Raw genomic sequence first — 121,896 nt, 5'->3', positions numbered from 1 at the left:
CACATGACGCTGGGACTCCTCTGCGGAAGTCTGCACCAGTGGAAGCATGTCTCAGGCTCTTCAGTCAGTTCTGGGCTCATGGGTTTTGGAAATAGTGTCCTAAGGGTACAAACTGGAGTTTCAAGACGTCCCCCCTCACCGATTTTTAAATCAGCCTTACCAGCTTCTCTTCTAGACAGGGAGGTGGTATGCGCCGCAATACAAAAATTGTGTCACAATCAAGTCATAGTCAGGGTTCCTCCGTCGCAACAGAGAGAAGGCTTTTATTCGAGCCTGTTCGTGGTCCCTAAGCCAGATGGCTCAGTCAGACCAATCCTGAACCTCAAATCCCTCAATTTCTACCTAAAAAAATTAAAATTCAAGATGGAATCTCTCCGGCCAGTGATCTCCAGTCTGGAGGAAGGGGATTTTATTGTGTTGGTAGACCTAAAGGATGCCTACTTGCATGTTCCCATTTATTTCCCACATCAGGCTTACCTGAGGTTCGCAGTTCGGGATTGTCATTACCAATTTCAGACATTGCCATTTGGTCTGTCCACGGCTCCGAGGGTTTTCACCAAAGTAATGGCCGAAATGATGGTTCTCCTACGCAAACAAGGAGTCACGATTATCCCGTACTTGGACAATCTCCTGATAAAGGCGAGATCCAGGGACCAATTGGTGCAGAACATTATTCTCTCCCTGACAATTCTGCAGCAACATGGTTGGCTCCTAAACGTGCCAAAATCACAGTTGGTTCCAACGAGACGGCTGTCGTTTTTGGGAATGATTCTGGACACAGAATTACAGAGAGTCTTTCTTCCAGTGGAAAAGGCTCTGGAACTTCAATGTCTGGTCAAACAATTGCTGAAACCAGCAAGAGTATTGATGCACTCGGTTGCTGGGAAAGATGGTGGCAACCTACGAGGCCATTCAGTTTGGCAGATTCCATGCCAGAGTGTTACAGTGGGACCTGTTGGACAAGTGGTCCGGGTCCCATCTGCACATGCACTGAAGGATAACCCTGTCTTCCAAGACCTGAATCTCACTCCTGTGGTGGCTGCACAGCTCTCACCCCCTAGAGGTACGCAGGCCACGGATGTGAGTCTCCGAGGCTGGGGAGCAGTCACGCAGGGGGAAAGCTTCCAGGGAAGATGGTCAAGCCAGGAAATGTGTCTACACATAAACGTTCTGGAGTTAAGGGCGATTCACAATGGCCTTCTGCAAGCGAACATCTTCGTAATCGGCCCGTCTTGATTCAGTCGGACAACATAACAGCAGTAGCGTACATAAACCACCAGGACGGAACAAAGTGCAGAGCGGCAATAGCAGAGGCCACAAAAGTGCTCCGTTGGGCGGAAAGGCATACAAGCGCTCTGTCAGCGATCTTCATTCCAGGAGTGGACAACTGGGAAGCAGACTTCCTCAGCAGACACAGTCTCCATCCAGGAGAGTGGGGTCTTCATCAAGAGGTCTTTGCAGAAGTGACAAGTCTTTAAGGGAATTCCTCAAATAGACATGATGGCGTCTCGCCTCAACAAGAAACTTCAGAGATATTGTTCCAGGTCAAGAGACCCTCAAGCAATAGCAGTGGATGCCCTAGTGACACCGTGGGTGTTTTTAGTTGGTGTACGTGTTTCTTCCGCTTCTACTCATTCCAAAAGTGATAAAGAGCATAAGAAGAACAAAGGTTCGAGCGATCCTCATTGTTCCAGACTGGCCAAGAAGGGTTTGGTATCCGGATCTTCTGGAATTACTCGTAGGAGATCCCTGGCCTCTTCCTCTGGGGGAGGATCAGTTACAGCAGGTGCGTGTTCCAAGACTTACCGCTACTTCGTTTGACGGCTTGGAGGTTGAATGCCGGATCCTAGCCCGGAAGGGTATTCCCGAGGAACTTATCCCCACTCTTATTCAGGCCAGGAAGGGAGTAACGTCTAAACATTACCACCGTATTTGGAGAAAATACGTGTCTTGGTGTGAATCCAGGAAGGTTCCTACGGAAGACTTTCAGCTAGTACGTTTTCTCCATTTTCTACAAGTCGGTATGGATGCGGGCCTTAAGTGGGCTCAATTAAAGTTCAAATTCAGCCTTATAGGTTTTCTTCCAAAAACAATTGGCCTCTCTTCCAGAAGTTCAGACCTTCGTGAAAGGAGTGTTGCACATCCAACCTCCCTTTGTGCCCCCTGTGGCACCGTGGGATCTTAACGTGGTGTTCTTACTTGGAAACTGGTCATGCTGTTGGCCTTGGCATCCGCAAGGTGGGTGTCTGAATTGGCGGCCTTGTCTCACAAGACCCCTTATTTGATCTTTCATGAAGATAGAGCAGCATTGAGGACTCGACAGCAGTTTCTGCCGAAAGTAGTTTCGACGTTACACTTGAACCAACCTATTTTGGTGCCAGTGGCTACTGACGCCTTGCTGGAATCAAAGTTTCTCGATGTAGTAAGAGCTTTGAAAATATATGTCGCCAGAATGGCTCAGTTTAGGAAAACGGAGGCTCTGTTTGTCCTGTATGCTCACAATAAAATTGGGGCTCCTGCTTCCAAGCAGACTATTGCGCGCTGGATCTGTCCTACGATTCAGCAGGCTCATTCTATGGCTGGATTGCCGTTACCGAAATCGGTAAAGGCCCATTCTACCAGAAAGGTGGGCTCGTCCTGGGCGGCTGCCCGGGGGGTCTCGGCATTGCAACTTTGCTGAGCAGCTACTTGGTCGGGTTCAAACACCTTTGCGAAGTTCTACAAGTTTGATACCCTGGCTAATGAGGACCTCATGTTTGGTCATTCGGTGCTGCAGAGTCATCCTCACTCTCCCGCCCGTTCTAGTGCTTTGGTATAACCCCATGGTTCTTGATGTGACCCCAGCATCCTCTAGGACGTATGAGAAAATAGGATTTTAATACCTACCGGTAAATCCTTTTCTCTTACTCCGTAGAGGATGCTGGGCGCCGGTCCCAGTGCGTACTGTATCTGCAGTTTTTAGTTGTGGTTACACACATGTTGTGTTACGTTTATAGTCGGTCTGTTGCTGATGATGTTCATGCCGTTGACTTGCGTTGTGTTAAATGCCATGTTGCACGGCGTGCTTGAGGTGTGAGCTGGTATGTATCTCACATTAGTTTAACAATAAATCCTTTTCCTTGAAATGTTAGTCTCTCTGGGCACAGTTCCTATAACTGGAGTCTGGAGGAGGGGCATAGAGAGATGAGTCCGTTCACACCCCTTTGAAAGTCTTAAATTGCCCATGTCTCCTGTGGATCCCATCTATACCCCATGGTTCTTGATGTGACCCCAGCATCCTCTACGGACTAAGAGTAAAGGATTTACCGGTAGGTATTAAAATCCTATTTTTTGGGTAATTTAGGAAGAACGTCTGTCTGATATAAAGGCAGAAGATATAGAGGGAGAAGAAAATACGTATGTGACTGATATAAAGGCAGAAGATACAGAGGGAGAAGAAGAGACGTATGTGACTGATATAAAGGCAGAAGATATAGAGGGAGAAGAAGAGACGTATATGACTGATATGAAGGCAGAAGATACAGAGGGAGAAGATGAGACGTATGTGACTGATATGAAGGCAGAAGATATAGAGGGAAAAGAAGAGACGTATGTGAGGGGTGATCAGCAGTGTAAGGAGGAGGAGATCCCTACAGATATCAGCACAGGTGAGTAATAAACACTTATTACAGAAGTCACATATTCTCCTTGCTCAGTCACTACAGCAATCTCTTATCCTACACCCTCCTCCGCCATCAGCCCTATTCTCAGTTGGGAGACTCTAACACAAGGCTATCCATGACAAACATCACATGTAGAGAGTTATTACACACAACACTATAATGTTATGAAAAGTAACAAGCAGAAGTTTATTATTAGTGATTATATATAAATGTGTATATAAGTGTGTATATAATATAATTAGTATTGTTTTTTGTGGAGTGCCTAATTTATGTGCATTTTGTTAGATGATGCAGGTATGAAATATTTCCTGCTATACAGTAGACCTGAGCTCACCAAATACAATTCGTATAAGATTCAGAAATAAAATGAAATTTGAATCTAGAACTTCAAGTAAAACAGATTAAAAGCTTATCACAAGTACATATCTGTATAATCATAAGACAAGCATTTTGCACTTGTTGTCACCCTTGCATGGGCGGGCTTGTTCTTATCCACTCCAATTCACTCTAAATCATCCAACGCGTTTCTTCAATAGTGACTTCTTCAGGGGTGTTTTCTGTTAAAGGCTTTATCCTCAAATATCAGTTGCGTAGACCTGAAATAATTGTGTAACCTTCAGACAGTAATTGTGGACTTGTTCATAATGAACACATTCCTAATTACTTGTGAATAATAGTTCCTGCTCTGTGCAGTTCTGAGGTTATGACTTAAGGGAATGTAATGGCCAGATCCAATATTGCTCCATCTAAGGTCTCCCAGTAGCCTTACTACATACATAAATGTGTCTTGCACTCACTATATTAACTAACAATAATAAACAGTGGAGTTTTAGTTCATGTATTGCTCAGTGCATTTAAGCCTGCAGCTCCCGACAAGGGACCCCACTATACTGCAGGTCCTACTCTATTGCCCAAAATAATTACCATAAAAACAGCTATAGCATTAGTGTTAACCTTTAGGTATGCGCTCAGCGGTGGAACAGTGACCGAAGGCTTGGATTGGTTTTAAGAGCACCAGTCTGACGTGCCACCACATCTCTCGTGGCCCTCCAATTCACCAGATCTGGGACTGTGGGACTGTTTGGCTGGGTCCGGCATTGTACTGTTGGTGCAGTTCCTGGTGCGTTTGGAACGATTGGTGGTTGCTAGGTGCTCTAAATGCCTGTGGTCCCGATTTGTCATGATCTACTTTCGCCCACTGGGAATTCCAATTATCCTCGTCCAGCTGGAGACTGTTTAAAAAAAAAAAGGCAGGTGGCTCCCAAAGTAGATTCGCAGGTCTTAGATTGGTGCGAAAATCTGCATTACTTTTGTTTTCAACATCAATAAATGATGTCACGGATAGAAGAGTTGATGGTTTTCTAAAGACCATTTTTTCTTTTGTCTTGTACAATCGTTAGACCAGCCATGGCTTGGGCTGATGCATCGAAGGAGGATATATTAGTGGCATCTAGAGAGTAAAGATCTCACATTGCACATATCAAACAGGCAGCGATAAGTGGACCTGGATATGGGTACAATGGCCTCTCAGACAGCAGCGGGTTGGCTATGTACATGGTAAGCTGACTCAGAATCCAGGAAGATTCTGGGGTCTTATCTTTGCTTACTGGAGATATTTTTTTGGTAAGGAATTAACAGTATATTGGAGTCAGAATCAGACTCTAAGAAAGTGTCCTTTCACACAAAATTTCAAACCTAGTTTCCAGCTTTCCGGTCCTTTCCGAATCAAGGAAAAGGAAAGGGTAAAGGCAAACAGTCCCAATCCAACAGGTCTGGAAAAACTAAAAGGTATTGGGCTACCAGACCGGTTTTCAAATCTGAAGATAAGCCATCAGCCTGATGGTGCAGGCCTCCTCCTGGGGGGACCCGGGGTGGGAGGCTGACTTCTTTAGTTTGCACAAATCTGGCAGCAGTCTACTACAACCAAGAGGTCATCAGTATAAATCAGGCAGTGTGCCACTTCAGACCGAAGACCATTTTGGTAAAAAAAAAATGCTATTTCTGTAGATGCCATGAAAGTATTGGCATATGCTGGGGCCACTTAGGACCCCATGGCACAGCCTGGCACTTGTAAATAGTACCCATTATCATAGAAAATAACATTTCGGGTCTGAAGTGGCACTTTATTTGAGATTTATTGATGACCTCTCGATTGTTAGGACAGCAGAAGAGTTAATGTGGATACTAGACACACACAATGAATGAGGGAGTGTAGTGCAAGTAACGTATGTGCTGCAGAGTAATGGGCAGAGATGTTGTCCTACCGCTTATGTGCTGCGCCTGCTGTGAATCAAGTGCTGCTTCCTCAGCTGGGTCGGCTTCTACTAGGGGCCCACTGCATAATCCAGGAAAGGCATATACCGACTCACCAGCGCCGCACATCACACGCAAGAGCCACACATCGTCATGCGCCATCTTTGATTACTTTTGCACATATGCACTATGGGTGAGACACTTTTGTTTGTTTTTTCATATTTTTGCTCTGCCGGCCAGCGTGTTACAAATTTAGTTTGTCTAGTGATATTGTTGCTTGGGGCCCCTTGGCACTTTGGGGCCCGGTACAGGGGTCACCTTTGTACCCTCGCTGGGCCTTCATATGAATATTGGGAATGGTTTCTGCAAGCTTGGAGACAGCAGTGTTTTCCCTCTTCATCCTCCATGTCAGCCATTGCAATGGGTAACTTCCTTGTATGGAGTATTTACAAAGGGAACTCTCTTCATGCTCCTTACATCCCTGCCGCTCTAGTCCATATACTGATGGTTCCATCATCCATCAGAAGCAGGAGACATATGGTAATAATATAACCCTCCAAGCACTGGGACTAATGCTGAGAACTCAGTCCTTTTACTATAAATCACTTTTCCAAGGAGCGTAATCTGCATCAGCAGGCCCGTGTCCAGGAACCTGGCAGTGGTAGGCAACGGTTGAGGACCTCCGTCTGCAGTTACCAACAGCACAGAAGTTGTCTGCAGGGGGTATCTGCAGATCTTCTTATACTATCCCCTCAACAGCCCCTACCCCATCCTTTGGGCCTTACATCACTGTTGCCCCCTCCAGTGGATTATTGCTGGATGTCACCTGGAGGATCCTCCATCTTCCCCAGATCGCTCACCTCCCCCATCCTGACCGGCTGAGGGCCTGGCTGAATGCTATTCTTACTCTTGCTGGCATCTCCTTCATGACCCCAGGCGCATTATCCCTTTCTCTCCTCTGTGCTATGCTGGCTAGACTTGAGTCTTCTACATCACAGAGAAGACTGGATTGCAAGTGTTGTCTCCTAACATCCACTGTATCAGCATTTGCTTGGATGTCTCCTAGTGCTGACATAGTTACAGTCCACAAAACTTTTATGGGGCTTACAGTAGCGCAACATATCCCCATCTAGTTCCTGCTCTGATCTTGGGTTATCAGCCTCTGATACACGTGTCCTTTCTAAACCACAAGGTACAGACCAGCTCTCAGATTTCAGCTCCTCACTCTCTAAATTGCTAAGTGGGAACAATAATTCATAATTGTCTTGTCAGCTGAATATGCTGGTCAGCCTTGGGCATGATGCCACCCTCGACTGGTGGTCAGGAAGGAGGACAATAATACCCCATCCATGGTTATCTCCTCTTGGACACAGTCCTCATAGATCCCCTGCCAGCTGGTTCATAGGTGTCCATCTCCCATATCAGCAAATGGGTAGGTGTAGTTGTGCAATACCCACTGCTTGCCACCAAATGTGAAGGTCCTAGGTCTATGTATGTGCCAAACTGGCACCCTGCTTCCTTCTCCAAGTCCTACAGATCACACAGGACACACAAGAGCAAAGATACAAATGATACCTCTATTTCTCTTACGTCCTAGAGGATGCTGGGAACTCCGTAAGGACCATGGGGTATAGACGGGCTCCGCAGGAGACATGGGCACTATAAAGAACTTTAGATGGGTGTGCACTGGCTCCTCCCTCTATGCCCCTCCTCCAGACCTCAGTTAGATCCTGTGCCCAGAGGAGAATGGGTGCACTGCAGGGGAGCTCTCCTGAGTTTCTCTGAAAAAGACTTTTGTTAGGTTTTTTATTTTCAGGGAGCACTGCTGGCAACAGGCTCCCTGCATCGTGGAACTGAGGGGAGAGAAGCAGACCTACTTAAGTGATAGGCTCTGCTTCTTAGGTTACTGGACACCATTAGCTCCAGAGGGTCGGAACGCAGGTCTCACCGTCGCTGTTCGTCCTGGAGCCGCGCCACCGTCCTCCTCACAGAGCCGGAAGATAGAAGCCAGGTGAGTATAAGAAGAAAGAAGACTTCAAAGGCAGCAGAAGACTTCAGATCTTCACAGGGATAACGCGCGCCATTGCACCCACACATACACACACAGCGGGCACTGTAAGGGCGCAGGGCGGGCGCCCTGGGCAGCAATAATAAACCTCAAAGGACTGGCTTATATATATATATATATATATATATATATAAAACGGGGGTGATAGGGGTACTGGCGACAAGTGTGGCTAAAAACCCTAGGGGGTGACATCACCATTTCATACAATCTGCTCCGTCTCCACATCATTTTTCTCCTCATACATGTCGACACAAGGTACCGACACACAGCACACACACAGGGAATGCTCTGATAGAGGACAGGACCCCACTAGCCCTTTGGGGAGACAGAGGGAGAGTTTGCCAGCACACACCAGAGCGCTATATATATACAGGGATAACCTTATATAAGTGTTTTTCCCTTTATAGCTGCTGTATTGTTTATACTGCGCCTAATTTGTGCCCCCCTCTTTTTTAACCCCTTTCTGTAGTGTAGTGACTGCAGGGGAGCCAGGGAGCTTCCCTCCAACTGAGCTGTGAGGGAAAATGGCGCCAGTGTGCTGAGGAGATAGGCTCCGCCCCTTTCTCGGCGTCCTTATCATCCGTTTTCTTGTATGTTTTGGCAGGGGTTAAATGCATCCATATAGCCCAGGAGTTATATGTGATGCATTTATTTTAGCCATAAAATGTTTTCTAACGATTTATTGCGTCTCAGGGCGCTGCCCCCCCAGCGCCCTGCACCCTCAGTGACCGGAGTGTGAAGTGTGCTGAGAGCAATGGCGCACAGCTGCGGTGCTGTGCGCCTACCTTTATCTGAAGACAGGAAAGTCTTCTGCCGCCGATTTTTCCGGACCTCTTCGCTCTTCTGGCTCTGTAAGGGGGCCGGCGGCGCGGCTCCGGTGACCCATCCAGGCTGAACCTGTGATCGTCCCTCTGGAGCTAATGTCCAGTAGCCTAAGAAGCCCAATCCACTCTGCACTCAGGTGAGTTCGCTTCTTCTCCCCTTAGTCCCTCGATGCAGTGAGCCTGTTGCCGGCAGGTCTCACTGAAAATAATAAACCTAAACTAAAACTTTCACAGAGAGCTCAGGAGAGCCCCTAGTGTGCACCCTTCTCGTCGGGCACAGAAATCTAACTGAGGCTTGGAGGAGGGTCATAGGGGGAGGAGCCAGTGCACACCAGGTGATCCTAAAGCTTTTTTTAGATGTGCCCTGTCTCCTGTGGAGCCGCTATTCCCCATGGTCCTTACGGAGTTCCCAGCATCCACTAGGACGTCAGAGAAATTTTATAACTTTTTTGGCTTCTAATTTTAAGCTTTTAAAAACATAGTTTTTAGCCACACTTGTCGCCAGTACCCCTATCCCCCCCCCCGTTTTATACCTTTTAACATTACTATACCAGTTTTGTATTTTTATTTGAAAAGGCTTGGGAAACTCCAGACAAGAAACTGCAGATTCCCAAAAGAATTCGTACCCTTTCCCTGCGCAGAACAGGTTACGGTGGGAATCCTCACCCAGGGTGGACAAGGCTTTAACGCGCTTGTCCAAAAAGGTGGCGCTGCCGTCTCCAGACACAGCAGCCCTCAAGGATCCTGCTGATCGCAGGCAGGAAACTACCTTAAAATCAATTTATACACATACGGGTGCCTTGCTCACACCGGCAATAGCGTCGGCTTGGGTTTGTAGCGCTGTACCAGTTTGGACGGATACTTTGTCAGCTGACATTGATACCCTGGATAGGGATACCATTTTATTGACCTTAGGTCACATTAAAGACGCAGTCTTGTATATGAGAGACGCTCAGAGAGACGTTGGTCTGCTAGGTTTGAGAGCCAACGCCATGGCGATTTCTGCTAGGCGAGCCTTGTGGACCCGCCAATGGACGAGTGATGCCGACTCAAAGAGGCATATGTAAGTTTTGCCTTACAAAGGGGAGGATTTATTTGGGGATGGTCTCGCGGACCTGGTTTCCACAGCTACCGTGGGTAAATCTACTTTTCGACCTTATGTTTCCCCACAGCAAAAGAAAACGCTGCAATATCAGATGCAGTCCTTTCGGTCGCATAAGTCCAGAAGAGGTCGGGGCTCTTCCTTCCTCACCAGAGGTAAGGGTAGAGGGAAAAGAATGCCTGCTACGGCCAGTTCGCAGGAGCAGAAGTCCTCCCCGGCTTCTACTAAATTCACTGCATGACGCTGGGGCTCCACTGAGGGAGTCCGCGCCGGTGGGGGCACGTCTTCGACTCTTCAGCCACGTCTGGGTCCAGTCAGATGGGGATCCTTGGGCAATGGAAATTGTATCCCAAGGCTACAAACTGGAATTCGAAGACGTGCCTCCTCGCCGGTTTTTCAAATCGGCATTACCAGCTTCTTCCCCAGAAAGGGAGATAGTTTTAGCTGCAATTCAAAAACTGTGTCAACAACAAGTGGTTGTCGAGGTTCCCAGGGGACGGGGTACTATTCAACCCTATTTGTGGTCCCGAAACCGGATGTTTTGGTCAGACCCATTCTAAATTTAAAATCCCTAAACCTGTACTTGAAAAAGTTCAAATTCAAGATGGAATCGCTCCTGGCGGTTATCTCCAGCCTGGAAGGGGGGGATTTTATAGTGTCACTAGACATAAAGGATGCATACCTTCATGTCCCCATATATCCTCATCAGGCGTACCTGAGATTCGCTGTACAGGACTGTCATTACCAGTTTCAAACGTTGCCTTTTGGGCTTTCCACGGCCCCGAGGATTTTCACCAAGGTAATGGAGGAAATGATGGTGCTCCTGCGCCGGCAGGGAGTCACAATTATCCCGTACTTGACGATCTCCTGATAAAAGCGAGATCAAGAGATCAGTTGCTGAACAGCATGTCGCTCTCCCTGAGAGTGCTGCAGCAACATGGCTGGATTCTAAATCTACCAAAGTCACAGTTAGTTCCAACGACTCGGCTATCTTTCTTAGGCATGATTCTGGACACGGAGAAGAAGAAGGTTTTTCTCCCAATGGATAAAGCACAGGAACTCCAGAACATGGTCAGACACCTGTTAAAACCGAAAAGAGTGTCAGTCCATCAATGCACTCGAGTACTGGGGAAAATGGTGGTGACCTACGAAGCCATCCCCTTCGGCAGGTTTCATGCGAGGACGTTTCAGTGGGACCTTCTGGACAAGTGGTCCAGGTCCCATCTTCAAATTCATCAGAAAACAAGCCTGTCCCCCAGTTCCAGGGTGTCTCTCCTGTCGTGGCTGAGGAGTGCTCACCTTCTAGAGGGTCGCAGGTTCGGCATTCAAGACTGGGTTCTGGTGACCACGGACGCGAGCCTCCGAGGATGGGGAGCAGTCACACAAGGAAGAAACTTTCAGGGACTATGGTCAAGCCAGGAGGCTTGTCTACACATCAACGTACTGGAATTGAGGGCCATATACAATGGCCTACGTCAAGCAGAGACTCTTCTTCGCGACCTACCGGTTCTGATTCAATCAGACAACGCCACATCCGTGGCCCATGTAAACCGCCAAGGCGGGACAAGGAGCAGAGTGGCAATGGCGGAAGCCACCTGGATTCTTCGCTGGGTGGAAAATCACATAAGCGCTTTGGCAGCAGTCATCATTCCGGGAGTGGAGAACTGGGAAGCAGACTTCCTCAGCGGACACGATCTCCATCCAAGAGAGTGGGGACTTCATCAAGAAGTTTTTGCAGAGATAACAAGTCATTGGGGACTTCCTCAAATAGACATGATGGCGTCACGCCTTAACAAGAAGCTTCGGAGGTATTGTGCTAGGTCAATGGACCCTCAGGCAGTAGCAGTGGACGCCCTGGTGACACCGTGGGTGTTTCAGTCGGTCTTTGTGTTCCCTCCTCTTCCACTCATCTCAAAGATATTGAGAATCATAAGACGAAAAAGAGTGCAGACAATTCTCATTGTTCCAGATTGGCCTCGACGGGCCTGGTATTGCGATCTTCAGGAAATGCTCACAGAAGATCCATGGCCTCTTCCTCTCAGAGAGGACCTGTTGCAACAGGGGCCCTGCATGTTCCAAGACTTACCGCGGTTACGTTTGACGGCATGGCGGTTGAACACTGAATCCTAGCTGGGAAGGGCATTCCGGAAGAAGTCATCCCTACTCTGATAAAGGCTAGGAAGGAGGTGACGGTGAAACATTATCACCGTATCTGGCACCAATGACAAAGTTAGCGGAAGGTGGGATGTCCTTAAGAAAGACTATAGGGACTTAGGAAAGAAACTGAAGGCAAGGACATCTAAGGTAATATTCCCGGAATTATTACCAGTGCCACGCGCTAGTCCAGGGAGGCAGAGGGAGATTAGGGAGGCAAATGTGTGGCTTAGGGATTGGTGCAGGAAAGAGGGGTTTGTGTTCCTGGAACACTGGACGGACTTCTCAGTCAGGCGCCATCTCTTTTGTCGTGACGGATTTCACCTGACTGAGGAGGGGGCAGCGGTGCTGGGGGGAAGGATGGTTAGAAGGTTGGAGGAGATTTTAAACTAGGAGCCTGGGGGGAGGGTTTAGCTAGAAACTACAGGTCATGCAGTGAGAATAGTGGGGACGGCAGTAGTAAACGAAATGGGGGAGAAGTTGGGGGGAGGGTAAGAGCAGGCGGTAAGGTTACTAACATGGGTACTAAAAGGGATTTTACCAAAGCACTAACCAATGACGATTACAGGTCATCCTTGCCACATTAGGTGAAAGATGTCCCTAACGCAAGGGAAAATACTTATCTTAGTTGTATGTATGTAAACGCCAGAAGCATTACTGCTAAAAAGGGTGAACTAGAAATACTTGCAGCAAGCAAACAGTATGATATTATAGGCATTACTGAAACTTGGTGGGATGAATCTCATGATTGGACAGTCAATCTAGAGGGCTATACACTGTTTAGGAGAGACAGACTAAATAAAAAGGGTGGAGGGGTGTGTCTGTACGTAAAGCCGTTTTTAAAACCTAATATATGGGAAGATCGTCAGGAGGGGATTGTAGACACTGTTGAGACATTATGGGTAGAAATTGCATGCGGGGAAAAAGGAACAAAAAAGTTAGTATTGGGTGTATGCTATAGGCCACCTGGTATCAACGCATCTGATGATGAATTGTTACTAAAGCAAATTGAAAAAGCAGCAGGAGTAGGAGACATAGGGGTAAATTTACTAACATTCGTAATTTTCGGAAAAAGGTCAAAGTTCAATCACGAATGACATCGAAAGTGTAAAACTGCAACTTTTTGAATTTATTACGACTAATTTACTAAGCTGTCGTATTCGGGTTTTTCTTTTGTTCCGATGTCGATGTCATTCGTGTTTTTTTTTATATTTTTACGGCAGTGATTAGCAAAACACTGCCGACTTTTTTTACAATGAATCTCGGCCGGATCTGTGTGATCCGTGCTGGGGTTCATTTTTTTTTTAAATTAAACAATGTCAAATCATAAAAAAAAAATGCGTGGGGTCCCCCCTCCTAAGCATAACCAGCCTCGGGCTCTTTGAGCCGATCCTGGTTGCAGAAATATGGGGAAAAAAATGACAGGGGTTCCCCCATATTTAAGCAACCAGCATCGGGCTCTGCGCCTGGTCCTGGTTCCAAAAATACGGGGGACAAAAAGAGTAGGGGTCCCCCGTATTTTAAAAACCAGCACCGGGCTCCACTAGCTGGACAGATAATGCCACAGCCGGGGGTCACTTTTATATAGTGCCCTGCGGCCGTGGCATCAAAAATCCAACTAGTCACCCCTGGCCGGGGTACCCTGGGGGAGTGGGGACCCCTTCAATCAAGGGGTCCCCCCCCAGCCACCCAAGGGCCAGGGGTGAAGCCCGAGGCTGTCCCCCCCCCCATCCAATGGGCTGCGGATGGGGGGGCTGATAGCTTTTTGTGATAATGTAAAGATATTGTTTTTAGTAGCAGTACTACAAGGCCCAGCAAGCCTCCCCCGCATGCTGGTACTTGGAGAACCACAAGTACCAGCATGCGGCGGAAAAACGGGCCCACTGGTACCTGTAGTACTACTACTAAAAAAATACCCAAAAAAAGACAAGACACACACACCTTGAAAGTACAGATTTATTACATACATGCACACAAACATACATACATACTTACCTTATGTTCACACGCAGGTCGGTCCTCTTCTCCAGTAGAATCCAAGGGGTACCTGTTGAAAAAATTCTACTCACCAGATCCAAGGTCCCAGGCTCCTCCTCGCATCCATGTGTAATCCACGTACTTGAATAAAATAACAAACCGCATACACGAGCCACGAACTGAAAGGGGCCCCATGTTTTCACATGGGACTCCTTTCCCCGAATGCCAGAAACCCACTCTGACTTCTGTCTAAGTGGGTTTCTTCAGCCAATCAGGGAGCGCCACGTTGTAGCACTCTCCTGATCGGCTGTGTACTCCTGTCCTCACTGACAGGCGGCACACGGCAGTGTTACAATGTAGCGCCTATACGCTCCATTGTAAACAATGCTGGGAACTTTCTGCCCTGCGGTTGACCTAAAGTGACGTCACCGCTGAGCAGAAAGTTCCCACCATTGGTTACAATGGAGCGCATAGGCGCTACATTGTAACACTGCCGTGTGCCGCCTGTCAGTGAGGAGAGGAGCACACAGCCGATCAGGATCAGGTCTGCTTTTTTTTTGCACTTTTTTGCGATTTGTAATTTTTCACGGCAGTGTTTTCCTCTTTGGAGATTTGCACTTTTTAGTAAATGACCGAGTTCTACTAATTTGCTGGCGTATTTTGGCCGATGGTGTATTCATTCGTATTTTTTTACAACTACTTCCAAAAAAATACGAATGCCCTCATCTCTGCCGTGATTTGAGTTTAGTAAATTAAAACGGCATCTCGTCAAAATCGGGACCTTAGTAAATTTACCCCATAGTAGTGATGGGAGATTTTAACTATCCAGAGATAAACTGGAAAAACGATTCATGTGATACTGCTAGGGGCAATATGTTTTTAAACATACTAAATGATAACTACCTAGTCCAACTACAGCCCTATACTGGCTCAACTAGGACTTTAGCAAAGCCAACTTTGAAATGATGAGGGTATTTTTCAGGGATATTGAATGGGAAGGTTTGTTTTTAGGAAAAAATACTACGGAGAAATGGGAGGTACTAAAATTCCTGCTAGCTAAAAATACACTCAAATATATTCCTATGAGTAGCAAAAAAGGGAATAAAAGTCATAAACCGATGTGGCTTAACAAAAAGATTAAGGAACTTATGGGCAAGAAAAGGCGAGCATTTAAAAAATACAAATCTGACGGGGATGCAGAGTCATTTCAGCAATATAAGGAATGTAACAAAAATTGCAAAAAGGAAATAAGAGCGGCTAAAGTAGAAACTGAAAAACTAGTAGCAAAGGAAAGCAAAGCGAATCCCAAAAAATTCTTTAAATACATTAATAGCAAGAGATTAAAAAAGGAGAGTATAGGCCCTTTGAAAAGACAAGTTGGGAGTCTTAAGCAAAAATGATAATGACATAGCGCAGTGGTTCTCAAACTCGGTCCTCAGGACCCCACACAGTGCATGTTTTGCAGGTAACCCAGCAGGTGCACAGGTGTATTAATTACTCACTGACACATTTTAAAAGGTCTACAGGTGGAGCTAATGATTTCACTTGTAATTCTGTCAGGAGACCTGCAAAACATGCACCGTGTGGGGTCATGAGGACCGAGTTTGAGAACCTGTGACATAGCGGATACACTAAATGAGTTTTTTTCAACAGTATTCACTAGAGAGGACCCAATTCAGGGACTGACACACAATCTCAATAATGACAATATCACACTGATAGGTACTTATTTAAGCGAGGAAGTAGTCTGTGACCGATTAAAACATTTAAAGATTAATAAATCACCAGGGCCCAATGGTATTCATCCAAGGGTTCTAATGGAGCTTCACTCTGAACTGGCAAAACAACTATCTTTGATCTTAGAGGATTCAGTTATATCAGGTATGGTTCCCAAAGACTGGCGTATAGCGGAAGTAGTGCCTATATTCAAAAAGGGAAGTAAAGCTGAACCAGGTAATTATAGACCAGTTAGTCTTACATCTATAGTGGGGAAAGTATTGGAAGGTATTCTAAGAGATAGTATTCAGAAGTTCCTTGAAACCAATAAGGTCATTAAAAGGAATCAACATGGGTTTATGAAGGACAGATCCTGTCAAACCAACTTACTTGGCTTTTATGAAACAGTAAGCGCAAACCTAGATCAGGGTAAAGACGTGGATGTAATCTTTTTAGACTTTGCCAAAGCGTTCGATACTGTACCACACATGAGACTTATATACAAGCTACAAGAATCAGGGCTAGGAAGCACAATATGCACTTGGGTCAAAAACTGGTTAGATAATAGGAAGCAGCGCGTTGTGGTTAATGGATCTTTTTCAACTTGGACTGAAGTGCTAAGTGGTGTGCCGCAAGGCTCAGTATTAGGACCGCTATTGTTCAATATTTTCATTAACGACCTAACAGAAGGTCTAGAGAGCATGGTGTCAATTTTTGCAGATGATACCAAATTGTGTAAGGCTATAAATACAGAGGAGGATGCCGAGTCTCTTCAGAACGACTTAGTTAATTTAGAAGCATGGGCAGCCAAATGGAGAATGCGCTTCAACACAGACAAGTGTAAGGTAATGCACTGTGGTAACAAGAACAAAAATTACACCTACCTACTAAATGGGGTAAAATTAGGGGATTCTGTACTGGAAAAGGACTTAGGTGTCCTCATAGATAGCAAGCTAAGAAGTAGTATCCAAAGTAGGACTGCAGCAAAGAAGGCTAATAAGATATTAGCATGCATAAAACGGGGTATTGATGCTAGGGACGAGAGTATTATACTCCCGTTATATAACTCACTAGTGAGGCCACACCTTGAATACTGTGTACAGTTCTGGGCACCGTACTACAAAAAGGATATCCTGGAGCTTGAAAAGGTACAGAGGAGGGCGACCAAACTAATTAAGGGCATGGAGACGATGGAATACAAGGAAAGGCTTGAAAGACTAGGCATGTTTACATTGGAAAAGCGGAGACTAAGATGGGATATGATCAACATCTACAAATATATAAGGGGACAATACACAGAGCTTGCGCGGGACCTGTTTTTGGTTAGATCAACACAGAGGACTCGTGGACACTCGCTCAGGTTAGAGGAGAGGAGATTCCGCACAATACGGCGTAAAGGCTTTTTCACGGTAAGGACAATACGTGTTTGGAATTCCCTGCCCGAGGGAGTTGTAATGGCGGAATCTGTCAACACCTTTAAGAATGGGTTAGATAAATTCCTATTGGAAAAGGATATCCAGGGGTATGGTGCATAGTCATGCATTATAGTTACTATAAATAGGGATAAAATGCAATGGCTGAGAGCAGCATCAGTCAGAAATTTTAGTCAAATCATCATGCATAGGAGACCACAAATAGGTTGAACTCGATGGACAATTGTCTTTTTTCGGCCTCAGATACTATGTTACTATGTATCTTGGCGTGAAGCCAAGAATGCTCCTACGAAAGATTTCCATCTGGGCCGTTTTCTCCACTTCCTATGGATATGGGCCTAAAATTAGGCTCCATTAAGGTACAGATTTTGTCCCTATCAATTTTCTTTCAGTAGAAATTGGCTTTTCTCCCAGAAGTCGAGACTTCTGTAAAGGGAGTGCTGTACATACAGCCTCCAGTGGCACCATGGGACCTTAACGTGGTGTTACAGTTCCTAAAATCTCACTGGTTTGAACCTCTTCAAATGGTTGAATTAAAATTTCTCACTTGGAAGGTGGTCATGTTGTTGGCCTTGGCATCTGCAAGGCGGGTGTCCGAATTGGCGGCTTTGTCTCATAAAAGCCCCTATCTGATTTTCCATGTGGATAGAGCAGAATTAAGGACTCATCCTTAATTTTTGCCTAAGGTGGTTTAATCGTTTCATATGAACCAACCTATTGTGGTACCTGTTGCTACTGATGACTTGGAGGATTCCAAGTCCCTTGATGTAGTCAAGGCCTTAAAAATGTATATAGCCAGGACGGCTCGGGTTAGGAAAACAGAGGCACTGTTTGTCCTGTATGCAGCCAACAAGGTTGGCGCTCCTGCTTCTAAGCAGACTATTGCTCGCTGGATCTATAACACGATTCAGCAGGCTCAGTCTACAACTGGATTGCCGTTACCAAATTCGGTAAAGGCCCATTCCACTAGGAAGGTGGGCTCTTCTTGGGGCGGCTGCCCGAGGCGTCTCGGCTTTACAGCTTTGCCGAGCGACGACTTGGTCGGGTTCAAACACTTTTGCAAAATTCTACAAGTTTGATACCCTGGCTGATGAGGTGCTCATGTTTGCTCAATCGGTGCTGCAGAGTCATCCGCACTCTCCCGCCCGGTCTGGAGCTTTGGTATAATCCCCATGGTCCTTACGGAGTCCCCTGCATCCTCTAGGACGTAAGAGAAAATAAGATTTTAAACCTACCGGTAAATCTTTTTCTCCTAGTCCGTAGAGGATGCTGGGCGCCCGTCCCAGTGCGGACATATTTCTGCAAGGCTTGTATATAGTTGTTGCTTACATAAGGGTTATGTTACAGTTAAGATCAGTAGTTGGCTGATGCTGTTTTGTTTATACTGTTAACTGGCTGCGTATATTCCATGTTATACGATGTGGATGGTGTGGGCTGGTATGAATCTTGCCCTTAGATTAACAAAATTCCTTTCCTCGTACTGTCCGTCTCCTCTGGGCACAGTTCTCTAACTGAGGTCTGGAGGAGGGGCATAGAGGGAGGAGCCAGTGCACACCCATCTAAACTTCTTTATAGTGCCCATGTCTCCTGCAGAGCCTGTCTATACCCCCATGGTCCTTACGGAGTCCCCAGCATCCTCTATGGACTAGGAGAAAAAGATTTGCCGGTAGGTTTAAAATTTTATTTTTACACAAACTGTATATACATGTAAAATCAGTAAATACAATCTATATACACTACATACAGAATGGCCAGCAGTATTAACCACACTCTGAGAACCTTACCAGGTCCAAACCACTTTGGCCTGAGGCGTCCCCTGGACAGGAACCAAGACGCCACAGTTCCAGTATCTCAGGTTTCAGGAAGTGATCTGAGATAACATATAAAGTCCTCGGTTTGCCGTTATAAAACCTCTGCTTTTACCTGATGGGCACTCACTAGCAACTTTATCCTTGATGTTCGCTACAGGTGCCAGCCTGATTGATAAAAAAACACTCTCCTTCTCCTGTGCACTGGGGTAGGGAGAAAACAGTTCACCAGCCGGTATTGAGGGTTTATGAGCCACACTAATATTTGTAGCAGAAGATGGAGAATGCTCTCCTGACTCACAACTCCTCTGGTATGCCCACAAACGCGTTTCTCCGCCTCAGGGTCCGTTTCAGCGGCTTCATTAGTGTGTAAAATAGCTGTCCGTCACCTCAGATCCTTAAATACCGTTTTTTCCGGTTCGCGCACTGCGCTCGCGGTTCAAGCCTCGTTTCCAAATTTGTTCACTGGGCATGCGCACTGCGCTCGCGATTCAAGCCTCGTTTCCAAATTTGTTCACTGGGCATGTACAGTCAGCGAGCTTATAATCCAAGCCTCCTTTTGAACTCACTCAGTCTGGAAATAATCATATCAAATACAATATCTACCTCTAATGAGTAATCATTTCTCCTCATTAATTAATATCTATACATATGCACAACTAACTTTAAATTTATATTATTATAACGGTGAGATGACAAAAACTTTTTTCTATCAGTGTTGTAATTCATATAATACATTTACGTACTTGCCATCTAGTGGCCAATATTCATATGACACCCCTCAACCTGTATCATCTCTAATTCATTTATGTATTTTATTTATAGGCTCAGATAGTTTATTGGCCTTTATATTCGAATGACCAATCTATTACATAAGTCACATGATCACATTTCTACCCCATAGAATATATTATAAAACCACCCATTTATTATTATATAATTGTATTTATATTTAGATTAAATTAACCAATCCTCCTAGCCTTATATTATACACTCTATTTTTGGATTTTTGACTTATAGACCCCTAATCTAAACAGTCCTTCTTCAATGCCCCATTTAATCTACATCAACAATCTAGCCATCAATGAACATTTATCATTTATCAATAATTCCATCAATTCATCATTCAGTATGGCTCCTTTATATTTTATATTTACTATTTTATGTTTTCAACCAACCAACAGCTCTCTCAATATATATATTTATCACCAATTCCCTAAAATCTATTCCACTAAACTCCGTTTAGCTCCACCATGTCATTAAGTCCTCCCGGCACCAATGTATCCATTTTGTAGATCCAATAAGCCTCTCTCCTACATAAAAGATTGAACCGATCACCTCCCCGTGAAGTGTTCTTAACCTGTTCAATAGCTACCATGCTACTGTTGTCAAATTGAGAATTCTGACACATTATTATATGACTTGACAGTGGGTGTTTTGCGCCCTTAGATACATTTTGCCGATGTTCCATGTATCTAATATGCATGGTGCGAGTGGTTCTCCCAATGTATTGTTTACCACATTGGCAAGTGATCAAGTAAACAATATATACAGAGTTGCAGTTTAGAAATTCCTTTATCTGGAATTCTTCACCCGTATTAGAAGATGTGAATGTCACCCTCTTTCTCGGTGCATTTTTACAGGACAGGCAATTCAGCTTACCACACTTGTGGAATCCTAGTGGCCTTTCCGGAAGCCACGTTTTTTTTTGGTGTATTGGATATTTTAGATCTTTCAAAATGGCTCTGCACCAAAATTGAACGCAGATTATCTGCCTTCCTAAAGATCATTGGGCCCTTTGGATCCAGTTGGGGTTTGAGAACTTCATCTAACAATAGAAGAGACATATTTTTCTTTATGACCCGTTCAATTTGGCGGGCACACCCATTATATTGTGTGGTAAACAACATACTCCTTTTTTTTTTTTAATTCAACAATTTTTATTAGATTTTTATATAGAAATACAAAAATTAGAAAAACAGGGGAGACCTTCATGGTAAAGACAAACCAAAGACCGGAGAGAAACCGGTATAGTCACAGTTTTCCAACATTAAGTACTTTTCTCTATCGTCCTAAGTGGATGCTGGGGTTCCTGAAAGGACCATGGGGAATAGCGGCTCCGCAGGAGACAGGGCACAAAAAAGTAAAGCTTTTACCAGATCAGGTGGTGTGCACTGGCTCCTCCCCCTATGACCCTCCTCCAGACTCCAGTTAGATTTTGTGCCCGAACGAGAAGGGTGCAATCTAGGTGGCTCTCCTAAAGAGCTGCTTAGAGAAAGTTTAGCTTAGGTTTTTTACTTTACAGTGAGTCCTGCTGGCAACAGGATCACTGCAACGAGGGACTTAGGGGAGAAGTAGTGAACTCACCTGCGTGCAGAGTGGATTTGCTGCTTGGCTACTGGACACTAGCTCCAGAGGGACGATCACAGGTACAGCCTGGATGGTCACCGGAGCCGCGCCGCCGGCCCCCTTGCAGACGCTGAAGAGAGAAGAGGTCCAAAATCGGCGGCTGAAGACTCCTGAGTCTTCATAAAGGTAGCGCACAGCACTGCAGCTGTGCGCCATTTTCCTCTCAGCACACTTCACACAACAGTCACTGAGGGTGCAGAGCGCTGGGGGGGGGCGCTCTGAGAGGCAAATAAAAACCTTATTAGAGGCAAAAAATACCTCACATATAGCCCACAGAGGCTATATGGAGATATTTAACCCCTGCCTAACTTCAAAAATAGCGGGAGACGAGCCCGCCGAAAAAGGGGCGGGGCCTATCTCCTCAGCACACAGCGCCATTTTCTCTCACAGAAAAGCTGGAGAGAAGGCTCCCAGGCTCTCCCCTGCACTGCACTACAGAAACAGGGTTAAAACAGAGAGGGGGGGCACTGATTTTGGCGATATTGTATATATATAAAAGATGCTATAAGGGAGAAACACTTATATAAGGTTGTCCCTATATAATTATAGCGTTTTTGGTGTGTGCTGGCAGACTCTCCCTCTGTCTCCCCAAAGGGCTAGTGGGTCCTGTCCTCTGTCAGAGCATTCCCGGTGTGTGTGCTGTGTGTCGGTACGTGTGTGTCGACATGTATGAGGACGATGTTGGTGAGGAGGCGGAGAAATTGCCTGTAATGGTGATGTCACTCTCTAGGGAGTCGACACCGGAATGGATGGCTTATTTAGAGAATTACGTGAGAATGTCAACACGCTGCAAGGTCGGTTGACGACATGAGACGGCCGACAATCTATTAGGACCGGTCCAGGCGTCTCAGAAACACCGTCAGGGGTTTTAAAAACGCCCTTTTACCTCAGTCGGTCGACACAGACACAGACACGGACACTGAATACAGTGTCGACGGTGAATAAACAAACGTATTTCTCATTAGGGCCACACGTTAAGGGCAATGAAGGAGGTGTTACGTGTTTCTGATACTACAAGTACCACAAGAAAGGGTATTATGTGGGAGTGAAAAAACTACCTGTAGTTTTTCCTGAATCAGATAAAATAAAATGAAGTGTGTGATGATGCGTAGGGTTACCCCGATAGCAAATATTGGCGTTATACCCTTTCCCGCCAGAAATTAGGGTACGTTGGGAAACACCCCTTAGGGTGATAAGGCGCTCACACGCTTATCAAGTGGCGTTACCGTCTCCAGATACGGCCGCCCTCAAGGAGCCAGCTGATAGGAAGCTGGAAAAATATCCTAAAAGTATATACACACATACGGTGGTTATACTGCGACCAGCGATCGCCATCAGCCTGGAGATGCAGTGCTGGGTTGGCTTGGTCGGATTCCCTGACTGAAAATATTTTATTCATGTAGAGCATTTAATAGGATGCATTCTATATATATGTATGTGAGATGCACAGAGGGATATTTGCTCTCTGGCATCAAGATAAGTGCGTTGTCCATATCTCCCAGAAGATGTCAGGGACACGACAGTGGTCAGGTGATACAGATCCCATACGGCAGATGGAAGTATTGCTGTATAAAGGGAAGGAGTTATTTGGGGGTCGGTCCATCGGACCTGGGGACCACAGCAACAGCTGGGAAATCCAACCTTTTTTACCCCAAGTTACATCTCAGCTAAAAAAGACACCGTCTTTTCAGCCTCAATCTTTCCTTTCCCATGAGGGCATGCAGGCAAAAGGCCAGTCATATCTGCCCAGACATAGAGGTAAGGGAAGTAGACTGCAGCAGGCAGCCCTTTCCCAGGAAAAGAAGCCCTCCACCGCGTCTGCCAAGTCCTCAGCATGACGCTGGGGCCGTGCTAGCGGACTCAAGGTGGGGGGGTAGTCTCAAGAGTCTCAGGGCGCAGTGGGATCACTCGCAAGTTGACCCCTAGATCGTACGAGTATTATCCCAGGGGTAAAGATTGGAGAGTCGAGACATCTTCTCCTCGCAGGTTCCTGAAGTCTGCTTTACCAACGGCTCCCTCCGACAGGGAGGCAGCATTGGAAACAATTCACAAGCTGTATATCCAGCAGGTGATAATCAAAGTACCCCTCCTACGACAAGGAAAAGGGTATTATTTTTCCACACTATATTGTGGTACTGAAGCCAGACGGCTTGGTGACACATAGTCTAAATCTAAAATGTTTTGAACACTTACATAAAAGGTTCAAATCGAGATAAAGTCACTCAGAGCAGTGATAGCGAACCGGAAAAAAGGGGACTATATGGTGTCCCTGGACATCAAGGATTACCTCCATGTCCAAATTTTGTCCTTCTCATCAAGGGTACCTCTGGTTCGTGGTACAGAACTGTCAATATCAGTTTCAGACGATGCCGTTTGAATTATCCACGGCACCCCGGGCCTTTTTACCAAGGTAATGGCCGAAAAGATGTTTCTTCAAAGAAAAAAGGCATCTAAATTATCCCTTACTTGCACGACCTAAAAAGGGCAAGTTCCAGAGAACAGTTGGAGGTCGGAAGAGCACTATCTAAAGTAGTTCTTCGACGGCACGACTGGATTCTAAATATTCCAAGAATCGCAGCTGTTTTCCGACGATACGTCTGCTGTTCCTAGGGATGATTCTGGACACGGTTCAGAAAAAGGTTTTTCTTCCCGAGGAAAAAGCCAAGGAGTTATCCGACCTGCAGGAACCTCCTAAAACCAGGAAAGGTGTCTGTACATCAATGCACAAGAGTCCTGGGAAAAATGGTGGCTTTTTACGAAGCAATTCCATTCGGCAGATTCCATGCAAGAATTTTCCAAAGGGATCTGTTGGACAAATGGTCAGGGTCGCATCCTCAGATGCACCTGCGAATAACCCTGTCGCCAAGGACAAGGGTATATCTTCTGTGGTGGTTGCAAAAGGCTCATCTATTGGAGGGCCGCAGATTCGGCATACAGGATTTGATCCTGGTGACCACGGACGCCAGCCTGAGAGGCTGGGGAGCAGTCACACAAGGAAGAAACTTCCAGGGGGTATGGACGAACCTGGAAAAGTCTCTTCACATAAACATTCTGGTACTAAGAGCAATCTAAAATGCTCTAAGCCAGGCGGAACCACTCCTGCAAGGAAAACCGGTGTTGATTCAGTCGGACAACATCACGGCGGTCGCCCATGTAAACAGACAGGGCGGCACAAGAAGCAGGAGTGCAATGGCAGAAGCTGCCAAGATTCTTCGCTGGGCGGAGAATCACGTAATAGCACTGTCAGCAGTGTTCTTCCCGGGCGTGGACAACTGGGAAGCAGACTTCCTCAGCAGACACGATATTCACCCGGGAGAGTGGGGTCTTCATCCAGAACTCTTCCACATGCTAATAAACTGTTGGGAAAGACCAATGGTAGACATGATGGCGTCTCGCCTCAACAAGAAACTGGACAAGTATTGCGCCAGGTCAAGAGATCCACAGGCAATAGCTGTGGACGCACTGGTAACACCTTGGGTGTACAAATCAGTATATGTGTTTCCTCCTCTGCCTCTCATACCAAAGGTATTGAAGATTATACGGTGAAGAGGAGTAAGAACAATACTAGTGGCTCCGGATTGACCAAGAAGGACTTGGTACCCGGAACTTCAAGAGTTGGTCACGGACGACTCGTGCCCTCTACTTCTGAGAAGGGACCTGCTACAACAGGGTCCCTGTCTCTTTCAAGACTTACCGCGGCTGCGTTTGACGGCATGGCGGTTGAACGCCAGATCCTAAAAGGGAAAGGCATTCCAGAAGAAGTCATTCCTACCTTGATTAAGGCAAGGAAGGAAGTCACCGCGAAACATTATCACCGCATTTGGCGAAAATATGTCGCGTGGTGCGAGGATCGGAGTGTTCCGACGGAGGAATTTCAACTGGGTCGTTTCCTACATTTCCTACAATCAGGATTGTCTATGGGTCTCAAATTGAGATCTATTAAGGTTCAAATTTCGGCCCTGTCAATATTCTTCCAAAAAGAATTGGCCTCAGTTCCTGAGGTACAGACTTTTGTTAAAGGAGTACTGCATATACAGCCTCCTGTGGTGCCTCCGGTGGCACCGTGGGATCTAAATGTAGTTTTAGATTTCCTCAAATCCCATTGGTTTGAACCATTGAAAAAGGTGGATTTTAAATATCTCACATGGAAAGTGACTATGTTACTGGCCCTGGCTTCCGCCAGGAGAGTATCTGAATTGGTGGCTTTATCTTATAAAAGCCCTTATCTAATCTTCCATTCGGATAGGGCAGAACTGAGGACTCGTCCGCATTTTCTCCCTAAGGTGGTATCAGCGTTTCACCTGAACCAACCTATTGTGGTGCCTGCGGCCACTGGCGACTTGGAGGACTCCAAGTTGTTGGACGTTGTCAGAGCCTTAAAAATATACATTTCAAGGACGGCTGAAGTCAGAAAATCTGACTCGCTGTTGATACTATATGCACCCAACAAGTTGGGTGCCCCTGCTTCTAAGCAGACGATTGCTCGTTGGATTTGTAACACAATTCAACTTGCTCATTCTGTGGCAGGCCTGCCACAGCCTAAATCTGTTAAGGCCCATTCCACAAGGAAGGTGGGCTCATCTTGGGCGGCTGCCCGAGGGGTCTCGGCATTACAATTCTGCCGAGCAGCTACGTGGTCGGGGGAAAACACGTTTGTAAAATTCTACAAATTTGATACCCTGGCAAAAGAGGACTTGGAATTCTCTCATTCGGTGCTGCAGAGTCATCCGCACTCTCCCGCCCGTTTGGGAGCTTTGGTATAATCCCCATGGTCCTTTCAGGAACCCCAGCATCCACTTAGGACGATAGAGAAAATAAGAATTTACTTACCGATAATTCTATTTCTCGGAGTCCGTAGTGGATGCTGGGCGCCCATCCCAAGTGCGGATTATCTGCAATACTGTACATAGTTATTGTTAACAAATTCGGGTTATATTGTTAAGGAGCCATCTTTAAGAGGCTCTTTCTGTTATCATACTGTTAACTGGGTTTAGATCACAAGTTGTACGGTGTGATTGGTGTGGCTGGTATGAGTCTTACCCGGGATTCAAATTGCCTCCCTTATTGTGTACGCTCGTCCGGGCACAGTGCCTAACTGGAGTCTGGAGGAGGGTCATAGGGGGAGGAGCCAGTGCACACCACCTGATCTGGTAAAAGCTTTACTTTTTTGTGCCCTGTCTCCTGCGGAGCCGCTATTCCCCATGGTCCTTTCAGGAACCCCAGCATCCACTACGGACTCCGAGAAATAGAATTATCGGTAAGTAAATTCTTATTTTAGATCACATCAGTGAAATCAACAAATACATATATGGTTAGTAGCTGCGGGCTTGGGTAAGAGGCAAAGGGTGTACAATCTTAACTTGCGTGAGTTCTAAGAAATGATGAAAACAGTACCCGTGTGCGTCTCAGCATACCAAGTCATCATGTACCCAAGGTCCAGCACCTAATTTTACCTTAGAGTTCACAGTACATCAATATACCAAGAGGTCAATGAAGAAGACAGACAGGAGAGAAAAAAAGGGGGGGGGGGGGGGGGAAACAAATGGGGAAGACAATACAAGTATGATCAGTTCCTGAATGAGTAACGGCCAAAGACATCTTAGTTAAGACTAATAAAATTAAGAAGGCATTTCCGGCATGGTTATCCACTCTAGCCAAAGAGAAGGTTCAGTATCTACTTGTCCTCGGACTAAACATACAGCGTGGGGAATTAAGATTAGTTAGATAACCTTTCCTAGAATAAGAACAGGAGGTCTCAAAGGAATAGTACATAGTCCTAGGCTAACAATATGCCCTATCGATTTGTCTATATAGGTACCACTTTGTGGTCTCAAAAAGTTTATAAATGAAAGATTGTATGTCCGGCTCTAGAGTATCAATGTACCTCTCCCACTTCTTGGCAAACCGCCTAACCCCCATTTCTATATCAGGAAGAGTAGCACGCCTCTCAAAATAAATAATTCGGAGGGTCATGTGTTTTACAGCCATCAAAGAAGGGGTAGACGGTTTGATCCAATTATTAAGAATTTGTTTCTTGGCAATTGTCAAAATGACAGAGATTACCGGAACAATATCTCTATCCTCAGGCCCAAGAGACCATTCTCTAAAATCAAGTAACAGGCAAGCCTTAGGACATTTTATTAACTGTAAGTTAAATACTGTGTTGAGATAGGCGACCACCTTATACCAAAACTTAGATATTTTCCGGCAAGACCACATATTGTGGTACAAGGTGGCATTCTGCGCAGTACATTTGATGCAACGGCCAGTGTCGTCTGGGACCATGTGTGCCCTCTGATTAGGTGCTATATATGCCCTTTGGAGCGTTTTCAAGTGTACCTCTTGCAAAGAGGCAGAGTATAAGGACTTAAAAATGGGGAGAATGTTATCTAATAAATCAGCGCTCGATCCCATATTGGGGATATCTCTGGACCATGAGGCCAGCGCGGGTTCCCAGAGCCGGTCTCTATATGAGACTCTAAAGGTGTTTCTGAAATAATTGATATGGTAAGGACAATCTTTGGTGAGTACCATTAGGGTGCGCAGCGGGTCTGTGGTAGCCTCAGAGATCATAGGATGAGACTGGGATTGAGCAAAGTGCCTAGCCTGTAGGTACATAAAGAATTCCCGATGGGATATACCAAACTTTATCTGGATATCAGAGAAAGAAAGCACTGCATTGCCTCCTGGGTCATAAATGTCCCTAATAGCTGCGATGCCCTTTTCTCTCCACCTCAAAAAATGTGTGTTATCGAGGCCAGGAAGGAAACATGGGTTACCCCAGAACGTAGTGTGAAGAGAGGTGTCAGGTTTTCTCTGTGCTTTAGTGTGTGTAACCTGCCATGCTCGATATGTATGCCAAAACAAAATATTCTGTTTTATCCCGGCTGGGAGGCGGGAGTTTGGGGTGTGTAAAAGTGCGGCAGGGGAGAAAGGATGAAATACGGCCAGTTCAAGTGTCAGGTTAGTAAATACTGATCTGCCCCAAAGCCAGTCTGTGATATACCTGTACATTGCTGCTCTGCTAAATAGGACTGGATCCGGGATTCCCATTCCTCCCTCTTCACGTAATAGTTGCAATCTTGCATAAGGGACTCTTGGTCGTTTTCCGGCCCATAGAAATCTAGTGAAACATTGCTTAAGGAAAAGGACATCTTTCTCAACAAGGGCAATAGGGAGCATGAGCAGGAAATAGGCAATCTTGGGGAATATCACAGATTTAATAACCTCTGCACGACCCATAAGAGATAAGGGCAGGGACGCCCAGTCAGTAAGTGTTTTAGACACTTTGGACAAAATAGGACCAAAATTAATCGCATATAGATCCGGGAGGGAAGTAGGGATCTGAACTCCTAAGTATTTAAGACTATCTCGGGTAACTGGGAATCGGGACAGGACAGGGTGTGATGGGAAGAGGGAGGAGTCCCCTGATAAGAGGAGGAGCTCGGATTTGGATATATTAATCTTGTATCCCGCAAAAGAACCAAATTGTTCAATCAGGGAGACAATCGCAGGGATAGACGTATCAGGATGGGAAATAAATAACAGCATGTCATCGGCATACAGTGACAACTTTACCGTAGTGTCCACGACCCTTATGCCTACAAATTCGGAAGAGTTTCTCAGGGAAACAGCTAAAGGTTCTAATGCTAAGGCAAATAATAAAGGTGACAAGGGGCAGCCCTGTCGTGTACCACTCTGGATAAGGAAAGGGGAAGAGAGAATACTATTCCCCAAGACTTGGGTGGAGGGAGATTCATATAGACGGGAAATAAGAGAGACAAAGTCCTCAGGTGCACCAAAGCGATGGAGCGTTTCATACAGATGGTCCCAGGTGACTAGGTCGAACGCCTTTTCGGCGTCAATGGATAATAATACGTTAGTATCCGTGGGTTTGGAAAGCTGAAAGGCTTGCATAACAGTCAAGACCTTTCGGATATTGCTCACTGATTGTCGACCCCAGACAAATCCAGTCTGGTCCGTGTGCACTATGTCCGGGACTATGAATTTGAGTCTATTTGAGAGGATTTTAGTGAATAATTTATAATCCGTGTTTAAAAGGGAGATCGGGCGATAAGAGCTGGGAGACTCAGGATCCCGGCCAGGCTTCGGGATAACTTTTATGACGGCTGAATTAAAATATTGGGGTAGGGAAGCACCCTGCATAAAAGAATTAAACAATACAGAAAGAGGTTCACTCAATCTAGTAGATAGAATTTTATAGTAGTCATTGGCGAAACCGTCAGGACCCGGAGTCTTCCCAGTCTTCAGTCCAGCTATTGCTAGAGAAACTTCCTCAGTGGTGATGGGTGCAAGGAGAGAGGTACAATGCATCTCAGACATTTGAGGCAGATCAGTAGAAGACCAAAAGCTAGACTTGTGTGTCTGGTTGATAATAGGACGTGAATACAGATTGGAATAAAAAGACTGCAGCACCTCAGCAATCTCGGCCGAGGTCCTCACTCTGTCCCCACTCTGGGTGAGCAGAGAGTGAATGACCACTTTAGGATGTCTGCCCTTTAATAAACGTGATAACAGTTTGCCAGACTTGTTGCCATATCTGTAAATGCTACAGTCTCTTGAAAATGAATATTTCGCTTCCAATTGAGAAAGGAGGGTATCGAATAGTGTTTTTTGTGTAAGGTACCGTTCTCTAGTAAAAGGGGAGGGGGAGGACTTAAATTCCTGGAAAGCGAGAGTAAGAGTCGCCTGAGCTTCCAAATATTGTGAATTTAAATCTAAATCCCTTTTTTTACTGTAGGAAATAATGTGTCCCCGGATAACTGATTTTGACGCCTGCCAGAAAAGAGCAGGATCGTCGCTCAGAGTTTCTCCATTGTGCATATGATAATCCAGCCACGCTGCGTCTAATGAGGAGCGGAATTTCAGAGAGCCACTTAAGTGAGAGGGGAAGTGCCAGGAGCGGAATGGGGGTTTCTCTGGGAGGAGCATCAATTTCATCCAGCATAAAGCATGGTCTGAAATACAGATATTCTCAATTTTTGAGTCAGCCACTTTTGAGAAAAGGGATTCAGATAACAGCAGATAGTCAATCCTCGAGAGTGTGTGGTGCGCAGCAGAAAGACATGTGAACTCCCTTTCTAATGGAAAGCATGCGCGCCACACATCCACTAAGGACAGCTGCGAGCAAATATAGGGGATACCAATACGCGGTAACGAGGGGGGAGTGCGGGGGGGAGGGGATTTATCCATGGTTGGAGAAGAATATATATTAAAATCTCCACCCATTATTATGGGAATTTCAGAGTAACTTAGTAGCTTAGTGACCATGTTCGTATAGAATTGCTTAGAGTACTGATTAGGGGCATAAATATTACAAAGTAGGAACCTGGTGGCATGCAAAGTGACATCTGCCAATACATATCTACCCTGAGTGTCATCTATAATAGCTTGGACAGAGATAGGGACCGTGTGTCGTGCTAATATAATCACTCCTCTAGCCTTAGAAGAGAAGGAGGAAGAGGCTACCACAGACCAACCCAAAGTGTTCAGTTTCACCACCTCATTTGGCATAAGGTGAGATTCCTGGATGAAAACTACATCCATCTCCACCTTCCGAAGATAGAGTAAAATCTTTCTGCGTTTAGCTGGGGAGTTGATCCCTCCCACATTCCACGTGCCTACCTTCAGACTAGCCATGCATCAAATGACTTGGGAGAACCTGAAAACATGCATAGTAACCATAATATCTACAGCCGTCGAAAAATAAACACCAAACATACCTGGGTGGACACAAAAGGAAAAGAAGGGGAGGGGGAGAAGATAAGAAGAACAACATCAAAGAAAACACACAGAATATAATATTAAAATTGTGAAAGAAAGTCCTGCTAAGGACGATCATAACTTCAGAAAACAAGAACAACCGGTTCGAGCAAGCACAGAGGCCGTCAAAGACCACCACTGAGCCAGCCAGAATTTGATAACCTGAGAGAAAAAGAAAAAATGAGGGAGGGAGCGCCCCCACCCACCCTCGGCAACATATTATATAAAAATATATATGAGAAAATTAACCAGAAAATATCAGAGCACACAGAGCATGTTACAGAAGAAGACAAATGCAGCCTGTCACATAAATAATAGGATGGAAATATCTCTTCTAAACATATGTGAACATTCCAGAAGGATTCCATTTCCAGGTGAAAACAGCAGATGTATAAGAAAAATCTAAAACATAAAGCAAAGTAAAGTGGTTCGGTCCTTTGTATATGACCAATTGCTCTTTTATGGGAAAAAACACCTGCTGCAGCTTCTACCGCAGTAATTAAATTATATTAGATTGACGGGCATCGCCAGACACAGAAAAGTCCAGAAACAATACTCAGCCATTCCTCTCCCGGGTGTCGTCCGCCTGAGAGGAGTAGTCATCTGCCTGGGAGGCCTCGGAGATATAAGCCTCTGCATCTGCAAGATTTGTAAAGTCTCTAAAAGAATTTCCATCGAACAGACGCAGTCTTGCAGGGAAGAGCAGAGCAAATTTCTTATTCGCCTTTACCAAACGAGAACAAAGGGGGGTAAATTCTCGACGGGCCCGGGAAACCTCCGCGGAGTAGTCCTGGAAAATGGCCAAACGAGCTCCCTCCCATTGTAAATTTCTATGCTTTCTGGATGCCGACCATATTGCTTCCTTATGGAGAAAGTTCAGACATTTAAATATGACCACACGTGGTCTGCTATTAGGTGCAGAGCGCGGGGGACCCAGTCTGTGGGCTCTCTCAACAACCAAGCCGGTACATTCATCTTGGATATGCAGTAAATCAAGGAGGGACGTTTGCAAAAACAGAGTCAAATCAGGACCTTTCAGTGACTCAGGGAGCCCCAGTACCCGAAGATTCGATCTCCTCGATCTGTTTTCAAGATCATCAACCTTATTCAGCAGTTGAAAGTGAGATTTCTGGAGCTCATCATATCTGTGCTTAAGATCCCCAACATCCTGAAAAGTCTCCCCCAGCCTTTGTTCATTTGTTAGAACAGTTTTGGTGAGTTGCTTCATTTGGGATTTTAGATCTTTTACTGCCTGCTGCATTTTAACAGCATGTGCATCCATGATAGGCTCCATGGCATCCCTAACAGCCCTTACTACATCAGCATAAGTCACTGGAGAGACAGGGGTACAGTCAGGCTCACCTGAGGGATAAGTGTGTTTTGCAGAAGCCTGTTTGGTGCTGCCAGCAGCTTGCAGACACGTTTGTATGTCAGATGCGGCGGCCATCTTGGATTCTCCAGCCCGTTTTTCTGACCTTGATCTTTGCATTTTAGGGGGCATAGGGGAGGACAGAAACTTCTCCATCCACGTCTCTACACCTTCCCACTGGTATTGTGCGACCGGCGCGGAGAAAAGCCGCGAATTGGAGGCGCTGTGTGCTCCGGTTGCCGAGGGTGCAGGAGAGCTGCAGCAATCAGCTTCTCCTCACATGGGCGCCGGAACCGGAAGTCCAACATACTCCTTTTATTGTTATCCTCGTGAATAAAATTTTCCCTTTTATTTTTTCTTTTTGGTACCAATAATGTTTCCCTATCTATTAATTCTACTTCATGAAATTATTTTTCTGATAGATCTCGAGGATACCCCTGTTCCTCAAATGCCAGCATAAGAGTTTTTGCCTGTGTTTGATAAGTCAGTAATGAAGTACAATTTCTTCTGATACGTACAAATTGTCCCCTGGGGATATTTTCCTTCCATTTTCTTTTATGTGAACTGTCAAATTGAAGATAATTATTTTGATCTACAGATTTGATATATGTTTTAGTTGTTAGTTTGCCATTCTGTACTGAGAGTGCTATACTCAAAAAACTGATCTCCGTTCTGCTAAAACTGTAAGTGAATTTTAAACCAAATTGGTTATTATTAAGTCCTTCCATATATGTCACAAGTGATTCTAAATCCCCACCCCAAACAAAAATTAAATCATCTATAAACCGGCCATAGTAGACCAGATCCCCACCGAGTCCGCCCCCCCACACATGTTGGTCTTCAAATACCCCCATGTACAGGTTTGCGAAACTCGGTGCGAACCTGGCCCCCATGGCCACACCCTGTGTCTGTAAATAAAATTGTGAATCAAACAAAAAATAATTGTGTGTTAATATAAAGTGAATAGACTTCAACAAAAAATCACGAAGAGAATCCGAGACCCCACCTTTTACTAGATATCCTTCTATTGCTTTTATGCCACCTATATGTGGAATATTGGAATACAGTGATTCAACATCACATGTCACCAGATAGTAATGTTCTCTCCAAGTGACTTGGTTGATTAAATTCAAAAAATGTTGTGTATCCTTAATGTGTGATCTCAGATTCTCCACATAACCCTGCAAGTGATGATCTACAAAAAATGATAAATTACTAGTGAGACAACCCACTACTGAAATAATAGGACGCCCTGGTGGATTTACAAGTGTCTTATGAATTTTGGGCAAATAATAAAATGTGGCCGTGATGGGATGTGGACATAACAAAAAAGTGAACGTCTCCTTGGATATGGCACTCCCCGCAAGGGCATCATCAAGCAAATCAATATATTCTCTTTGGAATTCAGTGGTGGGGTTATTTTTTAGCTTACAATAAAACGAGATGTTACTAAGTTGTCTTGAACATTCACACAGATAGTCCTCTGTGTTAGGAATATTTGTGTTTGTTTTGCCTTGCATTACCTCATTCCTGCCTCTAGGGGTCTCACTTGTTGCCTCAGGTCTGAATGGCAGTTGCACACTGCCTCTGCAGGGTAATTACCTGATTGTGTGCACCTGGAGCCCAACACCTGGTGCTGCTATTTAACTCCAGCTCACAGGCACCTAGTTGCAGATCATTGTGGTTCCGTCTGGAGTGAGACTGGGCTCTCTCCAGTAACCTTGTCCAGATTCTGCCTTATATGCATCTTGGAGACTTCCCTGCAGTTTGCCAATTCATGTGCCTTGCTTCTGGACTTCTTACCCTGCCGGTTCAGCATCTGCATTCCTGGACTATTATTTGCAGTTTGTTTCCATTCCTGCCTGATCACTTCGTTTTTTGGTATGTTATTTTTTCCCCTGCTTGATTTAAACCCGGATATTTTCATGTTTATTTTGCATCTATGTTCAACCTGAAATATTCTATTTATCGTGTTTTGTTCCATGTAATCAAGGATCCAGTTTATATTTATTTTTACTATCACTTTTTCTACAATAAACTTTACTTAATTTTCACCTGGCTTCAACTGACATCTTTCCAAGCACGCACACACAGAGAACTCTAGAAATCGTTACAGAATGATCTGCCAAAATAAACGTGTGCAGGAGTTTTGTTTTGATTCAGCTGAATCTCATAAAATGGCTTCACTTCAGAAAGGTTCCCTGCCTCTCAAGTTTTTGCCGTTTTTGAGTTCTGCATTGCTGGTGGATTTCAGAGAGAAACTGGAGGGTATTCAAATCCTATCTTCAGAGATACTGTCTGCTCTGCCTGAAGGTTCAGTAAGATTACCTGCTCCCTTTAAGGAGACGCAGGAAAAAAGGGGAGAAGATCAGTCTGGTGCTCTCAATTCTGGCTGCTGTTTTTCTGGCGTAAGCAAAGGCAAGTTTTGGAGTTTTCCACGACCCAGCCTCTCTGAGGAAGAAAGGAGACATAGAAGGGATAAGAAGCTCTGTTTTTATTGCGGCAGGTCGGGACATTTTATTCAGTTATGTCCTGCTCGCAAACATAAAAAGAGCTTTCCTCATTCTGCCATAGTACCATATTCTGCTCAGTTAAGCCACTGTGGTGCTCAAATTTCGAAAGGAGGGGTGTCCGGCCCTGCGACCCCAGGAGGGGTGTCCGGCCCTGTGATCCCAGGAGGGGTGTCCGGCCAAGCGACCCCAGGAGTGGTGTCCGGCCCTGCGACCCCAGGATTGGTGTCCGGCCCTGCGACCCCAGGATTGGTGTCCGGCCCAGCGACCCCAGGAGGGGTGTCCGGCCCAGCGACCCCAGGAGGGGTGTTTGGCCCTGCGACCCCAGGAGGGGTGTTTGGCCCTGCGACCCCAGGAGGGGTGTCCGGCCCTGCGACCCCAGGAGGGGTGTCCGGCCCTGCGACCCCAGGAGGGGTGTCCGGCCCTGCGACCCCAGGAGGGGTGTCCGGCCCTGCGACCCCAGGAGGGGTGTCCGGCCCTGCGACCCCAGGAGGGGTGTCGGTCCCTGCTGCCCTTGCCTTCGGGCATGAGGTCCCTGCTGCCCTTGCCTTCGGGCATGAGGTCCCTGCTGCCCTTGCCTTCGGGCATGAGGTCCCTGCTGCCCTTGCCTTCGGGCATGAGGTCCCTGCTGCCCTTGCCTTCGGGCATGAGGTCCCTGCTGCCCTTGCCTTCGGGCATGAAGTCCCTGCTGCCCTTGCCTTTCGGCATGAGGTCCCTGCTGCCCTTGCCTTCGGGCATGAGGTCCCTGCTGCCCTTGCCTTCGGGCATGAGGTCCCTGCTGCCCTTGCCTTCGGGCATGAGGTCCCTGCTGCCCTTGCCTTCGCGCATGAGGTCCCTGCTGCCCTTGCCTCACGGCATGAGGTCCCTGTTGCCCTTGCCTCACGGCATGAGGTCCCTGTTGCCCTTGCCTCACGGCATGAGGTCCCTGTTGCCCTTGCCTCACGGCATGAGGTCCCTGTTGCCCTTGCCTCACGGCATGAGGTCCCTGTTGCCCTTGCCTCACGGCATGAGGTCCCTGTTGCCCTTGCCTCACGGCATGAGGTCCCTGTTGCCCTTGCCTCACGGCATGAGGTCCCTGTTGCCCTTGCCTCACGGCATGAGGTCCGAGAGGTGTCCGCTTCGCCAGAGGTCCAAGAGGTGTCCGCTTCGCCAGAGGTCCTAGAGGTGTCCGCTTCGCCAGAGGTCCTAGAGGTGTCCGCTTCGCCAGAGGTCCGAGAGGTGTCCGCTTCGCCAGAGGTCCGAGAGGTGTCCGCTTCGCCAGAGGTCCGAGAGGTGTCCCCTTCGCCAGAGGTCCGAGAGGTGCCCGCCTTGCCAGAGGTCCGAGAGGTGCCCGCCTTGCCAGAGGTCCACGCCTTGCCAGAGGTCCGAGAGGTGCCCGCCTTGCCAGAGGTCCGAGAGGTGCCCGCCTTGCCAGAGGTCCACGCCTTGCCAGAGGTCCGAGAGGTGCCCGCCTTGCCAGAGGTCCACGCCTTGCCAGAGGTCCGAGAGGTGTCCACCTTGCCAGAGGTCCGGCCAAGGTCTGTCCGGCCCCAGGAGGGGGCTCTGCCTGCCCAGCCCCAGGAGGGGGCTCTGCCTGCCCAGCCCCAGGAGGGGGTTCTGCCTGCCCAGCCCCAGGAGGGGGTTCTGCCTGCCCAGCCCCAGGAGGGGGTTCTGCCTGTCCAGCCCCAGGAGGGGGTTCTGCCTGTCCAGCCCCAGGAGGGGGGTCCGCCTGTTCAGCCCCAGGAGGGGGGTCCGCCTGTTCAGCCCCAGGAGGGGGGTCCGCCTGTCCAGCCCCAGGAGGGGGTTCCGCCTGTCCAGCCCCAGGAGGGGGTTCCGTCTGTCCAGCCCCAGGAGGGGGTTCCGCCTGTCCAGTACCAGATAGAGGTGCCTGCCATGCCCGAGATCCAAGATTTGCCCGAGGTATCTGCCCAGCCGAGGCCATCTGAGACTTCTCCGTCTAGGGTGCAAGAAGAGTCCGTCTTGTCTGGGAGGCCACAGTTGTCTATCCTCCCTGATGTTAAATCTAATTTGGAAACCCAAGTCGTTGAGGAACTGCCTTATTTTTATGGAAATATCTCTCACTGTTTAGCTCTCTTCAGATATTTTCTGAGTTTTGATGACTTGTCCCCTATTGATATCATTGCTAACTTATGTATGAGATTCAGAGGGAGGGCCTTGAAGTGGGTAAATGGTCTTATTGATAAGGGAGATCCAGTGTTACAAGATTTGCCCGCTTTCCTCAAAGCTGTGACCGAAAGATTCTGTCCACCAACTGTCCTCACTCTCCTAGATGAGTCTATTAAGGTGTGCCCGTCTGAGAACCTGCCTTTGCAGTCTGGGGAGCACCCTCAGTTTTTCAGATGTGGGCAGGTATCTCTAGGTGTTCACACAGATTGCTCGGCAAGTTTAGCATCTACAAATTTACCATCCGCTCTTGATTCCATACAGGAAAATAAGAAGTCAGTTCTACCGCTGGGTTGTGGCTCCGACTCTGAGAGTGAGCTTCTGTATGATCCTAGACTTGTTATTGATGGACCTGTATTGCCAAGTAGTGTCTTTGTGACACCTTCTAGTAGGTCTAGGCAACCCAAAAAGAAAAGAGGAAAAAAGAAGAGAAGGTGAACTTTGAGGCGTCTGGAATCCGCCTGTTTAAGGGGGGGATAATGTTACGAATATTTGTGTTTGTTTTGCCTTGCATTACCTCATTCCTGCCTCTAGGGGTCTCACTTGTTGCCTCAGGTCTGAATGGCAGTTGCACACTGCCTCTGCAGGGTAATTACCTGATTGTGTGCACCTGGAGCCCAACACCTGGTGCTGCTATTTAACTCCAGCTCACAGGCACCTAGTTGCAGATCATTGTGGTTCCGTCTGGAGTGAGACTGGGCTCTCTCCAGTAACCTTGTCCAGATTCTGCCTTATATGCATCTTGGAGACTTCCCTGCAGTTTGCCAATTCATGTGCCTTGCTTCTGGACTTCTTACCCTGCCGGTTCAGCATCTACATTCCTGGACTATTATTTGCAGTTTGTTTCCATTTCTGCCTGATCACTTCGTTTTTTGGTATGTTATTTTTTCCCCTGCTTGATTTAAACCCGGATATTTTCATGTTTATTTTGCATCTATGTTCAACCTGAAATATTCTATTTATCGTGTTTTGTTCCATGTAATCAAGGATCCAGTTTATATTTATTTTTACTATCACTTTTTCTACAATAAACTTTACTTAATTTTCACCTGGCTTCAGCTGACATCTTTCCAAGCACGCACACACAGAGAACTCTAGAAATCGTTACACTCTGTATTTAATATAACAACCCCACCACCCTTATCCACCGATTTTAATAGTTATATTTTTGTTTTTCTGAAGGTCTTTCATGGCCTTTCGTTCCCCAGGGGTCAAATTGTCCCCATATGTCTGCTTTTCTGCCCTTTCACAGATACTTCTAAAACTAGCAAGGGTAGATTTATAAAAACTTTCTACATACGGACCTTTATAGTTCAATGGGTAAAAGTCTGAACTTTTTTTGAAGGTTTTAGTTACATCGTAGATTGGGACAGTAACAGCTGCATCCTGAGTAGGACCTCCTGCCCCCTTCTGTTGTAATGATTTTAATATCTGCACAGCAATATCATCATCCCTATCCAGTACAATGGGGTTTTCATCTACTTTATGTGCTTTAAGGGTTTTAAGTGCAAAATAACGCTTACGACTTAAGGTCCGTACATATCTGTTGAATTAATTCAATTAATTACTAGGAAGGAAAATAAAATGGAAAGGGATGTTGTAGACTACCAGAGTGGAAATGCAACAAGAAAGAATTCTCCTTTAAGGCGCAGTAAAGGAGCAGCAAACGGATAATACCTGATAGATCACCAACCTATACAAACAGTAGAAAAAAAGAAAAGGTACGATCTCACTGTTTGCGCTCCAAATGTCCCTTCACTTGAGTAATCCTCACGTTGACGGTAAATGCATGAAACAAAGAAATAAAACACAATATAGTGTAATACTGTTGGTGATAAGAGTTCTTCTCCCTTGTGCAGTGGAGACAATAAGTGATGGAGAGAAAGTCCCAATATAAATCAGACGTCCACCTTCTTATGGGGTCACCCGAAATGATGTGATGATAACTTGACATGGGGTTCTTACATGTATGCTTACTTGCAAAAGTATGGTAGAAAACACGTAAAGGTTTCTTTAGAGGAGGAGTCACTTGATTTTTCTTTAGGCCATATGATGTGGATGGATGCCACTCATGGGAAATGTTTGTGTGAAATTAAAAGAGGGGAAGCCAAATTAGGGCAAGATAAAACCCCTTTTATTTAAAAAATACAGATAAACAAACAACCAATCGTACCCAGGGTGGAAAACAGAGATGGATTTCAGCTGACAAAGTTACATCCGGATATAACAACACTGTTTTATATTGATAAACACGCCGCAGTGTGCCGAAACGCGTCGACACAGTGTTATTTTGAAGTCTTTCCACCAGTGTACTCATTGAGGGGAACATATGACCTTGTTATATCCGGATGAATTCTTTCTTGTTGCATTTCCACTCTGGTAGTCTACAACATCCCTTTCCATTTTATTTTCCTTCCTAGTAATTAATTGAATTAATTAATTGAACAGATATGTACGGACCTTAAGTCGTAAGCGTTATTTTGCACTTAAAACCCTTAAAGCACATAAAGTAGATGAAAACCCCATTGTACTGGATAGGGATGATGATATTGCTGTGCAGATATTAGAATCATTACAACAGAAGGGGGCAGGAGGTCCTACTCAGGATGCAGCTGTTACTGTCCCAATCTACGATGTAACTAAAACCTTCAAAAAAAGTTCAGACTTTTACCCATTGAACTATAAAGGTCCGTATGTAGAAAGTTTTTATAAATCTACCCTTGCTAGTTTTAGAAGTATCTGTGAAAGGGCAGAAAAGCAGACATATGGGGACAATTTGACCCCTGGGGAACGAAAGGCCATGAAAGACCTTCATAAAAACAAAGATATAACAATTAAATCGGCGGATAAGGGTGGTGGGGTTGTTATATTAAATACAGAGGATTATCTGTGTGAATGTTCAAGACAACTTAGTAACATCTCGTTTTATTGTAAGCTAAAAAATAACCCCACCACTGAATTCCAAAGAGAATATATTGATTTGCTTGATGATGCCCTTGCGGGGAGTGCCATATCCAAGGAGACGTTCCCTTTTTTGTTATGTCCACATCCCATCACGGCCACATTTTATTATTTGCCCAAAATTCATAAGACACTTGTAAATCCACCAGGGCGTCCTATTATTTCAGGAGTGGGTTGTCTCACTAGCAATTTATCATTTTTTGTAGATCATCACTTGCAGGGTTATGTGGAGAATCTGAGATCACACATTAAGGAAACATAACATTTTTTGAATTTAATCAACCAAGTCACTTGGAGAGAACATTACTATCTGGTGACATGTGATGTTGAATCACCGTATTCCAATATTCCACATATAGGTGGCATAAAAGCAATAGAAGGATATCTAGTAAAAGGTGGGGTCTCGGATTCTCTTCGTGATTTTTTGTTGAAGTCTATTCACTTTATATTAACACACAATTATTTTTTGTTTGATTCACAGTTTTATTTACAGACACAGGGTGTGGCCATGGGGGCCAGGTTTGCACCGAGTTTCGCGAACCTGTACATGGGGGTATTTGAAGACCAACATGTGTGGGGGGGGGGGGGGGGGGGGGGCGGACTCGGTGGGGATCTGGTCTACTATGGCCGGTTTATAGATGATTTAATTTTTGTTTGGGGTGGCGATTTAGAATCACTTGTGACATTTATGGAAGGACTTAATAATAACCAATTTGGTTTAAAATTCACTTACAGTTTTAGCAGAACGGAGATCAGTTTTTTGGATATAGCACTCTCAGTACAGAATGGCAAACTAACAACTAAAACATATATCAAATCTGTAGATCAAAATAATTATCTTCAATTTGACAGTTCACATAAAAGAAAATGGAAGGAAAATATCCCCAGGGGACAATTTGTACGTATCAGAAGAAATTGTACTTCATTACTGACTTATCAAACACAGGCAAAAACTCTTATGCTGGCATTTGAGGAACAGGGGTATCCTCGAGATCTATTAGAAAAATAATTTCATGAAGTAGAATTAATAGATAGGGAAACATTATTGGTACCAAAAAGAAAAAAGAAAAGGGAAAATTTTATTTACGAGGATAACAATAAAAGGAGTATGTTGGTTACCACACAATATAATGGGTGTGCCCGCCAAATTGAACGGGTCATAAAGAAAAATATGTCTCTTCTATTGTTAGATGAAGTTCTCAAACCCCAACTGGATCCAAAGGGCCCAATGATCTTTAGGAAGGCAGATAATCTGCGTTCAATTTTGGTGCCGAGCCATTTTGAAAGATCTAAAATATCCAATACACCAAAAAAAACACGTGGCTTCCAGAAAGGCCACTAGGATTCCACAAGTGTGGTAAGCTGAATTGCCTGTCCTGTAAAAATGCACCGAGAAAGAGGGTGACATTCACATCTTCTAATACGGGTGAATAATTCCAGATAAAGGAATTTCTAAACTGCAACTCTGTATATATTGTTTACTTGATCACTTGCCAATGTGGTAAACAATACATTGGGAGAACCACTCGCACCATGCATATTAGATACATGGAACATCGGCGAAATGTATCTAAGGGCGCAAAACACCCACTGTCAAGTCATATAATAATGTGTCAGAATTCTCAATTTGACAACAGTAGCATGGTAGCTATTGAACAGGTTAAGAACACTGCACGGGGAGGTGATCGGTTCAATCTTTTATGTAGGAGAGAGGCTTATAGGATCTACAAAATGGATACATTGGTGCCGGGAGGACTTAATGACATGGTGGAGCTAAACGGAGTTTAGTGGAATAGATTTTAGGGAATTGGTGATAAATATATATATTGAGAGAGCTGTTGGTTGGTTGAAAACATAAAATAGTAAATATAAAATATAAAGGAGCCATACTGAATGATGAATTGATGGAATTATTGATAAATGATAAATGTTCATTGAGGGCTAGATTGTTGATGTAGATTAAATGGGGCATTGAAGAAGGACTGTTTAGATTAGGGGTCTATAAGTCAAAAATCCAAAAATAGAGTGTATAATATAAGGCTAGGAGGATTGGTTAATTTAATCTAAATATAAATACAATTATATAATAATAAATGGGTGGTTTTATAATATATTCTATGGGGTAGAAATGTGATCATGTGACTTATGTAATAGATTGGTCATTCTAATATAAAGGCCAATAAACTATCTGAGCCTATAAATAAAATGAATAAATAAATTAGAGATGATACAGGTTGAGGGGTGTCATATGAATATTGGCCACTAGATGGCAAGTACGTAAATGTATTATATGAATTACAACACTGATAGAAAAAAGTTTTTGTCATCTCACCGTTATAATAATATAAATGTAAAGTTAGTTGTGCATATGTATAGATATTAATTAATGAGGAGAAATGATTACTCATTAGAGGTAGATATTGTATTTGATATAATTATTTCCAGACTGAGTGAGTTCAAAAGGAGGCTTGGATTATAAGCCCGCTGACTGTACATGCCTAGTGAAGAAATTTGGAAACGAGGCTTGAATCGCGAGCGCAGTGCGCATGCCCAGTGAACAAATTTGGAAACAAGGTTTGAACCGCGAGCGCAGTGCGCATGTGCGAACCGGAAAAAACGGTATTTAGGGATCTGAGGTGACGGGCAGCTATTTTACACACTGATGAAGCCGCTGAAACGGACCCTGAGGCGGAGAAACGCGTTTGTGGGCATACCAGAGGAGTTGTGAGTCAGGAGAGCATTCTCCATCATCTGCTACAAATATTAGTGTGGCTGGGGCGTGGTCTGGCCAGCAAGCTGAATAGAAGGGTTTTTTAGGAGCTCCAGCTAACCCTCTCATCATTTTGCTTCTAATTAATATTGACCCGATCTCTCACCGGCCCTACAACATTCTGGGGCTGATCTTGGGGGGTAGCGACTACGGAGTCTCTGCGGGTTGTGGCCTACCCCTCCCTGTGAAGCCGGGGGCTAAAGTAGAGATCCCTACCCGGAATCGACACTCGGCCGAGTGTAGCGTCCCTGCCTGGGAGCCCGGAGTTGAAGCCCGCACCTGATTGCATCTGGAGACGGCGAAGCCAGGAGGCGGAACCTGCGGGACGGGAGGACGGTGACCCTTCAGACGAGACACGGCGACGGAGACGGCGGCCCTGAAGGCCCGCGGACTCAGCGGAGGTGACGGCTGGTGAGTGTACCTTGCCCGCTAGTCCCTCACCGTCCGACGGCCTTGCAGCGCATACGGCGCCTCTCCCACCCGCTAGCAGTCACCCACAGCCGCTCCCTGTGCGGGCCCAACAGCCAGGGCCTCCGCGCTCCGCATCGGTGGACCGGGGACTGGAGCTCAGAAGAGGCCTGGCCGCGAGTTCCGGGACCGGAACGAAGACGCGGCGGGCCCCAAGCGCTCACCTCTGAGTCTCAGCTCCACATATAAAACCCCTCTCCACCCGTGGCGGGCCTGATAGGTGGCACCTTTCCAAACACCACCTGGGGGTGATTACCACACTATCACACAGAGATATTACTCACAGCGCACTTGATGTGAATACACCCCTCGGATGAACTCCACCATTTATTTCACCGTACCCCACTATATTTGCTGAGTCCCTTAGAGGGTGCTTTATTATTATTCTGCGGTTCTAATTTTACACTTCAATGGTCCAGTGGGCCCAACTCCTATTTTCCAGTGGCAGTGCCTCTTGAGGCTTATATCTTGATCTGGAGCTCCCCCTAGGGGCCTACCCATATACATAGTTATACATGTGCTACTTTAGCTCTCTTGCACTTGCCTGATAGAATTTACAAAAGAGGCGGATCGCCCTCTGGGGGCCGACGATGCGGATGCCTCATATCTGCTTCTACATTACCGAAGAGGAAAGATCCAACGCCCACTGCAGGCCTGATATCTTAACAGCGGTCATCAATTAATGGCGTGTTAATGCCATTCCATTGGGAGTCACCATGCTGTAGGCACTTCAGAACGTACCAAACAACACTGAAATTATGCTTATGATATCTTTTGCAATCACGTATTCATTTACTCACTTCTAAGCATGGTCAGATCCGGGAAAAAGAAGTGTAACGCTGCACAACCTAAGGAGACCGCGACCTAACCAGGATTGAGATCATTCCTACAACCTACTCCTGCAAGGCTTTCCGGAAACCTCTCCCCCTCCAGCCCATCTTCCTGCCATTCTGCCTCCTCAGCCTCTCCGTTAATGATGGAGCAATCTACTTCACATATTCACAGTGATACCTCTCTTCAAGATATCCTGCAATTTATGAAAACACTCCCCACTAAGCAGGATCTCCAAGACACCATGCGAAGAGAGCTGGCATCAATCAAACAAGATATCTCACAGCTCTCCGATAGGGTGAACACGCTGGAAGAGCATCGTGACTCCACTGATAAATTTCTTGGATCCTTAACGGAGGTTATTAAAACCCAGTCAGATGAGATCAGATCATTGCGGACCCGTGTATTGGATTTGGATAACAGAGGTAGGAGGAACAATGTCCTTGTGAGAGGTATTCCAGAGGAGGTCCCCCAGACAGGCTTAGTAGATGCCTTGACGACAATCTTCAACACAGTTTTAGGCAATGACCCAGCTACCGTCATAACTTTCGACAGAGCACATCGCGCTCTCAAGCCGAGGGGACTATCTTCCGATCGACCCCGAGACGTCATATGTCGCCTTCATTATTATTCCCAGAAGGGAGAAATTATGAATAAAGCACGTCATATAGATGACTTGGAATTCAACGGCGACCCCATTTCCATCTTTCAGGATCTCTCCTGGCATACCCTGCAACAAAGGAAGATCCTTCGCCCCCTTACGGAAGAACTCCGCAAGCGACAGCTGAAATACAGATGGGGTTTCCCTTTCAGCCTACAGGTATCATCCTCTGGCAAGATATTCACTCTTCATACTCCATCTGACCTCCCCACCTTCTGCTCCGGTCTCGGTCTCCCACCCCTGGGACTTCATTCTCCCGGATCTACACCCACCACAACCAACGGGGAATGGAGCGCCATGGCAAGTGGTCGGTAGCTCTCAAAAGAAATCTTCAAAACCACTTCCCACGCGCCAGGATTCCTCCCCTACCTGAAGAAACTGCTCTCCACTAATCTGCCAATTGATTTCTTTTGTTTTCTTCGGGAAGACTGATCATCCTAACTGTGATGTATCGGGTGAGGCACGTTCTATGCGGCCTTGTGCCACTTTGACCTCGTTTTACTGTGTGCCCTCCCCCCCGGTCTCATCTTCAGTTCTTGAGTTCAGTGATGGGACTCTATTAGAAGTTAGTTAACTGTTTCCATCGATTTAATACTATTGATCATTATAAACCTTATTTAGTCAGTAGTGTTCTCTTACGATGTTTATGTTGCAAATAGTGCCTGTAGGGGTGACTCCCTTACCCCAGTCCCGCACACGGCCACTGTGCCTCATGGGGATGCTGGTTAACATACCTACCTGCTTCCCCATTGCGGATGTTTCTATGTTTATGATGTTTGTATTTTCTGTGACTTGCTCTTTTTTCCACTCTTCTTTCCCTTACCGTTTTTTTATTTTCCTTGGTGAACTGTCCGAGTACTATACTTTTTTGTGTTATGAGATGATGTGATGTCTCTCCCAGGTATACTTAAATTTACCTCGATTAATGCAAAAGGGCTTAACACCCCCGAGAAACGGTCCCATTTACTTCGGACGCTACGATCTGACAGAGTAGATTCAAGAGACACATTTTAAGATCTCTGCTCGCGGGCCTTCCTTGGTAAATTGGAATTTCCCCCTTGCTTTTTATTCCAACAATCCTGAAAGTAAATCCAAGGGGGTCGCTATAATTTTTTCCAAGGCCCTCCAAGTGTCTAATGTCTCTGTCCATAAACTAGTTTCAGGGAGATTACTGGTAGTCCAATGCAATATATTCTCCCAGGCATATACCCTTATAGCTCTCTAGGCTCCAAACCAAGGCCAACCATCCTTTTTCCGGTCCCACCTTCCCCGACTTGAAGCCTTTATGCGGGGTATAGTAGTTCTGGGAGGCGACCTAAACTGGCCCATGGACCCATCCATCGATACCTCCCCACCAGCCCTTAAATTCTCTGAACACAGACATAGGCAGGTTAGGAAGGTCTTCCATGAATTTCAATTGGCTGACTCTTGGCGGGTTACACATCCCACTGACAGAGACTTCTCTTTTTTCTCGCGCCCACATCAGGTTTATTCTCGCCTAGACTACTTGTTCTTAAGCCATAAACACCTCCCCCTAATAGTGGACGCCTCCATAGGCTCCATTACATGGTCAGACCATGCCCCAGTTTTCCTGTCCCTATCGGCCCCCTCTCGAACACCTGGCGTCTTAATGAATCCCTTTTGTATGATACTCATTGCAAATCGGAACTAGATAAAGCATTATCTGACTATTTTGACATTAATGATACTGGGGAACTTTCCGAAATCATGATTTGGGAGGCACACAAATGTGTTATACGGGGTAAACTGATCCAACTAGGCTCATTTGTGAAGAAGAACAGTCAGGCCTTAGTCACCACACTACTACATAAAATACATTCCTTGGAATCTCGCCACAAGTCCTCCCTGACCCCATCGGATTTGGTGGAGCTGTCCGCAGCCCGGACACAACTCCGATCAACCCTTAATAATAAAACCCAAGCCTCCTTGCGTAAATGCAATAGCAAATATTATAAGTGGGGGAATAAACCAGGCCGTCTGCTGGCCCAGGCACTAAGATCCCAGAGACTGGCCTCCTTTGTTCCTTCAATGAAAAATAATACAGGTTCCGTATGCTTTAAGTCTCCGGAGATAGCAGCATGTTTTAAAAATTATTATAATACTCTATATAACCTAGGTGACCCTTCCCAGTCCCACGACCCTCTTTCAAACATGATGAGATCCAGGAAATATTTAACTGACGCGTTCCCTCAGCTGTCAAACTCCGACCTGGAATCCCTGGAAGCTCCTTTCACTTTGACTGAGGTGGAACATGTCATCTCTACTGCTCCCCTACGTAAAAGTCCGGGCCCAGATGGCTTCACGGCCACCTATTATAAGATATTTAAGGAAGTTCTCGCTCCTAAATAACTGCGGGCCTTTAACTCCATCTCCGCTGAAACTCACTTCACCAAACAATCACTTGAGGCCCACATTACGGTGATCCCTAAACAAGGAAAGGACCCCTCAGTATGCTCCAGTTACAGGCCCATCTCCCTGCTTAACCTAGATCTCAAATTCTTTGCGAAATTAATGGCTCTTAGATTGAACGAATTTCTCCCATCGCTCGTTCATAACGACCAGGTGGGCTTCGTCCCCGGTCGTGAAGCTAAAGATAATACGACCAAACTTCTAAATCTCATCCATTTGGCGTCTAGCAGCAAGACGCCTACTGTGTTGCTGTCCACAGATGCCGAAAAGGCTTTCGACAGGGTGAACTGGGATTTCATGAGGGCAGTGCTGGAGCATATTGGGTTAGGCCCACGAGCTCTCCATAGAATATTATCACTCTATACACAACCATCGGCTAAAGTACGGGTCAACGCGACCCTCTCAGACAATTTCCCTATCAGTAATGGAACGAGGCAAGGCTGCCCCCTATCCCCCCTGATTTTCGTTCTTTGTATTGAAGCCCTGGCCAGGGCTATTAGATCAAACGACAAGATCAGGGGGCTAAGAATAGGTGATATAGACTACAAACTTGCTCTATTTGCAGACGACCTATTGACGACGGTCACAGACCCAGCGCTCTCACTTCCTAACCTGATGAGTGAGTTGGACATCTTCAGCTCATTGTCAGGTTTTAAAATCAATACATCTAAATCCTATGCCCTTCATATCTCAACCCCCCACTCGGTCTTGACTGATCTGAAAGCCACATTCCCCTTTCAATGGAGGGACTCACATATTACATACCTGGGAGTCCAGCTGTCTAGCGACTCCTCACGTCTATTGCCCTTGAACTTCCACCCTATTCTCCAGGCCATGAGAAATGATTATTGCAGATGGCAATACCACAATCTCTCTTGGCTTGGTAGAATCAACGTTGTAAAAATGAACACGTTACCCAAATTGCTCTATCTCCTTCAGACCCTGCCAATTCAGATCCCCGACTCTTGGTTTCGGACTGTGAGATCGTTGATCCAGCAATTTATATGGCGTCGTAAAAGACCTAGGATTGGTAGATCCATCCTGACTCGACCACCTCAGAAAGGTGGGTTCATGCTCCCAGATATTAAAATTTATTACCAAGCAATCCTCTTAAATAGAGTCTTAGATTGGACCAGGAGTCGGGAGATTAAACAATGGGTGGTCTTAGAAGGTTTATGCCTACAACAGTTCCCAGAAATCTTTCCTTGGCTCCCGACCTTGCCCAAACTACTATACCCCCACCCGACTATTTCTCCTACACTTTCTTTTTGGAAGGGGACACGACGTAGATCCTGTATCTCCTCTATTATTGGCCCCCTCACCTCCTTTCTGAGCAATTCGACTTTTCCACCTGGCCTCTCACTGGGGTATTATCAAAACTGGGCATTGGAGGGACTCGGGTCAGCTAGTTCACCCGTCTGGGGTTAAACAGTTCTCGGAGATACGAGAGAAATGGGAGATTCCACAAACAGATTTTTGGAAGTTCCTGCAGGTCCGACACTTTCTACACACAGATAACATGTACCGTCAGGCATCAAGGGAACTGACCGCGTTTGAAAAAATGTGCGTGACCCCCCATGAATCCCCTACATACTATATCCTCCCTGCACAAGCTCCTCAGTTCGTCTGACTCCCCTACCCCTCCCCTTTTTACCCAAAAATGGGAGAGCGATTTGAACATCTCACTTTCCGACAGGGAATGGGACTCTGTCTTTCTTAAAGCCCACAAGAGCTCCATTTGTATACAGGTCAGAGAAACGCAGTATAAGATCCTGATGAGATGGTACAGACACCCCACTCTTCTACACGCCATTTCCTCATCCATCTCACCTACCTGCTGGAGATGTCATAGAGATTTAGGTTCTCTACTACACATCTGGTGGACCTGCCCCCTTATTAAAAGTTTCTGGGATGATGTAATATCTATTTCCGGTGATATCCTAAGTATTTCTGTCCCATCTGATCCGGCCTTTTGGCTACTAAACCACTCCACTACCCCAATCTCTACTTATAAGACATCTTTACTACGACATCTTGGCAACGCCGCACGGCAGTGATCCCCACAATGTGGAAATCTATCAGTCCTCCTACAAGATATACCTGGTTCTCCAGACTAGACTATTATATGAACATGGAAGATGTATTATTGAGCGCTGCAGACAGACGTTCAGAATTTACTGCTATGTGGTGGCCTTGGATAGAATACAAGACATCTGAGTCGTATAAGTCTTACATTTCCTCTGTGAAGTGAGTGAGCGGCAAGAGACACTCCCTGGTTTGGTTTGCTAAAGGCCCCGGACCAGTATGCCCAACCCCCATCTCATTACAAATATCTTACTCTCCCTTTTTCAATATACTCGGTTCAGTCACCTCACTTTTCTGTTGTTTTCTTTTTCTTGTTATTCATCTATGCTTTATCATGTTTTCTTTTAATCCAAAATGTTAATACGGACTATAACTATACTGAATAATCGGCTATTAATCTGTATATGCTTAATTTGCCACTTTAACTTGCTGACGATTGATGTTCAGATATGTTCACAAGCTGTTATAAGTCTGTATTTGTTTCAATAAAAACAGATTATACAAAAAAAAATATTAGTGTGGCTCATAAACCCTCAATACCGGCTGGTGAACTGTTTTCTCCCTACCCCAGTGCACAGGAGAAGGAGAGTGTTTTTTTATCAATCAGGCTGGCACCTGTAGCGGCCATCAAGGATAAAGTTGCTAGTGAGTGCTTCTGCTAAATGCACTCTAGTCCTTGTGGAAACGCATCACATTATAACAACTTACCTGATTATATGTGCCTCACCTAATTAACCAAAACAACTGTGCAAGAAGTGGCTGGTTAAAGGCTGTGGTTTGGTAGAGAACATTTGCCTAATGTATTTATTTCTGGACTGAATCCAACACTGCCGACCTAATTTGATTCATACCTCCCACAAGAAGGAAAGTGGTTGGAGGTTCTTGTTTGAAAAGGAGGAATCGTGCTTGCATACTACCTCTAATTAATAAATGTATGCATAAGGGACATACTGAATACAAATTAACTCATTGTGCAGTTGGAACTGGAAATATACTATTCCATTCTACAGCTTTTTAAGAGATTGCATGCATGCATAACCTACTAATCATTGGTTAAATCTATTGTGAAATCTATCTGAAATCTCTTATATATTTTTTAATCATTAGATTAGTGGTGTAGATTAGTCTAAGTATATTGTGATAAAGGATAATATCAATATACAAGTAAATATATTCAGTGTAAGCAGTGATGGTTCTGATTGATTAAGGGTGATTAATGAGAATATATCACTGTGTGATGATTTAGAATGTATGTTATTAATTGTGTTTTAATTGTCATACCAGCCGGTATATGTTTACATTTATAGTATTGTGATCTTTATATCAGTAAAATATATTAATACCAAAGTGAAATAGCGCCTTCTCATTTTTTGCTTGTTGTATTACAGAAGGAAACTATAGGTCAGTTACACAATACAGTAAGAAAAGACAACACAGTAGGAAAATATGTCAGTAAGACAATACAGAAGGAAACTATAGGTCAGTAAGACAATACAGAAGAAACTATAGGTCAGTAAGACAATACAGAAGAAACTATAGGTCAGTAAGACAATACAGAAGAAACTATAGGTCAGTAAGACAATACAGTAAGAAACTATAGGTCAGTAAGACAATACAGTAGGAAACTATAGGTCAGTAAGACAATACAGTAGGAAACTATAGGTCAGTAAGACAATACAGTAGGAAACTATAGGTCACTAAGACAATACAGAAGAAAACCGTAAGACTATAAAGAAGGCAACTAGGTCAATAAGACCATACCGTAAGAAACTATATAGGACAGTAAGACATTACAGAGATAACTCGATCAGTAAAACATTACAGTAAGAAACCATAGGTCAGTAAGACAATACAGTAGGAAACTATAGGTCAGTAAGACAATACAGTAGGAAACTATAGGTCAGTAAGACAATACAGAAGAAACTATAGGTCAGTAAGACAATACAGAAGGAAACTATAGGTCAGTAAGACAATACAGTAGGAAACTATAGGTCAGTAAGACAATACAGTAGGAAACTATAGGTCAGTAAGACAATACAGTAGGAAACTATAGGTCAGTAAGACAATACAGAAGAAACTATAGGTCAGTAAGACAATACAGAAGGAAACTATAGGTCAGTAAGACAATACAGTAAGAAACTATAGGTCAGTAAGACAATACAGTAGGAAACTATAGGTCAGTAAGACAATACAGTAGGAAACTATAGGTCAGCAAGACAATACAGAAGAAAACCGTAAGACTATAAAGAAGGCAACTAGGTCAATAAGACCATACCGTAAGAAACTATATAGGTCAGTAAGACATTACAGAGATACCTCGATCAGTAAAACAATACAGTAAGAAACCATAGGTCAGTAAGACAATACAGTACGAAACTATAGGTCAGTAAGACAATACAGTAGGAAACTATAGGTCAGTAAGACAATACAGTAGGAAACTATAGGTCAGTAAAACAATACCATAGGAAACATCTAAAAAGCCTTTTTCTCTGACGTCCTAGTGGATGCTGGGAACTCCGTAAGGACCATGGGGAATAGCGGCTCCGCAGGAGACTGGGCACAAAAGTAAAGCTTTAGGACTACCTGGTGTGCACTGGCTCCTCCCCCCATGACCCTCTTCCAAGCCTCAGTTAGATTTTTGTGCCCGGCCGAGAAGGGTGCACACTAGGGGCTCTCCTGAGCTTCTTAGTGAAAGTTTAGTTTTAGGTTTTTTATTTTCAGTGAGATCTGCTGGCAACAGGCTCACTGCATCGAGGGACTAAGGGGAGAAGAAGCGAACTCACCTGCGTGCAGAGTGGATTGGGCTTCTTAGGCTACTGGACACCATTAGCTCCAGAGGGATCGAACACAGGCCCAGCCTCGGAGTCCGGTCCCAGAGCCGTGCCGCCGGCCCCCTTACAGAGCCAGAAGCAAGAAGAGGTCCGGAAAAATCGGCGGCAGAAGACATCAGTCTTCACCAAGGTACCGCACAGCACTGCAGCTGTGCGCCATTGCTCCTCAGGCACACTTCACACTCCGGTCACTGAGGGTGCAGGGCGCTAGGGGGGGGCGCCTTGATCAGCAATATTAACACCTTGGCTGGCGAAAATACACCACATATAACCCCCAGGGCTATATGGATGTATTTTAACCCCTGCCAGAATTCACCAAAAAGTGGGAGAAAAGGCCGCCGAGAAGGGGGCGGAGCCTATCTCCTCAGCACACGGGCGCCATTTTCCATCACAGCTCCGCTGGAAGGACGTCTCCCTGACTCTCCCCTGCAGTCCTGCACTACAGAAAAGGGTAAAAAAAAAAAAGAGAGGGGGGGCACTAATTTGGCGCAGTTTTGATAATAACAGCAGCTATAAAGGGAAAAGCACATTATATAGTGGTATTCCTGTCTATATATAGCGCTCTGGTGTGTGCTGGCATACTCTCCCTCTGTCTCCCCAAAGGGCTAGTGGGGTCCTGTCCTCTATCAGAGCATTCCCTGTGTGTGTGCGGTGTGTCGGTACGATTGTGTCGACATGTTTGAGGAGGAAAATGAGATGGAGGCGGAACAATTGCCTATAATAGAGTTGTCACCCCCTAGGGAGTCGACACCTGAGTGGATGAGCTTATGGAAGGAATTGCATGACAATGTCAGCTCTTTACGAAAGACAGTTGACGATATGAGACAGCCGGCTACTCAGCTTGTGCCTGTCCAGGGGTCTGAAACGCCATCAGGGGCTCTAAAACGCCCGTTACCTCAGATGGCAGACACAGACACGGATACTGACTCCAGTGTCGACGAAGAGACGAATGTGACTTCCAGTAGAGCCACATGTTACATGATTGAGGCAATGAAAAATGTTTTGCATATTTCTGATAATACAAGTATCACTAAAAAGGGTATTATGTTTGGTGAGAAAAAACTGCCTGTAGTTTTTCCTGTATCCGAGGAATTAAATGAAGTGTGTGATGAGGCGTGGGTTTCCCCCGATAAAAAACTGATAATTCCTAAAAGGTTATTGGCATCATACCCTTTCCCGCCAGAGGATAGGGCACGTTGGGAAACACCCCCTAGGGTGGATAAAGCGCTCACACGCTTGTCTAAACAGGTGGCACTACCCTCTCCTGATACGGCCGCCCTAAAGGAACCTGCCGACAGAAAGCAGGAAAATATCCTAAAATGTATATACACTCACACGGGTGTTATACTGCGACCAGCAATCGCCTCAGCCTGGATGTGCAGCGCTGGGGTGGCGTGGTCGGATTCCCTGACTGAAAATATTGATACCCTGGATAGGGACAGTATATTACTGACTATAGAGCATTTAAAAGATGCATTTTTATATATGCGTGATGCGCAGAGGGATATTTGCCGACTGGCATCAAGAGTTAGCGCGCTGTCCATTTCTGCAAGAAGAGGGTTATGGATGCAGCAGTGGTCAGGTGATGCGGATTCCAAAAGGCACATAGAAGTATTGCCTTATAAGGGGGAGGAGTTATTTGGGGTAGGTCTATCAGACCTGGTAGCCACGGCAACTGCTGGAAAATCCACATTTTTACCCCAGGTAGCCTCTCAACATAAGAAGACGCCGTATTATCAGGCGCAGTCCTTTCGGCCCCATAAGGGCAAGCGGGCAAAATGCTCCTCATTTCTGCATCGTGGCAGAGGGAGAGGAAAAAGGCTGCAGCACACAGCCAGTTCCCAGGAACAGAAGCCCTCTCCCGCCTCCGCAAAGTCCTCAGCATGACGCTGGGGCTTTACAAGCGGACTCAGGCACGGTGGGGGCCCGTCTCAAGAAGTTCAGCGCACAGTGGGCCCACTCGCAAGTGGACCCCTGGATCCTTCAGGGGGTATCTCAGGGGTACAAATTGGAATTCGAGACGTCTCCCCCTCGCCGTTTCCTAAAGTCTGCTTTACCGACATCTCCCTCAGACCAGGAGGCAGTATTGCAAGCCATTCACAAGCTGTATTCCCAGCAGGTGATAATCAAGGTACCCCTCCTGCAACAGGGAAAGGGGTATTATTCCACACTCTTTGTGGTACCGAAGCCGGACGGCTCGGTGAGACCAATTTTAAATCTAAAATCCTTGAACACTTACATACAGAGGTTCAAATTCAAGATGGAGTCACTCAGAGCAGTGATTGCAAACCTGGAAGAAGGGGATTATATGGTGTCTCTGGACATCAAAGATGCTTACCTACATGTCCCAATTTACCCTTCTCACCAAGGGTACCTCAGGTTTGTGATACAGAATTGTCACTATCAGTTTCAGACGCTGCCGTTTGGCTTGTCCACGGCACCCCGGGTCTTTACCAAGGTAATGGCCGAAATGATGATACTCCTTCGAAGGAAGGGAGTTTTAGTTATCGCTTACTTGGATGATCTCCTGATAAGGGCAAGATCCAGGGAACAGTTGGAAGTCGGGGTAGCACTATCTCAGATAGTGTTGCGGCAGCACGGTTGGATTCTCAATATTCCAAAATCGCAGCTGATCCCGACGACACGCCTTCTATTCCTAGGGATGATCCTGGACACAGTCCAGAAAAAGGTGTTTCTCCCGGAGGAGAAAGCCAGGGAGTTATCCGAGCTAGTCAGAAATCTCCTAAAACCAGGCCAAGTCTCAGTGCATCAATGCACAAGGGTCCTGGGAAAAATGGTGGCTTCCTACGAAGCAATCCCTTTCGGCAGATTCCACGCAAGAACCTTCCAGTGGGATCTGCTAGACAAATGGTCCGGGTCGCATCTTCAGATGCATCAGCGGATAATCTTGTCACCAAAGACAAGGGTGTCTCTCCTGTGGTGGTTGCAGAGTGCTCATCTTCTAGAGGGCCGCAGATTCGGCATTCAGGACTGGGTCCTGGTGACCACGGATGCCAGCCTGAGAGGCTGGGGAGCAGTCACACAGGGAAGAAATTTCCAGGGCTTGTGGTCAAGCTTGGAGACATCACTTCACATAAATATCCTGGAGCTAAGGGCCATCTACAATGCTCTACGCCTAGCAAGACCTCTGCTTCAAGGTCAGCCGGTGCTGATCCAGTCAGACAACATCACGGCAGTCGCCCACGTAAACAGACAAGGCGGCACAAGAAGCAGGAGGGCAATGATAGAAGCTGCAAGGATTCTTCGCTGGGCGGAAAATCATGTGATAGCACTGTCAGCAGTGTTCATTCCGGGAGTGGACAACTGGGAAGTAGACTTCCTCAGCAGGCACGACCTCCACCCGGGAGAGTGAGGACTTCATCCAGAAGTCTTCCACATGATTGTGAACCGTTGGGAAAAACCAAAGGTGGACATGATGGCGTCCCGCCTCAACAAAAAACTAGACAGGTATTGCGCCAGGTCAAGGGACCCTCAGGTAATAGCTGTGGACGCTCTGGTAACACCGTGGGTGTACCAGTCAGTGTATGTGTTCCCTCCTCTGCTTCTCATACCCAAGGTACTGAGAATTATAAGACGGAGAGGAGTAAGAACTATACTCGTGGCTCCGGATTGGCCAAGAAGGACTTGGTACCCGGAACTTCAAGAGATGCTCACAGAGGACCCGTGGCCTCTACCTCTAAGAAGGGACCTGCTCCAGCAAGGACCCTGTCTGTTCCAAGACTTACAGCGGCTGCGTTTGACGGCATGGCGGCTGAACGCCGGATCCTGAAGGAAAAAGGCATTCCGGATGAAGTCATCCCTACCCTGATCAAAGCCCGGAAGGATGTAACCGCACAACATTATCACCGTATTTGGCGTAAATATGTTGCGTGGTGCGAGGCCAGGAAGGCCCCTACAGAGGAATTTCAACTGGGTCGTTTCCTGCATTTCCTGCAAACAGGACTGTCTATGGGCCTAAAATTAGGGTCCATTAAGATTCAAATTTCGGCCCTGTCCATTTTCTTCCAGAAAGAACTGGCTTCAGTTCCTGAAGTTCAGACGTTTGTTAAGGGGGTACTGCATATACAGCCTCCTTTTGTGCCTCCAGTGGCACCTTGGGATCTCCAATGTAGTTTTGGGGTTCCTAAAATCACATTGGTTTGAACCACTCACCACTGTGGACCTAAAATATCTCACATGGAAAGTGGTAATGCTGTTGGCCCTGGCTTCGGCCAGGCGTGTGTCAGAATTGGCGGCTTTATCCTATAAAAGCCCTTACCTAATTTTTCATACGGACAGGGCAGAATTGAGGACTCGTCCTCAATTTCTCCCTAAGGTTGTTTCAGCGTTTCACCTGAACCAGCCTATTGTGGTACCTGCGGCTACTAGGGACTTGGAGGACTCCAAGTTGCTGGATGTAGTCAGGGCCCTGAAAATATATGTTTTCAGGACGGCTGGAGTCAGAAAATCTGACTCGCTGTTTATCCTGTATGCACCCAACAAGCTGGGTGCTCCTGCTTCTAAGCAGACTATTGCTCGTTGGATTTGTAGTACAATTCAGCTTGCACATTCTGTGGCAGGCCTGCCACAGCCTAAATCTGTAAACGCCCATTCCACAATGAAGGTGGGCTCATCTTGGGCGGCTGCCCGAGGGGTCTCGGCTTTACAACTTTGCCGAGCAGCTACTTGGTCAGGGGCAAACACGTTTGCTAAATTCTACAAATTTGATACCCTGGCTGAGGAGGACCTGGAGTTCTCTCATTCGGTGCTGCAGAGTCATCCGCACTCTCCCGCCCGTTTGGGAGCTTTGGTATAATCCCCATGGTCCTTACGGAGTTCCCAGCATCCACTAGGATGTCAGAGAAAATAAGAATTTACTTACCGATAATTCTATTTCTCGTAGTCCGTAGTGGATGCTGGGCGCCCATCCCAAGTGCGGATTGTCTGCAATACTTGTACATAGTTGCTGTTACAAAAATCGGGTTATTGTTGTTGTGAGCCATCTTTTCAGAGGCTCCGCTGTTATCATGCTGTTAACTGGGTTCAGATCACAGGTTGTATGGTGTGATTGGTGTGGCTGGTATGAGTCTTATCCGGGATTCAAAATCCTTCCTTATTGTGTACGCTCGTCCGGGCACAGTATCCTAACTGAGGCTTGGAGGAGGGTCATGGGGGGAGGAGCCAGTGCACACCAGGTAGTCCTAAAGCTTTACTTTTGTGCCCAGTCTCCTGCGGAGCCGCTATTCCCCATGGTCCTTACGGAGTTCCCAGCATCCACTACGGACTACGAGAAATATAATTATCGGTAAGTAAACTCTTATTTTAAAAGAGTTCCTCCTAACACCGCTCAATGCGCAGACATTTGTGCGCAGAATTAAAATCTTGCAGTAAAACCTATGGAGAATTAGTACTAATAACTTTTTGCTGCTAATTGGTTAGGGAGTTTTTGCGATGAACTGAATCCCCCCCATAAAGTGTTTATACATACAGTATGATGTTACATTGAGATTACCGCTGGAGGAAACTCTGCCACAATATTATTGAATGTAATTTAGCCCGTTCTCGTATGGGTGTAATATATTAATATTATTCTTACTGACCAGGATTACCAGCACTGAATCAGTTATCACCCAATATAATATACATGCCGATGTGTAACAACAAATACACTTGTTTTTTTATTACATTATTCACCTTTATACATTTACCTTTGTGTTTAATATATCACTGATTTATCTTACATACTTTACTGTACTTAATAAAGGTTATATATTATTTATTAGTGCGCAAACAGGACAGCACTGTCTGTTCTTTGCTGTTTTATTATTGCAAAGCCCAAGTCACCTATAGTAATCCCACATGAGCGTCATGTCACCTCTAGTAATCCCACGTGGGCGTCCATGTCACCTCTAGTAATCCCACATGAGCGTCCATGTCACCTCTAGTAATCCCACATGAGCGTCATGTCACCTCTAGTAATCCCACATGAGCGTCCCTGTCACCTCTAGTAATCCCACATGAGCGTCCCTGTCACCTCTAGTAATCCCACATGAGCGTCCCTGTCACCTCTGGTAATCCCACATGAGCATCCATGTCACCTCTGGTAATCCCACATGAGCGTCCATGTCACCTCTAGTAATCCCACATGAGCGTCCTTGTCACTTCTAGTAATCCCACGTGAGCGTCCTTGTCACTTCTAGTAATCCCACGTGAGCGTCCGTGTTACCTCTAGTCATCCCACGAGCATCCGTTTCACTTCTAGTAATCGCACTCGAGCGACCGTGTCACCTCTAGTCATCCCACGTGAGCGTCTGTGTCACCTCTAGTCATCCCACGTGAGCGTCTGTGTCACCTCTAGTCATCCCACGTGAGCGTCCGTGTCCCATCTAGTCATCCCACGTGAGCGTCCGTGTCACGTCTAGTAATCGCACATGAGCGTCCATGTCACCTCTAGTAATCCCACATGAGTGTTCATTGTTGACGAAGTTCCAGTCTAAGCATCCTTGTTTTGTAATAAACATAAAAGCAATGATTACAGGTAAAAAATGTCAGTTATAGAATTATATATTGCATCCTGTAACACCCTGGGTCTTGTCTGCTTTTATATTTCCATAATGTATTTTATTTCCAGCAGATGGACACACAAGCAGGAATATCTCAGAAGGACATCTAATGTTATCCCCGCATTGTGACATAAAAGATAATGGCAGTATACAGGATTCTCCAGGAGATAACCCCATTACCCGAATTATACATCCAGCTCTATCAGCTTATCCCCCTGATCCTGGGAAATGTTCTCCTGATCACTCTAAAATTGGTGCATCTGTTACAGCTCTGACAGTAGATATAGAGTTTCCCTGTTCTATAGATGCAAAATGTATTACACAGAACACAAAGCCTATTACCCATCAGCCAGCTGAGAGGCCATTTCCATGTTCTGAGTGTGGGAACTGTTTTGCATACAAATCAGCTCTTGTTATACATCAGAGAAGTCACACAGGTGAGAGGCCATATTCCTGTTCTGAGTGTGGGAAATGTTTCGCACACACATCAGCTCTTGTTACACATCAGAGAAGTCACACAGGTGAGAAGCCATATTCCTGTTCTGAGTGTGGGAAATGTTTCTCACAGACATCACATCTTGTTAAACATCAGAGAAGTCACACAGGTGAGAAGCCATATTCCTGTTCTGAGTGTGGGAAATGTTTTGCACAGACATCAGCTCTTGTTACACATCAGAGAAGTCACACAGGTGAGAAGCCGTACTCCTGTTCTGAGTGTGGGAAATGTTTTGCATACAAATCATATCTTGTTCCACATCAGAGAAGTCACACAGGTGAAAAGCCGTATTCCTGTTCTGAGTGTGGTCAATGTTTTGCACAGAAATCACATCTTGTTAAACATGAGAGAAGACACACAGGTGATAAGTCATTTTCCTGTTCCGAGTGTGGGAAATGTTTTGCACAGAAATCAGATCTTGTTCCACATCAGAGAAGTCACACAGGTGAGAAGCCGTATTCCTGTTCTGAGTGTGGAAAATGTTTTGTACGGAAATCAGTTCTTGTTAGACATGAGAGAAGTCACACAGGTGAGAAGTAATTTTCCTGTTCCGAGTGTGGGAAATGTTTTGCACAGAAATCAGTTCTTGTTACACATCAGAGAAGTCACACAGGTGAGAAGCCGTATTCCTGTTCCGAGTGTGGAAAATGTTTTGTACGGAAATCAGTTCTTGTTAAACATCAGCGATTTCACAGGTGAGAAGCCATTTTCATGCTGAGAGAGAAATAAATCCGCTCTTGTTGAACATATTAGACATTACCCAAATACGGAACCATTTAAATCTTCTGGAGTATAATTATCACTGTCATGCAATGTTCCTCAAGGGTCAATCCTATCTCCTAAGCTTTATAAAATATACATGCTACCACTGGGTTATATAATCAGACATCATGGCCTGGTCTACCACTGCTATGCAGATGACCTGCTTTTTGCTCCATGTACTGAGAACCGAATACCAATCCTAAATGGTTGTCTAGCTGAGCGCCAGGGGTGGATGATGCCAGTTGGCTGTGATTCAGTCTTTGTGAAACATAATAGAAGCTCACCAGCAAAGGACAAGACTACAGCTTTACCAACCATCTGGATTTATGCTTTGGTGTTCAGAATTGCAAAATACTGAACATGTGCTGAATCTTTGTGATGTCCTGGTTTGTGGCTGACACTGACATTGGGTATCTGCCACATACAAATCCTCATTCTTCCATCTGTGGACCATAGCCAGAATCAAGCACTTGATTCCCTCAGAAGTTCATAGACTACTGCAATGCCATCTACCTGGGTCACCCAGCAAAAGAATTACAGAGCTTGCAGCTAGTACAGAATGCAGCAGCCAAGCTGTTACCTAACCAGCCCGTTCCTGCCTCATAACACCCATTCTCTGCTCCCTTCACTGGCTGCCTGTAAGATGACAAATCTATTTCATAATTGGCTAACTGACCTTCCCAGCCTAACATTACATGGTCCACGGTACTAGAAGCAGCTTCTGCCTCCTTACTGCCCTGCTTGCTGGCTTCTACAGATGAAGGACTGTTACCAGCAGTACCAAGAATCTCCTGTAATTCATTTATGGGTTGAACGTTTAGCTTTGACCATGGAACTCACTGCCTTGCACATTCCAAGAGGCCTCCACTCTAGAGACCTTCACAAGCAGACTGATGACTGTTACTCATGCTTTTCATTAATGTACCTCTATTTACTTCCTAAATAATACATCCCAAATGCTTAGGTCTTTTTTCTGCTGTTTATTTAGTATCTTGTGCTTTGTGTAAATGTGAATGTCTAATACCAGTTTGCACAATCTGTATTGCTGCATGACAGTATGGCGGCCATTGGAACGTGTTTTCACTTCTTCTAGTTTGCCTAACTTGTTGCAGACACTCATCTTGATAAGGAGTGCCGAGTGTTTTCTGATACAAGATCCTATCCATATATACCCTGTACATTACCATGTGCATTAGAGTCACCCGGGTTCCATCTGCGGTGGTTTGTTGTATGTTACATCTATATGGTGCGGATACTCCCCGGTATGATTTCATAATAAAAGCTTTTGATTGCATCTAATTATTGCATTATAGCTTTTATTTTTTTATTCTGTTTTATATTCCCGTCTGAGTAATTACGCCATAATGTCTAATCTCGGAGTGGACCCCAGAAGATGTAAAGAAACCGTGTAAGTGTTCCATCATTCTGTTACGTGTAAGCATACAGGTAAGTGATGGCACGGTGGTCACTGACCGTCACATTCCGGTGGTATAATGGAAGTGGGACTGTCTGGGCTTATTCTAGTCTACTGCAGAAATAAAAAAAAATCAGCCTTTATCCTGCTTAAAAAAATGACAAAGCCCATAAATCAAGCTTGCCCGGACAAGAAAGAAGCCACATTAATGGTGGCACATCATATAGGCTGAGGACCTATGCTTATGGTATATATGGCATAACTCACTCTTCACCCACAAAAACCTTCCCTTCACCATTCACAATGTCCACCATTGCCCCTTCAGAAGGGACACAACTTTCCTTTGCTTTTTCCACCTCCTCCTTCACAGAGCCCAGGACCACCTCCATGACCATTTCATGTTTATCTGGAGGCCAGGCATCTGGGAGGTTTGTGGCCTGAGATAGCCACAGAACCACCAGGTAGTGGGCAAAAAGAATCCACAGCCTCCTGAGGAACTGGAGAGTCCAAGGATCCACCCCGCATGAGGCAGAGAAGGGTCAACCACAAGGACTCGCTCACCAATTTCCTTCCTAAAAGCTGCTCTTTACCCAGTTTGGAACCTGTGGGATCCCACTCCAATTTCCCTTGAGAGTCCTTACCCTCACTAATCCCTTCTAAACCTACTAGTTCCTTCCCCGTCCACCCACTCCTCCTTTTTAAGCTTTTCACCACCTGCTGTGTGAGTCCCATCCAACTACTCCATTCCTTGACTCATTGGTGTAGCAACCCCCTTCTCCCCACCCCCACCACACTGCTTCACTGCAGTTAAGCTGTGAGACTTGCTGCTAGCAGTACTCACTACTCTGCACACACACTCACATCATGATTACACAGCTGTGCCAGAGACACTGTCTCACTGACAACCAGGACGAGACACTCCCAGAAAGGCATGTATGTATGAGTACGGAGAGAGTGGTCGCAGTGGGGCTGCATGACTGACAGCTGAGCCTGTCACGTCAGTGAGGTGACAAAATGCAAGATATAATTACCTAGCTAAATCAGGCGCTAATGCAATGTTACATGTATTAAATGAGCACCAAATATATTGATTATTAGATAGCAGCTCCTATGCGGCAACTGGATGCCTTAGACGATATAGATTGTTTACGTTTCAATAGAGACATAAAAGATGGTATATAAATAAAATATTTCTAATATTTATTAGAGTTCAACACAATAAAAACAGTTATGCCAATAATAACCAGATAAAATGTAGCCACAATATTTCTGATTGTATATAAACTGTATACATATTCAGCTGTAATCACTCACATTAGATCGATTGTACTTAAATGCAGCTGAATCAGCTGATATGTGCAGTACTGCGGTCCATTAATTAACATAATAGAGTGAAGGAGTCCTCCAATTTATGTATATACCAGAGGGATCCCACGGTATTAAAGTGGATAATTTGAGTAGTTCAGTATCCTCTCTTATAGGTCAGTGTTCTCATCCAATGTTGGTAATCTCCGCTGGTTCCCATCAATAGCAAAGTGCAGTGTGAGCTACAAGCGGCTGCAGGTATCCCTAACAGATGGACCAGAGGGAGATGCCGCGAGCTCCGATGATCAGTCTGCAGACGGTGTCTCACCACAGGGGCGGGCGGTAGCATTCCGTCCCGTGTGACAGCGGTGAGGATCAATGAAATTGTTTATAGCAGGGTTAAACTAAGTGGATGAATCTCCTTCAATGGACCGACAGTAGCTACAACCCTCAACGCGTTTCTCCACCACAGGCAAACAGCGGTTTTCTCAGGAGATATGAATGCCCAATGAAGAAGTAAATGGGTATTTAAACCGTTTGTATCCAATTGGCTTTTGAGTGGTGATATGCACACCTGAGTGAATGCTCGGTGTTGCTTAATTTGTATAGAGTTGATCCACATGATGTAATTAATACAGGTGCTCTTTTGTTAAAAAGAAAAAAGAACTATACAGATAATATCAAGCTTAAACAATAAAATTAGTACTTATAGTAGATAGTGGTGGGAAAACAAAGAACACACTAATCCCCATATATATGTATATACAGATAGAATTTCTAATGGACATACAGATACCTAATATGTCACTTTATTAGTTTGACATTAAATATGTCTTGCTTTCTAGAGATTATTTTTTATATATAGTTTGAATATTTATTCTCTCTATTCCTTTGAAGGGGTTTCGTGTTTCAAGTTATTCCCACCACTTTCTAAAAACATATATTCAATATAAAAAGGAATCTCTAAGGAATATAACCATTAATTTAATTAGAAAGCTCCAAGAAACAAGTAAAAACCCACCCAAAGCATATTGGACCAAACCACTGTATTCAAAAGATTAGGAGAGAAAATATTCAAATAGATGTTCCTAAGATTTACAGATAATAATAATTAAATAGAAAAATCTTTTCTGAATCATCCGTCGTTGTGACAGAGACCATCTGAGTTAGCCATGTGCATCGTCATATTCAGTGTAAATGTTTTCGTTGAGACCTAGAGGGAACAAAGTATCTATCATACAAATCCAGTATGCTTCCCTCTTACAGAGGAGGTTATATCTATCCCCACCTCGGAATGTCTGTTTTATATGTTCAACTCCCTGTATGGACAGAACCCCACAATCACCTCCATGGAGTGAGCAAACATGTCTAGGTACACGGTGTTTAGTTGACTTTTTAAGAATTAATCTTCTATGTTCTAAAAACCTAGAGAGCGTATTGTTCTACCGACATATTGGCAACCGCAAATGCAGGAGATTACATAAACCACAAATGTTGTCTGGCAGTTTATATTGCCCACTATATCGACGTATTCTTTAGTTCTATATGATAAGAATTATGATCGTCAGTGAGGTGGATGGGGCATCCCATTCCCAGCAGGAACAGCACACTATATGTAAGAGCCGGAGCGGTGCAGGGCTACTGGCTGACAGCCTAGCATCTCGGTGCAGCCGCAGAAGTCTGTAAATGATGGGAAATAACATCTGGCCCATGGCTACTGTGAGGAAATGAGAGGTCTGTGACAATATAGCTATGCCTCATTTCTCATGTCAGATATGTACTTTTTATACCCATATCCCTATACATTCATCTGTTTCCCCATTCTCCATAACATGTCCATTACTGCTCACCCAATATTGTGTTTAAATCAACCTTAATATTGTTAATATATGCAATTGTGTTACGTTATCTGTTACAACTTTAGATAATGTATTCATGTTAGACCTAGTTTTCTATTGTTTACTACCACCACAGTGGACACTCAAAGGGTGAGTCATATAAGGTACCATTGTCCCTTTTTGTTTACTCCCTATTGTCCAACAGTGAGCTGACCAGACATGGTTGCTCTCTGGCTGATGTAATCACCTTGATTAGAATATGTATTGTATTCCAATGCTGTAAGATCCTTAGACAAAGAAGTCACACAAACCCCATGTAATATGAAGCTTCTGGGGGTATAAGTAGAGCTAACCAGAGAGCTGAAAGAGATTCTATGCTCCATGACTAAGAAGTGATGTTCTGGCAGGAGTTTGTGGTGGGAATTGTCATGTGGAATTGGATTACAGAGGTGTGTTGAGCTGTTTATAGCCCATTCTGTTCAATAAACCACTGTTGGTTTTTCATCTACCACTGTGCCTGAGTGATTTGGAACCCAGTATCTTCACAGCTACTATCGATGGCGGGTAACTACCTGGCTCTCTGCCTTTGATGGTAAAACTAGTTATCATCAGGTATAGACCATCAATGATTCCTGATCATTAATGGTTGATGGCCAATTCTAGACCAGACCCTGAGAGAACACAGCCACCACCAGATCCACAATGTGTACCTGGAAGCTGCCACATCTGGCACTTTGTCACCCGCCATCAGATCTACCTTCTCCTACAGAGCCACCTCTCCACAGCTTTCCACATCTAAGCTGGAACTCTGCAGGTTTTCTTCACCACCAGCTTGGATCTCCTTTGCATCAGCATCCTGGATAGCCTTACACAGGTCCATGGAATCAGCATTATGATAAGTTTTTACTTTCTCTTTCATCCTCTAGGGGACACTGGAGTTCCATTTAGACATTAGGGGTGTGAAGTCTGCGATCCGGAGGTGTGGCACAATCTTAAAAATTTGCATTGTCTGCACAGCCGGCTCCTCCCCCTTCAAGCCCCTCATGCCTCAGTTTTGAAAATTGTGCTAGAGGTGAAGCACATAGGAGCAGATAGCTCCTGACTAGATTACATCTTCACAACAGGCTGCGTCAACCTAAGAAAAGGGGGACAAATCTTATGTTGATCTGAGAGACAAAGATCCCTACTGAAGGGATCCGCATCTCTCATCAGGAGATCCTCTGTTCTTCAAACGTGAGTACTGATTATAAATGGGCCAGTAATATATCTTAAGTCCCTGCATATTGGTTACATAAATGTATTTTTAACAGAAAGCGCCACTTATAATGCGGCTTAAATAGCGCCGCTAACAGAAGTGACAGTGGGGATAGCGGGTCGCGCTGCTAACAGATACGGGTACAGCGCGCCCGAGTCCCGCGTGTGCTACAGCAGAGACAGCGCCGCTGACAGACCCTTTCATAAGTGCCCGCGCGGAAGGGAGACTCGGATCGCATGGCTGGGGCAGATTGCTTGTGCAGCGCGCCCGGGTCCCGAGTGCGCTACGAACGGGGCGCGACGGCACAGCGCGGGGGTGAACTGGCGGCTCGGTTACAGGGAGCCGGAGAAAGAAGCGGGTCACAGCGTGTGAGGGGGACACAGATGGTACGGCTCTCTTGTGGGAGAGTGCAGAGGCAGCGCAGGCATTTAGATGATAGACACTAAATTATTAGACGGCGGCCATTTTAAAATACAGTACAGGCGCCAAAACTGAGGGGCAGGGAGCAGCCCTCCCCCTCTTATGCTTTATCAAATGAGGAATATTTTCAAGGGACTTCTGAAGTTCAGTTAGGCTCCCCCTGCTGGTGGAAAGATTATATAGCATGAATACTGAGGATCTCCTGAAAAAAAAACAATAACTCATTATTACTTATATTTTCAAGGGACTTCTGATCAAAAATCCTGAGGAAAATTCTGGGAGTACGTGGACAACCCTTTCATCATAGCTGATTGACAGCTGGGCTTGTGAGGGCTGCTAACCGACTGGTGTTTTAAATTTTGATTATTAATTATTTTTATTGTTTTATTTTATTTTTATTTGTAAGATAAGTTTTTTTATTTGCATATCTTAAACAAAAAAAAGACAAATTATTACAGCCGGTTCCAAACACTTCACTCCCGTCATATATTACAAGCTTTCTTTTCCTGAATACAGGGTGAAAGCTTTGTTTAATTGTCAACTAAAGGGTTAATCATGTCTAAGGCAGCAACCAAGACATCAAGGACCTATTACGTGTGTACGAAATGTTATAAGAAGGATATTCTTACGGAAAGAATATCCAAGGAAATGGCGGAATCACGCAAACAACAATCAGAGTGGGCTGCGGGATTCTCAAAAACGATGGAAGAGTTCCTCATTAAATTAATGCCACCCGCACAAGCAGACACAAATGTGCGCAGGGCAGTTAAAAGACCCCTTCCTGTGGTTCAGGTAACAGAGGAAGAGGATGGTATTATTATAGATACGGAGGAAGGTGAATGAATTCAATCTAACCTGGACACCGACTCTACGGAAGAGGATTCGGCAATCTCAGGTATTGACTCCTTAATTGATGCAGTTAAAGACGTCCTGGACTTTAAGGGAGAAGAGATTAAGGAACCTGAGGAATTCGATTTATTCGAATCCCAGAAACCACGTTCAGCAGTGTTTCCCATTCCTAAATCTCTCCAAACTCAAATGGAGGAGGCATGGAAACAACCTGATAAACGTTTTCAATTCCCGAAAACGATTTCAGGTAACGTACCCTAGGAAGATTATCAAAAAAGACAATTTTGCCAATACCTAATGTAATGACTTTAAAGGATATTTCAGATCGTAATGTTGACACAGCTTTAAAGTCGATTTTTGTAGCAGCAGGTGCAGCACAGAGGCCTACCCTCATCTGTGCTTGGGTTAACAAGGCCATGGGAGCATGGGCCAGTCGTATTATACAAGCTATTGAGGAGGAAAATAGCTTGGAAGAGATTACGCATCTGGCAGAACACATTCGAGAATCGGCTTCATATTTATGTCAGGCATCTAAGGATGCTAGTAGAATTGCCACTGCACATCTCTGCATCGGCCATATCGCCAAGGAGAATTTTATGGCTTAGGGAATGGCAGGGAGATTCTGACACTAAAAATGCAGTGCAAGCTATTCCCTTTGCGGGGTGATACGCTTTTCGGTCCAGAATTGGACAAGTGGATTTCCCAAGCTACAGCTGGGAAGTCCACATTCCTGCCTACTCCTTATACAAGAACCACTCCACAGGTTAAAAGGGGTTATTCGGGACCAACGTTTAATTCCTTCAGATCTCAGTTCTTTCGAGGCCGAGGAAGTGGTTTTGGTGGACCAGCACATGGGGGCAGAGGTAGAGGCCGCTCACAGGCAATGACCAGAAAGCAGAATAAACCTGCTTAAAAAAATGTGGCATGACGGTCTCCCATCTCACCTGGGGTCTCCCCTGGTGGGCGCAGGACTGGAGGGGTTTCAGGACACATGGACCAACACCTCTCCAGAGAGCTGGATAAACAACATAATCTCTCAGGGGTACAAGTTGGATTATCAAGAGAGACATCACAGTCAATTTTTTACAACAGGTTTCCTCGGTGCCCTCAGAAGGCAAAGGCGTTACTTACAGCAATTCAAAAATTGCTACAGTCAGAGGTAATTGTTTCAGTTCCTACCCCTCAGAGAGGAATGGGATTTTATTCCAGTCTTTTTGTCGTGCCAAAGCCAGACGGAACAGTAAAACCAATTCTAAATGTAAAAGTTTTTAAACCAATTTCTAAGAATTTACAAGAATTTACAAATTCAAGATGGAATCAATACAGTCTGTCATTGCAGGTCTAGAACACAAGGAGTTCATGATATCCATAGACATAAAGGATGTGTACCTGCATATCCCAATTTGGTCTCCCCACCAAGCTTACCTATGGTTTGCATTGGTGAAGGATCATTATCAATTCAGAGCTCTACCGTTCGTTCTATCTTCAGCCCCTCTTCACGAAGAGCATGGCGGTTATGGTGGCAGAATTGAGAGTAAGGGGAGTCACTATAATACCTTATCTAGACGATCTCCTAATCAAAGCCTCTTCTCAGGAGAAGCTGGTAAAGGATGCTCACACATCTCACCAATTTCTGATTCAACACGGATGGATAGTGAACTTCAAGAAATCCAGCCTCATTCCAACACAACGGATTCAGTTACTAGGTCTTATGTTGGACACGGTGAAATTGAGAATTTTTCTGCCAGAATCCAAGATTTAGGACATTGGATTTAGGAAGTTGGTGACTCAAGTACTAGGGGCACCGACTGTGTCTCTACATCTCTGTGTACAACTTCTAGGAAAGATGGTAGCGTCATTCAAAGCTATCCAGTATGGAAGACTTCATTCCCGATCCTTTCAGATGAATCTCATTGCTCAGGGAGCAGGTTCGCAATTGGCTACTTCATCGGAAAATCAGACTTCAACCACAAGTACGTGTCTCCCTGACATGGTGGTTGATGCACAAGAATCTCGCAGCAGGAAAGAGATTCGGCATTTGGGACTGGAGGATTCTGACAATGGACACCAGTCTCAAAGGTTGGGGTGCCGTCCTGGAAGACCATCAATTTCAGGGAAGGTGGACGCCTCAAGAGAGCAGATTACCCATAAACATTATTGAACTAAGAGCTGTTTACAACGCACTTCTACACGGATACAGTCGGACAATGTCACGACAACGGCTTACATAAACCGTCAAGGGGGAACGAAGAGCAAGATGGCGTTGAGGTTATCAACAAAGATCCTGTTGTGGGCGGAAAGGCGAAATATCATCCTCTCTGCAATATTAATTCCAGGAGTAGAAAACTGGGAAGCAGATTATCTCAGTCGACAAGACATGCATCCGGGAGAGTGGTGTCTTCATCCGCGGATTTTCAAGATGTTAGGGAGGAGATGGGGTCTTCCGCAGATCGACCTCATGGCATCGAGGCAGAACCACCAGCTGCCCAGATATGTATCCAGGACAAGGGATACTGCAGCAGAAGGAGTAGATGCGTTGACGCTTCCTTGGGATTACGAAAGGATGTACATCTTTCCACCCTTCCCTCTCATACCAAAGATACTGAAACGGTTGAAACGAGAACGAGTGTGGGCGATTCTTATCGCACCAGATTGGCCACGCAGGAGTTGGTACTCGGACCTGCAGGGATTACTGTCAGAAAGCCTGTGGAGGTTACCTCAAAGAGAGGACTTACTATCTCAAGGACCGTTTCTTCACCCAGACCTGAAGAGACTGCGTTTGACGGCGTGACTGTTGAAACCCGGATCTTAAGAAACAGAGGAATACCAAGATTGGCTATTCCTACGATGATTGCGGCTAGAAAGCCGGTTATAGCGGAGCATTACTACAGTATTTGGAAGAAATATATAGACTGGTGTCAGGAACGTGGATGGGATTCGAAAACCTTCCACTTATCCAGACTTTTACTGTTCCTTCAAGCAGGCCTGACATTAGGCCTGCGATTGGGATCTCTGAAGGTTCAGGTGTCGGCTCTTTCCATTCTTTTTCAACAACGGTTGGCATCCGTTGCCAGAGGTTCAAACTTTTTTGCAAGGGGTGCTACGGATACAGCCCCCTTTTCGTACCCCCACGGCAACGTGGGACCTGAATTTGGTATTAGATTTTTTTAAATCTCCTTTGTTTGAACCGTTAATACGGACAGACCTGAAATATCTTTCTTGGAAGGTAACATTGTTGCTAGCCTTAGCTTCGGCTAGACGGGTCTCTGAGTTGGGAGCCTTGTCGTGTAAAAGTCCCTTTTTGATTTTTCACGAGGATCGGGCGGAACTCCGTACAAGAGCTGATCTCCTTCCTAAGGTAGTTTCGGGTTTTCATGTAAACCAACCAATTGTGGTCCCATCTTTCCAGAGTCCAGCAGATGGGGATGTGTCATTGGATGTGGTACGAGCTTTAAGGGTGTACGTACAAGTTACATCATCCTTTAGGAAGTCAGATCATTTGTTCGTACTTTATGATGGGCCAAAGAAAGTTGGCCAGCTTCTAAGCAGTCCCTGTCTCGTTGTATTAGACTTGCTATTAGACAAGCGTATATTTCCAGTGGTAAACAGGTTCCATTGCGGACAAGTGCGCATACCACTAGATCAGTGGGTGCCTCCTAGGTGGCTGCCAGAGGGGTCTCCACTACCCAACTGTGCAGAGCGGCGACGTGGTCCTCAGCCCACACGTTCGCAAAATTTCTATACCTTTGCGTCCGAAGATTCTAACTTCGGACGTTTGGTTTTGCAGGTAACAGACAGCACTCCCTCCCTGGGAGATAACTTTGGGACGTCCCCTAATGTCTAAATGGAACTCCAGTGTCCCCTAGTGGATGGAAGAGAAAAGAGGATTTTGGTACTTACCGATAAATCCGTTTCTCTGAATCCTCTAGGGGACACTGGACGCCCGCCTCTGTGCTGTCAATCCTGCTGTGTTCATAGTTCTTGTTCATACAGTTCGTACAAACAGCGTTGGTTTTCGTTTAAAGATGTTCTGGGATGCTGTTTCGCATGTTGCACGGTTCGGTTCCTCGCCATAGGCTCTCATACGTGTCCTCATCTCTCGGTCCAATTTTCAAAACTGAGGCATGAGGGGCGTGAAGGGGGAGGAGCCGGCTGTGCAGACAATGCAAATTTTTAAGATTGTGCCACACCTCCGGTTCGCAGACTTCACACCCCTAATGTCTAAATGGAACTCCAGTGTCCCCTACAGGATTCAGAGAAATGGATTTATCGGTAAGTACCAAAATCCTCTTATTTGCTGCAGCTGCTGTATAGTTCCTGTGATTTCCTCCAGCTCATTAATCAGCTGCACCAGCTCCTCATTTCCTGTAACTCTCTCTCTCCCAGCTGCTGCAACAGTTTTTTCTCCTGCAGGGTCCACAGGTTATCCACAGGATAACATTGGGATATGATGATGCAACAGATTTGCACCAAACGGTCAAAGCTTTCGGCCTGCCAGCATGCAGTGGGCCCATCCATGTATCTCCACCTCCTGGTTCAGGCAAATCAGTTTTTTGTTTGGTGTGACAGGAGCCAGACCATGGTCAAGAGGGCTGCTGGTTTTAGCAGCCATAAGCTTTCTTATTTTATTTTTATAGTCTTTTTCTTGAGTGATCTTTCTAAAAAGCGTCTTATACGTACCTTAGAAAGAGTCGCTCCAACAATTCCCCGCCGAGTTGTGACAATGCTTACCCACGTGTACAGTGCCTTTTTGGTGGGCGTCTGTGTCGGATATACTAGCAAGTCCAGCAGAAGTTACCAGGCTGTGGCTGGAGCATGGGGAGAAGGTAAGGCATCGGCTCTGCTTAGAGGGGGAACACGGACACAGCTGCACTGTTTTGGAGGAGACTACCAAACAGTCACTGACGTGGCTGCCACCTAAGGTGCATCAGTGCTAGGCCTTCGGGATCATAGGCTCCAGAGGTAGTATGAGGCCACGATCCCTGGGATTAATGTCAGCAGTGGAGAGTCAGACTCTCCCCTGGTCGCCCCTCCCCCCGGTTCATGACCAGTTTCCTCAGAGTCTCCCGCCATGAACGGTTTTCCGTCTTCTGTCTGAGACGCTGTGTATCTAAAAAGACCCAGTCGCAGCATAGGCGGCTGTGTGACTGGTGCGTCAGTGTTCTCTTGGGCGTCTGTGTTCACTGTAAATTGACAGGGCGAGTGTATACACTATTAGCGTCTGGATCCACTCAGCGTTCGCTAATGTATTGATCAGTCCTGGATGTGGGGCGAGTCTCCCTGTATCCCAATCTACTGAGCCGGGTAATACAGCACTAAGTCTCTATCTACCTTTTGAGTACGAATAGTTGGATAAGTGCCGGATGCATATGAGTCTAATAATTATTACTGTTGTTTCTTTTGCTATGCGTCTGAATACAGTTAAACTCCTATATAAGGTAATGGTTACATAGTTACATAATTAGTGAGATTGAAAAGAGGCAAAATGCCCATCGGGTTCAACCTGTATTCTGTGATCAGCTGATCATATTATAATTTACCTGCTGATGTAGTGGCTTAGTACCAATTGACAACAATGATTATTACCACTCTCAGTTTAATGTCACTGTGTTAAATGCTATAACCCTGGATACCCTTTCCAGTTAGAAATTTGTCTAATCGGTTTTTAAATGCATTTACAAAATTGAACACGATATTGTGTTTTTTGTCCCAAAATGCATAATTTTGCATTTTTCTATATTGAACCTCATTCCCCATTTAGACGCCCAGGCTTCAAGTTTAAATAAGTCATTTTGTAGAGACTCCACATCGCTATCTGAATTAATTACCTTACACAGCTTAGAATCATCCACAAAGATTGACACTGTGCTTTCCAGGACTATTCCTAGATTGTTGATACATTTATTGATCAGTAGCGGGCCAAGTATGGACCCTTGTGGTATTCCGCTAACTACTGGTGCTCAGCTGGAGAACATCCCGTTGACCACTACTCATTGTGCTATGTTATCCAACCAATTAACTATCCATGTACAAATAGTATATCCTAGTCCAAGTTCCCTTAATTTGATGATCAGTCTCCTGTGAGGCACTGTTTCGAAGGCTTTTGCAAAATCTAAATACACCACATCCACGGCTTTTTGCTGATCAAGATTCTCGCTCACTTCCTTGCAGAAGCTAATTAAGTTAGTTTGACATGATCTGTCCCTTACAATCCCTTTTACTAATAATCTTATTAACCTGCAGATAATCCTCTATGCTATTCCTCAAGATACCTTCCAATAATTTGCCCACTATAGAGGTTAAGCTAACTGGTCTATAATTACCAGAATTATTTTTAGTTCCCTTTTTAAATAAAGGCACTACCTCCGCTATGCGCCAATCCTTAGGTACCTTGCCTGATCTGATTGAACTTTGGAAAATCAAGTATAGGGGTCTTGCTAGCTATGACCTAAGCTCTGTAATAACCCTCGGATGAAAACCATCTGGGCCTGGTGATTTATTCTTTATTTTGCTAAGTCTCTCAAGGACAACAAGTATCCAGCCAAAAGTCATTACCTCACTATCTTTAGACACTACTTTCTCCGACTGATCCTCCCTGGTGAATACTGAGGGAAAAAAATTGTTCAGTGTTTCTGCTTTTATTTTATCATCGTTTATCAAAGCTCCCAATTCATCTTTTAATGGGCCTACGTTCTCCTTCTTTAACCTTTTACTGTTTATGTATTTATAAAACTTTTTAGGATTGCTTTTACTCTCTGTAGCGATTTGCTTTTCGTTTACAATTTTTGCTGCAATTATTACTTTTTTGGATTTTTTATTGCATTCCTTGTAATGCTGGAATGACTCCTCCAATAGATTTAAATGTTTTGAAAGCACGCCTCTTTTTAACCTTTGCTTCTTTGACCCCCTTATTAAGCCACATTGGTTTGTATTTAGTACTCCTGTGTTTACTGCTCATGGGAATGAATTTGTGAATATGCTCATGGGAATGTAATTGTGAATATTGCTATCAAGCAACCCTTTTAAATCATCCCACATTTCCGTTGTGTCTTTACCATGAAACAAAACTTCCCAATCAATCTCATTTAGTGCCTGTCTCAGCATATTGAAATTAGCTTTTCTAAAGTTAAATGTTTAGTTGCTCCCTTATAGCTATGTTTCTTGAAACTGATGTCGAATGTGATCATATAGTGGTCACTGTTTCCCAATGTCTCCCCAACTTTAGTGTTTGATATAATGTCCACATTATTGGTAATAACTAGGTCCAGAATAGTTTTACCTCTAGTTGGGTCCTAGACTAATTGAGTTAAGTATTGATCCTTTAATGAATTTAAGAACCTGCTGCTGTTATGCACACCAGTGCCTGCAGGAAAGTACTGGTGTCAGAACTGTTATGCACTCCAGTGTCTGCAGGAATGTACTGGTGTCTGAACTGTTATGCAAAACAAATGGACTCACAGACAAACTGGGGAATATGACATAACGTACACAGAAGGTAATAGGGCAACAAAACACACACAAAGTGAACAGAGAAGCCCAGAGGCTAAGGAACTGGGTATCTCCCTTGTATTAGAACTGCACAGATGGAAAAAGCAAGATGTTGTGTTTTAATACGTAGAGAACCCGAAATGCTGTTGCTAAGGGCAACAGCAAAACCCTAAAGGGTTACCAACGGGTGTGGCAGCAAACTCCTTGGTCAGAGATGGAATGATAGACACAAGGAGAGTCTCCACAATCCTATTTCTCACTTGCAGTGCACAGGTTTTAGCTTACTGCCACTAAACTGACCCCTGACACCTAGCACAGTGAGACAGGATTAGACAGGCAAGTCTTAGAATACAGCCGCAAACTTGCTAAGTTCACAGAGTAGTAACAGAACCCCAGCAAGCTAAACGACTGACTCCAGTCTTACTGCTAGGTCTGGATTGGCAGAGTGTAATACCAAATCCCCAGGCCTATTTGCAGTAAGCAACAAACAAATACAAAGCTACACAGTACTGGCTAACTTTCATGAACTGACTAACCAACAAAGATTCAGCAGCATCTGCTTACCCTGAAAAGAGGCCTTATAAAGCAGGTGCTGTCCACGCCCCACTCAGACCTCACAGACTGTGAGCACAAAAACCAGCACCGGATCCCCTGCCGTGCACAGAGCCTATAACCACTGCACAGCAAAAGACCCGAACCGGAGTATCAGCTGCGCTCAGGTTACTCCACTAGCACTTGTCTCCCGGTTGCCATGACGACGTGGCAGCACAGGGCAGGAGACCCTAACAGCTGCTCCTAGTTTTTACACATGAATCGTTACTACAATTTATATCAGGATAGTTAAAATCCCCTAACACTAGGATGTCCCCCATTCCTGCAGCTTTTTCAGTTTGGTGTAAGAGTTGTTCCTCGTCATGTACACTAATATCCGGTTACTTGTAGCACGTGCCAATGACTAGTTTCTTTGCCTCTGTGCCCGCACTTGTGATCTCACCCCATAGCGACTCCACGTTATCTCCAGACTCCCCGAAAATACCCTCTATTAAGTTTGGTTTTAGAGATGGTGTAACAAAGAGACATACCCCTCCTCCCCTTTTGGTAGCCCTATCCCTCCTGAAAAGAGAATATCCCTCCAAATTCGCAACCCAGTCGTGAGAGTCGTCCCATCATGTTTCCGTAATACCTCTAATATCATACTGAGACTTTGATACAAACCATTCCAATTCCCCCATTTTACCTGATGGGCTTCTTGCATTCACAAGCATACATCTTAGCTTAGCCTCTCCATTGCCTGTTTGTTTTAGTGGTATCTTATCTATATTTACAAGTGTCTTTCTAGAATTACCCTTACTGACTGTTATTCTACTCCCTCCCTTTCCACCCCATCATGCTTAATACAGCCTTCCTCACTACTATCTCTATCTGACCTATTAAGACTTTCTAAACCCCCCCCCCCCTCCCGATGTTAGTATCCTCCCTTATGCTATGCACATTATTTTCTATATACCTTATTGCTGAGCCATATTTGTCATTTTAGGTAATATATTGGGAATATCTTGGGCAATACCTGTGTCAGTATTTCCAATGTCAATACCCATGCAAAAATCGTTGCATCTGTTCTTACATTCCCCACTTCTCCACCCTCCAATTGTTCACTACCCCCATCCTTACTGCCCTCCCTAATTAACCCGCAGCTTCTAACTAAAACCTCCCCCCAGGCTCCTAGTCTAAAATCTCCAACCTTCTGACCATGCAGCACCACAGCCCCCTCCTCATTCAGTTGCTATCCATCGCAACAAAGATGGCACCTGACTGAGAAGACCGCCCAGGGTTCCAGGAACACAAACCCCTCCTTCCTACACAAGTCTCTAAGCCACACATTTACCTCCCTGATCTCCCTCTGCCTCCCTGGGCTAGCGTGTGGCACTGGTAATATTTCAGAGAATATTACCCTAGATGTATTTGCCTTAAGTTTCTTGCCTAAGTCCCTATAGTCTTTCTTAAGGACTTCCCACCCACCACTAACTTTGTCATTGGTGCCAACATGCACCAAGTCCGCCGGGTCTTCACCAGCCCTTCCCAACAATCAATCTACCGCGATGTGCCGTACCAAAGCACCCGTAAGACAACAGACTAACGGCGGTCACTGTCCAAGTAGCAGATTGCCCTGTCTTCCTGATAATAGAATCCCCTACCACCACAATCTGACTAGGTACTTCACTATGTTTTTCCCATCTGCATCGTAGGGACCTCTGTCTCCTCCGGTTCCATCATTTCCTCACTGCCATCCTCAGAATCTTCATCCAATCAGGTGAATTTATTGGGGTTTGGCAGATCGGAGATGTCCTGTCTTCCCCTCCCCCTCTTCTTCCTTCTAACCATGACCCAGCTGTCTACCTGATCTTCCTCATCTACCAGTGATCCCCCTGCAACTCCTCCACCATTCTATCTAAACTTTGCTTGAGATTGTGAATGCTCCTTAGTCTCGTAACGGTCCGCTCTAGATCAGTTACCTGGGCTTTCAGGGTGGCCGTACGGTCACATCTCGCACAGATGTACCCGCACTCGGACTGTTGTGTCAGGTGCGCATACATCATGCACGACGCGCATTGAGTGAGATTCCCAATCTCGACCACCCCCATTTTTTAATTAGTGGTAACTCCCTGTTACCTTCAGAAAACCAAAAAGGGGGGACAATCAATATATAAGGAATATATAAGGAACAATAACTAAAATAAAGGAATAAGGGACAATAAACAAATAAAAACAAATATATATAAATAAATGGATAGGATAAGGATACATCTAGTACAAAGACAGGGACTCAACAATAAAATGCAGTAATGGACAAAGGAAGACAATCAGTTATACAACACAGTGGGAAAAGCTAATAGGGAAAGTTACTACTTATCTGCTCCCTGCTCCACTGATCTGTGCACAGAAGTTGTTCTCCCCGGTTGCAGGCTCCCTTCCCCACCGGCTGCTGGCTCCCTCCGGCAGCTGCTTCCTGCTGGCTCTTCCTGGCTGCTGGCTCCGCCATTGCTGTCGGCTTCTGGCTCCCCCGTGCGTGGCTCTAGCACCTCGTCGCTCCATCCTCGGGTACACCCTCGTGTGTGCGTGCCCAACGTCACTTCCGGTTCTGTTCACTCGATGTTCTGTCTCAGTTATAGGTTTCTCCTACATACTTGAAATGTATTTGTAGTTGATCATGTGCTTATATTGCTTATTATACTAACTAGGTGATTCATCGCGCCCTACGGGTGCTCTTCACACCGTTGTTAGGGGCTACGCCCCGTTAACCCCTGCACGCCTTTGAACATACGCAGGCCGGTAGATAACAGAACCAGAAATGCAGGGCAGTATATAGGGCATACAGAAATGGGTTCCGGTTGAGAAAAGGTGTAGGGGGAGGGGGAAAGGGAATGTACAGAAACGCTGTGCGATGGGTAAAGGATAGGGAGAGGCAGGGTGGTAGGGAGACAATAAAAGAGAGGGAAGGTGTTAGACAGAAAATAGCGTTGCAAGAGGCTATGACCTGTTAACCCCTGCAGCTGTGCTATAATTGTTATTATATGGAGTATTACCTTCACAAAAGTTTATGCTATTGGGTAAATATTGCAAGGGGGAAGGGCATGCAATTGTCAAGGGGACGTAGCCCTTTGTGAGGGCGTGAAGAGTGGCCGCAGGGCACAATGAATAACATAGTGTAGTATATACTGCTAGTGTATGTAGCGCAGCTTATACACACAGTGGCCACAGGTATCAGAGCCGCATATACACACAATGGACACAGGTAGCTGAGCCGCTTATACACACAATGGCCACAGGTAACGGAGCCGCGTATCCACACAGTGCGACAGAGGTGGCAGGCCAGCTTATACATACAATACTCAAAGGTAGCAGAGCCGCTTATACACACAATACCCACAGGTAGCAGAGCCGCTTATACACACAGCGCCCACAGGTAGCAGCACAGCTTATACACACAGCGCCCACAGGTAGCAGTGCAGCTTATACACACAGTGGCCAGAGGTAGCAGGCCAGCTTATACACACAATACTCACAGGTAGCAGAGCCGCTTATACACACAATACCCACAGGTAGCAGAGCCGCTTATACACACAGCGCCCACAGGTAGCAGCACAGCTTATACACACAGCGCCCACAGGTAGCAGCGCAGCTTATACACACAGCGCCCACAGGTAGCAGTGCAGCTTATACACACAGCGCCCACAGGTAGCAGTGCAGCTTATACACACAGTGGCCAGAGGTAGCAGGCCAGCTTATACACACAATACTCACAGGTAGCAGAGCCGCTTATACACACAATACTCACAGGTAGCAGAGCCGCTTATACACACAATACCCACAGGTAGCAGAGCCGCTTATACACACAGCGCCCACAGGTAGCAGCGCAGCTTATACACACAGCGCCCACAGGTAGCAGCACAGCTCATACACACAGCGCCCACAGGTAGCAGCGCAGCTCATACACACAATGGCCACAGGTATCAGAGCCACTTATCCACACAGTGGCCAGAGGTAGCAGGGCAGCTTATACACACAATACCCAATGGTAGCAGAGCCGTTTATACACACAGCGCCCACAGGCAGCAGAGCCGCTTATACACACAGTGCCCACAGGTAGCAGAGCCGTTTATACACACAGCGCCCACAGGTAGCAGAGACGCTTATACACACAGTGCCGACAGGTAGCAGAGCCGCTTATACACACAGTGCCCACAGGTAACAGAGACGTTTATACACAACGTGCTCACAGGTAGCAAAGCAGTTTATATACACAATGACCACAGGTAGCTGTGTTGCTTATACACACAATGGCCCCCGGTAGCAGTGTCACTTCTACACACAATTCCCATAGGTAACAGAGGCGCTTATACACACAGTGGCCACAGCTAGCTGAGCCGCTTATACATACAATGGCCACAGGTAGCAGCACCACTTATACACACAATGGCCACTTTTAGCAGCACCGCTTATACACACAATGGCCACAGGTATCAGTACCACTTATACACACAATGGCGACAGGTAGCAGTGTCATTTATACACACAATGGCCACTGGTAGCAGTGTCACTTATACACACAATGGCCACAGGTATCAGCACCACTTATACACACAATGGCGACAGGCAGCAGTGTAATTTATACACACAATGGCCACTGGTAGCAGAGCCGCGTATACACACAGTGCCCACAGGTAGCAGCGCCACTTATGCACAATGGCCACAGGTAGCAGTGTCGCTTAGACACATAATGGCCACAGTATTACTTTTTTTAATTAATCCAATGTCTACTGGTGGAATCTATACTTACAGAAGTTCAGTGTGTGTGTGGGGTGTTTGGAAAGGGGGTGGGTTCAGTGAGGTGCCTATCCGTGCCGCTGATCACCCTGATTCAGGGAATCACTTGTAGCGGCTGCAGATGGTGTCCGAGGTGTTACGTGTGGTGGAGGTGTGGGTGCGGGATGGGGTCCAGAGGTGTTGCGGGTGGTGGAGGGGTGGGTGCAGTGGCACAGATGGCGGAAAGGGTGCAGAGCTGCTGTGGGTGGGGGAGGGGTTGGTGTGGAGGGGGCGTGGATGGGGGAGGGGGTGCGGGTGGGGGAGGTGTAGGTGTGTAAGGGGAGTGTAGATGCTGTTAATGGGGGAGGGGTGGGTGCGGGGGGCTGTGGATGAAGTAGGGGGTCTGGAGGTGGTGTGCGTGGGGGAGGGGCGATGTAGTGGGAGTGTGTTTGGGGAGGTGGGGTTGCAGGGGAGCAGTGGATGGGGTTCCGAAGGTGCTGTGGGAGATGGTCCAGAGGTGCTGCGGGTGGGGGAGGTGTGGTAGGTCCACGAATGGGGGAAGGTGTTTATAGATGATGTGGGTGGGGGTCGAGGGGCTGGGGTAGGAGGAGTGGCGGCTGCGGGGGCGTGGTGGGGGTCCGGAACATCTAAACAATATATAACTCTATTTTGGCTCCAGATCCGCCTCCCCATGAACCCCATGAATTAGCCTGGGAATCAGATCTCTCCCATTTGTTGGAAGATGATCAATGGGGAGACATTAGATTGCGCATTGCTAAAGCCTCTATTAGTGTGGCACTTAGGGAGACATGTTATAAAGTTTATACCAGATGGTATCTAGTCCCCTCCAGACTTCATTCCATTTTCCCTGTGACCTCGAATTTATGCTGGAGACTTTGTGGAGAGGCGGGCACTTTTTTCCACGTCTGGTGGACCAGCTCCTCTGTCTGCCCCTTCTGGAACACAGTTGGAGCGCTCATCGCTCAAACTTGCGGACATAACAGATCTCTCTCCTGAAATTGCTTTACTTCATGCCCCCATACCGTCACTGCCCAAAACCCATGATAAGCTTGTTATGCAATTCTGCATGGCGGCTAAATCCCTGATTGCTAAATGCTGGAAGGATCACAAACCACCCTCCAAGGCATTACGGATGACTAAAATGAATTATATAACCAATGTGGAATATATCACTAGCCTGCGGAATAACACTGTGGCCCAATTCCACAACATTTGGTCCCCGTGGTACCTCGTGCGTTCTCTATTAATACCCGGACTCTGCTATTTCCTCTTCTGTTATCTTTGTTTGGACTTACAGCCAACCTCCCGTTTCCTTATCTGTAACTTTCCCCTTTTGTTTTTACATTTCCTCTTTCTCTTTCCTTATTTGTTTATTTTTTTTACTTCTAACAAGTTTTTTCTCAGTTTTGGTTATTGATCACTCTCAATAAAAACTTTCACTTTAAAAAAAATGCTTAATGGGCAGAAAAATACTAAGACATGGGCTGTCTGTAACAAGGGCTATGTCCTGATTTTTCATTGCATTACTGTATCAAGGATAATGAGACTGATTTCATCATCTGACTATAATTCCTTTATTCGGTTCAGGGATAATGAATGGGTAACGGTTTATTTACTAGCGATATGATCCCCTAACAGTACAGCCAATGCGCTCTCTGCATCAGCTCTAAATACCATCCTTACCCTGACAGCGTCACTGATGTGACCAAGCTTATGCGAAACGTACGTCATCAGGGGGAGCGAGGACGCATATGACATCCGGAGGTGCAGGAGTAACACCCGGCCCGGCGTCCAGCACCCCAGCGGCTCCCGGCAATATACGGAGACCCTCCATTGTTATCTCACCAGCACACCGGAGACTGCAACACAATAGGTATTCAGAGCCTCGCGGCTGCAGCCCCCCCTGCAATGTGCACACACAACAGGGGGAGGGGATGTGAAGCATGGACAGCAGAAGCTGCTTGCACTGTTTCTTCTGTCCCGAGGTGGACGGTACTTCCCCCCTCTCATTGTTTCCATTCACTGCCTAGGTTTTAACCCCGGCACACGGAACAGCAGCAGAAGGAGAGGCCGTCGTCTCACACCGGGACCCTTTTCCTATCTATAGTAACAAATCATTCCAAATCATTGATTAACGATATATGTGTGTGTGCTATACAACCTGGTATAGATGCTCATATGTGTGCTATACAATCTGGGATAGATGATCATATGTGTGCTATACAATCTGGGATAGATGATCATATGTGTGCGCTATACAATCTGGGATAGATGATCATATGTGTGCGCTATACAATCTGGGACAGATGATCATATGTGTGCGCCATACAACCTGGTATAGATGATCATATGTGTGCGCTATACAATCTGGGATAGATGATCCAACCTGGTATAGATGATCATATGTGTGCGCTATACAATCTGGGATAGATGATCATATGTGTGTGCTATACAATCTGGGGTAGATGATCATATGTGTGCTATACAATCTGGGATAGATGATCATATGTGTGCTATACAATCTGGGATAGATGATCATCTGTGTGCCATACAATCTGGGATAGATGATCATATGTGTGCGCCATACAATCTGGGATAGATGATCATATGTGTGCTATACAATCTGGGGTAGATGATCATATGTGTGCTATACAATCTGGGATAGATGATCATCTGTGTGCTATACAATCTGGGATAGATGATCATATGTGTGCGCCATACAATCTGGGATAGATGATCATATGTGTGCGCCATACAATGTGGGATAGATGATCATATGTGTGCGCCATACAATCTGGGATAGATGATCATATGTGTGCGCCATACAATCTGGGATAGATGATCATATGTGTGCGCCATACAATCTGTGATAGATGATCATATGTGTGCGCCATACAATCTGGGATAGATGATCATATGTGTGCTATACAATCTGGGATAGATGATCATATGTGTGCGCCATACAATCTGGGATAGATGATCATATGTGTGCGCCATACAATCTGGGATAGATGATCATATGTGTGCGCCATACAATCTGGGATAAATGTTTAGATGATCATATGAACATGGAATATAACTAAGGGTCTTATTGTGCCGCTAACAGTGTTCATATTATAATAGGTGAATCCTATTTTTTCTCAGCATATTATACCACTATCTGCATGTGGATTTGGATAAATAACAATTGCAGTCAGATTTAAATTGTTGATTAATGATTAACTGATTATTTCTGCATACAACAAATGAAAAGTGCATGTCCGAGCTTCTGACACACTTCACTGTGCAACTTTTTTCCTTGGAAGGGAGAAACATATTGTTAGTTGCCGCGGTCCACGGCGCCGCTTGGTCTGTTTCCGAGCAACGCTCACGACCGTTGCACCTCCTTCCCTGACTGCCCGGCGCCTAGCAACTAGGGGACGCTGTGCGCGCTGAGCCGCCGGGTCCCTAGCAACGCTAGGACGCCGTGCGCGCTGAGCCGCCAGGTCCCTAGCAACGCTAGGATGCCGTGCGTGCTGAGCCGCCGGGCCCTTAGCAACGGGGACGCCTCTGTCTAACCGCGTTCCCCGTTGCTTCCTGTCTATCATCACACCTGTTAGCTCTGGTCATGCAGCAGGGCAGCTGCACGACATTACTAATCAAGCTTCACTGCAGCTATTGGAGGGTTCCCTGTTATATCCTCCCTCACTACCTGGCACAGACGCCGGTGATAGCTTCCTGCATGCTGTTCCTGCCTGGTAACGTCTGTTCCTGGTTTAGCTGTATCTGGTCGATCCTGCTCCCTGTGCTCCCGTGTCCTGGAGTTCTGAAGCCGGTCCTGGGAATCCTTCCTGTCCAAAACGAACCTGTTACAGTCATCCGAGGGTTCTCGTTACTTGGGGTTCTCTCCCGGTTTTGTGAGTAGCGGCTTCTGCCGTGAGTTGCGGCCTAGGCCGCTCAAACTTTGTATTACTTTTGTGTTGGTGGTTTTTGCGCAGGTTTCCGCTTTTCACTGTCCTCCCCGGAACTCGGCGGTGCCGTGTGGGGGAACGGACAGTGGTATCTTTTGTTGTTCTTTTTCCTTGGCGGCGTGCCACACATACCTTTAGTTTTAGGGTAGTTAGTAGCCCCTAGCTTCTGTTTGTTTTAGAGGTCCCCTTGTTATTACCCTGTCTCGGTTCACGTTTTGTCTCTCTCTAAGACCTGGGGGCATCGGAGTTGGGCAGACCTAATCCGCCCTTCAAACGCGGCTGCCGTGGGCCCAAGAAACCATAGTCATTCAGGTGTGAGTCGACCACACGGGTAAGACACGGGAGGTAGGGTGCTAGGGGCTATTCCTGTACCTCTCCTTAGTTCAGCGTCACGTTCTGGTGCTCTGAACTCGCATCACTACATCTCTCCAGTTCTGAGAATCAGGAACGTAACATATATATCTGTGAATGTGTTATAAGGAGTGATTTCTGAGAGGATACAGTATCTCTTATTACATGTACTCTTATATCTGATTGATTGTACTTTCCTCTGTATTAGACACTGTATATCACATTCATTTCTTGTAAACAGGCTTCTAGTAATACACTGTCTCCATGATGTATTATATTGTATCTAATAGCTGACTGAACAGGTTTATATAGCTCTGATTAATAGACTGGTAAAAGGATACAGTATACATTTGGACACTGAAGCCCTCAGTGACATGGGAGAATTCTTTTTTCCAATGTTCATATTTTCAATTAATGTCAAACCTACTATCACTGATTATTATTTCATCATACGCTGGAGGTGATACTCTACATAGAGCAGCTAATATCAGACTCTTATAAGAGACCACTAATTAAATTGAAGAAGGTTCTCATATATTGACAAATCAGAGCTGATACGATAGAATTCTAACAATGTTATTAGGCTTAACACAGTTGAAATTGCCCCAACTTAATTGAGGAGTTTGATTCAAACTGATATTATTCCATTTTAGGGCAACACATCACGATTCATATACTCTCAGGCTAGCAAAAGGGTACCATGCCCGATTAAGAGATTTATTTTCAGATATTAATAAAAGTACATTTTTTACTTTGTAATTTACAAAATCATTACAAAAGAGTGCGCCACACACTAAGCTCTCTTTTTAGTGATAAACCCACTAGTGGTTTACGCTAATAACTCCCAAAGAAATGCTTTTGTCAGTAGTCAAATTATCAATAAATACAAAGGAACCAGTTCCATTGGCAGCCATACATGCCCACGCCATGACACTTCCACCACCATGCTTCACTGATGAGGTGGTATGTTTTGGATCATGAGCAGTTCCTTTCCTTCTGCATGCTCTTCTCTTCCCATCACTCTGGTACAAGTTGATCTTTGTCTCATCTGTCCATAGGATGTTGTTCCAGAACTGTAAAGGCTTTATTAGATGTTGTATGGCAATCTCTAATCTGGACTTCCTGTTTTTGTGGTGAACCCTCTATAGTCACCCTCGTGAAGTCTTCTCTTGATTGTTGACACATATACACCTACCTCCTGTGGGGTTTATTTACTAAAGTCCCGATTTTGTCAGTTTTTTTTCTAAGTGGCAACACGGGAATTTACTAATCACAAATCGCGGCAGTGTTGGGGCTATTCATAATGGGTGACCCCAATTAACTTTGCTGTTAACCGCAGACCACAAAGTTCCCATCACTGGTTACAATGGAGCTCCGCACCGCTACATTGTAACCAGTGTGCTCCTCCTGATTAACAGTGCAGGAGCGCACAGCCAATCAGAGAGTGCCATGACGTGGTGCTCCCTGATTGGCTGGCGGGACCTTCACTGACAGTCAGAGTCACGGGGGGTCCCGCCAGTCGAGGAAAGGGGTTCCATTGTATACATGGGACCCCATTCAGTGGGTGGTTCGGGTTGTTCGTTTTGTTATTTTAACAAGTACGTGGATTACAAAGATAAAGAAGAGGACCGATCTACACAGGATTGTTTGTAAGTATATTTTTTATTTACAGGTACCCCGTGGATTCTACTGGGGAAGAGGTCCGAGGGGCTCTGTGTAAACATAGGTACGTATGTATGTGTGTAAGTGTGCATGTATGTAAATTAAAGTACTTTCATGGTGTGTGTCTTGTAAATTTTTTGGGGTATTGTTTGGTAGAACTACACATACCAGCGGGCCCATTATTTTCCAGCATGCTGGTACTTGTGGTTCTCCAAGTACCAGCTTGCAGGGAGGCTTGCTGGGACTTGTAGTTCTAAAAAAAAATTTATTTTATTTTAAACTATGGCTATCAGCCTCCCATCCACCGATCACGGATGCGGGGACAGTCTCAGGCTTCACCCCTGGCCCTTGGGTGGCTGGAGAGGGAGAACCCTTTATTTAAGGGGTCCCCACTCCTCCAGGGTACCCCGGCCAGGGTTGACTAGTTGGGGGTAATGCCATGGCTGCAGGGACTAGTATAACAGTGTCCCCCGGCTGTGGCATTATCTCACTGGCTAGTGGAGCCCGGTGCTGGTTTAAAAAATATGGGGGACCCCTATGTCTTTTGTCCCCTGTATTTTTTTGAACCAGGACCAGGCGCAGAGCCCAGTGCTGTTTTTTTTAAATATGGGGGAACCCTACACATTTTTTCCCTTGTATTTTTACAACCAGGACCGGCTCAAAGAGCCCGAGGCTGGTTATGCATAGGAGGGGGGACCCCACGCAATTTTTTTAATCTAATTTTAACCCTTTCATCACTTCTCAGAACGTACACAATGAAGCCCTGCACGGATCTCACAGATCCGGCCGGGATTCATTGTGTTATGTCAGGCAGTGTTTTACTAATCACTCCCGTAACACACTGCCCGACAATACGAATCACATCGACATCGGAAAATACAAAACTAGAAAACTCGGCAGCTTAGTAAATTACCGTATATTGATTCAAAAAGTTGCAGTAAATTAAGTCCGATAAAATTTGAGCTCAAACTCCCATAAAAATGGCACAAACACGAATATTAGTAAATAAACCCCCTGGAGAGTGTTCTTGATCTGGGCAACTGTTGTGAAGGGGTTTTTCTTCACCAGGGAAATAATTCTTCTTTCATCCACCACAGTTGATTTCTGTGGTCTTCCGGGTCTTTTGGTGTTGCCGAGCTCTCCGGTGCGTTCTTTCTTTTTAAGAATGTTCCAAACAGTTGATTTGGCCACACCTAATGTTTTTGCTATCTCTCTGATGGGTTTGTTTTGATTTTTCAGCCTAAGGATGACTTGCTTCACTGATAGTGGCAGCTCTTTGGATCTCATATTGAGAGTCGACAGCAACAGATTTCAAATGCAAATGTCACATCTGGAATCTACTCGACCTTTTACCTGCTTAATTGATGATGAAATAACGAGGGAATAGCCCACTCCTGTCCATGAAATACCTTTTGAGTCGATTGTCCCATTACTTTTGGTCCCTTAAAAATTGGGAGGCATGTATAGAAATCGTTGTAATTCCTACACCGTTCACCTGATTTGGATGTAAATACACTCAAACTAAAGCGGAAAGTCTGCAGTTAAAGCACATCTTGTTTGTTTCATCTCAAATCCATTGTGGTGGTGTATAGCGCCCAAAATACGAGACTTGTATCAATGTTTCAATATTTATGGACCTAACTGCAAAAAGTATAGGAGATAGGATAAGAACCTTGAAGAACAACGCATGGCAATGATGAGTATACTCCAGAATATTAAAATGGTTCCTCACCTGAGTGATGTCTATTTTGTGCAACAAGATATTTATTTCTCAGAGTATGGAAATGGCCTCTCACCTGTGTGACTTCTCTGATGTATAACAAGATCTGATTTCTGTGTAAAACATTTCCCACACTCAGAGCAAGAAAATGGCTTCTCACCTGTGTGACTTCTCTGATGTCTAGGAACATCTGATTTCTGTGTAAAACATTTCCCACACTCACAGCAAGAAAATGGCTTCTCACCTGTGTGACTTTTCTGATGTCTAAGAACATCTGATTTGTGTGCAAAACATTTCCCACACTCAGAACATAAAAATGGCTTCTCACCTGTGTGACTTCTTTGATGTCTAAGAAAATTTGATTTGTTTGCAAAACATTTCTCACACTCAGAACATGGAAATGGCTTCTCACCTGTGTGACTTTGCTGATGTGTAACAAGATCTGATTTGTATGCAAAACATTTCTCACACTCAGAACATGGAAATGGCTTCTCACCTGTGTGACTTCTCTGATGTATAACAAGTTTGGATTTCCAGGTAAAACTTTTCCCGCACTCAGAGCAAGAAAATGGCTTCTCACCTGTGTGATATCTCTGATGTCTAAGAAGATCTGATTTGAGTGCAAAACATTTCCCACACTCAGAACATGGAAATGGCTTCTCACCTGTGTGACTTCTGTAATGTTTAACAAGATCTGAGTTCTGCGCAAAACATTTCCCACACTCAGAACATGGAAATGGCTTCTCATCTGTGTGACTTCTTTGGTGTGTAGCAAGTTGTGATTTCCGGGAAAAATATTTCCCGCACTCAGAGCAAGAAAACGGCTTCTCACCTGTGTGACTTCTCTGATGTTCAACAAGATCTGATTTCCGTGCAAAACATTTCCCACACTCAGCACATGGAAATGGCTTCTCACCTGTGTGACTTCTGTAATGTTTAACAAAATCTGATTTATGCGCAAAACATTTCCCACACTCAGAACATGGAAATGGCTTCTCGCCTGTGTGACTTCTTTGGTGTGTAGCAAGTTGTGATTTCCGGGTAAAACATTTCCTGCACTCATAGCAAGAAAATGGATTTTCACCTGTGTGACTTTTCTGATGTATAACAAGAAGTGATTTCTGTGCAAAACATTTCCCACACTCATAACATGGAAATGGCTTCTCACCTGTGTGACTTTGCTGATGTCTAACAAGATCTGATTTCTGTGCAAAACATTTCCCACACTCAGAACATGGAAATGGCCTCTCACCTGTGTGACTTCTCTGATGTCTATGAAGAAACGATTTGTATTTAAAACATTTCCCACAATCAGAACATGGAAATGGCCTCTCACCTGCCTTACCTGTCTGTGGGTTAATAGGTTTTGTGTTCTGTGTAAAATAATTGGCATCTACAGAACACGGAAACACTGTATCTTCTGTCAGAGCTGTAACAGATGCACCAATATCAGAGTGATCAGGAGAACATTTCCCAGGATCAGAGGGATCAGCTGATAGAGCTGGATGTATAATTGGAGTAATGGGGTTATCTCCTGGAGAATCCTGTCTACTGTCATTATCTTTTATGTCACAATCCAGGGATAACATTAGATGTCCTTCTGAAATATTCCTGCTTGTGTGTCCATCTGCTGGAAATAAAATACATTATGGAAATGTGACATTTTCTGTAACAATATTAATCTTGTAAACAGTAGAAGACGACTCTCTGGGACACTTAATTGTAAATGTGTGTGTATAATAAAACATAACTTTTAATGAAGGCTTTATAATATTGTGTCTCAGACTATCATTGTGTCCACCCTCCTGAGAACACTCACAATAACAAATGTAATATTATAATAAGACTTAGATATATCTCTCTCTTGTACTGATAACTAACCATGAAGTATAAATGGAGATGTAGTCACTCGCCAAGTCCTATGTCAGCACCAATGTAAAACAATGGATGGGGAACATATCGTATGAATTGGAGATTCTAGATGAACAATATCAGTCATATGAGCTGATGGATCAGAGAAACATCTCCTAACGTTACTCCTGGAAGCATTGGTAAGGTAGCATTCCTTTATGTGTGTGCTCATACGCTGGTAAGCCTGTACATGTGTTACTCACCCGTATATAAGGTATTTTGCTACAGCAGAGTAGGTGTATGGAACAAGGTACAGTATTTTACATGCAATACACCCTATAATACCCTGCAATCATCATCATCTGCTAGGTTATAATCCACTGTTACACCCCCATCATCAGTGTCTTACCTCTATTCTCTCAATAGTAATAAGGATGATGTGTGTATGGTATGATATACAGAATTACATATCAGGATCTATACAGCTGCCGCCATACTTCTGCTTCTCATACGTGTGCTACTGGCAGCAGTGAACATCTGAGTGAGAGTGCAGGGAAGACAGCAGAGTCTGATGAGAAAGAAATTGGATCTGCATTTGCAGGGCTGTACCACACCTGTCACCCCTGTTAGTATATAAAATAATAAATAAGAGGAGTGTGGTCCATCCAGGCGTGCTTCCTGGAGCTCTCCTCACTAAGTGGCTTCTTATCTACCCTACCTGATAGCTCTCAGCCGCCGCTGGGACCAAGACCCAATCTATTAAGTCCCCCGCTCCTCCTGCCCTAAAGTCACTCGCTCCGCTCACTCTGGGCACCATTCACTGTTGCATCCTAGTGACGCCGCTGAAGACATAGGCTGTATTCTGGGGCTAAGTGCGCCCAGTCTTTCCTGCACGCTCTGGCCACCTGACTTGGAGGCGCTTTTGCCTCAGGTGGGAGTGCTTGCTCTTCCTCCACTGATGGGGACAGAACGGGCTGCCAACAGTCACCGGAGCCCGGTGGTGATATTAAGAAGTGAGCTGGCTGCGATCTTGGATCCTGGTACCCGGTCATCGCATGCTTTGCGTTCAATAAGGTTTAAAATTAATATAAGCTGCTAAATACGGCTGGACCGGGGTCACTACACTAAATTGAAGCATTTGCCTGGAGGTGAAACTACCTTCTATTTATATGGTACCACTATAATCTACTTCCTCTCAGTCTACATGCAGAGCCCAGTATCAAGTATCGTCTGAGTACAGCTCATTACACTCTGATTACAACCTCACAGTATATTATTTTGTGGATTTATCCACTGAATATATTTTGCCATTTGTGTCTCTCTGTGCTGAGTACTTCACGTCTGTGATCACGCTGACCTCTAGTGGAATTTCTCGGTCATTACTGTGTTATTTGAGTTGCATTACTTGAAATTTTGGCCCGGATACCCCCGTCACCCCGACTGAGAATGTCATTTTGAATGGAGTCATCTTGATGTAACCTCCCGACAGCGTTCTACTGCTCCTTTTTTTTTTTTTTAATTCGACAATTTTTATTATAGATTTTTGTTTAGGTTACAATACAAAAAGAAAACACAAACTAAAACTAAAAGCATTATGGACGACAACAATATCAAACCACATATAGCCCACCGTACAGTAGTAAATAAACATAATCGGGTGTTATCTGTGAATAGACCTATAAGACACACCACTGTAATCCTATAGATATATACAACGACTTCCAATGGCATTATGTGGTCCTGTCGTCATTCAAAAAACTGTTGTATACATTCATATCAGATATTGAAAGTAGTAACTTGGGTGAGAAACATAGGAAATAATAAGATTTTAAACCTACCGGTAAATCTTTTTCTCCTAGTCCGTAGAGGATGCTGGGGACTCCGTAAGGACCATGGGGTATAGATGGCTCCGCAGGAGACATGGGCACTGTAAAGCTTTAGAATGGGTGTGCACTGGCTCCTCCCTCTATGCTCCTCCTCCAGACCTCAGTTAGGACTGTGCCCAGAGGAGACTGACAGTACGAGGAAAAGGATTTTGTTATCCAAGGGCGAGATACATACCAGCCCACACCATACATATATAATAAACCAGTTAACAGCATGAACAAAAACAGTAACAGCCAGAGACTGAACTCAACTGTAACATAACCCTTATGTATGCAACAACTATATACAAGCCTTGCCGAAAGTAGTCCGCACTGGGACGGACGCCCAGCATCCTCTACGGACTAGGAGAAAAAGATTTACCGGTAGGTTTAAAATCTTATTTTCTCTTACGTCCTAGAGGATGCTGGGGACTCCGTAAGGACTATGGGGTTTATACCAAAGCTCCAGACCAGGCGGGAGAGTGTGGATGACTCTGCAGCACCGACTGAGCAAACACGAGGTCCTCATCAGCCAGGGAATCAAACTTGTAGAACTTGGCAAAAGTGTTTGACCCCGACCAAGTAGCTGCACGGTAAAGCTGTAATGCCGAGACGCCTCGGGCAGCCGCCCAAGAAGAGCCCACCTTCCTAGTGGAATGGGCCTTTGCTGAAATTGGTACTGGCAATCCAGCCGTAGAATGAGCCTGCTGAATCATGTTACAGATCCAGCGAGCAATAGTCTGCTTAGATGCAGGAGCGCCAACCTTGGTGGCTGCATATAGGACAAACAGTGCTGTTTTCCGAACCCTAGCCGTTCTGGCTAAATAATTCTTTAAGGCCCTGACTACATCAAGGGACTTGGACTCCTCCAAGGCCCCCGTAGCCACAGGCACCACAATAGTCTGGTTCATATGAAATGACAAAACTACCTTAGGCAGAAATTGAGGACGAGTTCTCAACTCTGCTCGATCCGCATGGAAAATCAGATAGGGGCCAATTCGGACACCCGCCTCGCAGATGCCAAGGCCAATAACATGATGACTTTCCAAGTAAGAAACTTCAATTCAACCGTCTGAAGCGGTTCAAACCAGTGTGATTTAAGGAACTGTAACACCACGTTAAGGTCCCAAGGTGGGAGGCACAAAAGGAGGTTGGATGTGCAACACACCTTTTACAAAAGTCTGGACTTCTGGAAGAAAGGCCAATTCCTTCTGAAAGAATATGGATAAGGCAGAAATCTGCACCTTAATGGAGCCTAACTTAAGGCCCATATCCACGCGATCCGCCGCCCAGCCAGCCGAAGCCACGCCTCTCCTGCCTGCCGCCCTGCCTCCTTGGCTTGAGGAGCATCCTTGGCTTCACACCAAGACACATATTTTCTCCAGAGACGGTGATAGTGTCTCGCCGTAACAGCCTTCCTAGCTTTAATAAGAGTAGGGATGACCTCCTCAGGAATACCCTTCTTAGCTAGGATTTGGTGTTCAACAGCCATGCCGTCAAACGTAACCGCGGTAAGTCTTGGAACATGCAGGGCCCCTGTAGGAGCAGGTCCTCCCTGACAGGAAGGGGCCACGGATCTTCTGAGAGCAATCCCTGAAGATCTGCATACCAGGCCCTTCGAGGCCAATCTGGAACAATGAGTATTGTCTGCACACTTGTTCATCTTATGATTCTCAGTATTTTTGAGATGAGAGGAAGTGGAGGGAACATATAGACCGACTGAAACACCCACGGTGTCACCAGGGCGTCCACCGCCGCTGCCTGAGGGTCCCTCGACCTGGAACAATACGTCCGAAGCTTCGTGTTGAGGCGTGACGTCATCATGTCTATTTGAGGAAGTCCCCAACAACTTGTCACCTCTGCAAAGACTTCTTGATGAAGTCCCCACTCTCCCGGGTGGAGATCGTGTCTGCTGAGGAAGTCTGCTTCCCAGTTGTCTACTCCCGGAATGAAGACCGCTGACAGAGCGCTTACATGATTTTCCGCCCAGCGAAGAATCCTGGTGGCTTCTGCCATTGCTGCTCTGCTTTTTGTCCCACCCTGGCGGTTTACATGCGCCACGGCTGTGACGTTGTGTGATTGTATCAGAACCGGTAGGTTGCAAAGAAGATTCTCCGCCTGTCGGAGGCCGTTGTATATGGCCCTTAATTCCAGCACATTGATGGGTAGACAAGCCTCCTGGCTTGACCATATTCCCAGAAAATTGTTTCCCTGTGTGACTGCTGCCCACCCTCGGAGGCTCGCGTCCGTGGTCACAAGAACCCAATCTTGAATGCCGAATCTGCGACCCTCTAGAAGGTGAGTACTCTGGAGCCACCACAGGAGAATGACCCTGGCCCTGGGGCACAAGCTTATCTTCCTATGCATGTGCAGATGGGAGCCTGACCACTTGTCCAGGAGATCCCACTGAAAAGTCCTTGCATGGAACCTGCCGAATGGAATGGCCTCGTAGGCCGCCACCATCTTTCCTAATACACGAGTGCACTGATGAACTGACACTCTTCCTGGTTTTAACAGGTCTCTGACCATGTTCTGGAGTTCTTGGGCTTTTTCCGTTGGGAGAAAAACCCTCTTCTTTTCTGTGTCCAAAATCATGCCCAAAAATGACAGCCGAGTCGTTGGAATCAACTGCGACTTTGGTAGATTTAGAATCCAACCGTGTTGCTGCAGCACTCTCAGGGAGAGCGACACACTTTTCAGTAATTGATCTCTCGATCTCGCTTTTATCAGGAGATCATCCAAGTATGGGATAATTGTGACTCCTTGCCTGCGCAGGAGCACCATCAGTTCCGCCATCACCTTGGTGAAAATCCTCGGGGCTGTGGAAAGCCCAAACGGCAACGTCTGAAACTGGTAATGACAATCCTGTACAGCGAATCTCAGGTACCGCCTGATGAGAAGGATAAATGGGGACATTAAGGTATGCATCCTTTATGTCCAGCGACACCATAAAATCCCCTCCATCCAGGCTGGAGATCACTGCCCGGAGAGCTTCCATCTTGAATTTGAACCTTTTCAGATATAGGTTCAGGGATTTTAGATTCAGAATGCACCTGACCGAACCAACCAGCTTCGGGACCACAAAAAGGCTTGAATAAAATCCCTTCCCCTGTTGTAGTAGGGGAACCTTGATAATCACCTGCTGATGACACAGCTTTTGTATGGCAGCTGCCACTATTTCCCTCTCTGGGGAAGAAGCTGGCAAGGCTGATTTGAAAAATCGTCGAGGAGGCACATGTTCGAATTCCAGTTTGTAGCCCTGGGACACAATTTCTACCGCCCAAGGATCCAAGTCCGACTGAACCCAGACTTGGCTGAAGAGTCGAAGACGTGCCCCCACCGGCGCGTACTCCCTCAGCGGAGCCCCAGCAACATGCGGTGGATTTTGTAGAGGCCGGGGAGGAGTTTTGCTCCTGGGAACTAGTTGTAGCAGGCGCTCTTTTCCCTATACCTCTGGCGAGGAAGGAAGAGCCCCGACCCTTTCTGAACTTATGCGACCGAAAGGACTGCATCTGATATTGAGGTGTTTTCTTTTGCTGTGGGGGAACATAAGGCAAAAAAGATTTACCCTCAGTAGCTGTGGTAACCAGGTCCGCGAGGCCCTCCCCAAATAAAACTTTACCTTTGTAAGGCAAAGTCTCCATATGTCTTTTTGAATCAGCATCACCTGTCCATTGGCGGGTCCACAGGGACAGTCTAGCAGAAATTGCCATGGCATTGGCTTTTGAACTCAACAGCCCAATATCTCTCACAGCTTCCCTCATATATAATGCTGCGTCTTTAATGTGACCCAAGGTCAACAAAATGGTATCTTTATCTAGGGTGTCAATGTCAGACAAGGAATCTGCCCACGCTGCAATTGCGCTACCCACCCATGCCGACGCTACCGCCGGTCTTAGTAGGGCACCCATATGTGTATAAATTGATTTTAAGGTAGTTTCCTGCCTGCAATCAGCAGGATCCTTGAGGGCTGCCGTATCAGGGGACGGTAGGTCCACCTTTTTGGACAAGTGCGTTAAAGCCTTGTCCACCGTGGGCGAGGATTCCCATCGTAACATGTCCTGTGAGGGGAAAGGATACGCCATAATAATTCTCTTGGGAATTTGCAGTTTCTTATCTGGAGTTTCCCAAGCTTTTTCAAATAATGCGTTCAGCTCATGAGATGGAGGAAACGTTACCTCAGGTTTCTTTCCCTTAAACATAAAGACTCTCGTGTCGGGGACAGAGGGGTCATCTGTGATATGCAAAACATCTTTTATTGCAACAATCATATATTGAATACTGTTGGCCACCCTTGGGTGCAGCCTAGCATCCTCATAGTCGACACTGGAGTCGGAATCCGTGTCAGTATCAGTATCTACCACCTGGGAAAAGAGATGTTTTTGAGACCCCGAAGGGTCCTGTGACACAGTCAAAGCCATGGAATGACTCCCTGCTTTCTCCCTGGACTCTGCTTTGTCCAATCTTTTATGTAATAAAGTCACATTAGCATTTAAAACATTCCACATATCCTTCCAATCAGGTGTCGGCGGCGCCGACAGACACCACAATCATCTGCTCTGCCTTCTTTCTAGATGAGCCTTCCGCTTCAGACATGCCGACACACGTACTGACGCCCCCACACACACTGGGATATATATTATTATGGGGACTGACCCACAATAAGGCCCTTTGGAGAGACAGAGAGAGAGTATGCCAGCACACACCCAGTGCCAACTGACGCTGGAACAAAGTCCCAGCTTGTCAGCGCTTTTTATATATATATATATGTGTGTATACACCAATATTGTGCCAATTAAATGTGCCCCCCCCCCGCTCATTTTTGCCCCCTGTTACTGTGTTCAGCAGGGGAGAGTCCGGGAGCAGCTTCTCTGCAGCATGCTGTGGAGAAAATGGCGCTGGTTAGTGCTGGAGGATCAAGCCCCGCCCCCTCGATGGCGGGCTGCGGTCCCGCTCTATTTATTTATACTGGTGGGGAATTTGAAAATATACTGCCTCTGCAGTATCTGTACTCTGACAGCTCTATTTGAGGTATTATAATGCTGCCCAGGGCGCCCCCCCTGCGCCCTGCACCCTTACTGTGGCGCCTGTGTGTGTGATCGTGGGAGCAATGGCGCACAGCGTTACCGCTGCGCGCTTACCTCAGGGAAGATCTGAATTCTTCTGCCGCCTGTGAAGTCTTCTTTCTTCTCATACTCACCCGGCTTCTATCTTCCGGCTCTGTGAGGAGGCGCGGCTCCGAGACGAACAGCGAGGACACCTGTGTTCCGACTCCCTCTGGAGCTAATGGTGTTCAGTAGCCTAAGAAGGAGAGCCCATCAGTTAAGTAGGTCTGCTTCTCTCTCCTCAGTCCCACGATGCAGGGAGCCTGTTGCCAGCAGTGCTCCCTGAAAATAATAAACCTAACACAAGTCTTTTCAGAGAAACTCAGGAGAGCTCCCCTGCAGTGCACCCCTTCTCCTCTGGGCACAGGATCTAACTGAGGTCTGGAGGAGGGGCATAGAGGGAGGAGCCAGTGTACACCCATCTAAAGTCTTTAGAGTGCCCATGTCTCCTGCGGAGCCGTCTATACCTCATGATCCTTACGGAGTCCCCAGCATCCTTTAGGACAGGGATGGCCAAACAGTCGATCGCGATCGACTGCCACCCAGACACCCGAAGCCGCGCCTCTCCTGCCTGCCGCCCTGCCTCCTCAGTCTGGTCTCCAGCAGTGACGGTGGAGTGTATAGCTCAAATCAGGTGCCGGTTCGTTAGCCAATGAGAGCTAGCGGACCGGCGCCAGATTTGAGATATACACGCTGCAGTCACCGCCGGAGATCAGACTAAGAAGCAGGGCGGCAGGCAGGAGAAGCGCGCGCTGTGCTCTCCACTCCGGTGAGCTCTACTATGGGGGCATATCTGGCATTGTGGGGACATGGCTCAGTGGGGGCATATCTGGCAATGTGGGGCATATCTGGCAATGTGGGGCATACTGTATCTGGCACTGTAGGGGCATATCTGGCTTTCCGGGCACATGGCACTGTGGGGGCATATCTGGCACAGTGGGGGCATATCTGGCACTGTGGGCACATGGCACTGTTGGGGCATATCTGTATCTGGCACTGTGGGGTCATATCTGGCACTGTGGGCACATAGCACTGGGGCCATATCTGTAATCTGGCACTGTGGGGGCATATCTAGCACTGTGGGCACATGGCACTGTGGGCACATGGCACTGTGGGGGCATATCTGTATCTGGCACTGTGGGGGCATATGTAATCTGGCACTGTGGGCACATGGCACTGTGGGGGCATATCTGTATATGGCACTGTGGGGACATATCTGGCACTGTGGGCACATGGCACTGTGGGGGCATATCTGTATCTGGCACTGTGGGGGCATATCTGTATATGGCACTGTGGGGACATATCTGGCACTGTGGGCACATGGCACTGTGGGGGCATATCTGTATATGGCACTGTGGGGACATATCTGGCACTGTGGGCACATGGCACTGTGGGGGCATATCTGTATCTGGCACTGTGGGGGCATATCTGTATATGGCACTGTGGGGACATATCTGGCACTGTGGGCACATGGCACTGTGGGGGCATATCTGTATCTGGCACTGTGGGGTCATGTCTGGCACTGTGGGGGCATGTCTGGCACTGTGGGCACATGGCACTGGGGGGGCATATCTGTAATCTAGCACTGTGGGCACATGGCACTGGGGGGGCATATCTGTATCTGGCACTGTGGGGGCATATCTGGCACTGTGGGGGCATATCTGTATCTGGCAGTGTGGGGGCATATCTGGCACTGTGGGGGCATATCTGTAATCTGGCACTGTGGGGGGCATATCTGTATCTGGCAGTGTGGGGGCATATCTGGCACTGTGGAGGCATATCTGTAATCTGGCACTGTGGGGGCATATCTGGCACTGTGGGCACATGGCACTGTGGGGGCATATCTGTATCTGGCACTGTGAGGGCATATGTGTTTGAGGTTTTTACCTGTGGGGGCCAATGTGTTATTTCATGTGAGGGAGTCATTACACTCTGTGCAGCAAGGCTACGTCCCTTTTTTTGTTATACCACGCACACTTTTTGTTATATCACGCCCACTTTTTGGTTATGCCACGCCCCTTTTTGAGTGTGCACCTGCGGCGCACGCTATTATTCCTCCTAGGTAGATCACAAAAGCTTTTTAGCTTTCAAAGTAGATCGCCGACTCCAAGTCTGGCCACCTCTGCTCTAGGACCTAAGAGAAAACAATATGGTGCAAACAGTACAATTTCCCAGCCTCTACAGGTAGCATCGGGAAATATTATGCTGAAGCTAACCTCGCATCTGCAGATGTAGCAATGTGAGCACCCCTAACATATGGCGATGCCAGCCACCTATCCCATATCGCGTATTATTTAGTAATGACTTTCCTGGACATGTAGACACATTTTTCATGTGCCACCGTAGTATTCACTAGGGCAATCCAGGAATCAATATCTGGGCCAGTAGGTGCCATCCACGACTGGGCTATAGAAACCTGTGCAAGAGCACACAGGCTAATAACATAACGTCTGGAGGGGGCATCCAGCAACTCCCCATCCACCACCGCCAGTATACACCCAGGGGGGGTCAGCACATCAGCAGGTATACCAGTGGAAACCATAATCTTAAGTACTTCCTGCCAGAAGGCCTGAACCATCCTACATGACCAAATCATATGCCAAAATGTGCCCCCATCCAGAGTACATTTGGGACATCTAGAATCCATTCTTCCTCCGAATCTCATTAACCTCTCAGGAGTAATATAGACTCTGTGTAAAACAAAAAGATGCACCTGTTGGTAACGGACCGCTGTGGTCGCCACCCTAGAGGCCCCCAGTGCATCCTCCCAGGTATCATTAGATATGGGCCCTAGATCACATTCCCATCTAGATATAAGAGAGAGAAGGGCCTCACCATGATAAGCACGTAGTAGAGCCGAGTAAAATATGGAAATAGTGCAATTTTGGAGATGAACAAATAGTTCCCGAACTGGCGTGTCCCGGAGCACCAGGGGAGTGTCCGCAAATTGAGTTTGACTCGCATGGCGGAGTTGTAGATATCGATAAAAATAGAAGATAGGAATATTATACTCCTCCTGTAATATTTGGAAAGAGCTCGTTAAGAGTATGTGCGTAAGCCGGAGGCGTTTCCGGGTCCCAACCCTCTCCCTGGAGCAATCTATGCGTTTGTCTCCATACCATAATTGCTTGTTTGACAACGGGGAGATTAAGTAGCGATACATGGTCACTCAACAGTAGTCGTAGTGGGGGGCAATTCTGATCAGTTACATAGAGAATTCGGGAGATCAATTCATCTCTAGCAGGATCATGTGACCACTTACTGATATGTACCATTTGTGCCGCTAGATAATATAAACTGAATTTAGGGAGGGCTAGGCCCCCAGAATCACGTGGGCGTGTAAGGGTGTCTAATTTTATTCTTACCCAGCGGTTAGACCATACGATAGAGGACAGAAGACCATCTATTTTCCGAAAGGTTTTTAATGGGAGATAAACAGGGGAGTGCTGTAGCGCATATAGCAACTTAGGCAGGGCCACCATTTTCACTAAATTAATTCTACCCGTTATAGTTAGAGTTAGAGTCCCCCACACCGCAATACGGGAGTGCAAATAATCCATATGAGGTTTTATATTCAAGGAAAAGTATTGAGAAGGATTATTTGTGACCCAGATTCCCAAGTACTTAAATAAGTCCACCCAGCGAAGAGGGAGGGCAACGGGCGGGGCACCAGGACAAGTACCCTGGAAGGGCAGTATGCAGGACTTATCCCAGTTAATGGATAAACCAGAGTACCCGCCATAGGTGTCAATAACACGCAGCACGTGTGGCATGGTATTGCAGTAGTCTGATATAAACAGCAGAATATCATCCGCGTATAGAGAAATTTTGTCCGTGATGGGGCCCACCCGGAACCCCCCCACCCGCGAGTCAGAACGCACCAGACACGCTAAGGGCTCCACCGCCAGAGCAAAAAGAATAGGGGATAGTGGACAGCCCTGCCTTGTACCCCTGGCTAGAGGAAATGCAGATGAGATGAATCTATTTATCGAGACCCTGGCTAATAGTGTGGAGTATAATAGCTTGACCCACCGTATAAAGCGTGGTCCAATGCCGAAGCGGGCCATAGACCCCCACAAGAGTGTAAGTGTGTGAACAAACGCCTAAGGTTAGTCAGAGTGGACCGCCCCGGCATGAAACCAGTCTGATCTGTGTGAATAATTTGGGTAATAACAGAGTTTAGTCTAAGTGCCAGGATCTTTGCTAGAACCTTGACATCAGTAGAGAGTAACGAGATAGGTCTATACGAATCTACCCGCTCTGGATCCTTATCTGGTTTTAAAAGCACAATTATCAAAGCCTCTGTCATAGAATCTGGCAGTGAACCGAATTCATTGAACAGAGTAAGCAATTTAGGGCCATAAAAGTCAATATGCTTCTTATAGCTCTCAATAGGAATTCTATCTAGCCCTTACTACTGCTTCTTTTATAGATCGTTTGTATTTTCCTATCTCTGGGAGGTCAGTCTCTTTGTAGCCGGCTTACCATGCCTCCAAAGAGGTTAAAAGATACCAAATCGGCCCCACCTGTCCATCTCTTTGGTACCTCGAATTCAGGTGGTCCTTCTGAGAACGCTACAACATCATCTGCTTCTTCTTGTCAGACGCACAGACCAGCTGCAATGGCTGAAGACATCTTAAGACACTCTAGATGGTCCTGTTACTCAGATGCGTCCATGCCTGCAAGTGCTCTATCTGACCTGGGAGCACAGGATGCGACCAGTCAGACAAACTGTATTAGCAGCAGCAGGGAAGAGAAACTTCCCTCTGCTGCTTCTGTCAGAGGGACTGGAAGGTCCCTCTGCCTCTCTGCACTCTCCCCTACTGATTGCCGTGCTGCCGACTGGATCCCCTCAATCTAGCGGCTGCAGACAATGGCAGCCGCTGGGGAGTGTATATTAACCCTCACAAGCCACCCCCAGACCCCCCCTGTATAACTGGAGGCTGCGATGGTCACAATGTTTCCGATGGTCATGTTCCCTATCGATGTTTCAATGTTTGAAATATATATTTAAAAAAAATATCGAATCACATAGGCGGACACCCAGAATCCCCTATGGACTAGGAGATTTACCGTAAGGTATTAAAATCCTATAAACTCTAAAGTCCTAGAGGATACTGGGATGGTCTTAGTACCATGGGGAAGTTCCAAAACTCCCAGCCCGGGTGGGAGAGTGCTGAGACCCTTGCAAAACTGATTGACCAAACTGAAGGTCCTCAGTAGCCAAGGTGTTGAACCTTTAAAACAGGCCTGGCCAACCTGTGGCTCTCCAGCTGTTGTAAAACAACAGGTCCCATCATGCCTTGCAACAATTTTGCTATTAGGAAATGCTAAAAACTGTGGCAGGGCATGTGTAGTTTCACAACATCTGGAGAGCCACAGGTTGGACAGGCCTGATTTAAAACTTAATGTGTTCGAACCCGACCAAGTAGCTGCCCGGCATAACTGTAAAGCCGGGACACCCTGGGCAGCTGCCTAGGAAGAACCAAATTGTCCGTGTGGAGTGGGCCTGAACAGACCTTGGCAGCGGCAAAGCCGCTGAAGAGTGAGCCTGTTGGATCGTAAGCCTGATCCAACATGCAATAGACTGCTTCGGAGCAGGACAACCAATCTTTGAAGCATCATAGAGAACAAAAAGCAAGTCTGATTTTCTGAGACGAGCCGGCCTCTTGACATAAATCTCCAAAGCCCAAACCACATCCAAGGACATTGGTGTAACAGACGTGCCAGTGACAACCGGAACCACCATTGGCCAATTGATATGAAATGCTGACACCACCTTAGGCAAGAATTTCTAGTGAGTTCTGAGCACCGCTCTATCCGCATGAAACACCAGAGTAGGACTCTTACAGGATAAGGGCCCTAATTCCAAAACATGCCTCACTGAGGCCAAGGCCAACAACATGATATCCTGCTACGTCAAATACTCCATGTCCACCTTGTGGAAAGGTTCAATCAAACAGATTGGAGAAAGTCCAGAACCAAATAGAGAACTCACGGTGCTGCGGGAGGCACAAAGGGTGGTCGAATATGAAGGACACCCATCAAGAACATCTGGACCACTGGGAGAACAGCCAATTGTTCCCTGGAAGAAAAAGACAAGGCTGAGATTTGAACTTTTATGGAGCCTAAACGTAGGCCCACATCCACAACAGCCTGCAGGAAGTGCAAGAAATGTCCCAGATGAAAATCCACAGCAGAATACTGTTGACCCTCACATCAAGAGACACATTTCTTCGATATGCGAGGGTAATGTTTCGATACGACCATCTGCCCTGCTTGGAGCATAGTCAAGATAACATGGACGGAAATCTCTTTCCTGGCAAAAATCCTCACAATCTACTTCCATTGCATCAAACGTAGCCGTGGTAAGTCGGATATACGAACAGCCCTTGTGTAAGATGATCATCCTGAATTGGCAGAGGCCGGGGGCCTTCGAGTAATAAGGCTAGAATGTCTGCATACCAAGCCCAGCGGGGCCAGTCTGGGGCAATCAGAACTGCCTGAGCCCTGTCCCTTTAAGTCCTTTGAGAACTCTGGGAATTAGAGGAAATGGAGGAAACAAGTACACCAACCGGTAAATCCACGGTGTCGCCAGAGCGTCCACTGCTGCGACCTGTAGATCCCTCGTCCCAGAACAGAAACGCAGAAGCTTCGTGGTGAGCCGTGAAGCCAACAAGTCGATTTGCGGGTAGCCCCACCGGTGAAATATTTGCTGAAACACTTGTGGGTAGAGGCGCCATTGCCCCAGGTGCAGATCGTGTCTGCTGAGGAAGTCTGCTCCCCAATTGTCTACTCCCAGAATTAATATGACGGAAATGGCCTTGGGATTCCGCTCCACCCAGAGGAGTATCTGGGACACCTCCCTCATTACAGCTCTGCTGTTTGGGCCTTCTTATGAGGAGTTCGGCCAAGTATGGAACAATGTTCACTTCCTGCTTGCGGAGTTGTAGCAACATCTCTGCCATCACCCTTGATTACACCCTCAGTGCCGTTGATAGACCGAAAGGCAAGGCCTGGACCTGGTAGTGACTGACCTGCAGTGCAAACCTGAAGAGGCGGCCATATTGGGATGTGAAGATACGCATCTTTAATATTCAGAGATACCAGGAATTCCCCTTCTTCCATGTCACGCTTGGCTTGAGTTGGGGATCTGATGACTGATAATTGACTGTGGGAGCAGCTATCGGCAAAGGAAGGAAATGAGGTGGCTGAATGTAGTTCTTACTCATGGATTGAAGCCTTAGGCCCGAAGATGTAGAGGGGTAGGCAATGAGGACAATGACCGAGAATGATACACTGACGAAAGATTAATTCAGTTTTAATGAGACCACAATCATACACAACGACTAGGAAAGAAGTCTGAGTGAATTCTGAAAGACGAAAGGTTCATGACTTGTAAACGATGCTGAAGAATACTGAATGAAGTGACTTGTGATTTGTAAACAATGCTGAAGAACACTGAATGAAGAGATGACTTGTGATTTGTAAACAATGCTGAAGAACACTGAATGAAGAGATGACTTTTGATTTGTAAATTACGCTGAAGAACACGGAATGAAGAGAAGGCTTGTGATTTTTTTACAATGCTGAAGAGAGAATCGCTATGAGTACCATCAGCAAACGGAGACCCTCTACCTGATAGAAGACCCAGCAGTTAAACCGCAAGAGCAGGTGGACTAGGAGCAAAGGACTGCAATAACAGAACTGACCACCGGGCGGCCACAACAGAACCAGCATACCAGGGGTTAACCCGGCAGCGCAGAGCTTGATCACCTTACAGCAGCAAGTAACTTGCAGCACTGGCGCCATAGCTAAGCATCAACCCCTTTTAATAAGGAAAGACTGCATCGGATTGGCTGGACGTGAACTGGGATACCTATTGGCTTGGTCTCCAACATGGTGGCTCCCTGCACAGAGGACACATGTGGAACCAGCACACAGCCACTACCGCTGGCCTCAGCCACCAAGACGCTGCACTCTAGCAACAGGACACTTGGAAACAGACACCTCCGGCTGCCATTCTCCGCTCCCCAGGACCTGGACCCCGGCCTCCAGATGCCCGGCAGCCACACCGGAGGATCTTGCTGCTGTAGCTCCTATCCATCACAGTGACACCAGCCAGCTAACAGGAAGGCCACAGGGACCACAACCAGATGCAAGACTCCAGATGCTGACAGTACCCCCCTTTTTAGGGTGGTCTCCAAACACCCACGCTGCTTAGTGGGATTCTTGGCATGAAAGGCACAAATCAGTCTTGGAGCATGAACATCCTCTGCAGCCACCCAAGATCTTTCCTCCGGACCATATCCTCTCCACTCTATGAGATACTGGAGACGACCATACCTCTTGCGGAAGTCAAGAATCTTATGAACCTCGAAGTCCTCATTTTGAGTAGCTTGCACCTTGGGAGGTTTAGGGAAAGCTGCTCGAAAATGATTTAGTACAAGAGGCTTTAGCAGAGATATGTGGAAGGTATTGGGAATTTTCAAATAGGGAAGCAGTTTCACATTGTAAGTAACAGGATTCAACACTCTTTTAATAGGATACAGACCGATGAATCTTGGAGCTAATTTTTTGGTAGGAACGTTGAGTCTGAGGTTTCTGGTGGATATCCAAACACGATCTCCCACTTTGAGACTAGGAACAGCCCTCCGTTTCCGATTGGCGTAGTTTGTTTATTCCTGGGAAGTCTTAAGTAGCGCATTATGAATTTTTCCCCACATCTTAGTGAATTGACGAAGAGCAGCTTCAGCAGCAGGAACCTCAAGAGCTGGGAGAGATTCGAAGGAAGGAACTTGTGGATGAAAACCATAGTTAATGAAGAAAGTAGTGGAATTGGTAGAAGAATGATATGGGTTATTGTTGGCAAACTCAGCAAATGGGAGGCAATCCATCCAGTCATCCTGAGCAGGGGACATGAACATCCGTAAGAAAGTTTCCTGATCTTTTTAGGACAGAGCTGAGAGCTTTCCAGAATTTGGCGATGAATTGAAGACCCTGATCAGAAACTATTTCCTGTGGAAGGCCATGCAAATCAAAAATGTATGAGAAAAACAATTTGGATAGCTGAGGAGCAGAGGAAAGACCGGTGAGGGGTATGAAGTGAGCCATCTTCGAAAATAATTCCACAATGACCTAAATAGTGTTGTGCCCTCTGGAGAGTGGCAAATCGGTTATGAAATCCATAGAGGTGTGAGTCCAAGGCTTTTCAGGTGTTGGATGTGGATGAAGATGACCTAAGGGAGATGTTCGTGGACTTTTATGTTGAGCACACTTGGAACAGGCTGCTACAAATTCAAAGACATCCGTTTTAAGATGAGGCCACCAGTAGAATCGCTGAATGAACTTGAGAGTCTTAAGACCGCTGGCATGTCCATGAAATATGAAGAATGAGCAATTTCCTGCAAAGTTTTGGTGCTACAAAAGTTCTCCCCGGAGGAGGAAGAGGAACAGTATGAGTGGAAGCAAATGAAGCCGGATTCAGAATAAATTGTTTCAGAGGAGTTGAGTGAATCGTCTGCTTGAAAAGAACGAGAAAGTGCATCTGCTCTTCGATTTAAGGTTCCTGGGCGGTTAAAGAGTTTGAAGGAGAACCGAGAAAAGAGAGCCCACCTGGCTTGCCGTGGGTTTAAACAAGGAGCTGTCTGGAGGTACAGAAGATTCTTGTGATCCATGATAACAGAGATAGGGTGTTGAGCTACCGCTAATAAATATCGCCACTCTTCAAAGCTAATTTTATGGCCAACAGTTCTTGTTCCCCAATAGGATAATTTTGCTCTGCTTGGGAGAATCTATGAGAAAAATATGCACAAGGATGACTTTTCTCATCTTCAAAGAGCTGAGAAAGAACCGCCCCGACTTCCACTGAAGAAGCATCTACTTCCACCTGAAAGGGGCGACTGAGATCAGGTTGGCAAAGAATTGGAGCGGACATGAAGGCCTCTTTTAAGAACGTGAAGGCTTTCAGAGCCTCGGGTGGCCAGATCGAAGGATTGACTCCTTTCCTGGTTAACATAGTAATTGGGGCGATGATAGTGGAGTAGTTCTTGATACATTATCTGCAAAAGTTGGCAAAGCCAATAAATCGTTGGATCCCTTTTAGAGTGGTAGGAAGAGTCCAATCATGAATCGCTTGGACCTTGGTTGAATCCATCTGTAGCTCCTGGGTAATATTTGAAAAGAAAATAGTATTAAAACCCCTTTTCAGCGTCAGCGCCAGTGTGGGCTTGCATAGAGGGAACCCAGCAGCACTTAAGCTGTGTGCCCTCTGCCCTAACGCGCCGCCATCTGTACCGGGGACCCTGGTAGTGTACTCCCCACTCAATTAGGGTGGGTGGCATGTTGTGAGGAGGAGCGCACACCGCTGTGGGTGAGCGAAACAACCCCCTTCAGGAGCTATGTCCTGTCAGCGGGGACCCGAAACATTAACCCTTCAAGAGGTTGGTACCGGTCCCCCCCTAAGTCTCACGATGCAGGCAGACTGGTGCCAACCCATCCTACCTGAAAACATCAAACTAAAATACATTCTGAAGAAAACTCTCTGGAGCTCCAGACAATGCACTAAACTGAGTCTGCAGGAGGGACACAGAGGGGAGGAGCCAGTACACACTAATGATTTCTTAAAGTGCTAGGCTCCAATAGACCCGAACTATACCCCATAGTACTAAGACCATCCCAGTATTCCCTAGGATGTTAGAGAAAGTGGGACATTCCTATTGACAATCCTTCATGACACTTTACCTAAACTAATCCCGGAGGAGTTGTCTTCCGTCTCGAAATAATAAGATTTTAAACCTACCGGTAAATCTATTTCTCCTAGTCCGTAGAGGATGCTGGGGACTCCATAAGGACCATTGGGTATAGACGGGCTCCGCAGGAGACATTGGCACCTATAAAGAACTTTTAGTATGGGTGTGCACTGGCTCCTCCCTCTATGCCCCTCCTCCAGACCTCAGTTAGAGAACTGTGCCCAGAGGATATGGACAATACGAGGAAAGGATTTTGTAAATCTAAGGGCAAGATTCATACCAGCCCACACCAATCATACCATATAACCTGGAATACACATAACCAGTTAACAGTATGAACAAACAACAGCAACGGTCCAAGACCGATTTCAACTGTAACATAACCCTTATGTAAGCAACAACTATATACAAGTCTTGCAGATTTTTCGCACTGGGACGGGCGCCCAGCATCCTCTACGGACTAGGAGAAATAGATTTAGCGGTAGGTTTAAAATCTTATTTTCTCTTACGTCCTAGAGGATGCTGGGGACTCCGTAAAGACCATGGGGTTTATACCAAAGCTCCCAATCGGGCGGGAGTGTGCGTATGACTCTGCAACACCGACTGAGCAAACGCTAGGTCCTCATCAGCCAGGGTATCAAACTTGTAGAATTTAGCAAAGTGTTTGAACCCGACCAAGTCGCTGCTCGGCAAAGCTGTAATGCCGAGACGCCCCGGGCAGCCGCCCAAGAAGAGCCCACCTTCCTAGTGGAATGGGCCTTTACTTAATGTGGTAACGGCAATCCAGCCGTAGAATGAGCCTGCTGAATCGTGTTACAGATCCAGGGAGCAATAGTCTGCTTCGAAGCAGGCGCGCCAATCTTGTTGGCTGCATACAGGACAAACAGAGCCACTGTTTTCCTAATTCTAGCCGTCCTGGCTACATAAATCTTTAAGGCCCTGACTACATCCAGGGACATGGAATCGTCCAAGTCACTCGTAGCCACAGGCACCACAATAGGTTGGTTCATATGAAATGAAGACACCACCTTAGGTAAAAATTGAGGACGAGTCCTCAATTCTGCTCTATCAACATAGAAAATCAAATAGGGGCTCTTGTGAGACAAGGCCGCCAATTCAGACACACACCTTGCAGATGCTAAGGCCAATAACATGACCACTTTCCAGGTGAGAAATATCAACTCAACCGTTTCAAGGGGTTCAAACCAGTGTGATTTTAGGAACTGCAACACCACGTTCAGGTCCCACGGTGCCACTGGGGGCACAAAAGGAGGCTGGATGTGCAGCACTCCCTTTACAAAAGTCTGGACTTCTGGAAGAGAAGCCAATTCCTTCTGAAAGAATATCGACAGGGCCGAAATCTGTACTTGAACAGAGCCTAACTTCAGGCCCATATCCACTCCTGTCTGTAGGAAGTGGAGAAAAACGACCCAGATGTACATCTTCCGTAGGAGTATTCTTGGTTTCACACCAAGAGACATATTTCCGCCACATACGGTGATAATGTTTCGCCGTCACCTACTTCCTAGCCTTTATTAGAGTAGGTATGACCTGCTCCAGAATACCCTTCTCAGCTAGGATCCGGCGTTCAACCGCCATGCCATCAAACGTAACCGCGGTAAGTCATGGAACACGCAGGGCTGCTGCAACAGGTCCTCCCTAAGAGGAAGAGGCCAAGGATCTTCTGTGAGCATCTCCTGAAGATCTGAGTAGCAGGCCCTTCGAGGCCAGTCTGGAACAATTAGTATTGTCTGTACTCTTTTTTGCCTTATGATCCTCAACACTTTTGTGATGAGAGGAAGAGGAGGAAACACGTAGACCGATTGGAACACCCATGGCGTTACCAGTGCGTCTACTGCTATTGCCTGACGGTCCCAGGACCTGGAACAATACCTCCGTAGCTTCTTGTTGAGGCGTGACGCCATGTCTATTTGAGGAACTCCCCAAAGACCCGTTATCTCTGCAAAGACTTCTTGATGAAGTCCCCATTTCCCTGGATGGAGATCGTGTCTGCTGAGGAAGTCTGCTTCCCAGTTGTCCACACCCGGAATGAAGACAGCCGACAGAGCGCTTACGTGATTTTCCACCCAGCGAAGAATCCTTGTGGCTTCTGCCATCGCAACTCTGCTCCTTGTCCCGCCTTGGCAGTTCAGATGAGCCACTGCTGTGACATTGATTGAATCAGCACCGGTAGGTTGCGAAGAAGACTCTCCGCTTGTCGAAGGCTGTTGTATATGGCCCTTAATTCCGGGGAGCCAGTTCTCTGCAGCCTCTGTGAAGAAAATGGCGCTGGTTAGTGCTGAAGGATCAAGCTCCGCCCCCTCCAGCGGCGGGCTTCAGTCCCTCTTCAATTTTAATAAAATGGTGGGGAATCGTCTATTTGCTGCCTCCACAGCCTAATGAGACCCTTTTTTGCCCAAAACGAGGTTTATTGCTGCCCAGGGCACCCCTCCCCCTGCGCCCTGCACCCATCAGTGCCTGTTGTGTGTCTGTGTGCGGGAGCAATGGCACGCAGCTTACCGCTGCGCGCTTACCTCATGAAGATCTGAAGTCTTCTGCCGCCTGTGAAGTTTTCTTGCTTCTCATACTCACCCGGCTTCTATCTTCCGGCTCTGTGAGGAGGACGGCGGCGCGGCTCCGGGATGAACCCCTGGGTGAGACCTGTGTTCCGACTCACTCTGGAACTAATGGTGTCCAGTAGCCTAAGAAGCAGAGCCTATCATTTAAGTAGGTCTGCTTCTCTCTCCTCAGTCCCACGATGCAGGGAGCCTGTTGCCAGCTGTGCTCCCTGAAAATAAAAAACCTAACAAAATTATTTTTTCCACAGAAAACTCAGGAGAGCTCTCTGCAGTGCACCCTTCTCCTCTGGGCACAATATCTAACTGAGGTCTGGAGGAGGGGCATAGAGGAAGGAGCCAATACACACCCATACTAAAAGTTCTTTATAGGTGCCCATGTCTCCTGCGGAGCCCGTCTATGCCCCATGGTCCTTACAGAGTCCCCAGCATCCTCTAGGACATAAGAGAAAATATGCTAAAGGAGTAAGACTGTTAGAGACACTCAGAGTCTGTTTCCTACTGTAACATGTGCCAACTTGGACTAAGTTACTGGGCATGGATCTATTTTTGGGCCAGATTTATTTGCTCTTCTTATGGGTTTAACACAAATCTTTTTATCTTCATTTCCTGAGCTATGTATGAGATACACCAGAGAATGTGGGGTGGAGACTGGTCAGATCTCTGGGCTGGTAACACAGTGACATGATGTGAGGGGGGGAGCAGGAGTATAATAGGGGCTGATGGCTCCTGATGTATAAGATACACCAGAGAGTGTGGGGAGGAGACTGGTCAGATCTCTGGGCTGGTAACACACAGTGACATCATGTGAGGAGAGCAGGAGTATAATAGGGGCTGATGGCTCCTGATGAATGAGATACACCAGAGAGTGTTGGGTGAAGACTGGTCAGATCTCTGGGCTGGTAACACTTAGTGACATGATGTGAGGGGGAGAGCAGGAGTATAATAGGGGCTGATGGCTCCTGATGTATGAGACACACCAGAGAGTGTGGGGAAGAGACTGGTCAGATCTCTGGGCTGGTAACACACAGTGACATGATGTAAGGAGAGCAGGAGTATAATAGGGGCTGATGGCTCCTGATGAATGAGATACACCAGAGAGTGTGGGGAGGAGACTGGTCAGATCTCTGGGCTGGTAACAGTGACATGATGTGAGAGGGAGAGCAGGAGTATAATAGGGGCTGATGGCTCCTGATGTATGAGACACACCAGAGAGTATGGGGAGGAGACTGGTCAGATCTCTGGGCTGGTAACACACAGTGACATGATGTGAGGGGGAGAGCAGGAGTTAAATAGAGGCTGATGGCTGCTGATGTATGAGATACACCAGAGAGTGTGGGGAGGAGACTGGTCAGATCTCTGGGCTGGTAACACACAGTGACATGATGTGAGGGGGAGAGCAGGAGTATAATAGGGGCTGATGGCTCCTGGTGTACAAGATACACCAAAGAGTGTGGGGAGGAGACTGGTCAGATCTCTGGGCTGGTAACACACAGTGACATGATGTGAGGGGGAGAGCAGGAGTATAATACGCACTGATGGCTCCTGATGTATGAGATACACCAGAGAGTGTGGGGAGGAGACTGGTCAGATCTCTGGGCTGGTAATACACAGTGACATGATGTGAGGGGGAGAGCAGGAGTATAATAGGGGTTGATGGCTCCTGATGTATGATATACACCAGAGAGTGTGAGGAGACTGGTCAGATCTTTGGGCTGGTAACACACAGTGACATGATGTGAGGGGAGAGCAGGAGTATAATAGGGGCTGATGGCTCCTGATGTATGAGACACACCAGAGAGTGTGGGGAGGAGACTGGTCAGATCTCTGGGCTGGTAACACACAGAGACATGATGTGAGGGGAGAGCAGGAGTATAATAGGGGCTCATGACTCCTGATGTATGAGATACACCAGAGAGTGTGGGGAGGATACTGGTCAGATCTCTGGGCTGGTAACACACAGTGACATGATGTGAGGGGAGAGCAGGAGTATAATAGGAGCTCATGACTCCTGATGTATGAGATACACCAGAGAGTGTGGGGAGGAAACTGGTCATATCTCTGGGCTGGTAACACACAGTGACATGATGTGAGGGGGAGAGCAGGAGTATAATAGGGGCTGATGGCTCCTGATGTATGAGATACACCAGAGAGTGTGGGGAGGAGACTGGTCAGATCTCTGGGCTGGTAACACACAGTGACATGATGTGAGGGAGAGAGCAGGAGTATAATAGGGGCTGATGGCTCCGGACTCCACGTTGGGAAAATACATATTACTCATTAGTTTGTACTGACAGAGGGTATAGGATAAGAGATGGCTGTAATGACTGAGAAAGGAGAATATGTGACTCTTTTCTGTAATAAGTGTTTATTACTCACCTGTTCTGATATCTTTAGGGATCTCCTCCTCCTTACACTGCTGATCACCCCTCACATACGTCTCTTCTTCTCCCTCTGTATCTTCTGCCTTTATATCAGTCACATACGTCTCTTCTTCTCCCTCTATATCTTCTGCCTTTATATCAGTCACATACGTCTCTTCTTCTCCCTCTATATCTTCTGCCTTTATATCAGTCACATACGTCTCTTCTTCTTCCTCTATATCTTCTACCTTTATATCAGTCACATATGTCTCTTCTTCTCCCTCTATGGCCCTCATTCCGAGTTGATCGGTCGCAATGCGAATGTAGCAGAGTTACACACGCTAAGCCGCTGCCTACTGGGAGTGTATCTTAGCACCTTAAAAGTGCGACCGAAGTAATCGCAATATTGCGATCACAAACCTCGTAGCAGTTTTAGAGTAGCTTCAGACTTACTCTGCCTGTGCGATCAGTTCAGTGCTTGTCGTTCCTGGTTGACGTCACAAACACACCCAGCGTTCGCCCAGGCACTCCCACCGTTTCTCCGGCCACTCCTGCGTTTTTTCCAGAAACGGTAGCGTTTTCATCCACACGCCCCTAAAACGCCGTGTTTCCGCCCAGTAACACCCATTTCCTGTCAATCACACTACGATCGCCGGAGCGAAGAAAAAGCCGTGAGTAAAAATACTATCTTCATAGCAAAATAACTTGGCGCAGGCGCAGTGCGAACATTGCGCATGCGTACTAAGCGGAATTTCTCTGCGATGCGATGAAAAAAAACGAGCGAACAACTCGGAATGAGGGCCTATATCTTCTGCCTTTATATCAGTCATATACGTCTCTTCTACTCCTTCTATATCTTCTGCCTTTGTATCAGTCACATGCGTCTCTTCTTCTCCCTCTGTATCTTCTGCCTTTATATCAGTCACATACGTCTCTTCTTCTCCTTCTGTATCTTCTGCCTTTATATCAGTCACATACGTCTCTTCTTCTCCCTCTGTATCTTCTCCCTCTATATCTTCTGCCTTTATAACAGTCACATATGTCTCTTCTTCTCCCTCTATATCTTCTGTTTTAATATCAGACAGACGTTCTACCTAAAAAAAAAAAAACACACTATAATGACATTTGTAGTCAGATTAAACTGAGGTGAAACAGTATAATATCAGTATATAAGACACACAGCTCCTCTAGAGATCATATAGTGACAGTCACTTTGGTATATTGTCGAGACCCTAAATCCCACCTACCTGATCCTCCTGTGGGATCCTGTGATTCTCCTCTGTACAATCCTGGGAATACAGAGGACGGGGACATCTCTCTGGGGTATCTCTGTTACTGGGCCCATCTGTAGGAGACACACAGTGACTAAGTACAGGGTATATATGTGATTATCAGATGATGTGTGTATATAGGTACCCTCATACCTGCTCTCCCCTGTACAATACATGACAGTCTCATCTTACCCAGTGATGTGAGGGGCCGGTGATTCTCCATCATCACGTCCTTGTACAGACCCCTGTGTTCCTCTATATACTCCCCCTCCTGCATGGAGACATAGACAGTGACATCCTGACACCTTATATTTATTTATTTATTAGCAGTTTCTTATATGGTGCAGCATATTCCGTTGCGCTTTACAATTAGAACAACAGTAATAGAACAAAACAGGGTAAAAACAGACAGACATAGAGATAGGAAGGCCCTGCTCGCAAGCTTACAATCTATAGGGAAATAGGCATAGATACACAAGGATAGATGCTACCTATTGCATAATGGTCCACCAGATTGCTAGGTTCTTAATGGGTTGTATGATGATACCCCACAAAGTTATCCAAGTGTCAGGAGGGTGTGAGACTAAAGAAAGACAAGATATGTGATGTTATGAATATTCTACAGAGGATGTAATTAGATAGGGAAGCACTGAAGGTTATGTGGGTGGGTCAGGAATTTGATAGGTTTGTCTGAAGAGGTGAGTTTTCAGGGAACATTTAAAGGTTTGGAGACTAGAGGCGAGTCTTACTGTGCGTGGGAGGGCATTCCACAGAGTGGGTGAAGCCCGGATAAAGTCTTGTAATTTTGATCTTCTGGTCATTGTGTCTTCTCATGTATCAGTGAGTGAGGTGGAGGCACCGTAATGGGGCTCTGGGTCCTGCTTAGTCCTCCTGACACACAGGAACGGCTGCTTGGTGTCTCACACTTAACGGATGTCTTCTTCACTACTGTGCAATCTTGCGAAATGAGGGAGACATCAATATCATTGTAAATACTCCAAGATCCCCTCACCTCCCCAGTCATGTCCCTGTATTATTATTATTATTATTATAGATATAAGCGATGTCACTGTATTACTCCCAGATCCCCTCACCTCCTCAGTTATGTCCCTGTATTATTACTATAGATATAATTGATGTCCCTGTGACACTCCCAGATCCCCTCACCTCTCCCGTCATGTCTCTGTAGTATTATTATTATTATAGATATAAGTGATGTCCCTGTGATGCTCCCAGATCCTCTCACCTCCTCAATCATTGTCCCTATAGTATTACTATAGATATATGTGATGTCACTGTGAAACACCCAGATCCCCTCACCTCACCAGACATGTCCCTGTATCATTACTAGAGATATAAGTGATGTTACTGTGACGCTACCAGATCCCCTGACCTCCCCAGTCATATCCCTGTATTATTACTAGAGAAAGAAAGGATGTCACTGTGATATTCCCAGATCCCCCTCATCTCCCTAGTCAAGTCCCTGTATTATTCCGATAGATATAAGTGACGTCACAGTGATGCTCCCAGATCCACTCACCTGCCCAGTCATGTCCCTGTATTATTACTATAGATATAAGTGATGTCACTGTGACGCTCCCAGATCCCCTCACCTCCCCAGTCATGTCCCTGTATTATTACTATAGATATAAGTGATGTCACTGTGACGCTCCCAGATCCCCTCACCTCCCCAGTCATGTCCTTGTATTATTACTATAAATATATGTGACATCACTGTGATGCTCCCAGATCCCCTCACCTCCCCAGTCATGTCACTGTAATGATACGATCATACTGTAAATCTTGCATACTAATGTTTCAACAATAAATGGATGAAAAGTATTTAGAAGAAACAATAATGGTGAATTGTATCAGTTAAAGAAAACAATTTAGTATTATCCTTTATTTATATGGTGCCATAAGGCAGTGCTATAACTAGGCATTTTAGCGCTGTGTGCAAGAAACGGCATTAGCGCCCCCTCTATATAAGACAGGGGCACTGCGCGCCGCAGGCGCGTGCAAAATATACAGGGGCGTGGCTTCATGGGGAAGGGGCGTGGCCACAAAATAATACCAATTCATACTACGGTGCACAGTAGTCTCCACTATTCAAATTACGTTGCACAGTAGCGCCACTACACCTGGTAGAGCCCCTTTTACACATTACGGCAGACAGTCCCCCTTTTTACACATTGCGGCAGCCAGTCCCCATTTTTAGACATTACGGCAGACAGCGTCCCCTTTTTATACATTACGGCAGACAGCGCCTCCTTTTTTACACATTACAGCAGAAAGCGAGCCCTTTTTACACATTACGGCAGAGAGCGTCCCCTTTTAACACATTACGGCAGACAGCGTCCCCTTTTTACACATTACGGCAGGCAGTGTCCCCTTTTTACACATTACTGCAGACAGCGTGCCCTTTTTACACATTACAGCAGACAGCGTCCCCTTTTTACACATTACAGCAGACAGCGTCCCCTTTTTACACATTACGGCAGACAGCGTAGAGAGATAGAGATAAATAAATAGAGATATAAATAGATACTTACCATCTCTCCCCATTGGCAGTCAGGCTTCTCAGTGCTGGCAGATCCCGGGCAGGAAAGAAGGAGGAGGAGGGAGGGGGACTGGAGCCGCAGCAGTGCTATGTAATTGGTAGAGGCACCGATGTAGCAGTCCCCTCTCCTTCCGCATTGGCTGGCCGCCGCTGTAAATGCTGGGATGAGGGAAGCGCATCCCAGCATTCACAGCAGCGCCGGGCAGCCAATGCAGAAGGAGAAGGGACTGCTGCAGTGGCGCCACTACAAATTACATAGCGCTGTTGCGTCTCCAGTCCCCGTCCCTCCTCCTCCTCCCCTGCCTCCGTATTCTCCAGCGCGGCGCACACAGCACAGAACAGGCGGCTTGTAATGAGTCAATTTGACTCATTACAAGCCGCTGGCCGTTGCGCCCTGGGGGTGTATAGACGGGTCCACCAGGAGCCATTGGCACTTTAAGAGTTTAATAGTGTGGGCTGGCTCCTTTCTCTATGCCCATCCTACCAGACTCAGTCTAGAATCTGTGCCCGAGGAGACGAACAACGTCGAAAGAAGGATTTTACACAGATAGTGGTGAGATTCATAACAGCTCACACATAACAACAGAAACCCAAGCTAACCAGCTTGAAGCGATTCAGTAACGGCTGAACAACAGTACTCAACCAAGGAACAAGGCAGAACTGATCCAAGTAACAACTGCAGGAAAATGAAGCGCCTCTACAGACTATGAGAAAAGGATTTACCGGTAGGTAATTAAAATCCTATTTTCTCTTACATCCTAGAGGATACTGGGGTCCATATTAGTACCAAAGGGATGTACCAAAGCTCCCAGTATGGAAGGGAGAGGGCAGAGGCTCCTGCAGAACTGCTTGACCAAACTTTAGGTCCTCAGAGGCCAAAGTATCGAACTTGTAGAACTTAGCAAACGTGTTCGACCCAGACCAAGTAGCTGCTCAGCAAAGCTGTAAAGCCGAGACACCCCGGGCAGCCACCCAGGAAGAACCCACTTTACGAGTAGAGTGGGCCTTAACAGACGTAGGACACGACATTCCTGCCGTAGAATAAGCATGCTGGATAGTGATCTCTAGGGGGAAGGGACCAACCTTTGGCGCTACTGAATAATGCTCAAAATTGGTAATTTACTAAAGAAATAGGGTGCAGTTTCATGCAAGAATTGAGTTTTTGAAAAATGGTAAATGACAAGAGAATACAGTGAGATTCTATTTTCTCTTTCTATGCTGATTGAGGTGTGTAAAATTGTATACAGAGTATATATAGGTGTAATAAATGTACAATAGTAGTAATATAAAGGCAATGGGATCTGTCTAAAATTGAACTTATTTAATAGGCTAATATTCGTTAAGATGACAGTGTTATTTCATGTCTTGATATCTGAGCGCGCTCTTTGCGGTATTAACACTTAACATACAGTACAGGTGTCAATAGAAATAAAATAAACAATTAACATTTTGTATATGATTATAAAATAAAAAAATGATATATATTGGAGACCGGTCTCCAGCTCTGTGTGAAAATGGTGACTCGTCAGACACGAGTTCTGGCGGGACGTTATGTGTCCGCAAAAGTCCGTTAATGAGTTCCTAGTGATCCGTAATCACAATGTAGAGTGCTTGCAGTGCTTCAGCGTTCAGATAAAAAGTTTGTAGGGACGCTTACGTGCCTTCATCCGTTGTTCCCGCTTACGTCCTTTAGTGCCGCCGGCGAGAAAGCACCAAGAGGATCGGAGTTACAGGCGCCTGTAACACAGCGCGGCTACGGAGAAAAACACCAGCAGCACTAAAGGACGTAAGCGGGAACAACGGATCCCCCAGCCCCGGACGGGATGAAGGCACGTAAGCGTCCCTACAAACTTTTTATCTGAACGCTGAAGCACTGCAAGCACTCTGCATTGTGATTACGGATCACTAGGAACTCATTAACGGACTTTTGCGGACACAGAACGTCCCGCCAGAACTCGTGTCTGACGAGCTGGAGACCGGTCTCCAATATATATAATTTTTTAATTTTATAATCATATACAAAATGTTAATTGTTTATTTTATTTCTATTGACACCTGTACTGTATGTTAAGTGTTAATACCGCAAAGAGCGCGCTCAGATATTAAGACATGAAATAACACTGTCATCTTAACGAATATTAGCCTATTAAATAAGTTCAATTTTAGACAGATCCCATTGCCTTTATATTACTACTATTGTACATTTATTACACCTATATATACTCTGTATACAATTTTACACACCTCAATCAGCATAGAAAGAGAAAATAGAATCTCACTGTATTCTCTTGTCATTTACCATTTTTCAAAAACTCAATTCTTGCATGAAACTGCACCCTATTTCTTTAGTAAATTACCAATTTTGAGCATTATCCAGTAGCGCCAAAGGTTGGTCCCTTCCCCCTAGAAATTGCAAAACAAGGAAACAACCGAAAAAAGTTTCCTACTCTAACCTGGGCTGCATGGATACCTGAACATACAAGTAACCATTATAGGGAGCGCAAAGCACACCCCCAACTATGCTGGATAGTGAACCTGATCTAGCGAGAAGTCGTCTGCTTTGAAGCAGGACACCCAACCTTGTTGGGATCATAAAGGGCAAACAGAACGTCTAAATTTCTGTGAAGGGAAGTTCTCTTCACATAAATCTTCAAAGCCCTCACAACATACAAGGACTTTGAAGTAATTGAGGAGTCAGTAGCCACTGGCACCACAATAGGTTGATTGATATGAAAAGCCGACACAACTATCAAAAGAAATTGCTGACGCGTCCTGAGCTCAGCTCTATCTTCATGAAAAATCAAGTAGGGGCTCTTGTAGGACAATGCCCGCAATTCCAACACATGTCTAGCAGATGCCAATGCCAACAGTGTGACCAAGAAACTTGACCTCAACCTCCTGTAAAGGCTCAAACCAATCCGAAATGCAATGGTCTAGGGAAACTCATCCACAAGCGCCTCAAACAAAAACTGCAGCTGTGTCTCTTATCGGAAAAAGCTGATCAGCATATCAGCTGTGTGAAACAAAGTAAAAGCAAATGTCCTTTAGAGACTCTCAGCGCTGTCTTATTACTGCAAATTTAAAAATAAAAATAAAAATAGTGTTTCTTCAAGTTGATATATCACGCCTCACTTCCAACTGATAAAAACAATTCCGTTTATTCATAAAAAGTCTCTTATTGAATCTTGTACATACTCCGGATCACAGTATTCCCATAGTCAGAAACAGATAGCAGCGTAGATGAAAAAAGGAGTTATCTCACCGGATTCTCTGGACGTCGCTCTATCTTGCGGCTCTGCTTCCCCGCCTCAGGTCGTTGTACTCGGTGCTGCCGGCTATGCACCTGACCTCTCAGCTGTAATAGCAGATAGATATCCCGTTCCTTCACTTTGCCTGTGATGACATCAGGAGAGAACTTCCGCCCTTACAACGCATAACTGTTTTCTTCGTTTGCTCCCGGTTACTGGCTGCAGCAGGAGCCATTTGGTTTCGAATTCCCTGTTCAAACCCCCCGGCTGTGGAAGCAACACGCTGTTGGTGTACACAACGGGACCGGTATCATAGGAGAACCATAGCAGCAGCGGGGAGATACATGCACCGAGAGACGGCCAGCGGAGATACCTGTGCACGTAGCCTGGTAACACAGGCAAAGTGAAGGAACGGGATATCTATCTGCTAATACAGCTGAGAGGTCAGGTGCATAGCCGGCAGCACCGAGTACAACGACCTGAGGCGGGTAAGCAGAGCCGCAAGATAGAGCGATGTCCAGAGAATCCGGTGAGATAACTCCTTTTTTCATCTACGCTGCTATCTGTTTCTGACTATGGGAATACTGTGATCCGGAGTATGTACAAGATTCAATAAGAGACTTTTTATGAATAAACGGAATTGTTTTTATCAGTTGGAAGTGAGGCGTGATATATCAACTTGAAGAAACACTATTTTAATTTTAATTTTTAAATTTGCAGTAATAAGACAGCGCTGAGAGTCTCTAAAGGACATTTGCTTTTACTTTGGCTCAAACCAATCCGATTGCAGGAACTGCAGTACCATGTTAAGGTTCCAAGGTGCCGTAGGAGGCACAAAGGGAGGCCTTTCAAGAAAGTCTGAACCTCAAGGAGGGCAGCCAGTTATTTCTGGAAGAGAATGGACAAGGCCGAAATCTGGACTTTTATGGAGCCCAGGCACAGGCCCACATCCACCCCTGCTTGCAGGAAGAGGAGAAACCGTCCAAGTTGAAACTCCACCGTAGGAAACTTCTTGGTATCACACCAAGACACGTACTTTTTCCAAATCCGATGGTAATGTTTTGATGTTAACCCCTTCCTAGCCTGTATCAGGGTAGGAATAACCTCACTTGGGATACCCTTCTGAGCTAAAATCTGGCATTCAACCTCCATGCCATCAAACGTAGCAGTGGTAAGTCTTGATAAGTGAACGGCCCCTGTTGCTGAAGGTCCTCTCAAAGAGGAAGAGGCCTTGGATCTTCCAGCAGTAATTCCAGAAGATCCGCGTACCAAGCCCTTCTTGGCCAGTCCAGAGCAATGAGAATCGCCTGAACTCTTATTCTTTTGATTATTTTGAGGATCCTTGTGATGAGTGGAAGAGGAGGGAACACATACACCGACTTGAACACCCACGGAGTTACCAGGGTGTCCACCGCCACTGCCTGTGCATCCCTCGACCTGGAACAATACCTCCAAAGCTTCTTGTTGAGGCGTGAGGCCATCATGTCTATTTGAGGTATGCCCCAAAGACTTGTCACCTCTGCGAACATCTCTGGGTGGAGGCCCCACTCTCCCGGATGGAGATCGTGTCTGCTGAGGAAGGCAGCTTCCCAGTTGTCCACTCCTGGAATGAAAATTGCTGACAGCGCCACCGTGTGCTTTTCCGCCCAGAGGATGATTCTTGTTACCTCTGACATTGCAGCTCTGCTTTTCGTTCCGCCTTGTCGGTTTATGTAGGCCACTGTTGTTGCATTGTCCGACTGAACCTGAATGGCCTGATCTTTTAGAAGATGTGCCGCTTGTACACGGCCCTTAGTTCCAGAATGTTTATTGGAAGGATGGATTCCAGACTTGACCACCTTCCTTGGAAGTTTTCCCCCTGGGTGACTGCTCCCCACCCTCTGAGACTGGCATCCGTGGTTAGGAGGATCCAATTCTGAATCCCGAACCTGCGACCCTCTAGAAGGTGAGAAGATTGCAGCCACCAGAGGAGTGATATTCTGGCTTTCGGTGACAGACGTATCCTCTGGTGCATGTGAAGATGAGATCCCGACCATTTGTCCAGGAGATCCAGTTGGAACGACCGTGCATGAAATCTTCCGTACTGTAGAGCCTAGTAGGAGGCAACCATCTTCCCTAGAAGGCAAATGCACTGATGAACCGATACACGGCCTGGCTTCAGGACAGCCCGGTCCATTGTTTGTATCACCAACGCTTTCTCCTCCGGCAGAAACCTCTCTGTAGTTCCAAGTCGAGGATCATCCCCAGGAAGGACAGTCTCCTTGTCGGCTCCAGACGCGACTTTGGAAGATTCAGGATCCACCCACGATCCTGTAGTTGAGTCATGAGAGCAATACTCTGTAACAGCTTCTCGCTGGAAGACGCTTTTATCAGCAGGTCTTCCAGATAAGGAATTATGTTCACACCCTGCTTGCGGAGGCGTAGCATCAGCTCCGCCATCACCTTGAACACTTTTGGTGCCGTGGAGAGGCCAAACGGCAGCGCCTGGAACTGATAGTGACAGTCCAGTAGTGCAAATCTGAGATAAGCCTGGTGAGGCGGCCAGATCGGGATGTGAAGGTATGCATCCTTGATATCCAGGGATACCAGGAATTCCCCTTCCTGAGATCACCGCTCTCAGAGACGCCATCTTGAAATTGA

General features: G+C 45.9%; 2 protein-coding genes and 1 long non-coding RNA gene across 3 annotated transcripts in view; 1 reads left to right on the top strand and 2 right to left on the bottom strand.

The window, feature by feature from the left end:
- The first annotated feature begins 1,133 nt into the window (after positions 1 to 1,133).
- LOC134984521 (zinc finger protein 391-like) lies at positions 1,134 to 61,365 on the top strand. The gene is made up of 3 exons (XM_063950087.1): positions 1,134 to 1,218; positions 3,348 to 3,647; positions 58,900 to 61,365. Exons 1-3 carry the CDS (start codon positions 1,134 to 1,136, stop codon positions 59,865 to 59,867), a joined length of 1,353 nt encoding a protein of 450 aa, XP_063806157.1. The 3' UTR covers positions 59,868 to 61,365.
- A 26,271-nt stretch (positions 61,366 to 87,636) lies between these two features.
- The window catches only part of LOC134984503 (zinc finger protein 585A-like), a 593,603-nt gene continuing 559,343 nt past the window's right edge, over positions 87,637 to 121,896 (bottom strand). Inside the window, exon 9 of the mRNA XM_063950074.1 lies at positions 87,637 to 88,938. Within this exon, the coding sequence (XP_063806144.1) occupies positions 87,711 to 88,938 (1,228 nt within the window). The 3' untranslated portion in view covers positions 87,637 to 87,710. The remainder of the gene's footprint in view (positions 88,939 to 121,896) is intronic.
- Positions 113,189 to 113,720, bottom strand: LOC134984508 (uncharacterized). Its single transcript, XR_010191755.1, has 3 exons — positions 113,641 to 113,720; positions 113,425 to 113,522; positions 113,189 to 113,271 (listed from the first exon to the last, which is right to left on the bottom strand). It is a non-coding gene; the product is annotated as an uncharacterized LOC134984508 (long non-coding RNA).

The sequence above is a fragment of the Pseudophryne corroboree genome, assembly GCF_028390025.1.
Source record: "Pseudophryne corroboree isolate aPseCor3 chromosome 3 unlocalized genomic scaffold, aPseCor3.hap2 SUPER_3_unloc_6, whole genome shotgun sequence".
Lineage (NCBI taxonomy): Eukaryota > Metazoa > Chordata > Amphibia > Anura > Myobatrachidae > Pseudophryne > Pseudophryne corroboree.
The sequence above is the reverse complement of the archived record's forward strand: the minus strand, read 5'-3'. Positions and strand labels throughout refer to the sequence as shown.

Bases quoted from the DNA above. Each gene is read 5' to 3' on its own strand.
- LOC134984521 (XM_063950087.1), top strand. From the start codon at position 1,134: ATGGTCAAGCCAGGAAATGTGTCTACACATAAACGTTCTGGAGTTAAG. The intron at 1,219-3,347 runs GTAATCGGCCCG...TAATTTAGGAAG, and splicing joins TTCTGCAAGCGAACATCTTC to AACGTCTGTCTGATATAAAG. The intron at 3,648-58,899 runs GTGAGTAATAAA...TTTTATTTCCAG, and splicing joins CCCTACAGATATCAGCACAG to CAGATGGACACACAAGCAGG.